Source organism: Salmo trutta, chromosome 9 (genome assembly GCF_901001165.1).
Source record: "Salmo trutta chromosome 9, fSalTru1.1, whole genome shotgun sequence".
Lineage (NCBI taxonomy): Eukaryota > Metazoa > Chordata > Actinopteri > Salmoniformes > Salmonidae > Salmo > Salmo trutta.
The window spans coordinates 46,969,118-47,113,296 of record NC_042965.1 but is presented as its reverse complement, the minus strand read 5'-3'; the positions used below and the strand labels follow the sequence as shown (position 1 = coordinate 47,113,296).

The following is a 144,179-nucleotide window of genomic DNA, read 5'->3' as shown; positions in this document are numbered from 1 at the left end:
TTTTAACCTGCCATCTCTGCACCATCACTGTCCACATCAGGCTGTTAGCCTGCCATCTCTACACCATCACTGTCCACATCAGGCTGTTAGCCTGCCATCTCTGCACCATCACTATCCATATCAGGCTTTTAACCTGCTCTTGCCATCTCTGCACCATCACTGTCCATATCAGGCTGTTAGCCTGCCATCTCTACACCATCACTATCCATATCAGGCTGTTAGCCTGCCATCTCTACACCATCACTGTCCACATCAGGATGTTAGCCTGCCATCTCTGCACCATCACTGTCCATATCAGGCTGTTAGCCTGCCATCTCTGCACCATCACTGTCCACATCAGGCTGTTAGCCTGCCATCTCTGCACCATCACTGTCCACATCAGGCTGTTAGCCTGCCATCTCTGCACCATCACTGTCCACATCAGGCTCGTTAGCCTGCCATCTCTGCACCATCACTGTCCATATCTGGCTGTTAGCCTGCCATCTCTACACCATCACTGTCCACATCAGGCTCGTTAGCCTGCCATCTCTGCACCATCACTGTCCACATCAGGCTCGTTAGCCTGCCATCTCTGCACCATCACTGTCCACATCAGGCTCGTTAGCCTGCCATCTCTGCACCATCACTGTCCACATCAGGCTGTTAGCCTGCCATCTCTGCACCATCACTGTCCACATCAGGCTCGTTAGCCTGCGATCTCTGCACCATCACTGTCCATATCAGGCTTTTAACCTGCCATCTCTACACCATCACTGTCCATATCAGGCTTTTAACCTGCCATCTCTGCACCATCACTATCCACATCAGGCTGTTAGCCTGCCATCTCTACACCATCACTGTCCACATCAGGCTCGTTAGCCTGCCATCTCTGCACCATCACTGTCCATATCAGGCTGTTAGCCTGCCATCTCTGCACCATCACTATCCATATCAGGCTTTTAACCTGCTCCTGCCATCTCTGCACCATCACTGTCCATATCAGGCTGTTAGCCTGCCATCTCTACACCATCACTGCCCACATCAGGCTGTTAACCTGCCATCTCTGCACCATCACTGTCCATATCAGGCTGTTAGCCTGCCATCACTACACCATCACTATCCATATCTGGCTGTTAGCCTGCCATCTCTACACCATCACTGTCCACATCAGGATGTTAGCCTGCCATCTCTGCACCATCACTGTCCACATCAGGCTGTTAGCCTGTCATCTCTACACCATCACTGTCCACATCAGGCTCGTTAGCCTGCCATCTCTGCACCATCACTGTCCATATCTGGCTGTTAGCCTGCCATCTCTACACCATCACTATCCATATCAGGCTGTTAGCCTGCCATCTCTACACCATCACTGTCCACATCAGGCTCGTTAGCCTGCCATCTCTGCACCATCACTGTCCACATCAGGCTCGTTAGCCTGCCATCTCTGCACCATCACTGTCCACATCAGGCTCGTTAGCCTGCCATCTCTGCACCATCACTGTCCACATCAGGCTGTTAGCCTGCCATCTCTGCACCATCACTGTCCACATCAGGCTCGTTAGCCTGCGATCTCTGCACCATCACTGTCCATATCAGGCTTTTAACCTGCCATCTCTACACCATCACTGTCCATATCAGGCTTTTAACCTGCCATCTCTGCACCATCACTATCCACATCAGGCTGTTAGCCTGCCATCTCTACACCATCACTGTCCACATCAGGCTCGTTAGCCTGCCATCTCTGCACCATCACTGTCCATATCAGGCTGTTAGCCTGCCATCTCTGCACCATCACTATCCATATCAGGCTTTTAACCTGCTCCTGCCATCTCTGCACCATCACTGTCCATATCAGGCTGTTAGCCTGCCATCTCTACACCATCACTGCCCACATCAGGCTGTTAACCTGCCATCTCTGCACCATCACTGTCCATATCAGGCTGTTAGCCTGCCATCACTACACCATCACTATCCATATCTGGCTGTTAGCCTGCCATCTCTACACCATCACTGTCCACATCAGGATGTTAGCCTGCCATCTCTGCACCATCACTGTCCACATCAGGCTGTTAGCCTGTCATCTCTACACCATCACTGTCCACATCAGGCTCGTTAGCCTGCCATCTCTGCACCATCACTGTCCATATCTGGCTGTTAGCCTGCCATCTCTACACCATCACTATCCATATCAGGCTGTTAGCCTGCCATCTCTACACCATCACTGTCCACATCAGGCTGTTAGCCTGCCATCTCTGCACCATCACTATCCCCATCAGGCTGTTAGCCTGCCATCTCTGCACCATCACTGTCCACATCAGGCTGTTAGCCTGCCATCTCTGCACCATCACTATCCACATCAGGCTGTTAGCCTGCCATCTCTACACCATCACTATCCATATCAGGCTGTTAGCCTGCCATCTCTGCACCATCACTGTCCACATCAGGCTCGTTAGCCTGCCATCTCTGCACCATCACTATCCCCATCAGGCTGTTAACCTGCCATCTCTGCACCATCACTATCCACATCAGGTTGTTAGCCTGCCATCTCTACACCATCACTATCCACATCAGGCTGTTAGCCTGCCATCTCTGCACCATCACTGTCCATATCAGGCTGTTAGCCTGCCATCTCTGCACCATCACTGTCCATATCAGGCTTTTAGCCTGCCATCTCTACACCATCACTATCCATATCAGGCTGTTAGCCTCTGCCTTGCTCATTGAAACTACAAAATCAACATCCCCACTACTTAGTGCTTGTTTACCCAGTACATCAACATCCCCACTACTTAGTGCTTGTTTAACCAGTACATCAACATCCCCACTACTTAGTGCTTGTTTATCAACATCCCCACTACTTAGTGCTTGTTTAACCAGTACATCAACATCCCCACTACTAAGTGCTTGTTTATCAACATCCCCACTACTTAGTGCTTGTTTAACCAGTACATCAACATCCCCACTACTTAGTGCTTGTTTAACCAGTACATCAACATCCCCACTACTTAGTGCTTGTTTAACCAGTACATCAACATCCCCACTACTTAGTGCTTGTTTAACCAGTACATCAACATCCCACTACTTAGTGCTTGTTTAACCAGTACATCCACATCCCCACTACTTAGTGCTTGTTTATCAACATCCCCACTACTTAGTGCTTGTTTACCCAGTACATCAACATCCCACTACTAAGTGCTTGTTTACCCAGTACATCAACATCCCCACTACTTAGTGCTTGTTTAACCAGTACATCAACATCCCACTACTTAGTGCTTGTTTATCAACATCCCCACTACTTAGTGCTTGTTTACCCAGTACAACAACATCCCCACTACTTAGTGCTTGTTTAACCAGTACATCAACATCCCCACTACTTAGTGCTTGTTTATCAACATCCCCACTACTTAGTGCTTGTTTACCCAGTACATCAACATCCCCACTACTAAGTGCTTGTTTATCAACATCCCCACTACTTAGTGCTTGTTTACCCAGTACATCAACATCCCCACTACTTAGTGCTTGTTTATCAACATCCCCACTACTTAGTGCTTGTTTACCCAGTACATCCCCACTACTAAGTGCTTGTTTAACCAGTACATCAACTGCCTCGTTCCCCTCCACCCCCACATAGGGACCCAAGTAACTCTTATCTGTATACCCATCTGTCTCATCCTGCCATGGGTTTGTAGTACATCATAAACCAGGTCTTGTCTGTTACGTGAGCTAAAGGACTGCAGACTCAATAACACTGCATATGAATCATAGCAAATAACCGACTTCTTCCACCCACTGCAAGGCCAAAAGTATGGCCATCAGCCATATATACAGCAAGATGTTCTGTAATACATTTCCTGGCTGCCACTCCACATTCCGGGACTACAAATGCTGACACAGTACATCCTGTTCTCAGATCTTTTGAACCATCTGTGTAAATGGCAACAACATCCTCATACACAGTATACAGATGTCTCTTAAACCAATCAGATGGATCAACACCCTCCCTGTCTTTCTGTAGTCTCTCCAATCAGATGGATCAACACCCTCCCTGTCTTTCTATAGTCTATCCAATCAGATGGATCAACACCCTCCCTGTCTTTCTATAGTCTCTCCAATCAGATGGATCAACACCCTCCCTGTCTTTCTATAGTCTCTCCAATCAGATAGATCAACACCCTCCCTATCTTTCTGTAGTCTCTCCAATCAGATGGATCAACACCCTCCCTGTCTTTCTGTAGTCCAATCAGATGGATCAACACCCTCCCTGTCTTTCTGTAGTCTCTCCAATCAGATGGATCAACACCCTCCCTGTCTTTCTGTAGTCTCTCCAATCAGATGGATCAACACCCTCCCTGTCTTTCTGTAGTCTCTCCAGATGGATCAACACCCTCCCTGTCTTTCTGTAGTCCAATCAGATGGATCAACACCCTCCCTGTCTTTCCCTAGTCTCTCCAATCAGATGGATCAACACCCTCCCTATCTTTCTGTAGTCTCTCCAATCAGATGGATCAAACCCCTCCCTGTCTTTCTGTAGTCTCTCCAATCAGATGGATCAACACCCTCCCTGTCTTTCTGTAGTCTCTCCAGATGGATCAACACCCTCCCTATCTTTCTGTAGTCTCTCCAATCAGATGGATCAACACCCTCCCTGTCTTTCTGTAGTCTCTCCAATCAGATGGATCAACACCCTCCCTATCTTTCTGTAGTCTCTCCAATCAGATGGATCAACACCCTCCCTGTCTTTCTGTAGTCTCTCCAATCAGATGGATCAACACCCTGTCTTTTTGTAGTCTCTCCAATCAGATGGATCAACACCCTCCCTGTCTTTCCCTAGTCTCTCCAGATGGATCAACACCCTCCCTGTCTTTCTGTAGTCTGTCCAATCAGATGGATCAACACCCTCCCTATCTTTCCCTAGTCTCTCCAATCAGATGGATCAACACCCTCCCTGTCTTTCCCTAGTCTCTCCAGATGGATCAACACCCTCCCTATCTTTCTGTAGTCTCTCCAATCAGATGGATCAACACCCTCCCTGTCTTTCTGTAGTCTGTCCAATCAGATGGATCAATACCCTCCCTGTCTTTCTGTAGTCTCTCCAATCAGATGGATCAACACCCTCCCTGTCTTTCTGTAGTCTCTCCAGATGGATCAACACCCTCCCTATCTTTCTGTAGTCTCTCCAATCAGATGGATCAACACCCTCCCTGTCTTTCTGTAGTCTCTCCAATCAGATGGATCAACACCCTCCCTGTCTTTCTGTAGTCTCTCCAATCAGATGGATCAACACCCTCCCTGTCTTTCCCTAGTCTCTCCAGATGGATCAACACCCTCCCTGTCTTTCTGTAGTCTGTCCAATCAGATGGATCAACACCCTCCCTATCTTTCCCTAGTCTCTCCAATCAGATGGATCAACACCCTCCCTGTCTTTCCCTAGTCTCTCCAGATGGATCAACACCCTCCCTATCTTTCTGTAGTCTCTCCAATCAGATGGATCAACACCCTCCCTGTCTTTCTGTAGTCTGTCCAATCAGATGGATCAATACCCTCCCTGTCTTTCTGTAGTCTCTCCAATCAGATGGATCAACACCCTCCCTGTCTTTCTGTAGTCTGTCCAATCAGATGGATCAACACCCTCCCTGTCTTTCTGTAGTCTCTCCAATCAGATGGATCAAAACCCTCCCTGTCTTTCTGTAGTCTGTCCAATCAGATGGATCAACACCCTCCCTGTCTTTCTGTAGTCCAATCAGATGGATCAACACCCTCCCTATCTTTCTGTAGTCTCTCCAGATGGATCAACACCCTCCCTGTCTTTCTGTAGTCCAATCAGATGGATCAACACCCTCCCTATCTTTCTGTAGTCCAATCAGATGGATCAACACCCTCCCTGTCTTTCTGTAGTCTCTCCAGATGGATCAACACCCTCCCTATCTTTCTGTAGTCCAATCAGATGGATCAACACCCTCCCTGTCTTTCTGTAGTCTCTCCAGATGGATCAACACCCTCCATGTCTTTCTGTAATCTCTCCAATCAGATGGATCAACACCCTCCCTATTTTTCTGTAGTCTCTCCAATCAGATGGATCAATACCCTCCCTATCTTTCTGTAGTCTCTCCAATCAGATGGATCAACACCCTCCCTGTCTTCCTGTAGTCTCTCCAATCAGATGGATCATCACCCTCCCTATCTTTCTGTAGTCCAATCAGATGGATCAACACCCTCCCTGTCTTTCTGTAGTCTCTCCAGATGGATCAACACCCTCCCTGTCTTTCTGTAGTCTCTCCAATCAGATGGATCAACACCCTCCCTATTTTTCTGTAGTCTCTCCAATCAGATGGATCAATACCCTCCCTATCTTTCTGTAGTCTCTCCAATCAGATGGATCAACACCCTCCCTGTCTTCCTGTAGTCTCTCCAATCAGATGGATCATCACCCTCCCTGTCTTCCTGTAGTCTCTCCAATCAGATGGATCAACTACTGGAGGTGGGAGTAGCCATGGTGGGTTTACAGGAAAAGCTGGCGTTGGACTAAACTCCCTTCCATACAGTCCCATCTCCTTCGCCTGGGTATTACCCACCCACCCAAAGCTCGTGTTCTGTCCTCGCTCATGTTTCCAACATGCCTGTAAAATCCCTTTCGCAGGATGAGACACCCTATGTCCCTGTAGGTTGACCCAATAATGAATTGCCAGCTGCTGTCTCCTAATCTGCAATGACATATCCCCCATCTCCACCTGTAGTGCAGCCAATGGAGAGGTCCAAAACAACCCACTACATATTCTGAGTCCTTGCCCCTGTATGACATCTAGCCTTTCCAATGAGGTCAGGGCTGCCGAACCATACGCTATACTGCCATAGTCTATTACGGATGAGGTCAGAGCTGCTGAACCATACGCTACACTGCCATAGTCTATTACAGATGAGGTCAGAGCTGCTGAACCATACGCTATACTGCCATAGTCTATTACAGATGAGGTCAGAGCTGCTGAACCATACGCTATACTGCCATAGTCTATTACAGATGAGGTCAGAGCTGCTGAACCATACGCTATACTGCCATAGTCTATTACAGATGAGGTCAGAGCTGCTGAACCATACGCTATACTGCCATAGTCTATTACAGATGAGGTCAGAGCTGCTGAACCATATGCTATACTGCCATAGTCTATTACAAATCAGATCAATGCAACATACATGGTCCTCAATGAGGAACGCCCAGCCCCCCCACTCCTTCCCCGTCAGACCGGATCAATGCAACATACATGGTCCTACCTTTCCTGAACCCAGTCTGATGTGACGATACTAGCCCCCTGCTCTCCAGGAAGAAAGTTAGCCTATGCGTAATCATAGGTTCCATAATCTTACATACAGTATATGTGATGTTAACGCTATTGGCCGATAGCTTGTTGGCCTCGTTGCGTCATTCCCTGGCTTCCGGATTGGTCCCACTACTGTCTCCTTCCAGCTGTCTGGTAGTTGATTGGTCCCACTACTGTCTCCTTCCAGCTGTCTGGTAGTTGATTGGTCCCACTACTGTCTCCTTCCAGCTGTCTGGTAGTTGATTGGTTCCACTACTGTCTCCTTCCAGCTGTCTGGTAGTTGATTGGTCCCACTACTGTCTCCTTCCAGCTGTCTGGTAGTTGATTGGTCCCACTACTGTCTCCTTCCAGCTGTCTGGTAGTTGATTGGTTCCACTACTGTCTCCTTCCAGCTGTCTGGTAGTTGATTGGTCCCACTACTGTCTCATTCCAGCTGTCTGGTAGTTGATTGGTCCCACTACTGTCTCCTTCCAGCTGTCTGGTAGTTGATTGGTTCCACTACTGTCTCCTTCCAGCTGTCTGGTAGTTGATTGGTCCCACTACTGTCTCCTTCCAGCTGTCTGGTAGTTGATTGGTCCCACTACTGTCTCCTCCCAGCTGTCTGGTAGTTGATTGGTCCCACTACTGTCTCCATCCAGCTGTCTGGTAGTTGATTGGTCCCACTACTGTCTCCTTCCAGCTGTCTGGTAGTTGATTGGTCCCACTACTGTCTCCTTCCAGCTGTCTGGTAGTTGATTGGTCCCACTACTGTCTCCTTCCAGCTGTCTGGTAGTTGATTGGTCCCACTACTGTCTCCTTCTAGCTGTCTGGTAGTTGATTGGTCCCACTACTGTCTCCTTCCAGCTGTCTGGTAGTTGATTGGTCCCACTACTGTCTCCTTCTAGCTGTCTGGTAGTTGATTGGTCCCACTACTGTCTCCTTCCAGCTGTCTGGTAGTTGATTGGTCCCACTACTGTCTCCTTCCAGCTGTCTGGTAGTTGATTGGTCCCACTACTGTCTCCTCCCAGCTGTCTGGTAGTTGATTGGTCCCACTACTGTCTCCATCCAGCTGTCTGGTAGTTGATTGGTCCCACTACTGTCTCCATCCAGCTGTCTGGTAGTTGATTGGTCCCACTACTGTCTCCTTCCAGCTGTCTGGTAGTTGATTGGTCCCACTACTGTCTCCATCCAGCTGTCTGGTAGTTGATTGGTCCCACTACTGTCTCCTCCCAGCTGTCTGGTAGTTGATTGGTCCCACTACTGTCTCCATCCAGCTGTCTGGTAGTTGATTGGTCCCACTACTGTCTCCATCCAGCTGTCTGGTAGTTGATTGGTCCCACTACTGTCTCCTTCCAGCTGTCTGGTAGTTGATTGGTCCCACTACTGTCTCCATCCAGCTGTCTGGTAGTTGATTGGTCCCACTACTGTCTCCTTCCAGCTGTCTGGTAGTTGATTGGTCCCACTACTGTCTCCTTCCAGCAGTCTGGTAGTTGATTGGTCCCACTACTGTCTCCTCCCAGCTGTCTGGTAGTTGATTGGTCCCACTACTGTCTCCTCCCAGCTGTCTGGTAGTTGATTGGTCCCACTACTGTCTCCATCCAGCTGTCTGGTAGTTGATTGGTCCCACTACTGTCTCCTTCCAGCTGTCTGGTAGTTGATTGGTCCCACTACTGTCTCCATCCAGCTGTCTGGTAGTTGATTGGTCCCACTACTGTCTCCTTCCAGCTGTCTGGTAGTTGATTGGTCCCACTACTGTCTCCTTCCAGCAGTCTGGTAGTTGATTGGTCCCACTACTGTCTCCTCCCAGCTGTCTGGTAGTTGATTGGTCCCACTACTGTCTCCTCCCAGCTGTCTGGTAGTTGATTGGTCCCACTACTGTCTCCATCCAGCTGTCTGGTAGTTGATTGGTCCCACTACTGTCTCCTTCCAGCAGTCTGGTAGTTGATTGGTCCCACTACTGTCTCCTTCCAGCTGTCTGGTAGTTGATTGGTTCCACTACTGTCTCCTTCCAGCTGTCTGGTAGTTGATTGGTCCCACTACTGTCTCCTTCCAGCTGTCTGGTAGTTGATTGGTCCCACTACTGTCTCCTTCCAGCAGTCTGGTAGTTGATTGGTCCCACTACTGTCTCCTTCCAGCTGTCTGGTAGTTGATTGGTCCCACTACTGTCTCCTTCCAGCTGTCTGGTAGTTGATTGGTCCCACTACTGTCTCCTTCCAGCTGTCTGTTAGTTGATTGGTCCCACTACTGTCTCCTTCTAGCTGTCTGGTAGTTGATTGGTCCCACTACTGTCTCCTTCCAGCTGTCTGGTAGTTGATTGGTCCCACTACTGTCTCCTTCCAGCTGTCTGGTAGTTGATTGGTCCCACTACTGTCTCCTTCCAGCTGTCTGGTAGTTGATTGGTCTCCTTCCAGCTGTCTGGTAGTTGATTGGTCCCACTACTGTCTCCTTCCAGCTGTCTGGTAGTTGATTGGTCTCCTTCCAGCTGTCTGGTAGTTGATTGGTCCCACTACTGTCTCCTTCCAGCTGTCTGGTAGTTGATTGGTCTCCTTCCAGCTGTCTGGTAGTTGATTGGTCCCACTACTGTCTCCTTCCAGCTGTCTGGTAGTTTCTCCTCCTCCCACACTTCGTTTTACAACCCCAACACCTCATCACTAAGATGGGCTAACATAACATAGCACACCTCACCTTTCCCAGGTGAAGTTAACCCAGCCTTGATATCTAGATATTGCCCTTTTCATCTCTGCCATGATACAGTGCATTCAGAAAGTATTCAGACCCCTTGACTTTTTCCACATTTTGTTACATTACAGCCTTATTCTAAAATGTTTTTTTTTTAAATGACCTCATCGATATTCACACAATACCCCATAATGACATCACAATACCCCATAATGACATCACAATACCCCATAATGATAAAGCAAAAACAGATTTTTAGAAAATGTTGGGTGTCAGGAATAGAAAGTACATTATTTTCGTTAGGAATCTAGTGAAGTAAAAGTTGTCAAAAATATAAAGAGTAAAGTAATGTACAGATACCTCCCAAAAAATACTTACCGTAAGTACTTTAAAGTAGTTTTACTTAAGTACTTTACACCACTATCTAGATAAAGTACTGTACATGAAAATAAGCAGCTGGCAATGTGTAGGCTAATGAAAAATATTTAAAAAGGGAAATACTGTGGTGTAGGGAGGGTTGTAATTCTACCTCGTTTATTTACTGAGAACGATTGAAGAATACAGAGACAAAATCAGAAGGTCAATGGAGGTCAATGGAGGTCAATGGAGATAATTGGAGGTCAATAAAGGTCCAAAGCAACGGAGGAAAATTTGCTGAGAAGTTGGTGTTGATGGTGGGTAAAGAGAGATTTGCACAACAATGTTTGCAAGTAAAGCCACAATTTCCTTTACCCAAACAATACCAATCCACGTGCATGCAGGTCTATGTGAGCGATAATAATCAATGTCATGACACAAGTATAATGAAAAAAATCAATAAGCTATAATATATGAGAACAATAACATTAAGATAACATAATCCAATTGGTAGCATATTACACCGAACAAAATTATAAACGCAACATGCAACAATTTCAAATATTCTACTGAGTTACAGTTGATATAAGGAAATCAGTCAATCAGTCAATTTAAATACATTCATTAGGTCCTAATCTATGGATTTCACATGACTGGGAATACAGATATGCATCTGTTGGTCACAGATACCTTAAACAAGAAGGTAGGGGCGTGGATCAGAAAACCAGTCAGTATCTGGTGTGACCACCATTTGCCTCATGCAGCGCGACACATCTCCTTCACATAGAGTTGATCAGGATGTTGATTGTTACCTGTGGAATGTTGTCCCACTCCTCTTCAATGGCTGTGCTAAATTGCTGGATTTAGGCGGGAACTGGAACATGCTGTTGTACACTTCGATCCAGAGCATCCCAAACATGCTCAATTGCTGACATGTCTGGTGAGTATGCAGGTCATTATAGAACTGGGACATTTTCAGCTGCCAGGAATTGTGTACAGATCCTTTGCGTCATGGTCCCATGCTGAAACATGAGGTGATGGCGACAGATGAATGGCACGACAATGGGGCCTCAGGATCTCGTCACGGTATCTCTGTGCATTCAAATTACCATCGATAAAAAGCAAGAGTTCCCCACCATGGGGCACTCTGTTCACAACGTTGACATCAGCAAACCGCTGGTCCACAAGTCACAATACACGTGGTCTGCCCAGTAGATTTCAAACTGGTATTAATCCGTGATGAGCAGACTTCTCCAGTGTGCCAGTGGCCATCGAAGGTGAGCATTTGCCCACTGAAGTTGGGTACGATGCCGAACTTCAGTCAGGTCAAGATCCTGGTGAGGACGACGAGCACGCAGATGAGCTTCCCGGACACGGTTTCTGACAGTTTGGGCAGAAATTATTCATTTGTGCAAAACTACAGTTTCATCAGCTGTCCGGGTGGCTGGTCTCAGACGATCCTGCAGATGAAGATGTGGAAGTTGTGGTTACACGTGGGTCTGCGGTTGTGAGGCCGGTTGAACATACTGCCAAATTCTCTCAAACGACGTTGGAGGCGACTTATGGTAGAGAAATGAACATTACATTCTCTGGCAACAGCTCTGGGGGACATTCCTGCAGTCAGCATACCAATTGCACGCTGCCTAAAAACTTGAGACATCTGTGGCATTCTGTTGTCTGACAAAAGTGCACATTTTAGAGTGGCCTTTTACTGTCCCCAGCACAAGGTGCAACTGTGTAATGATCGTGCTGTTTAATAAGCTTCTTGATATGCCACACTTGTCAGGTGGATGGATTATCTTGGCAAAGGAGAAATTTTTGAGAAATAAGCTTTTTTGTGCGTATGGAACATTTCTGGGATCTTTTGTTTCAGCTCATGAAACATGAGACCAACACTTCACATGTTGCGTTTATATTTTTGTTCAGTGTATAATACCCACCAACAATCATTTTAACTCTTGAACTGTTTAAGCTAAAGACGCTAAACCAACTTTCACATGTTCAGGCTCCACCCTCTGGAGATCCCTGTCGTTGGAACCGTGCAGTTGCCGTACCAGGCGGCGATACAGCCAGACAGGATTCTCCTAATAGTACATATGAAGAAGTTTGTGAGGGTCTTAGGGACCATGACTAATTTCGTTGAAGCACTGTTGCGCCTTCTTCACTATACTGTCTGTGTGGATGGAACATTTCAGGTTGTCAGACAGAGGAACTTGCAGCTTTTTACCTTCTCCACTACGGCCCCGTTGATGTGGATGTGTTCTCTCTGCTGTCTCCTAAAGTCCACTATCAGGTCCTTCATTTTTGTTGACGTTGAGAGATGAGGTTACTTTCCTGACACCACTTCGCCGTGGCCCTCACCTCCTCCCTGTAGGCTGTCTCATTGTTGTTGGTAATCAGGCCTACTACTGTAGTGTCGTCTGCAAACTTGATGATTGAGTTGGAGATGTGCGTGGCCACGCAGTCGTGGGTGAACAGGGAGTACAGAAGAGGGCTGAGCACTCACCCTTGTGGAGCCCCCGTGTTGAGGATCAGTGTGGCGGAGATGTTGTTGCCTACCTTCACCACCTGGGGGCGGCCCCTCAGGAAGTCCAGGAACCAGTTGCACAGGGCAGGGGTTCAGACCTCAAGCTGAGCTGTAGTTGATGAACAGCATTAATACATTAGGTATTCCTCTTGTCCAGATGGGATAGGGCAGTCTGCAGTGCGATGGCAATTGCATCATCCGTGGATCTGTTGGGGCGGTATGCAAATTGTAGTGGGTCAAGGGTGTACGGTAAGGTGGAGGTGATATGATCCTTGACTAGCCTCTCAAAGCACTTCATGATGACAGAAGTGAGTGCTACGGGGCGATAGTCATTTAGTTCAGTCGCTTTCTTGGGTACAGGATCAATGGTGGAATTCTTGAAAATAAGTGAGGACAACAGACTGGGATAGGGAGAGATTGCTCTCAGGACATGTCTTGGGAGGCCGTCTGTGCCTGCAGCCTTGCGACGGTTAATACGCTTAAAAATGTCTTACCGCTCGTCTGCCACGGAAAATGAGACCTCACAGTCCTTGTGACCAGCGGTGTCCCGCGTCAGTGCCTCTGTGTTTTTCTCGAAGAAAAGAAGAAGGTGTTTGGCTTGTCCGGGAGCATGACGTCGGTGTCCGCAATGTGGCTGGATTTCCCTTTATAATGCGTGATTGTCTGGAGTCCCTGCCACATACGTCTAAAGCCTGAGCCGTTGAATTACGACTCCACTTTGTTCCCTATACTGTCGTTTTGCCTCGTTGATTGCCTTACAGAGGTCATAGCTGGTCTGTTTGTACACGTCCATGTTCCCAGTCATCTTTCCGTGGTTAAATGTGGTGGTTCCCGCTTTCAGTTTTGTTCGAATGCTGCCATCTAACCATGGGTTTCGGTTTGGATCAGTTCTAATCTTCACAGTGGAAACAACAAGTGTAGTTCCTTGGGAGCCTTCGTGGTGTCGGGATATACACGGCGACCTTGACGATCACCGAAGAAAATTATCTCGGGAGGTAATGCGGTCGGCATTTGTCGGTGAGGTATTCCAGATTGGAGAACGAAATGACAAGCATTCCTGTACGTTACCACAATCCCACCATGAAACATACACCTCCACCTTTCTTTTTCCCCGTGTAGTTTGTGATGTTGACATGAAATTCCAAGTCGGTCACATTATGTAGATACTGGGTGTTGTGCCCTTCACTGCAACTCCAACTCCACCTCTGTTTGACTGTTGTGGATAGTTTGTGTAAAGGGACTTGTCTTTTCCCTCTAAACGTGTCAGGAACAATACAGCCAAAGAGTTCCGTTCCTGTGAAAACAAGATACATAATAATAATAATAATAATATATAATAATATATATATAATAATAACAAGATATCATTGTGAAAAAGTGAGGTCTTCAATATGGGCAGCCAATCCCATCACATTGTGGCAGATGCATTTAGTGCATTCAGCCAAGCGTGTGCAACATCCTAAATTGTCCAAAAAATACGACAAAGGTTGTGGAAAATAGTGTTTCATGAAGAAATTATGCATATTTTCCCCGTTTTTTTCTCCACCTTCTCAACGTTGAAGCTAGTCAACGAGGAAAATGATGCTTTCGCAGCCTGAATGGAGGATGCCTTATGTACGAGCCGGTCCGCGGGGGACACGGGTGAATTATCAGGAATGCACATCAAGCCTATTTTTATTTAACCTTTATTTAACCTTTATTTAACAAGACAGTTAAGAACAAATTATTGTTTACAATGACTGCCTACCAAAAGGCAAAAGGCCTCCTGCAGGGACGGGGACCTGAGATTCAAAAAATAAAATAAACAATATAAATATAGGACAAAACACACATCACAACAAGAGAAAACGAAACCACACTACATAAAGAGAGACTTAAGACAACAACATAGCATAGCAACACAACGTGACAACATGGCAGCAGCACAACATGGTAGCAGCACAAAACATGGTACAAACATTATTGGGCACAGACAACAGCACAAAGGGCAAGAAGGTAGAGACAACAATACATCATGAGAAGCAGCGACAACTGTCAGTAAGAGTGTCCATGATTGAGTCTTTGAATGAAGAGATGGAGATAAAACTGTCCAGTTTGAGTGTTTGTTGCAGCTCGTTCCAGTTGCTAGCTGCAGCGAACTGAAAAGCGGAGCGACCCAGGGATGTGTGTGCTTTGGGGACCTTTAACAGAATGTGACTGGCAGACAACGGGTGTTGTATGTGGAGGATGAGGGCTGCAGTAGGTATCTCAGATAGGGGGGAGTGAGGCCTAAGATAATTTTATAAATAAGCATCAACCAGTGGGTCTTGCAACGGGTATACAGAGATGAACAGTTTACAGAGGAGTATAGAGTGCAGTGATGTGTCTTATAAGGAGCATTGGTGACAAATCTGATGGCCAAATGGTAAAGAACATCTAGCCGCTCGAGAGCACCCTTACCTGCCGATCTATAAATTACGTCTCCACGTAATCTAGCATGGGTAGGATGGTCATCTGAATCAGGGTTAGTTTGGCAGCTGGGGTGAAAGAGGAGCGATTACGATAGAGGAAACCAAGTCTAGATTTAACTTTAGCCTGCAGCTTTGATATGTGCTGAGAGAAGGACCATACTCCCAAGTACTTGCATGAGGTGACTACCAAACCACATGACCTTTGTTTTGGAGGTGTTCAGAACAAGGTTAAGGGCAGAGAAAGCTTGTTGGAAACGAAGAAAGTTTTGTTGCAGAGCATTTAACACAAAATCCAGGGAGGGGCCAGCTGAGTACAAGACTGTATCATCTGCATATAAATGGATGAGAGAGCTTCCTACTGCCTGAGCTATGTTGTTAATGTAAATTGAGAAAAGTGTGGGGCCCAGGATCGATCCTTGGTATAGGAAAAATCTGAGTATCATGTAGTAGCATAAACCTATCGCTGTTACATTGAACTAGGTGACTGGAATATGAATGACAGTCGTCCAATATATTGTAATAGAAATAAGGCCATGCTCATAAAAAATAAAAAAAAGTTGTCCTCTATTATCTTAAAACGGCACCGGATACCACTGCTGTTAATGTACATTTTTTTAAATTATTATTATTATTATTTAATTGTAGACCAAGGTGTCAATACCCTTTAGGTTCTTGTCTACGTTGTTTGGAAAAGTGGTCAAGGTAGCTGATTCACTCACAATGTTTACTCATTGTCTCATTGTCTCACACTTAGAATGTGCTCATTGTTATAATTTGAAAGTTCTGAAAAGTACCATGGAGGTTAATTCAACAGTGGGAAGTTAAAATAAAAGCTAAAATAGTTGATGTGGTTATTAAAACAGCTGTACCTCTTGATTGGTAGCAGATACTTCTTTTCCTTTTTCATGTCATACCTCTAAGTTTAGGTCTAGAGTGCTGGGAAAGTTCATAAAAGTCGAGAGGAAAATGTTTTACGTGGTTACTAAAACAGCTCTATCGTTTGATCTGCAGAATATATTTTTAATCTGATTGTAGATTTGAAAAAGCAGAGAAGTACACCAAGATAAACACGGGAATGCAGGCGCCTTGCCCCGCTGGAACGCTCTGTAGACGATGGCCGCTCTGCAGGGTCGGGGGGGGGGGGGGGGGTTGGTGATGATGGAGTGAGAAGGTGGGTGTGTGAAGGGCAGTATATTCCTGCTCGTTGGCTACTTCTGTTGGCCAGGAGAGAGGAAGGCCCGAAAGGGTAAGAACCTAATTACACACACCTGAATCTAATTCGTTTGGAGCTTGGGCGGTGGCTGTTTTAACCTGGCTTTGGCCAGAGCTGTTTTGGAGCAGCAAGAGATGACATGTAGGGACCTCCAACCCTGGGAGGAATATTGAACCCAACTGGATAAGGACCTACTGGACGTTGCTTGGCCGTAGGCCTGACCCAAGTAAGGACAAGCCTGTTGAATTTCTGTTTTCTTTTGCCGGATACGCTGGTAAACAGCTTAGCCGGAAGACCCGTGTAGAAAGGCTCAAAGACAAACTAGGCTTTGTTTTGGTTTTGTTGCTACCCAGCACAGTGGCGTATTCTGTTTCTTTCCCCCGAAATAAAAGTCCTGGGTTGTTTCCCTGGAGAAAGATACATTTTTGTCTACGCTTGTGTTACTTCACACACACTCGCCAGCCCATAGTTCCGGCCAACAAAATAATGTTATGAACCGGTTGAAACCCCAAAAAGGGCAGAACTACACAGCACTGGACCTCAAGACTGGACAATAATCAAGATTATACAAAACTAGAGCCTGCAGAACATCCATTTTGGAGTGTGGTGTCAAAAAAGCAGAGCATCTCTTTATTATGGACAGACCTCTCCCCATCTCTACAACCATTTAATCTATATGTTTAAACCATGACAGTTTACAATCCAAAGTAACGCCAAGTAATTTAGTTTCCTCAACTTGTTCAACAGCCACACCATTCATTACCAGATTCAGCTGAGGTCTAGAACTTTGGGAATGATCCCCGACAACGACGAGACAGCCTATAGGGAGGAGGTCAGAGACCTGGTCGTGTGGTGCCAAGACAACAACCTCTCACTCAACGTGATCAAGACAAAAGGAGATGATTGTGGACTACAGGAAAAGGAGGGCCGAGTACGCCCCCATTCTCATCGACGGGGCTGTAGTGGAGTAGGTTGAGAGCTTCAAGTTCCTTGGCGTCCACATCACCAACAAACTAACATGGTCCAAACACACCAAGACAGTTGTGAAGAGGGCACGACAAAACCTATTCCCACTCAGGAAACTGAAAAGATTTGGCATGGGTCCTCAGATCCTCAAAAGGTTCTACAGCTGCACCATCAAGAGCATCCTGACGGGCTGCATCACTGCCTGGTACGGCAACTGCTCGGCCTCCGACCGCAAGGCACTGCAGAGGGTAGTGCGTACAGCCCAGTACATCGCTGGGGTCAAGCTTCCTGCCATCCAGGACCTCTATACCAGGCAGTGTCAGAGGAAGGCCCTAAAAATTGTCAAAGACTCCAGCCACCCAAGTCATAGAGTGTTTTCTCTGCTACCCCACGGCAAGCGATACTGGAACGCCAAGTCTAGGTCCAAGAGGCTTCTTAGCAGTTTCTACCCATAATACTCCTGAACAGCTAATCAAAGGGCTACCCAGACTCCTCTCTTACACTGCTGCTACTCTCTGTTTATTATCTATGCATAGTCACTTTAACTCTACCTACATGTACATATTACCTCGACTAATTGGTGCCCCTGCACATTAACTCTGTACCGGTACCCCCTGTATATAGCCTCCACATTAACTCTGTACCGGTACCCCCTGTATATAGCCTCCACATTGACTCTGTACCGGTACCCCCTGTATATAGCCTCCACATTGACTCTGTACCGGTACCCCCCTGTATATAGCCTCCACATTAACTCTGTACCGGTACCCCCTGTATATAGCCTCCACATTGACTCTGTACCGGTACCCCCTGTATATAGCCTCCACATTGACTCTGTACCGGTACCCCCGTATATAGCCTCCACATTGACTCTGTACCGGTACCCCCTGTATATAGCCTCCACATTAACTCTGTACCGGTACCCCCTGTATATAGCCTCCACATTGACTCTGTACCGGTACCCCGTGTATATAGCCTCCACATTGACTCTGTACCGGTACCCCCTGTATATAGCCTCCACATTAACTCTGTACCGGTACCCCCTGTATATAGCCTCCACATTGACTCTGTACCGGTACCCCCTGTATATAGCCTCCACATTGACTCTGTACCGGTACCCCCGTATATAGCCTCCACATTGACTCTGTACCGGTACCCCCTGTATATAGCCTCCACATTAACTCTGTACCGGTACCCCCTGTATATAGCCTCCACATTGACTCTGTACCAGTACCCCCTGTATATAGCCTCCACATTGACTCTGTACCGGTACCCCCTGTATATAGCCTCCACATTGACTCTGTACCGGTACCCCCTGTATATAGCCTCCACATTGACTCTGTACCGGTACCCCCTGTATATAGCCTCCACATTGACTCTGTACCAGTACCCCCTGTATATAGCCTCCACATTGACTCTGTACCGGTACCCCCTGTATATAGCCTCCACATTAACTCTGTACCGGTACCCCCTGTATATAGCCTCCACATTGACTCTGTACCGTAATACCCTGTATATAGCCTCCACATTGACTCTGTACCGGTACCCCCTGTATATAGCCTCCACATTGACTCTGTACCGGTACCCCCTGTATATAGCCTCCACATTGACTCTGTACCGGTACCCCCTGTATATAGCCTCCACATTGACTCTGTACCGGTACCCCCTGTATATAGCCTCCACATTGACTCTGTACCGGTACCCCCCTGTATATAGCCTCCACATTGACTCTGTACCGGTACCCCCTGTATATAGCCTCCACATTGACTCTGTACCGGTACCCCCTGTATATAGCCTCCACATTGACTCTGTACCGGTACCCCCTGTATATAGCCTCCACATTGACTCTGTACCGGTACCCCCTGTATATAGCCTCCACATTGACTCTGTACCGGTACCCCCTGTATATAGCCTCCACATTGACTCTGTACCGTAACACCCTGTATATAGCCTCCACATTGACTCTGTACCGTAACACCCTGTATATAGCCTCCACATTGACTCTGTACCGTAACACCCTGTATATAGCCTCCACATTGACTCTGTACCGGTACCCCCTGTATATAGCCTCCACATTGACTCTGTACCGGTACCCCCTGTATATAGCCTCCACATTGACTCTGTACCGGTACCCCCTGTATATAGCCTCCACATTGACTCTGTACCGGTACCCCCTGTATATAGCCTCCACATTGACTCTGTACCGTAACACCCTGTATATAGCCTCCACGTTGACTCTGTACCGTAACACCCTGTATATAGCCTCCACATTGACTCTGTACCGTAACACCCTGTATATAGCCTCCACATTGACTCTGTACCGTAACACCCTGTATATAGCCTCCACATTGACTCTGTACCGGTACCCCCTGTATATAGCCTCCACATTGACTCTGTACCGTAACACCCTGTATATAGCCTCCACATTGACTCTGTACCGGTACCCCCTGTATATAGCCTCCACATTGACTCTGTACCGGTACCCCCTGTATATAGCCTCCACATTGACTCTGTACCGTAACACCCTGTATATAGCCTCCACATTGACTCTGTACCGTAACACCCTGTATATAGCCTCCACATTGACTCTGTACCGTAACACCCTGTATATAGCCTCCACATTGACTCTGTACCGGTACCCCCTGTATATAGCCTCCACATTGACTCTGTACCGGTACCCCCTGTATATAGCCTCCACATTGACTCTGTACCGGTACCCCCTGTATATAGCCTCCACATTGACTCTGTACCGGTACCCCCTGTATATAGCCTCCACATTGACTCTGTACCGTAACACCCTGTATATAGCCTCCACGTTGACTCTGTACCGTAACACCCTGTATATAGCCTCCACATTGACTCTGTACCGTAACACCCTGTATATAGCCTCCACATTGACTCTGTACCGTAACACCCTGTATATAGCCTCCACATTGACTCTGTACCGGTACCCCCTGTATATAGCCTCCACATTGACTCTGTACCGTAACACCCTGTATATAGCCTCCACATTGACTCTGTACCGGTACCCCCTGTATATAGCCTCCACATTGACTCTGTACCGGTACCCCCTGTATATAGCCTCCACATTGACTCTGTACCGTAACACCCTGTATATAGCCTCCACATTGACTCTGTACCGTAATACCCTGTATATAGCCTCCACATTGACTCTGTACCGTAACACCCTGTATATAGCCTCCACATTGACTCTGTACCGTAACACCCTGTATATAGCCTCCACATTGACTCTGTACCGTAATACCCTGTATATAGCCTCCACATTGACTCTGTACCGTAACACCCTGTATATAGCCTCCACATTGACTCTGTACCGTAATACCCTGTATATAGCCTCCACATTGACTCTGTACCGGTACCCCCCTGTATATAGCCTCCACATTGACTCTGTACCGGTACCCCCTGTATATAGCCTCCACATTGACTCTGTACCGTAACACCCTGTATATAGCCTCCACATTGACTCTGTACCGTAATACCCTGTATATAGCCTCCACATTGACTCTGTACCGTAACACCCTGTATATAGCCTCCACATTGACTCTGTACCGTAACACCCTGTATATAGCCTCCACATTGACTCTGTACCGTAATACCCTGTATATAGCCTCCACATTGACTCTGTACCGTAACACCCTGTATATAGCCTCCACATTGACTCTGTACCGTAACACCCTGTATATAGCCTCCACATTGACTCTGTACCGTAATACCCTGTATATAGCCTCCACATTGACTCTGTACCGTAATACCCTGTATATAGCCTCCACATTGACTCTGTACCGGTACCCCCCTGTATATAGCCTCCACATTGACTCTGTACCGTAACACCCTGTATATAGCCTCCACATTGACTCTGTACCGTAATACCCTGTATATAGCCTCCACATTGACTCTGTACCGTAATACCCTGTATATAGCCTCCACATTGACTCTGTACCGTAACACCCTGTATATAGCCTCCACATTGACTCTGTACCGTAACACCCTGTATATAGCCTCCACATTGACTCTGTACCGTAATACCCTGTATATAGCCTTGCTTGTTATTTTACTGCTGCTGTTTGTTCTTATTTTCTATTTTCTACTTAACACTTTTTTTTTCTTAACTTAAAAACTGCATTGTTGGTTAAGGACTTGTCAGTAAGCATTTCACTGTAAGGTCTGCACCTGTTGTATTTGGCGCAAGTGACATAACATTTGAAAAACAATGCTCTTAGTTTTTGAGATATTCAAGACTAGTTTATTACTGGCCACCCATTCCGATAGACTGCAACTCTTTAAGGGTTTCAGTGACTTATCTGTGGTTGCTGATGAGTGTGTGATTTACATTTACATTTTAGCAGATGCTCTTATCCAGAGCGACTTACAGTAGTGAATGCATACATTTCATACATTTTTTTCCCCCGTACTGGTCCCCCGTGGGAATTGAACCCACAACCTTGGCCTTGCAAACACCATGCTCTACCAACTGAGCCACACGGGACCATGGATAGACAATGGATAGACAAGTGATGGATAGACAAGTGTAGCATTTGCCAAGACGCGGCTGAAATTCTGCAGGTGGGGAGCGGGTGAGAGGAAGCTTGTTGTGACATGCATTATATGAATTAGGTCCACAGATTTATACCTGGGAGGAGTGGTTTTGTGGAGAAACCTTTTTGAATGTCATTTGAAATAGCTAACATGCTTGTGCATGCAGAGCGGCACTGGAAATAAAAACCACAGGTTTTTGTAGTTAATAAATGTTACGGCTGTCTGAAGAATGGGAGCAAGGCGCAGCGTTCCACATTTTATTTTAACTGTGAAACTATACAAGACATCCGAATAAACAAAACAACAAACCGTGACGAAGAGGTGCAACATACACTAACTCAAAACAATCTCCCACAAAACCTAGTGGGAAAAACAACCACTTAAATATGATCCCCAATTAGAGACAACGATGACCAGCTGCCTCTAATTGGAGATCATCCCAAAAAACAACAACATAGAAATACAGGAACTAGAACCCCACATAGAAATACAGAAACTAGACAAAACCCCCAACATAGAAAAAAGAAACTAGAACCAACATAGATGTAAATGTCTATCCATCACTTGTCTATAAATAAACTAGACAAAATCCCTACTCTACCATAGAAAATAAAAGCTTTCTATGGTTAAGACGTGACAATAAATCCAAAGTGAAACAAGATAACTAGGCCTATAGTATCCTTAACTAGCGTTGAAACAGTTCATTCATTATTCAAAAGCTAATTTAAAAAAAGTCACTCCCTATCTTCTGAAACAAGCTTGTAATGTCAGCACAGAAGCCTATGCTTCGGAGTGGGGAGGGGCAGGTAGCATAAACACGCACAGGTGAAGATTTTCAACTTGCAGGCAAACACTGTAAAAACTTTCTGAGTGACAGAGTTAGGTCTTTGCATAGGCGTTTTGTTGGGGGGCGAAGGAAGGGAAAAATGACTTGAAACGTAAAATAACATTGTAAAAGGGCTTTTATAAATGAAACCATAGCAATGTATCAACCTACGTGACATCACAGAGGGCCAACCAACCTTCTGCTAGAGAATGCATTGATGACATCACAGAGGACCAACCAACCTTCTGCTAGAGAATGCATTGATGACATCACAGAGGACCAACCAACCTTCTGCTAGAGAATGCGGTGATGTCATCACAGAGGGCCAACCAACCTTCTGCTAGAGAATGCATTGATGACATCACAGAGGGCCAACCAACCTTCTGCTAGAGAATGCATTGATGACATCACAGAGGGCCAACCAACCTTCTGCTAGAGAATGCGGTGATGACATCACAGAAGGCCAACCAACCTTCTGCTAGAGAATGCATTGATGACGTCACAGAGGGCCAACCAACCTTCTGCTAGAGAATGCATTGATGACATCACAGAGGGCCAACCAACGTTCTGCTAGAGAATGCATTGATGACATCACAGAGGACCAACCAACCTTCTGCTAGAGAATGCATTGATGACATCACAGAGGGCCAACCAACCTTCTGCTAGAGAATGCATTGATGACATCACAGAGGACCAACCAACCTTCTGCTAGAGAATGCATTGATGACATCACAGAGGACCAACCAACCTTCTGCTAGAGAATGCATTGATGAGTACCAAAATAGTTACTGGTAAATAACCGCAGAGCGCTATGATAAAACTGAATATAACGGTTTTAATGAAGCGGCAGCTGCGTTCATATAGATGACGGATAGGAACGTAGACTGAATAATCTGCTTTCTACTAATTTAGCGAGAGGCAGGACCTATTCCTATAGAAGAAGTCCATTTTTATTCTCAGCTTCCTAACTAACTCATCAATATGAACACCATCCAAAGTATGTATGCTTAAATCATCAGACTTATTTTTATGCGCTGTAGAGAAAAACATAATTGTTAACTAATAACTAGTTAATTATTAACAGTTAAAGTATGATAAATAACAGTAGTGTGTTGCTTCCCAATCACACTAAAAATACGTAGAAGATTTTAAAGTGAGGACTCCTGCAAGCCCCAGTAATAACACTCTGAGAGAAATATAGCTGGATATTGCCTTCAGCACCTAACTAGCTAGCTGGTCATCAAGATGACTGACTTAAAGATGACTGACTTAGAGATGACTGACTTAAAGATGACTGACTTAAAGATGACTGACTTAGAGATGACTGACTTAGAGATGACTGACAAAAAAGATGACTGACTTAAAGATGACTGACTTAGAGATGACTGACTTAGAGATGACTGACTTAAAGATGACTGACTTAGAGATGACTGACAAAAAGATGACTGACTTAAAGATGACTGAAAAAGATGACTGACAAAAAGATGACTGCCTTAAAGATGACTGACTTAGAGATGACTGACTTAAAGATGACTGACAAAAAGATGACTGACTTAAAGATGACTGACTTAGAGATGACTGACTGACTTAGAGATGACTGACTTAGAGATGACTGACTTAGAGATGACTGACTTAAAGATGACTGACTTAGAGATGACTGACTTAAAGATGACTGACAAAAAGATGACTGAAAAAGATGACTGACAAAAAGATGACTGCCTTAAAGATGACTGACTTAGAGATGACTGACTTAAAGATGACTGACAAAAAGATGACTGACTTAAAGATGACTGACTTAGAGATGACTGACTGACTTAGAGATGACTGACTTAGAGATGACTGACTTAGAGATGACTGACTTAAAGATGACTGACTTAGAGATGACTGACTTAAAGATGACTGACAAAAAGATGACTGACAAAAAGATGACTGACAAAAAGATGACTGACTTAAAGATGACTGACTTAAAGATGACTGACTTAAAGATGACTGACAAAAAGATGACTGACTTAGAGATGACTGACTTAAAGATGACTGACTTAAAGATGACTGACAAAAAGATGACTGACTTAGAGATGACTGACTTAAAGATGACTGACTTAAAGATGACTGACAAAAAAGATGACTGACTTAAAGATGACTGACTTAGAGATGACTGACAAAAAGATGACTGACTTAAAGATGACTGACAAAGATGACTGACAAAAAAGATGACTGACAAAAAGATGACTGACAAAAAGATGACTGACAAAAAGATGACTGACAAAAAAGATGACTGACTTAGAGTTGACTGACTTAAAGATGACTGACTTAAAGATGACTGACAAAAAGATGACTGACAAAAAGATGACTGACAAAAAAGATGACTGACTTAAAGATGACTGACAAAAAAGATGACTGACAAAAAGATGACTGACTTAGAGATGACTGACTTAAAGATGACTGACTTAAAGATGACTGACTTAAAGATGACTGACAAAAAGATGACTGACTTAAAGATGACTGACTTAAAGATGACTGACTTAAAGATGACTGACTTAAAGATGACTGACAAAAAGATGACTGACAAAAAGATGACTGACAAAAAGATGACTGACTTAGAGATGACTGACTTAAAGATGACTGACTTAAAGATGACTGACAAAAAGATGACTGACTTAGAGATGACTGACTTAAAGATGACTGACTTAAAGATGACTGACAAAAAAGATGACTGACTTAAAGATGACTGACTTAGAGATGACTGACAAAAAGATGACTGACTTAAAGATGACTGACAATAAAGATGACTGACAAAAAAGATGACTGACAAAAAGATGACTGACAAAAAGATGACTGACAAAAAGATGACTGACAAAAAAGATGACTGACTTAGAGTTGACTGACTTAAAGATGACTGACTTAAAGATGACTGACAAAAAGATGACTGACAAAAAGATGACTGACTTAGAGATGACTGACTTAAAGATGACTGACTTAAAGATGACTGACTTAAAGATGACTGACAAAAAGATGACTGACTTAAAGATGACTGACTTAAAGATGACTGACAAAAAGATGACTGACAAAAAGATGACTGACAAAAAGATGACTGACTTAGAGATGACTGACTTAAAGATGACTGACTTAAAGATGACTGACAAAAAGATGACTGACTTAGAGATGACTGACTTAAAGATGACTGACTTAAAGATGACTGACAAAAAAGATGACTGACTTAAAGATGACTGACTTAGAGATGACTGACAAAAAGATGACTGACTTAAAGATGACTGACAATAAAGATGACTGACAAAAAAGATGACTGACAAAAAGATGACTGACAAAAAGATGACTGACAAAAAAGATGACTGACTTAGAGTTGACTGACTTAAAGATGACTGACTTAAAGATGACTGACAAAAAGATGACTGACAAAAAGATGACTGACAAAAAAGATGACTGACTTAAAGATGACTGACAAAAAAGATGACTGACAAAAAGATGACTGACTTAGAGATGACTGACTTAAAGATGACTGACTTAAAGATGACTGACTTAAAGATGACTGACTTAGAGATGACTGACTTAGAGATGATTGACAAAAAGATGACTGACAAAAAAGATGACTGACTTAGAGTTGACTGACTTAAAGATGACTGACTTAAAGATGACTGACAAAAAGATGACTGACAAAAAGATGACTGACAAAAAAGATGACTGACTTAGAGATGACTGACTTAAAGATGACTGACTTAAAGATGACTGACAAAAAGATGACTGACTTAGAGATGACTGACTTAAAAGAGATGACTGACTGAGCCGAATCCATTCCTCTCCACAGGCGACTGACTCCCAGGTGCGCAATACACGTCATCAGTTTGGGCACCAGGCGTGTCCATAGTCTCTCTGTGTAGCGAGCATACAGCAGTCAGTAGAGAGCATACCGCAGTCAGTAGCGAGCGTACCGCAGTCAGTAGAGAGCATACAGCAGTCAGTAGAGAGCATACAGCAGTCAGTAGAGAGCATACAGCAGTCAGTAGCGCCGATAAATCACTTTATCATACTGAGGACTTCACAAAGGCTCCCTGTAATAACGTTGTTTACTGCGGTGATTTTTCTCCTTTCTTTGTGGCAGTGGAGAACGTGTAAAGAGGCAGCTGGTTTTCACTATGGCGACAGCTGCGGTATGTGCCAGTGGTCCCAACCCCGGATCCGGCGCTGAGTTGGTCCGGGGACAAGCCTTCGATGTCGGGCCCCGCTACCACAATCTGTCGTATATCGGCGAGGGCGCCTACGGAACCGTGTGGTAAGATACACTGGCAGAGCCACACACTCACTACTGACGGTAGTCAAACAACTTTGGATACTTTGTAGACTTCAATGAGTAGAATTACCCTCCGTTTTCACTTCTTTACTGCCACATGATAACATGGAAAGTAAGTATTTATTTTTAATAGATTTGTTGCTGTTGATATGGCAGTTTGCAGTGAGTGAAGGCATGTGTTAGTGGCGACTTGTTGATCTTGGATCGACTGTAGGATTTGGTAACTCATATTACATAAACTCATAACTCAGTGTTTGTCAAAGTATATTATTCCATTTAACAGACTATTTTATTAATTTCGACAAAATCTTCCTCTACCAACTTTTTTTTATTAGGCCAACATATTTCGTTCTTATCTGCATACTCAGCAGAATAATTTATCCGAAAAACCACCGACGCAAAACGCCTGAATGTCAAATTTGATTCGTGTTTTTAGTCGTCAATTTGTAATTTTAAAATACGCCTGAAAACTCTGAATCAATTCAGATTTACCGGTAGGCTGGTTTCGGTAACCCATAATACTGTAGTATTCACTGTGTGCATGTTGCGTTGACATCACTTGTAGTGCTAGTGACCAGGATAAATGGGCCCGATTACTGACGCGAGACAACTAGTTTAGGGGGAAAGGTTAGCCCTTGATCATGGATGAAGGCCTCTTCTGTAGAGGGGAAGAGGGGGGGTTAAAGCTGCAATATGTCACCTTTTTAGTCGACCCAACCAAATACACATATTAGTTATAGATCTGTCATTCGATAGATGTGTTCTATGCACACTATTTCTATGCTTCCCCGTTAAGTTTTAGTTTTTGCGAATTTGAGTTTGTTTTGTATGCCAGCTAAAGAAAATACAAACATTTTGGCTCGTGGAAAATCTGTTTCACTGGTTTAGATTGAACAAATGATTCTCTACAACATATGATTGTTTTGTCGCAAACTGAAATTAGGTGAAATAGTAGAATTTTAGCAACAAGGAAATTGAGTGTTTTAAAAAAAATAGCCTAGTGTTTAGAGGGTTGGACTAGTAACCAGCAGGTAGCCTAGTGGTTAGAGCGTTGGACTGGTAACCAGCAGGTAGCCTAGTGGTTAGAGCGTTGGACTAGTAACCAGCAGGTACTCTAGTGGTTAGAGCGTTGGACTAGTAACCAGCAGGTAGCCTAGTGGTTAGAGCGTTGGACTAGTAACCAGCAGGTAGCCTAGTGGTTAGAGGCAGGTAGCCTAGTAACCAGCAGGTAGCCTAGTGGTTTGAGCGTTGGACCAGTAACCAGCAGGTAGCCTAGTGGTTAGAGTGTTGGACTGGTAACCAGCAGGTAGCCTAGTGGTTAGAGCGTTGGACTAGTAACCAGCAGGTAGCCTAGTGGTTAGAGCGTTGGACTAGTAACCGGAAGGCTGCCAGATTGAATCCCCTGAGCTGACAAGGTCAAAATCTGTCGTTCTGCCCCTGAACAAGGCAGTTAACCTGCTGTTCCTAGGCTGTCATTGAAAATAAGAATTTGTTCTTAACTGACTAGTTAAATAAAGGTTAAATAAACACCGGTTAACATGGTGTACAGTAAGTGTATTTTGCATCTGTGAAATTACGACCATTTGATGCGATATGAAAGTAGAGGATTTATGTTTCTAGAACTGAACAACAACTGAGAGTTGATTCACGTTTCGATGGAGTATTTGGCTGTTTTGTCTTCCAGAACAAATTCACCCTTTAAACAGGTCCTTAGACTAAGGAGTCACGTTAGACTCCATTAGTCCATTACTGGGGCAAGCTTCAACAGAACACTGCAAGCTACATCATGAAGCATCACACTACTGAGCTGAATAAGCCACATGAGTTGAAAAGGCTTCATGTAAAAGTAAAGTAGGTCTATTTGATCTTGACAGTCATACAATTTGTTCCTCTAGTTCTGAGAATAGGCTTCCTGGGTATCCAGTCTGCAGAGAGACGATCATAAAGTTGTTGAATAACGTTTCAGAAAGCAGGAGCGACACTCAACTAGTCCAGTATTACAGCGTTGCTGTTACATCATCCCGTACAGAGAGTCTTTCTCTCTCGATAGCAACCCACAAAGATTGTTCATGTTGCCTAGTCGCTAAGTCTCCAGCTCGCACGCACGCAGGCAGGCACTCAGATGTATACACTTTGTGATTGTGTGCATTTAGCTCAGTGATTTAAATAATGGAAGGCGTCGGTGAATTGGATCCCAAGAGCTGTGAGACCTATCTTTATCCCTAGGCTCAGTTGAGAGTGAAAGGAGGGGTAGAAACGGGTCGAATCCCAAATGGCACCCTATTCCCTACATAAAGCTCTATGGGCCCTGGTCAAAAGTAGAGCCCTGCATAAGGAAAAGGGTGCCATTTGAGACGCAGACTACCTCTCAGTGGAGCCAGGTAGGCAGGCAGGGAGCAGACTACCTCTCAGTGGAGCCAGGTAGGCAGGGAGCAGACTACCTCTCAGTGGAGCCAGGTAGGCAGGCAGGCAGGGAGCAGACTACCTCTCAGTGGAGCCAGGTAGGCAGGCAGGGAGCAGACTACCTCTCAGTGGAGCCAGGTAGGCAGGGAGCAGACTACCTCTCAGTGGAGCCAGGTAGGCAGGCAGGCAGGGAGCAGACTACCTCTCAGTGGAGCCAGGTAGGCAGGGAGCAGACTACCTCTCAGTGGAGCCAGGTAGGCAGGGAGCAGACTACCTCTCAGTGGAGCCAGGCAGGGAGCAGACTACCTCTCAGTGGAGCCAGGTAGGCAGGGAGCAGACTACCCCTCTGCAGAGCCAGGCAGGCAGGGAGCAACATGACTCTACTTGGAATACTCTCTGCTTTTCCAGCCTGCCCCTCCCAGCCTCTCTCACGCACCGAGCAAACACACATCCATCCTTCCTACTCACTCAATCACTCTCCTTTCCCTTTGTCAACACACACACCTACACTTATACACCTACACCTACCTACCTACGTACCTACACATAAAGAACAGTAGGTGTTCTAAAACTATTGACTGGTAGTGTATACACCTATACCCCCCTACACCTACACCCCCCCTACACCCCCCCCCCCTACACTTACACACCCCCCCTACACTTACACACCCCCCCTACACCTACGCACGCCCCCCTACACCTACAACTACACACACCTTGGGGACCTTCAATGCTGCAGAAATGTGTTGGTACCCTTCCCCAGATTTGTGTCTCGACACAATCCTGTCTCTGAGCTCTACGGACAATTCCTTCGACCTCATGGCTTGGTTATTGCTCTGACATGCACTGTCAACTGTGGGACCTTATATAGACAGGTGTGTGCCTTTCCAAAGCTAAAACCCACATGGTAGCAGAAATTAACAAGTTATAAATGATTTAAACCCACTTTGCTGTAGGCTACTATTTACTAGTTGTCATATAAAACATATTCACCCCACCCAGTATTGTAATGAAAACTTACCAGAAAGCATGTAGTCCTTGGCTCAGACAGTGTAGTAGTGTGGGCTCAATAGCATCTCATTAGTGTGTAAGATCTTGAGAATCAGCTGTACATGTGATGGAAGAATGCACTGTGCATGCAGAGGGTTGCAGTTCCATTGAATTGGGGATAGTTTAACCAAAATATAAGACATAGAATTGCCTTGTGTATCCCACAAAAAGGTTCACTGTTATAAGCTAACATTTTTTGATGAATTTAAGCGAAATTCCCAGGCTTAAATTCACATAGAAAATTTCTGGAAATTTCCCGGAAAATCTCCGTTCTTTTGCAACACTAACGACATTTACATTTAGTTCCCGATGTCCATACGTTTAAAAGGGCTCATTTCAAAGTGGAGGTGATGATCACCACGCTGGAAGGATGAATTTAGACTAGACCAGCCAGAATACAGCACGAGCTGAGTAAATATATATATTTTCCTTTTCCGAATGGGCGGTTATTAGAATGCATTAGATTCTGTATTTACGGTAGCATAGCTTCTCAAGGTCCGATAGAGACCCAATCCCCTTTGTCCCTCAGTCTTCCCGCTCTTTCATTCAAACCCAACCCTCTTTCTTTGTGTAACCAGCCGTCATATTGGTTTCGTCCGCTAGGGACTTTTTCTTTTATGACATGATTAGTAATCGATGTATCATCTATCCTGTGTATATGTAATTCTGTGTGATTTATTTAGTAAATAAATAATTAAGCCAGTTTTTGTATTGCTGATTCAACTTGTTAGCCACGATTCATGCAGATAACCAAGAATTTTACAACGTTCAGATGAGACTGAATAAGCTGACTATTAATAATTGACTGCTATTGATATAAAAGATCTTCAGATCTTTAAGAGTTTATTCGGAAGACAGCAGCTTTATAAATACTCTTCCGTGGTGCCCCAGGTTATTAACGAGTTTATTGGTTTAATTAAATCACGGCCAGTCATCTCATTTAATCATACTAGAGACACGACAACGAGAACTGGGAAATGTTCCGGGAAGCCTCAGAGAATAACTATATATATATATATATATATATATATATATGCTGACTCGGTGAGTGAGTTGATAAGGAAGCGTATTGGAGATGATGTACCCACTGTGCCTATTAAAACCTACCCTAACCAGAAACCGTGGATAGATGGCTGAAAGTGCGAACCACCACATTTAACCATGGAAAGATGACTAGGAATATGGCCGAAAATAAACAGTGTAGTTATTTACGGACATATTCAATCGCTCCCTATCCCAGTCTGTTCCCACATGCTTCAAGATGGCCACCATTGTTCCTGTACCCAAGAAGGCAAAGATAACTGAACTAAATGACTACCGCTCCATAGCACTCACTTCTGTCATCATGAAGTGCTTTGAGAGACTATTCAAGGATCATATCACTTCCACCTTACCTGTCACCCTAGACCCACTTCAATTTGCATACCGCCCCCACAGGTCCAGAGACGATGCAATTGCATTCACTCTGCCCTATCCCATCTGGACAAGAGGAATACCTATGTAAGAATGCTGTTCATTGACAATAGCTCAGCATTCAACACCATAGTACCCTCCAAGCTCATCGTTAAGCTTGAGGCCCTGGGTCTCAACCCCGCCCTGTGCAATTGGGTCCTGGACTCTCTTGACGGGCCGCCCCCGGGTGGTGAAACAACATCGCCTCTTCGCTGATCCTCAACAGTGGGGCCCCACAAGGGTGCGTGCTCAGCCCCCTCCTATACTCCCTGTTCACCCATGACTGCGTGGCCTCGCACGCCTCCAATTCAATCATCAAGTTTGCAGACGACAGAACAGTAGTGGGCTTGATTACCAACACATCGACGGGACTGCAGTGGAGAAAGTGGAACGCTTCAAGTTCCTCTGCGTACACATCACGGACACCACCACAGACAGCCTGAGGCCTTCCTGAATATAGACCCTACCACAGACAGCCTGAGGCCTTCCTGAATATAGACCCCACCACAGCCAGCCCGAGGCCTTCCTGAACATAGACACCACCACAGCCAGCCCGAGGCCTTCCTGAATATAGACACCACCAGACAGCCTGAGGCCTTCCTGAATATAGACGACACCACAGACAGCCTATGTTCAGCTTGACATCATGGGAAAATCAAAAGAAATCAGCCAAGACCTCAGGAAAAACAATTTTAGACCTCCACAAGTCTGGTTCATCCTTGGGAGCAATTTCCAAACGCCTGAAGGTACCACGTTTATCTGTACAAACAATATTACGCAAGTATAAACACCATGTGACCACGCAACCGTCATACCGCTCAGGAAGGAGACGCGTTCTGTCTCCTAGAGATGAACGTACTTTGGTGCAAAAAGTGCAAATCAATCCCAGAACAACAGCAAAGGACCTTGTGAAGATGCTGGAGGAAACGGGTACAAAAGTATCTGTATCCACAGTAAAACGAGTCCTATATCGACATAACCTGAAAGGCTGCTTAGCAAGGAAGAAGCCACTGCTCCAAAACCACCATTAAAAAAAAAAGCCAGACTACGGTTTGCAACTGCACATGGGGACAAAGATCGTAACTTTTGGAGACATGTCCTTTGGTCTGATGAAACTAAAATGGAACTGTTGGGCCATGATGATCACCGTTATGGTTGGAGGAAAAAGGGGGATGCTTGCAAGCCGAAGAACACCATCCCAACCGTGAAGCACGGGGGTGGCAGCATCATGTTGTGGGGGTGCTTTGCTGCAGGAGAAACTGGTGCACTTCACAAAATAGATCGTATCGTGAGGGAGGAAAATTATGTGGATATATTGAAGCATCATCTCAAGACATCAGTCAGGTAGTTAAAGCTTGGTCGCAAATGGGTCTTCCAAATGGACAATGACCCCAAGCATACTTCCAAAGTTGTGGCAAAATGGCTTAAGGACAACAAAGTCAAGGTATTGGAGTGGCCATCACAAAGCCCTGACCTCAATCCTATAGGAAATTTGTGGGCAGAACTGAAAAAGCGTGTGCGAGCAAGGAGGCCTACAAACCTGACTCAGTTACAACAGCTCTGCCAGGAGGAATGGGCCAAAATTCACCCAACTTATTGTGGGAAGCTTGTGGAAGGCTACCCGACACGTTTAACTAAAGTTAAACAATTTAAAAGCAATGCTACCAAATACTAATTGAGTGTATGTAAACTTCTGAACCACTGGGAATGTGATGAAAGAAATAAAAGCTGAAATAAATCATTCTCTCTACTATTATTCTGACATTTCACATTCTTAAAATAAAGTGGTGATCCTAACTGACCTAAAACAGGGAATTTTTACTAGGAATAAATGTCAGGAATTGTGAAAAACTGAGGTGTATGAAAACTTCAGATTTAACTGTACATAAATATATGGATGAGCAATGACAGATTATATAAAATACAGTATATACATATGAGATGAGTAATGTAAGATAAGTAAACATTAAAGTTAGGCTCTACATCTCTTCTAAAGAAGACTAATGTTCTTAATTTTTAAGAAGTGATCCATTTATTAAAGTGGTCAATGATATCAAGTCTGCATGTAGGCAGCAGCCTCTCTGTGTTTAGTGATGGCTGTTTAACAGTCTGATGGCCTTGAGATAGAAGCTGTTTTTCAGTCTCTCGGTTCCAGCTTTGATGCACCTGTACTGACCTCGCCTTCTGGATGATAGCGGGGTGAACAGGCAGTGGCTCGAGTGGTTGATGTCCTTGATGATCTTTTTGACCTTCCTGTGACATCGGGTGGTGTAGGTGTCCTGGAGGGCAGGTAGTTTGGCCCCGGTGATGCGTTGCACAGATCTCACTACCCTCTGGAGAGCCTTACGGTTGTGGGCGGAGCAGTTGCTGTACCAGGCGGTGATACAACCCAACAGGATGCTCTCGATTTGTGCATCTGTAAAAGTTTGTGGTTTTTAGGTGACAAGCCGAATTTCTTCAGCCTCCTGAGGTTGAAGAGGAGCTGTTGCTCCTGCTTCACCACGCTGTCTGTGTGGGTGGACCATCTGAGTTTGTCCATGATGTGTACGCCGAGGAACTTGAGTGATGGCCTCTATTTAAAAGTGGATCAGCTCTCTATAGGCTACTGTATTTATTTATTTATTTATCAGCTTTCATAATATTAAGCATATTTCTTATATTTGCATGAAAATAAACCACAGGAAAAGCGTCCTCCGTTCACCATATTTAAGTGCATAGATGACATGTATTTTCCCTTTCTGCCCCTGTTTCAATACAGGTGCATGATAATGGTCCATTCTTAGTCAAAAACAAATTTCACAAGTACATTATTTAGTATATGTAGAGACGAGATTTAAATCAGGAAGAGTCTGATGGGTGACAACTATCACTTGTGAATGATGCCCAGCATGAGAAACAATGCCTGTTTTTTTTTTTGCGACTTGTTCGATTCGTAATCGCACACATGTAGCCTAGCCCATAGGCCTATATGTTTTGATAAGGTTTGTATCACAACTAAAGTGGCCAAATAACTTAAAATTAAGAACGTTAATCCTCTTTACAACGGGTGTAGAGCCTAACTGGTGTGTGTGTATATATAAGCTGCACGTGAGTTACAAGTTTGGGAAAGATAATTTTCGCTATAAAAATACACCTTTTTATAACAAAAGCATTATAATAAAAGCATTACATGCATAATCACACTTTTGGCTGACGAAAAGTAAATGTGGACAGTTCTTCAAATATCTTCAATATGCTCCTCGGAATTGGATAAGGATGCGCACATTTGCGTCCCCGATTTGTCTTCACTTATAGCCTGTGAGAAAGACCCGATCATGTGACTGAGAACCGTGAGAGAGAGCCTTCGGTTTGCACACAGTGATAAGGGCGCAACGCAGCACTCGGGGCCGCAAAATCCATGGATTTTTTTTTTAGGCTGATGCCGCTGTGAAATTCGAGTCATTATCAAGTGTTTTTCACATTGTGAATGAGTGACTGTAGTGTCTACAGCCTGTACAAAAAAAACAAAAAGCAGCGTCAAGCAATATTTTTCAAAATCATCATTAGAGTCTCATCATGCAGCCTTACAATGTATTAAACATCAAAACATTTATCCCAACGTTTGTAGACCAACTGAAGTTACATTAATAACTCTAAATTAACTTCTATGGGCTACGCAAGCGTCCCACCCACGGTTCACACTATTCAACAGCCAGTGAAAAATCAGAGCGCCAAATTCGAAAAACAACAATGTCATAATTCAAATTTCTAAATGAACTAGTGTCGCCCACAGCCATATGGCACAGCCACATCAGGAACTAACATAAGGACAACTCAGAGTATGTTCTTCTGAAATAGACTACATTTTCTTCATAACATGTTTCTTTAGACATGTCTAAAATAAATAACGGATTTATTGTGAAGGTGTAGACTATATTACATGGATTTATTGTGATGGTGTAGACTATATTACATGGATTTATTGTTAAGGTGTAGACTATATTACATGGATTTATTGTGAAGGTGGACAGTTATTTGCTTGACAATCACCGGCTGACGAAATTTCATGACCACCACAGCCCTACTTGGTACCAGTGCTCCTTGTGTATATAGTCTCAACTACCTGGTACCCCTGCACATTGACTTGGTACCAGTGCTCCTTGTGTATATAGTCTCATTACCCCAACTACCTCATACCCCTGTACATTGACTTGGTACCAGTGCTCCTTGTATATAGTCTCATTACCCCAACTACCTCATACCCCTGCACATTGACTTGGTACCAGTGCTCCTTGTATATAGTCTCATTACCCCAACTACCTGGTACCCCTGCACATTGACTTGGTACCAGTGCTCCTTGTATATAGTCTCATTATTACCTCAACTACCTGGTACCCCTGCACATTGACTTGGTACCAGTGCTCCTTGTATATAGTCTCATTACCCCAACTACCTGGTACCCCTGCACATTGACTTGGTACCAGTGCTCCTTGTATATAGTCTCATTACCCCAACTACCTGGTACCCCTGCACATTGACTTGGTACCAGTGCTCCTTGTATATAGTCTCATTACCCCAACTACCTGGTACCCCTGCACATTGACTTGGTACCAGTGCTTCTTGTGTATAGTCTCATTATTACCCCAACTACCTGGTACCCCTGCACATTGACTTGGTACCAGTGCTTCTTGTGTATAGTCTCATTATTACCCCAACTACCTGGTACCCCTGCACATTGACTTGGTACCAGTGCTCCTTGTGTATATTGTCTTGTTACTATTTCCTTTTTTTGCAAATGTTTCTCACTTTTTAACTCTGCATTGTTGGAAAGCGTTCGAAAGTAAGCATTTCACGGTAAAGTCTCTACACCTGTTGTGTTCAAGCAAATGTGAGAAATAAAAATGGTGATTTTGTAACTGAGATGGTTTTAACTGTGTATGGATACTGCAACTCTACATCTACTGGTCTGCCTCCTCCCTTCCTCCTCCACTACATCGCCTTGGCAACAGCATGTTGCATAACCTTCCACACTGGCTGCAATATCTAAGGCCTTGTACTGTGTTTCCATGGAAACCCTGCCACTCTCTCAATTCAAAAGGCTTTATTGTCCAGGGAAACATACTTTTGTGTTTTTTTTTTTCTTCTTTCTTTTCTCTTGCTTTGGCAATCACACAAATTAACAGTTAACAACAACGACAACAACAAAAGAGAAAAATGGAATGAAATGTGCTTATCAAGTCACAAGGTGCATGGACTCACTCTGTGTGCAGTAACAGTGTTTAACATTGTTTTTAAATGCCGACTTCCTCTCTAGCCCGCAACATACAATTATCTGTAAGGTCCCTCAGTCGAGCAGTGAATTCACCTTTCAGCAGGACGATAACCTAAAACACCAGCACCAAATCTACACTGGAGTCGCTCACAGTGAATGTTCCTGAGTGGCCCAGTTAGTTTTGACTTAAATGTACTTGGAAAATCTGTGGCAAGAGTTGGAAAAATGGTTATCTAGCAATGATCAACAATCAATATGACAGAGCTTGAAGAATTTTGAAAAGAATAATGGGCAAATATTGTATAGTCCAGGTGTGGAAAGCTCTTCAGCCTTGTTCACACTGCAGGCCTTAATTATGGAGGGAGATCCCTGACAAAAGGTTGAACGTGCTTATCGTTAGCATCGCAAGAAAAGCCATATGGAAATTGTCTGGATCGTAAGAAAAGCCATATGGAAATTGTCTGGATCGTTAGAAAAGCCATATGGAAATTGTCTGGATCGTTAGAAAAGCCATATGGAAATTGTCTGGATCGTAAGAAAAGCCATATGGAAATTGTCTGGATCGTTAGAAAAGCCATATGGAAATTGTCTGGATCGTTAGAAAAGCCATATGGAAATTGTCTGGATCGTTAGAAAAGCCATATGGAAATTGTCTGGATCGTTAGAAAAGCCATATGGAAATTGTCTGGATCGTAAGAAAAGCCATATGGAAATTGTCTGGATCGTTAGAAAAGCCATATGGAAATTGTCTGGATCGTTAGAAAAGCCATATGGAAATTGTCTGGATCGTTAGAAAAGCCATATGGAAATTGTCTGGATCGTTAGAAAAGCCATATGGAAATTGTCTGGATCGTTAGAAAAGCAATATGGAAATTGTCTGGATCGTTAGAAAAGCCATATGGAAATTGTCTGGATCGTTAGAAAAGCCATATGGAAATTGTCTGGTTCGTAAGAAAAGCCATATGGAAATTGTCTGGATCGTTAGAAAAGCCGTATGGAAATTGTCTGGATCGTTAGAAAAGCCATGTGTGAAACGTGAAATTTAATCTCAGAACATACATTTACATTTACATTTAAGTCATTTAGCAGACGCTCTTATCCAGAGCGACTTACAAATTGGTGCATTCACCTATAATATCCAGTAGAACAACCACTTTACAATAGTGCATCTAAATCTTTTAAAGGGGGGGGGGGGGGGGGGGGTGTTAGAAGGATTACTTTATCCTATCCCAGGTATTCCTTAAAGAGGTGGGGTTTCAGGTGTCTCCGGAAGGTGGTGGTTGACTCCGCTGTCCTGGCATCGTGAGGGAGCTTGTTCCACCATTGGTGTGCCAGAGCAGCGAACAGTTTTGATTGGGCTGAGCGGGAACTGTGCTTCCTCAGAGGTAGGGAGGCGAGCAGGCCAGAGGTGGATGAACGCAGTGCCCTTGTTTGGGTGTAGGGCCTGATCAGAGCCTGAAGGTACGGAGGTGCCGTTCCCCTCACAGCTCCGTAGGCAAGCACCATGGTCTTGTAGCGGATGCGAGCTTCAACTGGAAGCCAGTGGAGAGAGCGGAGGAGCGGGGTGACGTGAGAGAACTTGGGAAGGTTGAACACCAGATGGGCTGCGGCGTTCTGGATGAGTTGTAGGGGTTTGATGGCACAGGCAGGGAGCCCAGCCAATAGCGAGTTGCAGTAATCCAGACGGGAGATGACAAGTGCCTGGATTAGGACCTGCGCCGCTTCCTGTGTGAGGCAGGGTCGTACTCTGCGAATGTTGTAGAGCATGAACCTACAAGATCGGGTCACCGCCTTGATGTTAGTGGAGAACGACAGGGTGTTGTCCAGGATCACGCCAAGGTTCTTAGCACTCTGGGAGGAGGACACAAGGGAGTTGTCAACCGTGATGGCGAGATCATGGAACGGGCAGTCCTTCCCCGGGAGGAAGAGCAGCTCCGTCTTGCCGAGGTTCAGCTTGAGGTGGTGATCCGTCATCCACACTGATATGTCTGCCAGACATGCAGAGATGCGATTCGCCACCTGGTTGTCAGAAGGGGGAAAGGAGAAGATTAATTGTGTGTCGTCTGCATAGCAATGATAGGAGAGACCGTGTGAGGATATGACAGAGCCAAGTGACTTGGTGTATAGCGAGAATAGGAGAGGGCCTAGAACAGAGCCCTGGGGGACACCAGTGGTGAGAGCACGTGGTGCGGAGATAGATTCTCGCCACGCCACCTGGTAGGAGCGACCTGTCAGGTAGGACGCAATCCAAGCGTGGGCCGCGCCGGAGATGCCCAGCTCGGAGAGGGTGGAGAGGAGGATCTGATGGTTCACAGTATCAAAGGCAGCAGATAGGTCTAGAAGGATGAGAGCAGAGGAGAGAGAGTTAGCTTTAGCAGTGCGAAGAGCCTCCGTGACACAGAGAAGAGCAGTCTCAGTTGAATGCCCAGTCTTGAAACCTGACTGATTAGGATCAAGAAGGTCGTTCTGAGAGAGATAGCAGGAGAGCTGGCCAAGGACGGCACGTTCAAGAGTTTTGGAGAGAAAAGAAAGAAGGGATACTGGTCTGTAGTTGTTGACATCGGAGGGATCGAGTGTAGGTTTTTTCAGAAGGGGTGCAACTCTCGCTCTCTTGAAGACGGAAGGGACGTAGCCAGCTGTCAAGGATGAGTTGATGAGCGAGGTGAGGTAGGGGAGAAGGTCTCCGGAAATGGTCTGGAGAAGAGAGGAGGGGATAGGGTCAAGTGGGCAGGTTGTTGGGCGGCCGGCCGTCACAAGACGCGAGATTTCATCTGGAGAGAGAGGGGAGAAAGAGGTCAAAGCACAGGGTAGGGCAGTGTGAGCAGGACCAGCGGTGTCGCTTGACTTAGCAAACGAGGATCGGATGTCGTCAACCTTCTTTTCAAAATGGTTGACGAAGTGATCCGCAGTGAGGGAGGAGGGGGGGGGAGGGGGAGGAGGATTCAGGAGGGAGGAGAAGGTAGCAAAAAGCTTCCTAGGGTTAGAGGCAGATGCTTGGAATTTAGAGTGGTAGAAAGTGGCTTTAGCAGCAGAGACAGAAGAGGAAAATGTAGAGAGGAGGGAGTGAAAGGATACCAGGTCCGCAGGGAGGCGAGTTTTCCTCCATTTCCGCTCGGCTGCCCGGAGCCCTGTTCTGTGAGCTCGCAGTGAGTCGTCGAGCCACGGAGCAGGAGGGGAGGACCGAGCCGGCCTGGAGGATAGGGGACAGAGAAAATCAAAGGATGCAGAGAGGGAGGAGAGGAGGGTTGAGGAGGCAGAATCAGGAGATGGGTTGGAGAAGGTTTGAGCAGAGGGAAGAGATGATAGGATGGAAGAGGAGAGAGTAGCGGGAGAGAGAGAGCGAAGGTTGGGACGGCGCAATACCATCCGAGTAGGGGCAGAGTGAGAAGTTTTTGATGAGAGCGAGAGGGAAAAGGATACAAGGTAGTGGTCGGAGACTTGGAGAGGAGTTGCAATGAGATTAGTGGAAGAACAGCATCTAGTAAAGATGAGGTCAAGCGTATTGCCTGCCTTGTGAGTAGGGGGGGAAGGTGAGAGGGTGAGGTCAAAAGAGGAGAGGAGAGGAGTGGAAAGAAGGAGGCAGAGAGGAATGAGTCGAAGGTAGACGTGGGGAGGTTAAAGTCACCCAGAACTGTGAGAGGTGAGCCATCCTCAGGGAAGGAACTTATCAAGGCGTCAAACATACAAACACCATGTTACGATGACAGACTATTTTAGGCTCGAACAAATCTTGTGTTGCAATTCTGATGTACCTTTCAGAGTTTTGGCAGTTTCATCTCACCATCAAAAAAACGTACACCAAACGGCCCGTGAGGAGTTCTACCTGAACAATCATAACACCCGGAAGTTGGGGACACCTGAAAGGATCCTGCACGTTTTCAAGTTAAGTCTCTGTGACTCCTCAGTTGAGTTTACTTCCTGTTTAGGTAGCTAATGGAATGGATTTGTTTACCAGCGTAAGTATTATGTCTACAACAGGGAAGTTTCAGTCCACTAGGTGTCTCTCTACAGCATGGACATATCTCTGGCTGACGGGGACATATCTCTGGCTGACGGGGACATATCTCTGGCTGACGGGGACCACATCTCTCTGGCTGACTGGGACCACATCTCTCTGGCTGACTGGGACCACATCTCTCTGGCTGACTGGGACCACATCTCTCTGGCTGACTGGGACCACATCTCTCTGGCTGACGGGGGACGTATCTCTGGCTGACGGGGGACGTATCTCTGGCTGACGGGGACCATATCTCTCTGGCTGACGGGGACGTATCTCTGGCTGACGGGGACCATATCTCTCTGGCTGACGGGGACGTATCTCTGGCTGACGGGGACGTATCTCTCTGGCTGACGGGGACGTATCTCTCTGGCTGACGGGGACGTATCTCTCTGGCTGACGGGGACGTATCTCTCTGGCTGACGGGGACCACATCTCTCTGGCGGACGGGGACCACATCTCTCTGGCGGACGGTGACCACATCTCTCTGGCTGACGGGGAACACATCTCTCTGGCTGACGGGGAACACATCTCTCTGGCTGACGGGGAACACATCTCTCTGGCTGACGGGGACCACATCTCTCTGGCTGACGGGGACCACATCTCTCTGGCTGACGGGGACCACATCTCTCTGGCTGACGGGGACCACATCTCTCTGGCTGACGGGGACCACATCTCTCTGGCTGACGGGGACCACATCTCTCTGGCTGACGGGGACCACATCTCTCTGGCTGACGGGGACCACATCTCTCTGGCTGACGGGGACCACATCTCTCTGGCTGACGGGGATCACATCTCTCTGGCTGACGGGGATCACATCTCTCTGGCTGACGGGGACCACATCTCTCTGGCTGACGGGGACCACATCTCTCTGGCTGACGGGGACCACATCTCTCTGGCTGACGGGGACCACATCTCTCTGGCTGACGGGGACCACATCTCTCTGGCTGACGGGGACCACATCTCTCTGGCTGACGGGGACGTATCTCTCTGGCTGACGGGGACGTATCTCTCTGGCTGACGGGGACATCCCCATGCATGCAACTTATCAAAATATGACTCATCCAATATAACACCATCCCATTATCTGGGCTCTGTCTCTGGGCTCTGTCTGCAATCATAACCAGAAGTATCTACCAGGAATCATGAGTCGTAACCAGTAGTATCTACCAGGAATCATGAGTCGTAACCAGTAGTGTCTACCAGGAATCATGAATTGTAACCAGTAGTATATACCAGGAATCGTAACCAGCAGTGTCTGGAATAATGAATCGTAACCAGTCGTGTCTACCAGGAATTGTAACCAGTCGCCCCCCTCAGATGTCCTTCTGGAAGCCTGCAGCCAGACAGTCATTATACCCTAATGTAGGACTATATGCCTTCTAGCCAAGTGAAGTGCAGAGCATGCATGATGCATGCAACTCATCATTCCAACATCTTTGAACATTTTAATTCATCCTTCATTCAGTTCAGTATGTTACCAAATTTGATTAGTCACATGCACCGAATACAACAGGTGTAGTAGACCTTACAGTGAAATGCTGAATACAACAGGTGTAGTAGACCTTACAGTGAAATGCTGAATACAACAGGTGTAGTAGACCTCACAGTGAAATGCTGAATACAACAGGTGTAGTAGACCTCACAGTGAAATGCTGAATACAACAGGTGTAGTAGACCTTACAGTGAAATGCTGAATACAACAGGTGTAGTAGACCTTACAGTGAAATGCTGAATACAACAGGTGTAGTAGACCTCACAGTGAAATGCTGAATACAACAGGTGTAGTAGACCTCACAGTGAAATGCTGAATACAACAGGTGTAGTAGACCTTACAGTGAAATGCTGAATACAACAGGTGTAGTAGACCTTACAGTGAAATGCTGAATACAACAGGTGTAGTAGACCTCACAGTGAAATGCTGAATACAACAGGTGTAGTAGACCTCACAGTGAAATGCTGAATACAACAGGTGTAGTAGACCTCACAGTGAAATGCTGAATACAACAGGTGTAGTAGACCTCACAGTGAAATGCTGAATACAACAGGTGTAGTAGACCTCACAGTGAAATGCTGAATACAACAGGTGTAGTAGACCTTACAGTGAAATGCTGAATATAACAGGTGTAGTAGACCTTACAGTGAAATGCTGAATACAACAGGTGTAGTAGACCTTACAGTGAAATGCTGAATACAACAGGTGTAGTAGACCTTACAGTGAAATGCTGAATATAACAGGTGTAGTAGACCTTACAGTGAAATGCTGAATACAACAGGTGTAGTAGACCTTACAGTGAAATGCTGAATACAACAGGTGTAGTAGACCTTACAGTGAAATGCTGAATACAACAGGTGTAGTAGACCTTACAGTGAAATGCTGAATACAACAGGTGTAGTAGACCTTACAGTGAAATGCTGAATACAACAGGTGTAGTAGACCTTACAGTGAAATGCTGAATACAACAGGTGTAGACCTCACAGTGAAATGCTGAATACAACAGGTGTAGACCTCACAGTGAAATGCTGACTACAACAGGTGTAGTAGACCTTACAGTGAAATGCTGAATACAACAGGTGTAGTAGACCTCACAGTGAAATGCTGAATACAACAGGTGTAGTAGACCTCACAGTGAAATGCTGAATACAACAGGTGTAGTAGACCTCACAGTGAAATGCTGAATACAACAGGTGTAGTAGACCTTACAGTGAAATGCTGAATACAACAGGTGTAGTAGACCTCACAGTGAAATGCTGAATACAACAGGTGTAGTAGACCTCACAGTGAAATGCTGAATACAACAGGTGTAGTAGACCTCACAGTGAAATGCTGAATACAACAGGTGTAGTAGACCTTACAGTGAAATGCTGAATACAACAGGTGTAGTAGACCTCACAGTGAAATGCTGAATACAACAGGTGTAGTAGACCTCACAGTGAAATGCTGAATACAACAGGTGTAGTAGACCTTACAGTGAAATGCTGAATACAACAGGTGTAGTTAGACCTTACAGTGAAATGCTGAATACAACAGGTGTAGTAGACCTTACAGTGAAATGCTGAATACAACAGGTGTAGTAGACCTCACAGTGAAATGCTGAATACAACAGGTGTAGTAGACCTCACAGTGAAATGCTGAATACAACAGGTGTAGTAGACCTTACAGTGAAATGCTGAATACAACAGGTGTAGTAGACCTTACAGTGAAATGCTGAATACAACAGGTGTAGTAGACCTCACAGTGAAATGCTGAATACAACAGGTGTAGTAGACCTCACAGTGAAATGCTGAATACAACAGGTGTAGTAGACCTTACAGTGAAATGCTGAATACAACAGGTGTAGTAGACCTTACAGTGAAATGCTGAATACAACAGGTGTAGTAGACCTCACAGTGAAATGCTGAATACAACAGGTGTAGTAGACCTCACAGTGAAATGCTGAATACAACAGGTGTAGTAGACCTCACAGTGAAATGCTGAATACAACAGGTGTAGTAGACCTCACAGTGAAATGCTGAATACAACAGGTGTAGTAGACCTCACAGTGAAATGCTGAATACAACAGGTGTAGTAGACCTTACAGTGAAATGCTGAATATAACAGGTGTAGTAGACCTTACAGTGAAATGCTGAATACAACAGGTGTAGTAGACCTTACAGTGAAATGCTGAATACAACAGGTGTAGTAGACCTCACAGTGAAATGCTGAATACAACAGGTGTAGTAGACCTCACAGTGAAATGCTGAAAACAACAGGTGTAGTAGACCTTACAGTGAAATGCTGAATACAACAGGTGTAGTAGACCTCACAGTGAAATGCTGAATACAACAGGTGTAGTAGACCTTACAGTGAAATGCTGAATACAACAGGTGTAGTAGACCTTACAGTGAAATGCTGAATACAACAGGTGTAGTAGACCTCACAGTGAAATGCTGAATACAACAGGTGTAGTAGACCTTACAGTGAAATGCTGAATATAACAGGTGTAGTAGACCTTACAGTGAAATGCTGAATACAACAGGTGTAGTAGACCTTACAGTGAAATGCTGAATACAACAGGTGTAGTAGACCTTACAGTGAAATGCTGAATACAACAGGTGTAGTAGACCTTACAGTGAAATGCTGAATACAACAGGTGTAGTAGACCTTACAGTGAAATGCTGAATACAACAGGTGTAGTAGACCTCACAGTGAAATGCTGAATACAACAGGTGTAGTAGACCTCACAGTGAAATGCTGAATACAACAGGTGTAGTAGACCTCACAGTGAAATGCTGAATACAACAGGTGTAGTAGACCTTACAGTGAAATGCTTACTTACGAGCCCTTAACCAACAATGCAGTTTCATTCAGTCATTTGTCTGCGTTGCAATAGGAATTAAATCAGAGAATAGAATACTCTTATCCATTTGTTTATTGAAATTCATACGTGTGTGTTCTTTAGCCTATCACTTTAATTGTTTTAATTTTAGGCTTTCCAAATACAAAATAGGCCTTCAACTTGTAGGTGTTCTCATTTTAGGCTCTAAGTTTGGGTTCTGGTGTCTTGTGGAATCATTTTAGAACTCGTGTGCTGTAACTGTTTTTACTACAGGGCTCTCCTTAAGAAGAGACCCTATCGCACAGGCCTCTATATATAGCCTCTAACTAAATGTTAAACTGTTACGAACCGGCTCAGAGTTCGCAACAAAAGGGAGACAACGTGGAGACAAGGAGTATCAAAATATATATTTATTAAATAAAGTAACTAAGTAATTAACAATGGTGTGTGTAATCAGTAATCAGTAGTGTAAGTGAGTGTTTTGCATACCTGAATGTAATAATGCAGAGTGTTGAAAGGTGCCAAAGCAAACAACCAAAAAGCCACAAAACAACCAAAAACAAGGTGTCTGCATGGAGAGAGTCTCCCCAATGACTGTGGAAGAGTTGTCTTTATCCTGGGACACACCTGAGCCCAGGTGTTTCCCATCTAGCTGACGACCCTTCCAACTCCGCCCACCGACATCCTAATAAGGAAACAAGAACAAAGCGAGAGAATATGGCAGACAGAGTGGGAGGGTCGTCACATAAACAAAACAGTTGATGAAGCACATGCAGTGGCGGATAGGGAAAACAGATCTGGCTGTAAAAATAGGCTGTAGATGGTCTTGACCATTTGGGACCCCTTAGCTATTTAACTCAGGACAGGTTATAGCCAAGACTTCAATCAATATTTTGTTTTGTATCATTTATTGATATGGATATAGCCTCTGCGTGACGGGGTTGTGCAACGCAAAATGGCTTTAACAAGCCTCCATACAGAGTGGAATTCACTAATACAACAGTCAAAATGACGGCTATAAGGCCTACAGTCTGTGCCCCCAAATACTGGAACAAGTGGGATTCATTTGGTGACATGATCACCACAGTAGCCCCACGTGGCAATAAAAATAAATTATGCAATTATATGGTAACAGCATGGCATATTTACATAGTAGAATAGGCCTAAATAATATTTACTGTCTATTTTGTAGCTCAGGTGGTTATTGTAGGCAAGGCAATAATGTGTCCTTATCATTCTCACACAAGTCATTTGCTGAAGGCCCGAGTTTACTACGCCATCTACTGGTGTAATGTTGTTATTGAATGCAGTTCTAAAACCAGAAATGAAACCGGAAGCTGCAAAGTAACTCTTTAACTTCTGGGCTAGAATGGTTTGATTTGACAAGCTAACTTCTGTTCATGTCCTTTACAGATGCCACATTACTGACAAAAGTTTGTGTACGCATAACAAAAGATCTGAAACCGAGATGTAAAGTAAGAATTGAACGTGTAAATGTTCATTCGTAGTCTTTTAATAGTTTTACTGTAAGTTTACAGATCTAATTTAATGTTTACGTTTCAAGCATGTCTTTTTTACACACTTTACGTATGGATTTTCTTACGATCCTAACGATACATACGTTCAACCTTTTTGGCAGCTTTCTCGTTCCACACTTAATGATCAAAACAGTTTTGGACTACTGACTGTTCACACAGCAAGTTGTATGTCTCCACACAGCTGTCACTTGCTGTCAAGGCTACACTAGTTGTCATAGTAACAACAGGTGTGTGTGTGTGTGGTGGTGTAGGCTGATTGGTGGTGGTGGTGGAGGTACTTCCTGAGGTGACAACAATGGCTGCCGTGGACGTTTCCCAGTTGCTCTGACTGATCAAAATCACGGAGTTAACGCCTCAAAGAATGTGATCAACTTTCAAAACGAGTCCTTTTTGTCAGTCAACTAGCTAGATTAGCCACTGCAGTCAACTAGCTAGATTAGCCACTGCAGTCAACTAGCTAGGTTAGCCACAGCAGTCAACTAGCTAGGTTAGCCACAGCAGTCAACTAGCTAGGTTAGCCACAGCAGTCAACTAGCTAGGTTAGCCACAGCAGTCAACTAGCTAGGTTAGCCACAGCAGTCAACTAGCTAGGTTAGCCACAGCAGTCAACTAGCTAGGTTAGCCACAGCAGTCAACTAGCTAGGTTAGCCACAGCAGTCAACTAGCTAGGTTAGCCACAGCAGTCAACTAGCTAGGTTAGCCACAGCAGTCAACTAGCTAGGTTAGCCACAGCAGTCAACTAGCTAGGTTAGCCACAGCAGTCAACTAGCTAGGTTAGCCAATGCAGTCAACTAGCAAGGTTAGCCGCAGCAGTCAACTAGCTAGGTTAGCCGCAGCAGTCAACTGGCTAGGTTAGCCGCAGCAGTCAACTGGCTAGGTTAGCCGCAGCAGTCAACTGGCTAGGTTAGCCGCAGCAGTCAACTGGCTAGGTTAGCCGCAGCAGTCAACTGGCTAGGTTAGCCGCAGCAGTCAACTGGCTAGGTTAGCCGCAGCAGTCAACTGGCTAGGTTAGCCGCAGCAGTCAACTGGCTAGGTAAGCCGCAGCAGTCAACTGGCTAGGTAAGCCGCAGCAGTCAACTGGCTAGGCAGCCGCAGCAGTCAACTGGCTAGGTTAGCCGCAGCAGTCAACTGGCTAGGTTAGCCGCAGCAGTCAACTGGCTAGGTTAGCCGCAGCAGTCAACTGGCTAGGTTAGCCGCAGCAGTCCACTGGCTAGGTTAGCCGCAGCAGTCCACTGGCTAGGTTAGCCGCAGCAGTCCACTGGCTAGGTTAGCCGCAGCAGTCCACTGGCTAGGTTAGCCGCAGCAGTCCACTGGCTAGGTAGTCAACTAGCTAGGTAGCCGCAGCAGTCAACTGGCTAGGTTAGCCGCAGCAGTCAACTGGCTAGGTTAGCCGCAGCAGTGCCTTAGACCGCTGAGTCACTCAGAGGCCCAGGGTTCTGCTAGTCTTTAATAGTTGATTCTAAGATTTGTATTTGATGTGTGTTTTTGCTATTTGTTCTTTGTTATAGAGACAAAAAGATTGGAGAAGTGGTTTATCCAGAACCTCTGTTTTGGATAGATAAGTCTTTTGTGTTTAGTGTGTTCCAATTTTCCCCCGAAGTGGTTAGATTCTATGGATTTTTCAATTACATTCAGCTGATTCTCTCTCACTCAGACTCTAACCTGCTCTCTCTATCCCCCCCACCCCAGCTCTGCCTATTGCCGTGACAACAAGGTCCGCGTGGCGATAAAGAAGATCAGTCCGTTTGAGCACCAGACGTACTGCCAGAGGACTCTGAGAGAAATTAAGATCCTACTGCGCTTCAAACATGAGAACGTCATCAGCATCAACGACATCATCCTCACGCCCTCCGTCGACCAGATGAAGGACGTGTTTCCTTTACATGATGATGTCATCGCCACACACACACACACACACACACACACACACACACACACACACAGAGAGAGACATATACACACACACAATACTCTTCTCTCTCACACACACCTCACAGGAATGCTGTACCTCACATTCATCAGGACAGCATCATAATGATTTCCAGACGTTGTTAGTAATGTTGTCAGACCTCAGTCCGTTTCACCGCAAGAACGTTGTCCTAACGTTGATGCCCGGCAACGTCCAGCCAATCAGAGAAGGTTAGAGGGACAGTGGTCAGTTTGGTTTAAAATATTCCAAATACACTGAGTGTACAAAACATTAGGAACACCTGCTCTTTCCATGACAGACTGACCAGGTGAATCCAGGTGAATCTATGATCCCTTATTGATGTCACTTGTTAAATCCACTTCAATCAGTGTAGATGAAGGGGAGGAGACAGGTTAAAGAAGGATTTTTAAGCCTTGAGACAATTGACACATGGATTGTGTATGTGTGCCATTTAGAGGGTGAATGGGAAAGACAAAAGATCGAAGTGCCTTTGAACGAGGTATGTTAGTAGGTACCAGGCGCACCGGTTTGTGTCAAGAACTGCAACGCTGCTGGGTTTTTCACGCTCAACAGTTTCCCATGTGTATCAAGAATGGTCCACCACCCAATGGACATCCAGACAACTTGACACAACTGTGGGAAGCATTGGAGTCAACATGGGCCAGCATCCCTGTGAAACGCTTTCGACACCTTGTAGAGTCCATGTCCCGACGAATTGAGGCTGTCAAAAGGGGCGTGCTAATATTTTGTGCAATCAGTCTAACACAACACTATAACATACTGAAGTTCACTACCGGTCAAAAGTTTTAGAACACCTACTTATTCAAGGGTTTTTATTACATTTTTTACTATTTTCTAGATTGTAGAATAATAGTGAAGACATCAAAACTATGAAGTAACACATTAGGAATCATGTAGTAACCAAAAAAGTGTAAAACAAATCAAAATATATTTTATTCAAATAGCCACCCTTTGCCTTGATGACAGCTTTGCACACTTGGCATTCTCTCAACCAGGTTCATGAGGAATGCTTTTCCAACATTCTTGAAGGAGTTCCCACATATGCTGAGCACTTGCTGGCTGCTTTTCCTTCACTCTGCGGTCCGACTCATCCCAAACCATTTCAATTGGGTTGAGGTCAGGTGATTGTGGAGGCCAGGTCATCTGATGCAGCACTCCATCACTCTCCTTTTTGGTCAAATAGCCCTTACACAGCCTGGAGGTGTGTTGGGTCATTGTCCTGTTGAAAAACAAATTATAGTCCCACTAAGCACAAACCAGATGGGATGGTGTATCGCTGCAGAATGCTGTGGTAGCCATGCTGGTTAAGTGTGCCTTGAATTCTAAATATATCGGTGTCACCAGCAAAGCACCATCACACCACCTCCTCCTCCATGCTTCACGGTGGGAACCACACATGCGTAGATCATCTGTTCACCCACACCGCGTCTCACAAAGACACAGCGGTTGGAACCAAAAATCTACAATTTGGACTTCAGATCTAATTTTTTTATCTATACAGTTGAAGTCGGAAGTTTAAATACACCTTAGCCAAATACCTTTAAACTCAGTTTTTCATAATTCCTGACATTTAATCCCAGTAAAAATTCCCTGTTTTAGATCAGTTAGGATCACCACTTTATTTTAAGAATGTGAAATGTCAGAATAATAGTAGAGAGAATGATTTATTTCAGCTTTTATTTCTTTCATCACATTTCCAGTGGGTCAGAAGTTTACATACACTCAATTAGTATTTGGTAGCATTGCCTTTAAATTGTTTAACTTGGGTCAAACGTTTCAGGTAGCCTCCCACAAGCTTCCCACAATAAGTTGGGTGAATTTTGGCCCATTCCTCCTGACAGAGCTGGTGTAACTGAGTCAGGTTTGTAGGCCTCCTTGCTTGCACACGCTTTTTCAGTTCTGCCCACACATTTTCTATAGGATTGAGGTCAGGGCTTTGTGATGGCCACTCCAATATCTTGACTTTTAGTCCTTAAGCTATTTTGCCACAACTATGGAAGTATGCTTGGGGTCATTGTCCATTTGGAAGACCCATTTGCGACCAAGCTTTAACTTCCTGACTGATGTCTTGAGATGTTGCTTCAATATATCCACAGAATTTTGCTGCCTCATGATGCCATCTATTTTGTGAAGCGCACCGTCCCTCCTGCAGCAAAGCACCCCCACAACATGATGCTGCCACCCCCGTGCTTCACGGTTGGGATGGTGTTCTTCTGCTTGCAAGCCACCCCCTTTTTCCTCCAAACATAACAATGGTCATTATGGCCAAACAGTTCTATTTTTGTTTCATCAGACCAGAGGACATTTCTCCAAAAAGTACGATCTTTGTCCCCATGTGCAGTTGCAAACCGTAGTGTGGCTTTTTTATGGTGGTTTTGGAGCAGTGGCTTCTTCCTTGCTGAGCGGCTTTTCAAGTTATGTCGATATAGGACTCGTTTTACTGTGGATATAGATACTTTTGTACCTGTTTCCTCCAGCATCTTCACAAGGTCCTTTGCTGTTGTTTTGGGATTGATTTGCACTTTTTGCACCAAAGTTCGTTCATCTCAAGGAGATAGAATGCGTCTCCTTCCTGAGCGGTATTACGGCTGCGTTTTTGCACAAGTATGTCGCCATGTTACACCACGCTGTGGTAGGGCACCATGTGACTTTCTCAAAATGTTGTTGCAGCCTGAATTCAAAATAGGTGAGAAAATACATATTTAATCTAATCTATCTACAGACAATACCCCATAAAGACAAAATGAAAACCATGTTTTTAGAAATTTTACCAATTTTTTTTTATTGAACTTCAAATGCAGAAATATCGAATTTACATAAGTTTTCATACCCCTGAGTCAATACATGTTAGAATCACCTTTTGGCAGCGAGTACAGCTGTGAGTCTTTTGTCTCTTTTGGCTGAGAGTTTTCTTTTGCGAGGGTGGAAACTTCTGGAACTCCCAATTTCTAACACGTATAGATCCACATTTAATTCACACAGCTGACCAAATTACGCAAGATTTTAGAGCTCAGTTAACTGAGAGACCATGTTGTTCTTTAACAGTGTGTAACCCAGCTACTCAGGACCTGATGGAGACAGACCTGTACAAGCTGAGCCTTAGATCTAACACCATGACATGGGTTGTGTTGGGGTTAAGTTGTTGTCCCTATCTAGCAGATTCCTTAACCCTCTGTTATCCAGCTACATCGTGCAGGACCTGATGGAGACGGACCTGTATAAGCTCCTGAAGACCCAGCGCCTGAGCAACGATCACATCTGTTACTTCCTGTACCAGATCCTGAGAGGCCTGAAGTACATTCATTCTGCCAACGTCCTGCACCGCGACCTTAAACCCTCTAACCTGCTGCTGAATACCACCTGTGATCTAAAGGTACAGAAACCTAACCCCTAACGTCCTGCACCGCGGCCTCAAACCCTCCAACCTGCTGCTGAATATCACCTGTGATCTACAGTTACAGGCCCCTAACCCTAACGTCCTACGCAGAGACTGTCCCCTCTAATTGAAGCCGCGGAACTTCAAGGCCGATCACAGTACTGCAGACATTGTTTGCAGAATACGGTCAATCTTCATGTAAAACAATATAAATAAAAAATACATTTTTAGAAGTCAATCGTGGTACCAATAATGGCTTTTAATACACCAGATGTATATCATGGAACAGATTGTTTTAAAATTGCGCACAGAACTAGTTATAAGGATAATTTGAGTTGCTTATGGCAGCCTGCAGTACCTTGGTTGGCCTTCAGCTGTAGTAGATACTCGGACAGGGGGCAGCACTGAGCAAGTCTGCCCGTAACTTCCTGGAGTGGCTCAAACTGCTGCGTGTTATGTCTCCATGAGACGCCATCTTAATTAACTTAATATGGCTTCAATGCGCTATTGAATTTCAACATAGGAATTAATGCTCACGTGATCGATGGCTTTGTCCATTTATATATATACACAGTCATTGCCTCCAATCTGCTGCTCAATACACCTGTGACCTTAAGGTGCATAACATTTAACCCCTGACCATAACTCATGGGTTCCCATTATTTTTTGGCCCGTGACCCCATTTAGAAAATATCTGAATTCTTGTGACCCCAAACATGTTAAAAGAAAAAATGTATGTAATCAACAGCCACCGTTTTTATTTGTTTTTATTTGACAGTTAATTGTTAAATATTCTGACAGTATTTCTGATTATTCTCTCTCCACCAATGAGATGGATGTGCATGTTGCGTCAGTGCTTCTCAAAATCAGGGGGCGTGGTCGACAGTGCTCTCCTCGTCCAACCTGGATCCATATTTGGTTGTAATGCCGACGAGAACGCGGAATCCAGCTTCACACAGATACGATCTGGTGAAGGGGACCACACTGTAAAACAAATATTGTGGTAGTTCCACTTTAAAAAAGCAAAAAATAGGCAACTATTTGCATCAGCTTTTGAGTATTTCCAACATGATGTATTTTTACGTATAATATACTTAATGTATTAGTGTTTGTGAAACACTAAATGTTAAGTCCAACTAAAAAAGAAATGGCTAAGATCCAACTTCATTTGATCAAATCCAGATGTTATTATACATCTACTCCATCTACTCCATCTACTCCATCTACTACATCTACTTCCATCTACTTCCATCTACTTCATCTACTCCATCTACTCCATCTACTCCATCTACTTCCATCTACTCCATCTACTCCATCTACTTACATCTACTCCATCTACTTACATCTACTTCATCTACTCCATCTACTCCATCTACTTCCATCTACTCCATCTACTTCATCTACTCCATCTACTTACATCTACTCCATCTACTTACATCTACTTCATCTTTCTGATTAGTTACTTTCATCGATCGTGTCTTAGTGTTAAACATGGCTTTATGTATTTCATCGCTTGACTTTTTAAAAAATTCACTTTAGCAAGAATTGTTGGAACGCAGTGCTAATTCTACTAGCGCTAACTACAGCCATGGGAAGGGTGGCATGGTGCTCTTCCAAGCGTTTGGAGGTGGGACACTCACCGACGCTGTTGTCTGTTAGATACTGGTACAGCCAAGGGAAGGGTGGCATGGTGCTCTTCCAAGCGTTTGGAGGTGGGACACTCACCGACGCTGTTGTCTGTTAGATACTGGTACAGCCAAGGGAAGGGGAGCATGGTGCTCTTCCAAGCGTTTGGAGGTGGGACACTCACCGACGCTGTTGTCTGTTAGATACTGGTACAGCCAAGGGAAGGGGAGCATGGTGCTCTTCCAAGCGTTTGGAGGTGGGACACTCACCGACGCTGTTGTCTGTTAGATACTGGTACAGCCAAGGGAAGGGGAGCATGGTGCTCTTCCAAGCGTTTGGAGGTGGGACACTCACCGACGCTGTTGTCTGTTAGATACTGGTACAGCCAAGGGAAGGGGTGACATGGTTTGCTTTTGACAAGACTTTCTCCAGTAAGAGTTATTTCCTCTCAATCTGTAGAATGTTTTTATATTTCCTCTGCATGCTTACATTCAGTTACATAGTCAAGAGGACATTTTACATTCATCACACAGAATATCAAGTCTTTATTTTAAAAAATATATATTTTTACAGTTCCTCAATTAAAAAACTATTTCCAACTCTCTCCCCCTCTAACCACCGAGCCTCTGTGCGAAACAGAACATTGTCATGCACTGATCATATCTCCTCTCTCAGTTTTTCAAACATCCTGGATGTAGTTTACCTGCTGCAGTATATCTCAAGGAGTTGTGTGCTCAGCTGTTTTGCCTCCAGTTGCTCTCGGTGTATCTGTTTATAGCTCAGTGGGTTTAGCATTACAATGAGTCCGTATGGCAGAGAGAGACTCATCCATATCTAGAGAGTAGTGGCCGTCCCGCCGTCCCGCCGTAGATGAGCCCTGTCTGTGCAAAACCCACCATTCTATCCCAATATAGCCATGCAGCACACTGAACCCCTTTTTAATTGGTTTAATTCACCTTTATTTAACCAGGTAGGCCAGTTGAGAACTAGTCCTTTATTTAACCAGGTAGGCCAGTTGAGAACTAGTCCTTTATTTAACCAGGTAGGCCAGTTGAGAACAAGTCCTTTATTTAACCAGGTGGCCAGTTGAGAACTAGTCCTTTATTTAACCAGGTAGGCCAGTTGAGAACAAGTCCTTTATTTAACCAGGTAGGCCAGTTGAGAACAAGTCCTTTATTTAACCAGGTAGGCCAGTTGAGAACAAGTCCTTTATTTAACCAGGTAGGCCAGTTGAGAACAAGTCCTTTATTTAACCAGGTAGGCCAGTTGAGAACAAGTCCTTTATTTAACCAGGTAGGCCAGTTGAGAACAAGTCCTTTATTTAACCAGGTAGGCTAGTTGAGAACAAGTTCTCATTTACAACTGCGACCTGGCCAAGATAAAGCAAAGCAGTTTGACACAAACAACAACACAGAGTTACACATGGAGTAAAACAAACATACAGTCAATAATACAATAGAAAGAAAGTCTATATACAGTGTGTGCAAATGAGGTAGGATAAGGGAGGTAAGGCAATAAATAGGCCATGGTGGCGAAGTAATTACGATATAGCAATTAAACACTGGAATGGTAGATGTGCAGAAGATGAATGTGCAAGTAGAGATACTGGGGTGCAAAGGAGCAAGATAAATAAATAAATACAGTATGGGGATGAGGTAGTTGGATGGGCTGTTTACAGATGGGCTATGTACAGGTGCAGTGATCTGTGAGCTGCTCTGACAGCTGGTGCTTAAAGTTAGTGAGGGAGATATGAGTCTCCAGCTTCAGTGATTTTTGCAGTTCGTTCCAGTCATTGGCAGCAGAGTACTGGAAGGAAAGGCGGCCAAAGGAGGAATTGGCTTTGGGGGTGACCATTGAAATGTACCTGCTGGAGCGAGTGCTACGAGTGGGTGTTGTTATGGTGACCAGTGAGCTGACATAAGGCGGGGCTTTACCTAGCAAAGACTTATAGATGACCTGGAGCCAGTGGGTTTGGTGACGAATATGTAGCGAGGGCCAGCCGACAAGAGCATACAGGTCGCAGTGGTGGGTAGTATATGGGGCTTTGGTGACAAAACGGATGGCACTGTGATGGACTGCATCCAGGGGCTGTGCATTACCATGCTGAAACATGAGGTGATGGTAGTGGATGAATGGCACGATAATAGGCCTCAGGATCTCATCACAGTATCTCTGTGCATTCAAATTACCATCTATAAAATGCAGTTGTGTTGGTTGTCCGTAGCTTATGCCTGTCCATACCATAACCCCACCTCCACCATGGGAAACTCTGTTCACAACGTTGACATCAGCAAACCGCTCGCCCACACGTTGTCTGTGGTTGTGAGGCCCGGTTGGACTTACCGCCAAATTCTCTAAAATGACGGAGGTGGCTTATGGTAGAGAAATTAACATTAAATGATCTGGCAACAACTCTGGTGGACGTTCCTGCTGTCAGTATGCCAATATGACGATTCCTCAAAACTTGAGACCTCTGGCATTGTATTGTGTGGCAAAACTGAACATTTTAGTGGCCTTTTTATTGCCCCCAGCACAAGGTGCACCTGTGTAATGATCATGCTGTTTAATCAGCTTCTTGATATGCCACACCTGTCAAGTGGATGGATTATCTTGGCAAAGGAGAAATGCTCACTAACAGGGATGTAAACAAATTTGTGTACACAATTTGAGAGAAATAAGCTTTCTGTGTTTATGGAACGTTTCTGGGATCTTTTATTTCAGCTCATGAAACATGGGACCAACACTTTACATGTTGCGTTTTATATTTGTGTTGAGTGTATAATACAATTTCACTACATGGAGTCACGACCCCGAGTTTGGGAACAGCTGCCCTAACCCCTAACGTCCTGCACCTTGACCTAAAGCCCTCCAACCTGCTCCTGAATTCCATCTGCGACCTCAAAGTAACTAACCTTTACCCCTAACCTAAAGGTAATCGGTAATAATACTACACTTTGGACCAGTTTCCGGGACACTGTCTGGGTCTAAAACGATTGCTTAATGGAGAATCTTTATTCCAGCACTAGGTTTAGTCTGGGAAATCAGCTCCTACAAGCAGTCAGCTACAAATGCTGTGCTGTTACATATGCCATGTCCCCTACTTTAAGTGCTTTGGCATTTTCCATGTTGAGATTTCCTCTAAACCCTCCTCCGTCCCCTCCGATGTTCCCTTTCTCTCCTTTCATTCTGCTCTTTCCTCCCCTCCTGCTCGCTGCTGCTCTCCCCCCCCCCTTCTGCTCTCCCCCCCTCCCCCCCCCTTCTGCTCTCCCCCTTCTGCTCTCCCCCCCTTCTGCTCTCCCCCCCTTCTGCTCTCTCCCCCCTTCTGCTCTCTCCCCCCCTTCTGCTCTCTCCCCCCCCTTCTGCTCTCTCCCCCCCCTTCTGCTCTCTCTCCCCCCTTCTGCTCTCCCCCCCCCTTCTGCTCTCTCTCCCCCCTTCTGCTCTCTCTCCCCCCTTCTGCTCTCTCTCCCCCCCTTCTGCTCTCTCTCCCCCCTTCTGCTCTCTCTCCCCCCTTCTGCTCTCTCTCCCCCCCTGCTCTCTCTCCCCCCTCCTGCTTGCTGCTGCTCTCTCCCCCCTCCTGCTCGCTGCTGCCCCCCCGCTGTTCTCTTCACTAACATCCTGCTCTTCTCTCTCCTTAGATCTGCGACTTCGGTCTGGCGCGTGTGGCTGACCCAGACCACGACCACACGGGCTTCCTGACGGAGTACGTAGCGACTCGCTGGTACCGGGCGCCTGAGATCATGCTCAACTCCAAGGTTAGCGCCACCTGGTGGTCAGACAGATAAATGCAATATCTCACTGCACCACACCATGACACTAGACCAGTGTGTTTTCAACCTTATCCTTGCCCAGGCAAACCGGTGACCCAGGGACTGCGATCATATGTTAGTAAAAATATTGATCACATCTTGTCTTATCTAATGAAAGTAGAAGTGTTCAACGTGTAAAAGGAATAGAATTGTTGGACAGTTTCATTATGTTGACCTTCCCACAGTTTATTGGAAGAGGAAGTGTAAACACTAACATACCTTTCTAGCTAATAGACTAAAATGTTGCTGTTTTAAAGCGTGCATGCTAACTGTTCCTGTAGACTTCCACTCATTGCGCTAATGCTAGTTAGGTGGTTACCATGACCCAATGCAAACTTATTTCATACTGGACAGAGACATTTTTATTTATTTAACCTTTTATTTTATCAGGGAGTCCGAATTACAGAAATTACACACATCAAAATGCAAGCAGAAAGAAAAACACATATAAATATAAATAGAAAATGTAAGCAGAAAGAACTAGTCATAAACACATTGATCAGTAATAAGGTCCTCATTCAGCTTTCTGAATTGCCCTAAAGGCATCACATTGAAGAACGTTTGGAAGGTTGTTCCACAAATAAGGTGCAAGAAAACTAAAATCTGACTCAGTAGAGACCAATGGAATTTCCAGTTGGCCATCCCTGAGATCGGGTCTGGTAACTCGTTTGTCTAGTAATGAGTTTAGTAATGAGTTTAGTAATGAGTTTAGTAATGATGTTGGGTACAGTGGGACTTTTTTAAATGTATATATTTTTTTCTCTACAATTTTAATTTTGTCTCATCGCTGTAACTCCGCAACGGGCTCCGGAGGTGAAGGTCGAGTTATGCGTCCTCTGAAACAACATGACCCGCCAAACCGCGGTCCTTAACACCCGGAAGCCAGCCGCACCAACGTGCCAGAGGAAACACCGTTCAACTGACGACGGGGTCAGCCTGCAGGCGCCCGGCCCGCCACAAATAGTCGCTAGAGCGCGATGAGCCAAATAAAGCCAAACCCTCCACTAATCAGGACGACGCATGGGACTACCGATCACGACCGATAATGACACAGCCCGGGATCGAACCCAGGTCTGTAGTGACGCGTCTAGCACTGCGTTGCAGTGTCTTAGACCACTGCGCCACTCGGGATGCCCCCCACGAACCCCGATTTAACACCATCAGTGGATATACATTGAGTTCAATCTGTCAAGTCATTTTTAAACCAGTTACATGCAGCCTGGTCAAGGCAAATGGAGGAAAGCCTCTGAATCAGCAGTCAGGGACCAACCGTATTGAAAGCCTCTGAATCAGCAGTCAGTGACCAACCGTATTGAAAGCCTCTGAATCAGCTGTCAGTGACCAACCGTATTGAAAGCCTCTGAATCAGCAGTCAGGGACCAACCGTATTGAAAGCCTTTGACAGGTCTGTGAAGAGGACAATATTGCCTTTTATCCATACAGTTAACCACATCATTTATAACTAGGGATGCAGCAGAGATATGTTTTAGACCAGGTCGTAGCACTGACTGACATTTCAAAGATAAGAAAGATCTTAGCTGAGAATTAATCAAGGATTATAATATTTTAGCTAGGCAAGAAAGTTTAGAAATGGGGCACAAGGTTCACCACCAGATATCATCGTTAGGTCCGTATCCACACCTTGGGGTCAGGTTAGAGGGAGAACATGGGCCCTGTCCACACCTTGGGGTCAGGTTAGAGGGAGACCCTGTCCACACCTTGGGGTCAGGTTAGAGGGAGAACATGGGCCCTGTCCACACCTTGGGGTCAGGTTAGAGGGAGACCCTGTCCACACCTTGGGGTCAGGTTAGAGGGAGACCCTGTCCACACCTTGGGGTCAGGTTAGAGGGAGACCCTGTCCACACCTTGGGGTCAGGTTAGAGGGAGACCCTGTCCACACCTTGGGGTCAGGTTAGAGGGAGACCCTGTCCACACCTTGGGGTCAGGTTAGAGGGAGTCCCTGTCCACACCTTGGGGTCAGGTTAGAGGGAGACCCTGTCCACACCTTGGGGTCAGGTTAGAGGGAGACCCTGTCCACACCTTGGGGTCAGGTTAGAGGGAGTCCCTGTCCACACCTTGGGGTCAGGTTAGAGGGAGACCCTGTCCACACCTTGGGGTCAGGTTAGAGGGAGACCCTGTCCACACCTTGGGGTCAGGTTAGAGGGAGACCCTGTCCACACCTTGGGGTCAGGTTAGAGGGAGTCCCTGTCCACACCTTGGGGTCAGGTTAGAGGGAGACCCTGTCCACACCTTGGGGTCAGGTTAGAGGGAGACCCTGTCCACACCTTGGGGTCAGGTTAGAGGGAGACCCTGTCCACACCTTGGGGTCAGGTTAGAGGGAGACCCTGTCCACACCTTGGGGTCAGGTTAGAGGGAGAACATGGTCCGTATCCACACCTTGGGGCATAGTGCTACGTGTGATCGTCAGGTTAATCATTCATCATTAAGTGGGAGGAGAGCTGCAGTAAAAATGGAGAGTTTAAAAAGTAGCTTGATTTAGCTTTCTTAATTATGATGATACATCTGTTATTCAAAAGATTTTCGTTCCACTACAGTCGTTTTTTCTTACGTTGGCCCAGGCCAGATTTTTCATCTGAATGAGTTACGATAGTTCGGATGAAAAACTCTGAATTGTTTTAAAGAGTTGTGCTAAATATGGAGGAGACGTGTTCTAGAGCCTGGTCAGGAATACAGGAGACATGTTCTGGAGCCTGGTCAGGGTCAGGAATACAGGAGACATGTTCTAGAGCCTGGTCAGGGTCAGGAATACAGGAGACGTGTTCTAGAGCCTGGTCAGGGTCAGGAATACAGGAGACGTGTTCTAGAGCCTGGTCAGGGTCAGGAATACAGGAGACGTGTTCTAGAGCCTGGTCAGGGTCAGGAATACAGGAGACATGTTCTGGAGCCTGGTCAGGGTCAGGAATACAGGAGATGTGTTCTAGAGCCTGGTCAGGAATACAGGAGACGTGTTCTACAGCCTGGTCAGGGTCAGGAATACAGGAGGCATGTTCTAGAGCCTGGTCAGGGTCAGGAATACAGGAGACGTGTTCTACAGCCTGGTCAGGAATACAGGAGACGTGTTCTAGAGCCTGGTCAGGGATACAGGAGACACTACCCCCCCCCCCCCCCCCCGTATTAGTCTACACTACCCCCCCGTATTAGTCTACACTACCCCCCCCCCCGTATTAGTCTACACTACCCCCCCCCCCCCCCGTATTAGTCTACACTGCTCCTCCGTAATAGAGGGGACATGTATCTGCTGTATTAATACTAGAGGTTACTACATGTATCTGCTGTATTAATACTAGAGGTTACTACATGCACCTGCTGTATTAATACTAGAGGTTCCTACAGCCAGGGGACATGTACCTGCTGTATTGATACTAGAGGTTCCTACAGCCAGGGGACATGTATCTGCTGTATTAATACTGGAGGTTACTACATGTATCTGCTGTATTAATACTGGAGGTTACTACATGTATCTGCTGTATTAATACTAGAGGTTACTACATGTATTTGCTGTATTAATACTAGAGGTTACTACATGTATCTGCTGTATTAATACTAGAGGTTACTACATGTACCTGCTGTATTATTACTAGAGGTTACTACATGTACCTGCTGTATTATTGCTAGAGGTTACTACATGTACCTGCTGTATTATTGCTAGAGGTTACTACATGTATCTGCTGTATTAATGCTAGAGGTTACTACATGTATCTGCTGTATTAATGCTAGAGGTTACTACATGTATCTGCTGTATTAATGCTAGAGGTTACTACATGTATCTGCTGTATTAATGCTAGAGGTTACTACATGTATCTGCTGTATTAATGCTAGAGGTTACTACATGTATCTGCTGTATTAATACTAGAGGTTACTACAGCCAGGGGACATGTACTGCTGTATTAATACCAGAGGTTCCTACATGTATCTGCCGTATTAATGCTAGAGGTTACTACATGTATCTGCTGTATTAATGCTAGAGGTTACTACATGTATCTGCTGTATTAATACTAGAGGTTACTACATGTACCTGCTGTATTATTACTAGAGGTTACTACATGTACCTGCTGTATTATTACTAGAGGTTACTACATGTACCTGCTGTATTATTACTAGAGGTTACTACATGTATCTGCTGTATTATTGATAGAGGTTACTACATGTATCTGCTGTATTAATGCTAGAGGTTACTACATGTATCTGCTGTATTAATGCTAGAGGTTACTACATGTATCTGCTGTATTAATGCTAGAGGTTACTACATGTATCTGCTGTATTAATGCTAGAGGTTACTACATGTATCTGCTGTATTAATACTAGAGGTTACTACAGCCAGGGGACATGTACTGCTGTATTAATACCAGAGGTTCCTACATGTATCTGCCGTATTAATGCTAGAGGTTACTACATGTATCTGCTGTATTAATGCTAGAGGTTACTACATGTATCTGCTGTATTAATACTAGATGTTAGTGCATGTAGCTGCTGTATTAATACTAGGGGGTACTACATGTATCTGCTGTATTAATACTAGAGGTTACTACATGTATCTGCTGTATTAATACCAGAGGTTGCTACATGTATCTGCTGTATTAATGCTAGAGGTTACTACATGTATCTGCTGTATTAATACCAGAGGTTACTACATGTATCTGCTGTATTAATACCAGAGGTTCCTACATGTATCTGCTGTATTAATGCTAGAGGTTACTACATGTATCCGCTGTGTTAATGCCGGAGGTTACTACATGTATCTGCTGTATTAATACCAGAGGTTACTACATGTATCTGCTGTATTAATGCGAGCCTCTCTTTCAGGGTTACACCAAGTCTATTGATATCTGGTCTGTGGGCTGCATCCTGGCTGAAATGCTCTCCAATAGACCCATCTTCCCTGGGAAGCACTACCTGGACCAGCTGAACCACATCCTGGGTATATATACACACACACACACACACACACACACACACACACACACTCCAATAGACCCATCTTCCCTGGGAAGCACTACCTGGACCAGCTGAACCACATCCTGGGTATATATATATATATATACACACCACACACCACACACCACACACACACACACACACACACACACACACACACACACAGCTGAACCACATCCTGGGTACACACACACACACACACACACACACAGCTGAACCACATCCTGGGTACACACACACACAGCTGAACCACATCCTGGGTACACACACACACAGCTGAACCACATCCTGGGTACACACACACACACAGCTCAACCACATCCTGGGTACACACACACACACACACACACACACAGCTGAACCACATCCTGGGTACAAACTCACTCACTCACTCACGTTCAGGAGGACACATTGTTACACTCTATTCATGACATGTATATCTGTATCTCTGTCCAGTGTCTGTGTTCTTTTGCCCGTCTTAATCTTTTCTTTTTATTGGCCAGTCTGCGATATGGATTTTTCTTTGCAACACTGCCTAGAAGGCCAAGCATCCCGGAGTCGCCTCTTCACTGTTGACGTTGAGATTGGTGTTTAAAGTATTTTCTAATGATCAATTAGCCTTTTAAAATGATAAACTTGGATTAGCTAACACAACGTGCCATTGGAACACAGGAGTGATGGTTGCTGATAATGGGCCTCTATACGCCTATGTAGATATTCCATTAAAAATCTGCCGTTTCCACCTACAATAGTCATTTACAACATTAACAATATCTACACTGTATTTCTGATCAATTTGATGTTATTTTAATGGACAAAAATTAGCTTATATATATATATATACACACACCACACTACCGTTCAAAAGTTTTAGAACAGCTACTCATTCTAGGGTTTTTCTTTATTTTTACTATTTTCTACATTGTAGAATAATAGTGAAGACATCAAAACTATGAAATAACACATGTGAAATCATGTAGTAACCAAAAAAGTGTTAAACAAAATATATTTTATATTTGAGAATCTTCTAAGTAGCCTTGATGACAGCTTTGCGTACTCTTGGCATTCTCTCAACCAGCTTCACCTGGAATGCTTTTCCTGCTATCTGCAGAGTTATCAGATCCCCCAGTAGTGCTATCTGCAGGGTTATCAGATCCCCCAGTAGTGCTATCTGCAGGGTTATCACATCCCCCAGTAGTGCTATCTGCAGGGTTATCAGATCCCCCAGTAGTGCTATCTGCAGGGTTATCAGATCACCCAGTAGTGCTATCTGCAGGGTTATCAGATCCCCCAGTAGTGCTATCTGCAGGGTTATCAGATCACCCAGTAGTGCTATCTGCAGGGTTATCAGATCACCCAGTAGTGCTATCTGCAGGGTTATCAGATCACCCAGTAGTGCTATCTGCAGAGTTATCAGATCACCCAGTAGTGCTATCTGCAGAGTTATCAGATCATCCAGTAGTGCTATCTGCAGAGTTATCAGATCACCCAGTAGTGCTATCTGCAGAGTTATCAGATCACCCAGTAGTGCTATCTGCAGAGTTATCAGATCACCCAGTAGTGCTATCTGCAGAGTTATCAGATCACCCAGTAGTGCTATCTGCAGAGTTATCAGATCACCCAGTAGTGCTATCTGCAGAGTTAGCACTACTGGATGATCTGATATCTGCAGAGTTATCAGATCCCCCAGTAGTGCTATCTGCAGAGTTAGCTCCAGGTAAATGTTGTAATTCTTCAGCTGTACCTGTGACCAAAAACAACCTACATATGGACAGTACCTAAACAAATGATCTAATGATTCTGCCTCTTCACAGCAAAATCTGCAGAGCTGGGAAGGTTGTATTCCTCCATATATAAATAACATTCTATAGGTTGCAAGAATTTTGTATAATAATTTAAATGGAACAATTTTAAAGTTTTGAATCTGGCTTCGTTTTGCGTGTCAATTCATAAACCATATGCCATGGAATCGGTAACGTCAAATCTTTACAACTATTTTGCAATCTATATGGCACGGCTGTGAACTGGTATACTTTATTTATCACAATATCTTTAACCAATTATGGTCTTTAATGCAGGACTGACAGACAAGTTCCTTACATGTTCCCCCTGCCACTTTCCTCTTCCATTTTTGTGGTAATGCTGCATTTAGTTGGTTGTAATTTTGGGTAGGGCAGACATTTTCATATGTTTGTTAGCTGCATGTGTGACATAACTCCACCAGTCCTATTTATGATATAATTTGTGAAGAATATACTATTTAATTTTTTTTACATTTTTTTTTATCCTACACTGGGATATGACTGAAGAGTTAATCAGGGTAAACTGGGATATGAGTAAAGAGTTAATCAGGGTAAACTGGGATATGACTAAAGAGTTGATCAGGGTAAACTGGGATATGACTAAAGAGTTAATCATGGTAAACTGGGATATGAGTTAATCAGGATGATTTTCCCACAAATAGACAGGTAGCAAGATCTTAGCAAAAATAGATTACATTCTCACTCCAATACATTTTAAAATAAAGTTTTATTTCGGGATATGTATACTGAGTACATCCACATCACCATCAGACCATTTAATTGGTAAACTACACGGTAATGTAAAAGTTGTATTTTTTAGTGATCTAATAGGTAATATAGTACACTTTATCATAGCTGCCCATAAATGTACACAGAGAGCTAATGTGAATAATATACATGTAAATCTCTCCTGGCTCAAAGTGGAGGAGAGACTGACTTCTTTGGTGGTTTATTTCTCTACTATCAAATGAGGAGAGACAAACTTATCACACAAGTCAGAGTTTCCGCTCAGATCCCCAGGTGACTGGGCCCCAGGTGACTGGGCCCCAGGTGACTGGGCCCCAGGTGACTGGGCCCCAGGTGACTGAGCCCCAGGTGACTGGGCCCCCAGGTGACTGGGTCCCAGGTCTGAGCCCCAGGTGACTGGGCCCCAGGGGACTGAGCCCCAGGTGACTGAGCCCCAGGGGACTGGGCCCCAGGGGACTGGGCCCCAGGGGACTGGGCCCCAGGTGAGGGAAGAAGTGCAACTGCCAACACCAGAGTCCAAAGGGATACATTCTAATAACAAGTATATAACAAAAGCATATTATGCAGATAAGACATCTTAATTATCTATGTTACCCAACTAATTCTGACTCATCCGCCACACTTCATCACTACTTGTATTTGTGAGAGGTATTTTACAGAGCTGTCTGTTTGAACTACTGGCACACAGCTCGGACACCCATGCATACCCCACAAGACATGCCACCAGAGGTCACCAGGAAGAGTAGCTGCTGCCTTGGCAGGAACTAATGGGGATCCAAAATAAACCCCAGGAAGAGTAGCTGCTGCCTTGACAATAACTAATAGGGATCCATAATAAACCCCAGGAAGAGTAGCTGCTGCCTTGGCAGGAACTAATGGGGATCCATAATAAACCCCAGGAAGAGTAGCTGTTGCCTTGGCAGGAACTAATGAGGATCCATAATAAACCCCAGGAAGAGTAGCTGCTGCCTTGACAATAACTAATAGGGATCCATAATAAACCCCAGGAAGAGTAGCTGCTGCCTTGGCAGGAACTAATGGGGATCCATAATAAACCCCAGGAAGAGTAGCTGCTGCCTTGGCAGGAACTAATGGGGATCCATAATAAACCCCAGGAAGAGTAGCTGCTGCCTTGGCAGGAACTAATGGGGATCCATAATAAACCCCAGGAAGAGTAGCTGCTGCCTTGGCAGGAACTAATGGGGATCCATAATAAACCCCAGGAAGAGTAGCTGCTGCCTTGGCAGGAACTAATGGGGATCCATAATACATACAACTACACCAGACAGGATGGCTGACTAATAGCTATACCTCCAGCCAAGACGCAGACAGGATGGCCGACTAATAGCTATACCTCCAGCCAGGACCATACAGGATGGCTGACTAATAGCTATACCTCCAGCCAGGACCATACAGGATGGCTGACTAATAGCTATACCTCCAACCAGGACCATACAGGATGGCTGACTAATAGCTATACCTCCAGCCAGGACCATACAGGATGGCTGACTAATAGCTATACCTCCAGCCAGGACCCAGACAGGATGGCTGACTAATATCTATACCTCCAGCCAGGACCCAGACAGGATGGCTGACTAATATCTATACCTCCAGCCAGGACCCAGACAGGATGGCTGACTGATAGTTTTACCTCCAGCCAGGACCCAGACAGGATGGCTGACTGATAACTTTACCTCCAGCCAGGACCCAGTCAAGATGGCTGGTCATCTAAAGATCATCTTTGTATCTTCCTACTGGCAGTAAGTACCTTCACATGTTCATAGGTACTGCCATTAACATGTTACTGGTCAACATATGAATACATGTCAGCATACAGCGCATTTGGAAAGTATTCAAACCCCTTGACATTTTAGACATTTTGTTACGTTACAGCCTTTTTAAAATGTATAAAATGTTTTTTCCCTCATCAATCTACACAAAATTCCCCATAATGACAAAGCGAAAACAGGTTTTTAGAAATGTTTGCAAATGTATTAAATTTTTAAAAAAAAGATACCTTATTTACATAAGTATTCAGGCCCTTTCATATGAGACTCTAAATTGAGCTCAGGTTCATCCTGTTTCCATTGATCATCCTTGAGATGTTTCTACAACTTGACTGCAGTCCACCTGTGGTCAATTCAATTGATTGGACATGATTTGGAAAGGCACATATAAGGTCCTACAGTTGACAGTGCATGTCAGAGCAAAAACCAAGCCATGAGGTTGAAGGAATTGTCCGTAGAGCTCCGAGACAGGATTGTGTCGAGGCACTGATCTGGGGAAGGGTACCAAAACATTTAGGCATCATGGAAGGGGCCTGTTGTCCGGATTTGACACACTGAACTCTTTTTGTGAAGTTGTTGATGAACCAGGCGAGGCAGTCATTTGAGAAACCAAGGCTGTTGAGTCTGCCGATAAGAATGTGGTGACTGACAGATCACCAATGTGCAATGCCAAGCGTCGGCTGGAGTGGTGTAAAGCTCGCCGCCATCGGACTCTGGAGCAGTGGAAACGCGTTCTCTGGAATGATGAATCATGCTTTAACATCTGGCAGTCCGATGGATGTATTTAGTTTTGACGGATGACTGCTACTTGCACTAATGCACCGTTTAAACTGTAAAGTTTGGTGGAGGAGGAATAATGGTCTGGGGCTGTTTCTCAGGGTTTTGGCTAGGGTCAGCATGACAATGCCCCCGTGCACAAAGCGAGGTCCATACAGAAATGGTTTGTCGATCAGTGTGGAAGAACTTGACTGGCCTGCACAGAGCCCTGACCTCAACCCCATTGAACACCTTTATGATGAATTGGAATGATGACTGCAAGCCAGGCCTAACTACCCGACCTCATTAATGCTCTTGTGGCTGAATGGAATCAAGTTCCCGCAGCAATGTTCCAACATCGAGTGGAAAGCCTTCCCAGAAGAGTGGAGGCTGTTATAGCAGCAAAGGGGGGGACCAACTCCATATTAAAGCCTTCCCTGAAGAGTGGAGGCTGTTATAGCAGCAAAGGGAGGGACCAACTCCATATTAATACCCATGATTTTAGAATGAGATGTTGGACGAGCATGTGTCCACATACTGTTGGTCATGTAGTGTCTGTTTTAAGGTTAAGTCTGACTATATCTCAGTATGAGCAGAGGGAATTGAATCGTTTGTCCCAAAGACCCAAAAGGAAACATGAATTGTATTGTTATTATTATTATTATTATTCATGTCTTTTGGCCTTGTTGTTGTCAAAATTAATGTTTGAATTGACTGTTTTGTATCTTAATGTGTATGTATTTGTTTATCTATATGTGTCTGTTTGTGTGTGTTTTTGTATTGTGCAGGGCTCAATTTGTAAAAGAGACTTTAGTCTCAATATGACTTCCCTGTTGAAATAAATGTAAATTAATCGTTTTTTTTGTCTGAAATTGGAAGGACAAGCCCTTTATCAGGTTTAGATTTTCTGACAACGTCTCTGTCAGATTCAGATTTCTTTATTACCGTGAAATACAATTTGTAGATCTTGCCAAAGCAGTGTAGTGGGAAAGCATTTCAGTCAATTCGATTCAATGGGGATAATGAAATCCAGGTCATTTCAGTCAATCCAGTTCAATGGGGATAATGAAATCCAGGTCATTTCAGTCAATCCAGTTCAATGAGGATAATGAAATCCAGGTCATTTCAGTCAATCCAGTTCAATGAGGATAATGAAATCCAGGTCATTTCAGTCAATCCAGTTCAATGAGGATAATGAAATCCAGGTCAATCCAGTTCAATGGGGATAATGAAATCCAGGTCATTTCAGTCAATCCAGTTCAATGAGGATAATGAAATCCAGGTCATTTCAGTCAATCCAGTTCAATGAGGATAATGAAATCCAGGTCATTTCAGTCAATCCAGTTCAATGAGGATAATGAAATCCAGGTCATTTCAGTCAATCCAGTTCAATGAGGATAATGAAATCCAGGTCATTTCAGTCAATCCAGTTCAATGAGGATAATGAAATCCAGGTCAATCCAGTTCAATGGGGATAATGAAATCCAGGTCATTTCAGTCAATCCAGTTCAATGAGGATAATGAAATCCAGGTCAATCCAGTTCAATGAGGATAATGAAATCCAGGTCATTTCAGTCAATCCAGTTCAATGAGCATAATGAAATCCAGGTCATTTCAGTCAATCCAGTTCAATGAGGATAATGAAATCCAGGTCATTTCAGTCAATCCAGTTCAATGAGGATAATGAAATCCAGGTCAATCCGGTTCAATGGGGATAATGAAATCCAGGTCATTTCAGTCAATCCAGTTCAATGAGGATAATGAAATCCAGGTCAATCCAGTTCAATGGGGATAATGAAATCCAGGTCATTTCAGTAGTAATAATAAAAGTTCATATAATCATGGGATGTCCTTCAAGCCATGGCCGTTTCTCCCTCACCCAGAATAATCCAGTAATATTAGTGGGTTGTCCCTCACCCAGAATAATCCAGGAATATTAGTGGTTTGTCCCTCACCCAGAATAATCCAGGAATATTAGTGGTTTGTCCCTCACCCAGAATAATCCAGGAATATTAGTGGTTTGTCCCTCACCCAGAATAATCCAGTAATATTAGTGGTTTGTCCCTCACCCAGAATAATCCAGTAATATTAGTGGTTTGTCCCTCACCCAGAATAATCCAGTAATATTAGTGGTTTGTCCCTCACCCAGAATAATCCAGTAATATTAGTGGTTTGTCCCTCACCCAGAATAATCCAGTAATATTAGTGGTTTCTCCCTCACCCAGAATAATCCAGTAATATTAGTGGTTTGTCCCTCACCCAGAATAATCCAGGAATATTAGTGGTTTGTCCCTCACCCAGAATAATCCAGTAATATTAGTGGTTTGTCCCTCACCCAGAATAATCCAGTAATATTAGTGGTTTGTCCCTCACCCAGAATAATCCAGTAATATTAGTGGTTTGTCCCTCACCCAGAATAATCCAGTAATATTAGTGGTTTGTCCCTCACCCAGAATAATCCAGTAGTATTAGTGGTTTGTCCCTCACCCAGAATAATCCAGTAATATTAGTGGTTTGTCCCTCACCCAGGATAACGTCATTAGTAAATTGACAGAAGTTGGGAATTGATTTGAGATATTTTCTTGAAACAATATTCTCTTATTTGTGAGTATTTCTCAACAGTAGAGGGAAAAGTGCATCTCTACCTCCACTATCGTGCAGTGATCACATAGTTGCTCCTCTTTGGGTAGCCATGTCTTTTTGTCTCCCTTTTTATTATAGCCAATTGGTGGTCACTGAGCCTGTATTTGGTTAGGATCTGTATGGAGTAAAATGCTTTGCAATTTTCTCTGTTAGTACATTCACCAAATCCACCAGAGGCACTGATGTTTAGGCCCAGGTAGTTGGCGCTGACGTTTAGGCCCAGGTAGTTGGCCCTGACGTTTAGGCCCAGGTAGTTGGCTCTGACGTTTAGGCCCAGGTAGTTGGCGCTGACGTTTAGGCCCAGGTAGTTTGGCGCTGACGTTTAGGCCCGGGTAGTTGGCGCTGACGTTTAGGCCCAGGTAGTTGGCCCTGACGTTTAGGCCCAGGTAGTTGTCGCTGACGTTTAGGCCCAGGTAGTTGGCGCTGACGTTTAGGTCCAGGTAGTTGGCGCTGACGTTTAGGTCCAGGTAGTTGGCATTGATCTTTAGGCCCAGGTAGTTGGCGCTGACGTGTAGGCCCAGGTAGTTGGCCCTGACGTTTAGGCCCAGGTAGTTGCCGCTGACGTTTAGGCCCAGGTAGTTGAGGCTGACGTTTAGGCCCAGGTAGTTGGCGCTGACGTTTAGGCCCAGGTAGTTGGCGCTGACGTTTAGGCCCAGGTAGTTGGCGCTGACGTTTAGGCCCAGGTAGTTTGGCGCTGACGTTTAGGCCCAGGTAGTTGGCCCTGACGTTTAGGCCCAGGTAGTTGGCGCTGACGTTTAGGCCCAGGTAGTTGGCCCTGACGTTTAGGCCCAGGTAGTTGGCGCTGACGTTTAGGCCCAGGTAGTTGTACCATTGGACATGTTGAATCATGGTATTAACTCATTTGAAGGGGTGTTTCTAGCTCTGAATCCTGGCCTTCTTCTGGAAAATCGTGACTGTAGTTTTCTGTAAATTGAGGTTGATTGTCCAGTTGATGCAGTGTTCCCAAAGAATGTGAAGATGTTGATAATCCTGGTCATCTGAGAGAGAAGCGTACACTGAACCATCTATACTGAACCATTTACACTGAACCATTTACACTGAACCATCTACACTGAACCATCTATACTGAACCATTTACACTGAACCATTTACACTGAACCATTTACACTGAACCATCTACACTGAACCATCTACACTGAACCATCTACACTGAACCATTTACACTGAACCATTTACACTGAACCATTTACACTGAACCATCTATACTGAACCATTTACACTGAACCATTTACACTGAACCATCTACACTGAACCATCTACACTGAACCATTTACACTGAACCATCTACACTGAACCATTTACACTGAACCATCTACACTGGACCATTTACACTGAACCATCTACACTGAACCATCTACACTGAACCATTTACACTGAACCATCTACACTGAACCATTTACACTGAACCATCTACACTGAACCATCTACACTGAACCATCTACACTGAACCATTTACACTGAACCATCTACACTGAACCATCTACACTGAACCATCTACACTGAACCATCTACACTGAACCATTTACACTGAACCATCTACACTGAACCATCTACACTGGACAGAAATATAAACACAACATGCAACAAACTTCTAACATTTTACACTTCGTATACGGAAATCAGTCCATTGAAATCAGGCCATTGTAATCAGTCCATTGAAATCAGTCCATCAGGCCCTGATCTATTTCAGGTGACTGGGAATACAGATGTGCATCTGTTGGTCACAGAGACCTTAAATACAGAGAGAACCAGTCGGTATCTGGCGCGACACATCCCCTTCACATAGAGATGATCGGGCTGCTGATTGTGGCCTGGCACAGATGTTATCCACCTCAGAAACGGCAGAAATTGACGTCACAATCTGAGCCAATCGTAAGCGTAAAGAGCTTTTTCTCAGTCCCCCCCCCTCCACCTCTCTCCAGAACGACAGATTTTTACCTTGTCAGCTCGGGGATTCGATCCAGCAACCTTTCGGTTACTAGTCCAACGCTCTAACCACTAGGCTACCTGCCACCCCACATATCTCATCTCTCCCCCATATCTCATCTCTCCCCCATATCTCATCTCTCCCCCATCTCTCATCTCTCCCCTCTCCCCTCAGGGTGCAGTTAGCCTAGTGGTTAAGAGCGTTGGGCCAGTAACCGAAAGGTCGCTGGTTTGAATCCCTGCGCGGACTAGTTGAAAATCAGTCGATGTGCCATCGAGCAAGGCACTAAACCCTATATGCTCCTGTAAGTCTAGGCCATGTGCTGTTATAATCTCCACCCGGCACAGCCAGAAGAGGACTGGCCACCCCTCATAGCCTGGTTCCTCTCTAGGTTTCTTCCTAGGTTCTGGCCTTTCTAGGGAGTTTTTCTTAGCCACCGTGCTTCTACACCTGCATTGCTTGCTGTTTGGGGTTTTAGGCTGGGTTTCTGTACAGCACTTTGAGGTATCAGCTGATGTAAGAAGGGCTATATAAATACATTTGATTTGATAAGTCACTCTGGATAAGATGGACTAAAATGTAAACTTCTCCTCTCTCTCATCTTCCCCATCTCTCTCCACCTCTGTTGTGGTTTACCAGTGATGGTTGATGAGATGGTTGGTTATCACAACATTTCTGTCTCCCTGCCCTCCAGGTATCCTAGGGTCTCCTTCCCAGGAGGATCTGAACTGCATCATCAACATCAAGGCCAGGAACTACCTGCTGTCTCTCCCTCTGCGCTGCAAGGTCCCCTGGAACAGCCTCTTCCCTAAAGCCGACCCCAAAGCTCTGGACCTGCTGGATAAGATGTTGACCTTTAACCCCCACAAGAGGATCGAGGTGGAGGCGGCTCTGGCTCACCCTTACCTGGAGCAGTACTATGATCCTACAGATGAGGTAATGAGCCCTGACCCTGACTCACCCTTACCTGGAGCAGTCTACGACCTTACAGATGAGGTAATGAGCCCTGACCCTGACTCACCCTTACCTGGAGCAGTCTACGACCTTACAGATGAGGTAATGAACCCTGACCCTGACTCACCCTTACCTGGAGGAGTCTACGACCTTACAGATGAAGTAATGAACCCTGACCCTGACTCACCCTTACCTGGAGCAGTCTACGACCTTACAGATGAGGTAATGAACCCTGACCCTGACTCACCCTTACCTGGAGGAGTCTACGACCTTACAGATGAGGTGATGAACCCTGACCCTGACTCAACCTTACCTGGAGCAGTCTACGACCTTACAGATGAGGTAATGAACCCTGACCCTGACTCACCCTTACCTGGAGGAGTCTACGACCTTACAGATGAGGTAATGAACCCTGACCCTGACTCACCCTTACCTGGAGCAGTCTACGACCTTACAGATGAGGTAATGAACCCTGACCCTGACTCACCCTTACCTGGAGCAGTCTATGACCTTACAGATGAGGTAATGAGCCCTGACCCTGACTCAACCTTACCTGGAGCAGTCTATGACCTTACAGATGAGGTAATGAACCCTGACCCTGACTCACCGTTACCTGGAGCAGTCTACGACCTTACAGATGAGGTAATGAACCCTGACCCTGACTCACCCTTACCTGGAGCAGTACTACGACCTTACAGATGAGGTAATGAACCCTGACCCTGACTCGACCTTACAGATGAGGTAATGAACCCTGACCCTGACTCACCCTTACCTGGAGCAGTACTACGACCTTACAGATGAGGTAATGAACCCTGACCCTGACTCACCCTTACCTGGAGCAGTACTACGACCTTACAGATGAGGTATTTGTCAGAAATCAGTAGTCGATGAAAAATGTTAGTGGATTAGATTTCAGGTATGTCCTAAATGTCCCTGACCAGTGATGATATGTAACTAACTAGTCTCTTCTGTTGTATTAATTCAGTTATCTCTATATCCTGCTCTAACCTGTAACAGAGACTCTAACCCTAACCTCCTGTCTGTCTCTCTGTTAGCCTGTAACAGAGACTCTAACCCTAACCTCCTGTCTGTCTCTCTGTTAGCCTGTAACAGAGACTCTAACCCTAACCTCCTGTCTGTCTCTCTGTTAGCCTGTAACAGAGACTCTAACCCTAACCTCCTGTCTGTCTCTCTGTTAGCCTGTAACAGAGACTCTAACCCTAACCTCCTGTCTGTCTCTCTGTTAGCCTGTAACCGAGACTCTAACCCTAACCTCCTGTCTGTCTCTCTGTTAGCCTGTAACAGACTCTAACCCTAACCTCCTGTCTGTCTCTCTGTTAGCCTGTAACCGAGACTCTAACCCTAACCTCCTGTCTGTCTCTCTGTTAGCCTGTAACAGACTCTAACCCTAACCTCCTGTCTGTCTCTCTGTTAGCCTGTAACAGAGACTCTAACCCTAACCTCCTGTCTGTCTCTCTGTTAGCCTGTAACCGAGACTCTAACCTTAACCTCCTGTCTCTCTCTCTCTGTTAGCCTGTAACCGAGACTCTAACCTTAACCTCCTGTCTCTCTCTCTGTTAGCCTGTAACCGAGGCTCCCTTCAAGTTTGACATGGAGCTGGATGATCTTCCCAAAGAGACCCTGAAGGAGCTGATCTTTGAAGAGACGGCTCGCTTCAACACAATTTGCAGGTCCTAACCCATACACACAGGTACAAACAGCTTCAGCACAATCTGCAGGTCCTAACCCATACACACAGGTACAACCAGCTTCAACACAGTCTGCAGGTCCTAACCCATACACACAGGTACAACCAGCTTCAACACAGTCTGCAGGTCCTAACCCATACACACAGGTACAACCAGCTTCAACACAGTCTGCAGGTCCTAACCCATACACACAGGTACAAACAGCTTCAGCACAATCTGCAGGTCCTAACCCATACACACAGGTACAACCAGCTTCAGCACAATCTGCAGGTCCTAACCCATACACACAGGTACAAACAGCTTCAGCACAATCTGCAGGTCCTAACCCATACAACCAGCTTCAACACAGTCTGCAGGCCCTAACCCATACAACCAGCTTCAACACAATCTGCAGGCCCTAACCCATACAACCAGCTTCAACACAGTCTGCAGGTCCTAACCTGTACAACCAGCTTCAACATAGTCTGCAGGTCCTAACCTGTACACACAGCTTCAACATAGTCTGCAGGTCCTAACCCGTACAACCAGCTTCAACACAGTCTGCAGGCCCTAACCCATACAACCAGCTTCAACACAGTCTGCAGGTCCTAACCTGTACACACAGCTTCAACATAGTCTGCAGGTCCTAACCCATACACACAGGTACAACCAGCTTCAACACAGTCTGCAGGTCCTAACCCATACACACAGGTACAACCAGCTTCAACACAGTCTGCAGGTCCTAACCTGTACACACAGCTTCAACACAGTCTGCAGGTCCTAACCTGTACACACAGCTTCAACACAGTCTGCAGGTCCTAACCCGTACAACCAGCTTCAACACAGTCTGCAGGCCCTAACCTGTACACACAGGTACAAACAGCTTATTCAAATCCCAATCCACTTTTGCCGTTAAACATGACACGGCATGCCTGCGTGGGCGTCTGGAAGCTTCTGGAAGCGTCTGGAACAGCTTAGACTGTACTCTAGATCAGACATGACACAAGAATGTAGACTTTTTTTTTCACAGTTCTCTTAGCACCTGTCAAATCATCTGAGATCGCCCCAAATGCATAGGGTCCAGGGGTCCATTTGGGATTGAGTGGAGTTTGATAGAGTGCTATAGGGGCTCATTAGTAACTAAAACACAGAATATCAGGGGGGGGGGGGAACAAGAATATTTTGTCTAACTAACGGCAGACAGCAACAAAAACGGGCAAATGCGACAGTGTCAACACCCCTCATGGCTGGCATTTTGTGAGCAGATCCTTCAGCGTGTACCGCTGGACGCAGACTGATGAAACGGCGTGAACTCTGCTCACACGGGCAAGAATCGGTCATCCCGCTTGAAGAAAAACAGGCGCACCCAATCTACTTCCTCCAGACAAGTGCAGTACATCACCTGTAATGAGAGAAGGGGAATCTCCTAATCAACACCTGGGCCTCGACCCCCGTCTCCCAGGCACCGGATCTGAGAGGACTGGAATCAATACGATGGAGGTGTAATTCAACTACTGCCTTTTGAGGGGTTTTGTAGTGATGGAGCAGAGTGCCTTTTGAGGGGTTTTGTAGTGATGGAGTTGAGGGGTTTTGTAGTGATGGAGTAGAGTGCCTTTGAGGGGTTTTGTAGTGATGGAGTAGAGTGCCTTTGAGGGGTTTTGTAGTGATGAAGTAGAGTGCCTTTTGAGGGGTTTTGTAGTGATGGAGCAGAGTGTGTCTGAGGGGTTTTGTAGTGATGGAGCAGGGTGCCTTTGAGGGGTTTTGTAGTGATGGAGTAGGGTGCCTTTGAGGGGTTTTGTAGTGATGGAGTAGAGTGCCTTTGAGGGGTTTTGTAGTGATGGAGTAGAGTGCCTTTGCACCAGAGTATCAGAAAATAATTGGCATGGGTCCCCAGATCCTCAAAGTTCAACAGCTGCACCATCGAGAGCATCCTGACTGGTTGCATCACCGCCTTGTATGGCAACTGCTCAGCATCCGACCGTAATGCACTACAGAGGGTAGTGCGTACAGCCCAGTACATCACTGGGGCCAAGCTTCCTGCCATCCAGGACCTCTATACCAGGCGGTGTCAGAGGAAGGCCATAAAATTGTGAAAGACTCCAGCCATCCAAGTCATAGACTGTTCTCTCTGCTACCGCACGGCAAGCGGTACCGGAGAGCCAAGTCTAGGACCAAAAGGCTCCTGAACAGCATCTTCCCCCAAGCCATGAGACTACTGAACAACTCATCGAATGGCCACCAGGACTATTTACATTGACCCCCCCTCCATTTGTTTTGTCCACTGCTGCTACTCGCTGTTTATTATTTATGTATAATCACTTCACCCCTACCTACATGTACAAATTACCTCTTACCTGTACCCCTGCACACTGACTTGGTACCGGTACCCCCTGTATATAGCCTCCACACTGACTTGGTACCGGTACCACCTGTATATAGCCTCCACATTGACTCTGTACCGGTTCCCCCTGTATATAGCCTCCACATTGACTCTGTACCGGTACCCCCTGTATATAGCCTCCACATTGACTCTGTACCGGTACCCCCTGTATATAGCCTCCACATTGACTCTGTACCGGTACCCCCTGTATATAGCCTCCACACTGACTCTGTACCGGTACCCCCTGTATATAGCCTCCACACTGACTCTGTACCGGTACCCCCTGTATATAGCCTCCACATTGACTCTGTACCGGTACCCCCTGTATATAGCCTCCACATTGACTCTGTACCGTAATACCCCGTATATAGCCTCCACATTGACTCTGTACCGGTACCCCCTGTATATAGCCTCCACATTGACTCTGTACCGGTACCCCCTGTATCTAGCCTCCACGTTGACTCTGTACCGTAACACCCTGTATATAGCCTCCACGTTGACTCTGTACCGTAATACCCTGTATATAGCCTCCACATTGACTCTGTACCGTAACACCCTGTATATAGCCTCCACATTGACTCTGTACCGTAACACCCTGTATATAGCCTCCACTTGACTCTGTACTGTAATACCCTGTATATAGCCTCCACATTGACTCTGTACCGTAACACCCTGTATATAGCCTCAGTTATTTTGTTTACATTTTTTTAATATTTTCTTAACCAACAATGCAGTTTTAAGAAAATAAAGTTAAGGACTTGTAAGTCAGCATTTCACAGTAAGGTTGTATTCAGCGCATGTGACAAATAACATTTAATTTTGGTTTGATCATTGGATAGAGCTTCCCTTCAGATCTCATTCTCTGTTTAACACTTCTCTCTCTCTCTCTCTCTCTCTCTCTCTCTCTCTCTCTCTCTCTCTCTCTCTCTCTCTCTCTCTCTCTCTCTCTCTCTCTCTCTCTCTCTCTCTCTCTCTCTCTCTCTCTCTCTCTCTCTCTCCACAGATCACACTCTGCTCTGGACTCCTCTCCTCCACCTCTCTTCTCTCCGCCTCTCCGTCATGTGCTGTGGTTCCTCCTGTCTTCAGCATTTCCTGTATACTTCCTACCTCCCCTAGTCAGTCGAACCACCATGCTCAGGAACAGTATCAGGAATCAACCTCTCTGTCTCTCTCTCTCTGCTTTCTGCTCGCTCTCTCTCTCTCTCTCTCTCTCTCTCTCTCTGCTTTCTGCTCGCTCTCTCTCTCTCTCTCTCACTCTCTCTCTGCCTACGGGGTAAAGGGGCGTCACATGTTGGCTTATCGTTCAGGAGATGCTTGTCTTGTGTGTTTCAAGTCAAAAATCAACGGAGGGCTGTGTCCCAAATGGTGCCCTATTCCCTAATATAGTGTACTACTATTAGAAAGTAGTGCACTATATAGGGAATAGGGTTCTATAGGGCTCTGGTCTAAAGTAGTGCACTATATAGGGAATAGGGTTCCATAGGGCTCTGGTCTAAAGTAGTGCACTATGTAGGGAACAGGGTGCCATAGGGCCCTGGTCTAAAGTAGTGCACTATATAGGGAATAGGGTTCCATAGGGCTCTGGTCTAAAGTAGTGCACTATATAGGGAACAGGGTGCCATAGGGCTCTGGTCTAAAGTAGTGCACTATATAGGGAACAGGGTGCCATAGGGCCCTGGTCAAAAGTAGTGCACTATGTAGGGAACAGGGTGCCATTTGGGACACAGTTATTGGCTCTGGAGACACCTGTTCAATCAGACGCTTTGTCTTCAGTCAAGTAAGTGTTGGTTTATGGTCTAGTCCTCATTGTTACTCCTGGCCTGCGCAGCTGATGCAGCGGTACACAGTTGTCAGGTTTGTTTTCAAAAGCTTGACGTTGTGAATGGTCTTTCTATATCTTTCTATCTGAAGTTATGAACAGGATGTTTAAATTTAAAGACCCTTGCTCCCTTCGGTCTCAACATAGACTTTGATCTGAAGCCATTCTTGTGATTATTGTGATTTTGCCATTGTAATTGTTTGTTAGATACTTTTTAGACTACAAATGCTATGATCGTATGCTATCCATTTGTTTGTCTTTTTGTGTGTTCTTTGTATGCCATTTTTTTCATATTTGAGTTAACCAATGATATTAGGCCACACTTGGCCATGATTACAAACACCTGTGTGTCTCTTGACACTATATAAATGACTCATCTCTCAGTGTTTGTGATGATACCCTGATGAAGACAGCTTCGCTGTCGAAACGTTGGTTATTACATTGTTGCATCTGAGCTCTTAGAGTGTGCGGCTTTCCTTTATTTTCTAGAGTTCTGCTCCGCTAGCCAGCACCTCGCCTCTATAGCTAGCCAGCACCTCGCCTCTATAGCTAGCCAGCACCTCGCCTCTATAGCTAGCCAGCACCTCGCCTCTATAGCTAGCCAGCACCTCGCCTCTATAGCTAGCCAGCACCTCGCCTCTATAGCTAGCCAGCACCTCGCCTCTATAGCTAGCCAGCACCTCGCCTCTATAGCTAGCCAGCACCTCGCCTCTATAGCTAGCCAGCACCTCGCCTCTATAGGTGTGCGTTTCTTTTTTCTAGAATGAACAGGATGTTGTCACAGCACCCTGCCAAGAAAGACCCTGCATTGATGAGATCGACTTACTTATGCATTGACATAATACTAACAGTATCTGGACAGGTTGACGTAATACTACAGTATCTGGACAGGTTGACGTAATACTACAGTATCTGGACAGGTTGACGTAATACTACAGTATCTGGACAGGTTGGCGTAATACTAACAGTACCTGGACAGGTTGACGTAATACTACAGTATCTGGACAGGTTGACGTAATAATACAGTATCTGGACAGGTTGACGTAATACTAACAGTATCTGGACAGATCAGAGAAGGATGGGGATACCTAGTCAGTTACACAACTGAATGTTACACAACTGAATGTATTCGACCGAAATGTGTGTTGGTCATTTAACCCCTGACCCCTCAATCAGAGAGTTGCAGGGGGATGCCTTAATCTATTTCCACGTCTGTTGTTGTTGGGGGTTAACTGCCTTGCTCAAGGGCAGAATGGCAGATTTTTCCACCTCGCCGGCTCGGGGATTCAAACTGCGACCTTTCAATTACTGGCCCAACTCTGTTAACCACTAGGCTACCTAACGCTCTCTCTCTGCTGCTCCCAACGGCCTGGTCTCTCTCTCTGCTGCTCCCAACGGCCTGGTCTCGCTCTCTGCTGCTCCCAACGGCCTGGTCTCGCTCTCTGCTGCTCCCAACGGCCTGGTCTCTCTCTCTGCTCCTCCCAACGGCCTGGTCTCTCTTTCTGCTGCTCCTCCCAACGGCCTGGTCTAGCTCTCTGCTGCTCCCAACGGCCTGGTCTCTCTCTGCTGCTCCCAACGGCCTGGTCTCTCTTTCTGCTGCTCCTCCCAACGGCCTGGTCTCTCTCTCTGCTGCTCCCAACGGCCTGGTCTCTCTCTCTGCTGCTCCCAACGGCCTGGTCTCTCTTTCTGCTGCTCCTCCCAACGGCCTGGTCTCTCTCTCTGCTGCTCCCAACGGCCTGGTCTCTCTTTCTGCTGCTCCTCCCAACGGCCTGGTCTCTCTCTCTGCTGCTCCCAACGGCCTGGTCTCTCTCTCTGCTGCTCCCAACGGCCTGGTCTCTCTCTCTGCTGCTCCCAACGGCCTGGTCTCTCTCTCTGCTGCTCCCAACGGCCTGGTCTCTCTCTCTGCTGCTCCCAACGGCCTGGTCTCTCTTTCTGCTGCTCCTCCCAACGGCCTGGTCTCTCTCTCTGCTGCTCCCAACGGCCTGGTCTCTCTCTCTGCTGCTCCCAACGGCCTGGTCTCTCTCTCTCTGCTGCTCCCAACGGCCTGGTCTCTCTCTCTGCTGCTCCCAACGGCCTGGTCTCGCTCTCTGCTGCTCCCAACGACCTGGTCTCTCTCTCTGCTGCTCCCAACGGCCTGGTCTCTCTCTCTGCTGCTCCCAACGGCCTGGTCTCTCTCTCTCTGCTGCTCCCAACGGCCTGGTCTCTCTCTCTGCTGCTCCCAACGGCCTGGTCTCTCTCTCTGCTGCTCCCAACGGCCTGGTCTCTCTCTCTCTGCTGCTCCCAATGGCCTGGTCTCGCTCTCTGCTGCTCCCAACGGCCTGGTCTCGCTCTCTGCTGCTCCCAAAGGCCTGGTCTCGCTCTCTGCTGCTCCCAACGGCCTGGTCTCGCTCTCTGCTGCTCCCAACGGCCTGGTCTCGCTCTCTGCTGCTCCCAACGGCCTGGTCTCGCTCTCTGCTGCTCCCAACGGCCTGGTCTCTCTCTCTGCTCCTCCCAACGGCCTGGTCTCTCTTTCTGCTGCTCCTCCCAACGGCCTGGTCTCGCTCTCTGCTGCTCCCAACGGCCTGGTCTCTCTCTGCTGCTCCCAACGGCCTGGTCTCTCTTTCTGCTGCTCCTCCCAACGGCCTGGTCTCTCTCTCTGCTGCTCCCAACGGCCTGGTCTCTCTCTCTGCTGCTCCCAACAGCCTGGTCTCTCTTTCTGCTGCTCCTCCCAACGGCCTGGTCTCTCTCTCTGCTGCTCCCAACGGCCTGGTCTCTCTCTCTGCTGCTCCCAACGGCCTGGTCTCTCTCTGCTGCTCCCAACGGCCTGGTCTCTCTCTCTGCTGCTCCCAACGGCCTGGTCTCTCTCTCTGCTGCTCCCAACGGCCTGGTCTCGCTCTCTGCTGCTCCCAACGACCTGGTCTCTCTCTCTGCTGCTCCCAACGGCCTGGTCTCGCTCTCTGCTGCTCCCAACGGCCTGGTCTCTCTCTCTGCTCCTCCCAACGGCCTGGTCTCTCTCTCTGCTCCTCCCAACGGCCTGGTCTCGCTCTCTGCTGCTCCCAACGGCCTGGTCTCTCTCTCTGCTGCTCCCAACGGCCTGGTCTCGCTCTCTGCTGCTCCCAACGGCCTGGTCTCGCTCTCTGCTGCTCCCAACGGCCTGGTCTCTCTCTCTGCTGCTCCCAACGGCCTGGTCTCTCTCTCTCTGCTGCTCCCAACGGCCTGGTCTCTCTCTCTGCTGCTCCCAACGGCCTGGTCTCGCTCTCTGCTGCTCCCAACGGCCTGGTCTCGCTCTCTGCTGCTCCCAACGGCCTGGTCTCGCGCTCTGCTGCTCCCAACGGCCTGGTCTCGCGCTCTGCTGCTCCCAACGGCCTGGTCTCGCTCTCTGCTGCTCCCAACGGCCTGGTCTCGCTCTCTGCTGCTCCCAACGGCCTGGTCTCTCTCTCTGCTGCTCCCAACGGCCTGGTCTCTCTCTCTGCTGCTCCCAATGGCCTGGTCTCGCTCTCTGCTCCTCCCAACGGCCTGGTCTCGCTCCCCGTTCACCTACTACCATACCCTGTTCACCTACTACCATACCCTGTTCAAAGGCGCTTAAATCTTTTGTCTTGCCCATTCGCCCTCTAAATGGCACACATACACAATCCATGTCTCAATTGTCTCAAGGTTTAAAAATCCTTCTTTAACGTGTCTCCTCCCCTTCACCTACACTGATTGAAGTGGATTTAATAAGAGACATCAATAAAGGATCATAGCTTTCACCTGGTCAGTCGGTCATGGAATTAAAAGCCATGTATACTAAGAAACCTTAGTACAGAGTCATGAGTCAGATTACATGTACATTACCCTAACACCATATTTATACATAGGGTCCGTTTTGTTAGTTTGCAGGTTTATGTACGTGGCGCCTTTTTAAGATGTCAACACTCGCTGAATGAGTGAGAGCGCGACGTAACAACAGAAGTTAGGCTCCTCTGCTGCGCCCTCCTTCCCTCAACTACAGGAACAAATACCATGGATTATTAACCGAGGCATTATCAGTAACACAACATGTCTGCATCTCGCTAGATCTGTACGCCGGCTTCTCTCCGATACCATTACAGCGGGCCATAGTTAACCGCTGGTTATGTCGAAGGTTCTTCATACCTGTTTCACACTTTTTCAGTTACATAAAGAACCATTTCAATGGAAGCAGGTTAGTGGCTCGTAGCTTGAGCTCCCAGGTCATTATTTGAGATGCTCAGAGAGGATATTGTCCATTGCACGCTGGCTTCTCTCTGCTGCCATTTCACTGGCCAATAGTATCTACTACATTACAAAGTGGCCAAACATCTATACAAATCTCTGCTCCTGTAACTGGTTGTGGCGTTACAGATCTCTGCTCCAGTAACTGGCTGTGGCGTTACAAATCTCTGCTCCTGTAACTGGTTGTGGCGTTACAGATCTCTGCTCCAGTAACTGGTTGTGGCGTTACAGATCTCTGCTCCAGTAACTGGCTGTGGCGTTACAGATCTCTGCTCCAGTAACTGGTTGTGGCGTTACAGATCTCTGCTCCAGTAACTGGTTGTGGCGTTACAGATCTCTGCTCCAGTAACTGGCTGTGGCGTTACAGATCTTTGCTCCAGTAACTGGCTGTGGCGTTACAAATCGCTGCTCCTGTAACTGGTTGTGGCGTTACAGATCTCTGCTCCAGTAACTGGTTGTGGCGTTACAGATCTCTGCTCCAGTAACTGGTTGTGGCGTTACAGATCTCTGCTCCAGTAACTGGTTGTGGCGTTACAGATCTCTGCTCCAGTAACTGGTTGTGGCGTTACAGATCTCTGCTCCAGTAACTGGTTGTGGCGTTACAGATCTCTGTTCCAGTAACTGGTTGTGGCGTTACAGATCTCTGCTCCAGTAACTGGTTGTGGCGTTACAGATCTCTGCTCCAGTAACTGGTTGTGGCGTTACAGATCTCTGCTCCAGTAACTGGTTGTGGCGTTACAGATCTCTGTTCCAGTAACTGCCGACATCTATCACACTTATTGCATTCACACCAAGTCACCCAGTCTAATGCCAAGACACCCAGTCTAATGCCAAGACACCCAGGTTGAGTCACCCAGGTTAAGATGCCAAGTCACCCAGGTTGAGTCACCCAGGTTGAGATGCCAAGTCACCCAGGTTGAGATGCCAAGTCACCCAGGTTGACATGCCAAGTCACCCAGGTTGAGATGCCAAGTCACCCAGGTTGAGATGCCAAGTCACCCAGGTTGAGATGCCAAGTCACCCAGGTTGAGATGCCAAGTCACCCAGGATGAGATGCCAAGTCACCCCAGGTTGAGATGCCAAGTCACCCAGGTTGAGATGCCAAGTCACCCAGGTTGAGATGCCAAGTCACCCAGGTTGAGATGCCAAGTCACCCAGTCTAATGCCAAGTCACCCAGTCTAATGCCAAACACCCCCGGGTTGAGATGCCAAGACACCTAGTCTAATGCCAAGTCACCAGGTTGAGATGCCAAGTCACCAGGTTGAGATGCCAAGTCACCCAGGTTGAGATGCCAAGTCACCCAGGTTGAGATGCCAAGTCACCCAGGTTGAGATGCCAAGTCACCCAGGTTGAGATGCCAAGTCACCCAGGTTGAGATGCCAAGACACCCAGGTTGAGATGCCAAGTCACCCAGGTTGAGATGCCAAGTCACCCAGTCTAATGCCAAGTCACCCTGGTTAAGATGCCAAGTCACCCTGGTTAAGATGCCAAGTCACCCAGGTTAAGATGCCAAGTCACCCAGGTTAAGATGCCAAGTCACCCAGTCTAATGCCAAGTCACCCAGTCTAATGCCAAGTCACCCAGTCTAATGCCAAGTCACCCAGGTTAAGATGCCAAGTCACCCAGGTTAAGATGCCAAGTCACCCAGGTTGAGATGCCAAGACAACATTATCCATGTAGTTCCCTTTGAGTTGTCATTGCTTTTCCTCCTAGTTTGATCAACAGCACTTGCTTTCTATCAATTTAACGTTACAATGCCATCTGTACAACGTTACAATGCCATCTGTACAACGTTACAATGCCATCTGTACAATATTACAATGCCATCTGTACAACGTTACAATGCCATCTGTACAATATTACAACGCCATCTGTACAATATTACAATGCCATCTGTACAACGTTACAATGCCATCTGTACAATCTTACAATGCCATCTGTACAACGTTACAACGCCATCTGTACAATGTTACAATGCCATCTGTACAACGTTACAATGCCATCTGTACAACGTTACAATGCCATCTATACAACGTTACAATGCCATCTGTACAACGTTACAATGCCATCTGTACAACGTTACAATGCCATCTGTACAATATTACAATGCCATCTGTACAACGTTACAATGCCATCTGTACAACGTTACAATGCAATCTGTACAATGTTACAATGCCATCTGTACAACGTTACAATGCCATCTGTACAACGTTACAACGCCATCTGTACAATATTACAACGCCATCTGTACAACATTACAACGCCATCTGTACAACGTTACAATGCCATCTGTACAATATTACAATGCCATCTGTACAATGTTACAATGCCATCTGTACAACGTTACAATGCCATCTGTACAACGCCATCTGTACAATATTACAACGCCATCTGTACAATATTACAATGCCATCTGTACAACATTACAATGCCATCTGTACAACGTTACAATGCCATCTGTACAACGTTACAATGCCATCTGTACAACGCCATCTGTACAATATTACAATGCCATCTGTACAACGTTACAATGCCATGGGACAAAGGTTTATATAACATTACAATGCAATGGGCCATAGGTTTGGGACCGCAGTATATTCTGTGTTTAGTGGGGGTCGTTGGGGTCGCAGTATATTCTGTGTTTAGTGGGGGTCGCAGTATATTCTGTGTTTAGTGGGGGTCGCAGTATATTCTGTGTTTAGTGGGGGTCGCAGTATATTCTGTGTTTAGTGGGGACCGCAGTATATTCTGTGTTTAGTGGGGGTCGCAGTATATTCTGTGTTTAGTGGGGGTCGCAGTATATTCTGTGTTTAGTGGGGGTGGTTGGGGCCGCAGTATATTCTGTGTTTAGTGGGGGTCGTTGGGATCGCAGTATATTCTGTGTTTAGTGGGGGTCGCAGTATATTCTGTGTTTAGTGGGGGTCGTTGGGGCCGCATTATATTCTGTGTTTAGTGGGGGTTGTTGGGGTCGCAGTATATTCTGTGTTTAGTGGGGGTCGCAGTATATTCTGTGTTTAGTGGGGGTGGTTGGGGTCGCAGTATATTCTGTGTTTAGTGGGGGTCGTTGGGACCGCAGTATATTCTGTGTTTAGTGGGGGTCGTTGGGGTCGCAGTATATTCTGTGTTTAGTGGGGGTCGCAGTATATTCTGTGTTTAGTGGGGGTCGTTGGGACCGCAGTATATTCTGTGTTTAGTGGGGGTCGCAGTATATTCTGTGTTTAGTGGGGGGTCGTTGGGATCGCAGTATATTCTGTGTTTAGTGGGGGTCGTGGGGGTCGCAGTATATTGTGGGGGTCGTGGGGTTCGCAGTATATTCTGTGTTTAGTGGGGGTCTCAGTATATTCTGTATTTAGTGGGGGGTCGCAGTATATTCTGTGTTTAGTGGGGGTCGTGGGGGTCGCAGTATATTCTGTGTTTAGTGGGGGTCGTTGGGGTCGCAGTATATTCTGTGTTTAGTGGGGGTCGTTGGGGCCGCAGTATATTCTGTGCTTAGTGGGGGTCGCAGTATATTCTGTGTTTAGTGGGGGTTGTTGGGGTCGCAGTATATTCTGTGTTTAGTGGGGGTCGCAGTATATTCTGTGTTTAGTGGGGGTCGTTGGGACCGCAGTATATTCTGTGTTTAGTGGGGGTCGCAGTATATTCTGTGTTTAGTGGGGGTCGCAGTATATTCTGTGTTTAGTGGGGGTGGTTGGGGCCGCAGTATATTCTGTGTTTAGTGGGGGTCGTTGGGATCGCAGTATATTCTGTGTTTAGTGGGGGTCGCAGTATATTCTGTGTTTAGTGGGGGTCGTTGGGGCCGCATTATATTCTGTGTTTAGTGGGGGTTGTTGGGGTCGCAGTATATTCTGTGTTTAGTGGGGGTCGCAGTATATTCTGTGTTTAGTGGGGGTGGTTGGGGTCGCAGTATATTCTGTGTTTAGTGGGGGTCGTTGGGACCGCAGTATATTCTGTGTTTAGTGGGGGTCGTTGGGGTCGCAGTATATTCTGTGTTTAGTGGGGGTCGCAGTATATTCTGTGTTTAGTGGGGGTCGTTGGGACCGCAGTATATTCTGTGTTTAGTGGGGGTCGCAGTATATTCTGTGTTTAGTGGGGGTCGTTGGGATCGCAGTATATTCTGTGTTTAGTGGGGGTCGTGGGGGTCGCAGTATATTGTGGGGGTCGTGGGGTTCGCAGTATATTCTGTGTTTAGTGGGGGTCTCAGTATATTCTGTATTTAGTGGGGGTCGCAGTATATTCTGTGTTTAGTGGGGGTCGTGGGGGTCGCAGTATATTCTGTGTTTAGTGGGGGTCGTTGGGGTCGCAGTATATTCTGTGTTTAGTGTGGGTCGTTGGGGCCGCAGTATATTCTGTGCTTAGTGGGGGTCGCAGTATATTCTGTGTTTAGTGGGGGTTGTTGGGGTCGCAGTATATTCTGTGTTTAGTGGGGGTCGCAGTATATTCTGTGTTTAGTGGGGGTCGTTGGGACCGCAGTATATTCTGTGTTTAGTGGGGGTCGTTGGGGTCGCAGTATATTCTGTGCTTAGTGGGGGTCGCAGTATATTCTGTGTTTAGTGGGGGTCGTTGGGACCGCAGTATATTCTGTGTTTAGTGGGGGTCGCAGTATATTCTGTGTTTAGTGGGGGTCGTTGGGATCGCAGTATATTCTGTGTTTAGTGGGGGTCTTGGGGGTCGCAGTATATTGTGGGGGTCGTGGGGTTCGCAGTATATTCTGTGTTTAGTGGGGGTCTCAGTATATTCTGTATTTAGTGGGGGTCGCAGTATATTCTGTGTTTAGTGGGGGTCGTTGGGGTCGCAGTATATTCTGTGTTTAGTGGGGGTCGTTGGGATCGCAGTATATTCTGTATTTAGTGGGGGTCGTTGGGGCCGCAGTATATTCTGTGTTTAGTGGGGGTCGTTGGGACCGCAGTATATTCTGTGTTTAGTGGGGGTTGCAGTATATTCTGTGTTTTGTGGGGGTCGCAGTATATTCTGTGTTTAGTGGGGGTCGTTGGGGTCGCAGTATATTCTGTGTTTAGTGGGGGTCGTTGGGGCCGCAGTATATTCTGTGTTTAGTGGGGGTCGCAGTATATTCTGTGTTTAGTGGGGGTCGTTGGGGCCGCAGTATATTCTGTGTTTAGTGGGGTTCGCAGTATATTCTGTGTTTAGTGGGGGTCGCAGTATATTCTGTGTTTAGTGGGGGTCGCAGTATATTCTGTGTTTAGTGGGGGTTGTGGGGGTCGCAATATATTCTGTGTTTAGTGGGGGTCATTGGGGTCGCAGTATATTCTGTGTTTAGTGGGGGTCGTTGGGGTCGCAGTATATTCTGTGTTTAATGGGGGTCGTTGGGGTCGCAGTATATTCTGTGTTTAGTGGGGGTCGTTGGGGTCGCAGTATATTCTGTGTTTAGTGGGGGTCGTTGGGGTCGCAGTATATTCTTTGTTTAGTGGGGGTCGCAGTATATTCTGTGTTTAGTGGGGATCGCAGTATATTCTGTGTTTAGTGGGGGTCGCAGTATATTCTGTGTTTAGTGGGGGTCGCAGTATATTCTGTGTTTAGTTGGGGTCGTTGGGATCGCAGTATATTCTGTGTTTAGTGGGGGTCGTTGGGACCGCAGTATATTCTGTGTTTAGTGGGGGTCGCAGTATATTCTGTGTTTAGTGGGGGTCGTTGGGGCCGCAGTATATTCTGTGTTTAGTGGGGGTCGCAGTATATTCTGTGTTTAGTGGTTGTCGTTGGGGTCGCAGTATATTCTGTGTTTAGTGGGGGTCGCAGTATATTCTGTGTTTAGTGGGGGTCGCAGTATATTCTGTGTTTAGTGGGGGTCGCAGTATATTCTGTGTTTAGTGGGGGTCGCAGTATATTCTGTGTTTAGTGGGGGTCGCAGTATATTCTGTGTTTAGTGGGGGTCGCTGGGGTCGCAGTATATTCTGTGTTTAGTGGGTGTCGCAGTATATTCTGTGTTTAGTGGGGGTCGCAGTATATTCTGTGTTTAGTGGGGGTCGTTGGGGTTGCAGTATATTCTGTGTTTAGTGGGGGTCGTTGGGATCGCAGTATATTCTGTGTTTAGTGGGGGTCGCAGTATATTATGTGTTTAGTGGGGGTCGTTGGGGTCTCAGTATATTCTGTGTTTAGTGGGGGTCGTGGGGGTCGCAGTATATTATGTGTTTAGTTGGGGTCTTTGGGGTCGCAGTATATTCTGTGTTTAGTGGGGGTCGTGGGGGTCTCAGTATATTCTGTGTTTAGTGGGGGTCGTGGGGGTCGCAGTATATTCTGTGTTTAGTGGGGGTCGTTGGGGGCGCAGTATATTCTGTGTTTAGTGGGGGTCGCAGTATATTCTGTGTTTAGTGGGGGTCGTTGGGGTCGCAGTATATTCTGTGTTTAATGGGGTCTCAGTATATTCTGTGTTTAGTGGGGGTCGCAGTATATTCTGTGTTTAGTGGGGGTTGTTGGGGTCGCAGTATATTCTGTGTTTAGTGGGGGTTGCAGTATATTCTGTGTTTAGTGGGGGTCGCAGTATATTCTGTGTTTAGTGGGGGTCGCAGTATATTCTGTGTTTAGTGGGGGTCGCAGTATATTCTGTGTTTAGTGGGGGTCGCAGTATATTCTGTGTTTAGTGGGGACCGCAGTATATTCTGTGTTTAGTGGGGGTTGCAGTATATTCTGTGTTTAATGGGGGTCGTTGGGGTCGCAGTATATTCTGTGTTTAGTGGGGGTCTCAGTATATTCTGTGTTTAGTGGGGGTCGCAGTATATTCTGTGTTTAGTGGGGGTCGTTGGGGTCGCTGTATATTCTGTGTTTAGTGGGGGTCACAGTATATTCTGTGTTTAGGGGGTGTCTTGGGGGGTCGCAGTATATTCTGTGTTTAGTGGGGGTCGTTGGGGTCGCAGTATATTCTGTGTTTAGTGGGGGTCGTTGGGACCGCAGTATATTCTGTGTTTAGTGGGGGTCGTTGGGACCGCAGTATATTCTGTGTTTAGTGGGGGTCGCAGTATATTCTGTGTTTAGTGGGGGTCGCAGTATATTCTGTGTTTAGTGGGGACCGCAGTATATTCTGTGAAAGAAAAAGGATGAAAAACAAATGCACTTAGTCTCGCTGAGGATTATGGGATTTTATATTGGATATGTTGCTGAAGCTTTGATTCTGTGATGAGGACTGAAATGGAGATAATATATTTTACCCTCCATCCTTTTATTTTATAAATGTTTTTTTATTGTAAAATGGAATGTTTCTATCGAATATTACTCTTGTATAGTATAGCCTTTTACCCTCGTATCTGTATACAGGTTGAAATGGCAGATTTGGGCACTAATAAGCACCTAAATTGTAACGCAGTGACTGTACAGTTACATGATATACATGTCAGAGCTCAGGCTCTGTTCTTCACAGCTCTGTATGTGTTTTGGCTGACAGCCGTTCTGAACATGAACACCGCAAACAACAAGAAGTTGCCCCCATCCCTCCAGGTAATTGGGCAACTTTTACCCATTGTGTTGTTGTCTGATTGAGGGAAATGCTGTAAATTAAGAGGTGTCCATGTATTCTGAAAGATGAGATGTTGAGGATTATAATGAATAACGCTTTGATGTCATTGAAGCAAACCAAACACCCCAAATGTGGACTTCACATTTCCATATCATAAAACTCATGTCACACAGTGTCCATGTTTATGATCACTGTGTTTGATGTACAGTTCGAAGATGACGTGGCGAAAGAACAAGCTTTCAGACCACCTGACCCAGATTTGAGATTTATAATGGACCGTTTCTGGATTGGGGAAACAACAACAAGTCATTGTGTGATGGTGGAGATGCAGGGATGTGTTACAAACGAAACAATACAAGTGTCTTCTAGTTCCTCATAGCTGGGAGTGCTGTAGTTCCTCATAGCTGGGAGTGCTGATAGTTCCTCATAGCTGGGAGTGCTGTAGTTCCTCATAGCTGGGAGTGCTGATAGTTCCTCATAGTTGGGAGTGCTGTAGTTCCTCATAGCTGGGAGTGCTGATAGTTCCTCATAGCTGGGAGTGCTGTAGTTCCTCATAGCTGGGAGTGCTGATAGTTCCTCATAGCTGGGAGTGCTGTAGTTCCTCATAGCTGGGAGTGCTGATAGTTCCTCATAGCTGGGAGTGCTGTTAGTTCCTCATAGCTGGGAGTGCTGATAGTTCCTCATAGCTGGGAGTGCTGATAGTTCCTCATAGCTGGGAGTGCTGATAGTTCCTCATAGCTGGGAGTGCTGTAGTTCCTCATAGCTGGGAGTGCTGTAGTTCCTCATAGCTGGGAGTGCTGATAGTTCCTCATAGCTGGGAGTGCTGTAGTTCCTCATAGCTGGGAGTGCTGTAGTTCCTCATAGCTGGGAGTGCTGTAGTTCCTCATAGCTGGGAGTGCTGATAGTTCCTCATAGCTGGGAGTGCTGATAGTTCCTCATAGCTGGGAGTGCTGTAGTTCCTCATAGCTGGGAGTGCTGATAGTTCCTCATAGCTGGGAGTGCTGTAGTTCCTCATAGCTGGGAGTGCTGTAGTTCCTCATAGCTGGGAGTGCTGTAGTTCCTCATAGCTGGGAGTGCTGTAGTTCCTCATAGCTGGGAGTGCTGTAGTTCCTCATAGCTGGGAGTGCTGTAGTTCCTCATAGCTGGCAGTGCTGTAGTTCCTCATAGCTGGGAGCGCTGTAGTTCCTCATAGCTGGGAGTGCTGTAGTTCCTCATAGCTGGGAGTGCTGATCGTTCCTCATAGTTGGGAGTGCTGTAGTTCCTCATAGCTGGGAGTGCTGTAGTTCCTCATAGCTGGGAGTGCTGTAGTTCCTCATAGCTGGGAGTGCTGATAGTTCCTTATAGCTGGGAGTGCTGATAGTTCCTCATAGCTGGGAGTGCTGTAGTTCCTCATAGCTGGGAGTGCTGTAGTTCCTCATAGCTGGGAGTGCTGTAGTTCCTCATTGCTGGGAGTGCTGTAGTTCCTCATAGCTGGGAGTGCTGTAGTTCCTCATAGCTGGGAGTGCTGTAGTTCCTCATAGCTGGGAGTGCTGTAGTTCCTCATAGCTGGGAGTGCTGTAGTTCCTCATAGCTGGGAGTGATGATTGTTCCTCATAGCTGGGAGTGATGATTGTTCCTCATAGCTGGGAGTGATGATTGTTCCTCATAGCTGGGAGTGCTGATTGTTCCTCATAGCTGGGAGTGCTGATTGTTCCTCATAGCTGGGAGTGCTGTAGTTCCTCATAGCTGGGAGTGATGTAGTTCCTCATAGCTGGGAGTGATGTAGTTCCTCATAGCTGGGAGTGATGTAGTTCCTCATAGCTGGGAGTGATGTAGTTCCTCATAGCTGGGAGTGCTGTAGTTCCTCATAGCTGGGAGTGCTGTAGTTCCTCATTGCTGGGAGTGCTGTAGTTCCTCATAGCTGGGAGTGCTGATTGTTCCTCATAGCTGGGAGTGCTGATTGTTCCTCATAGCTGGGAGTGCTGATTGTTCCTCATAGCTGGGAGTGCTGATTGTTCCTCATAGCTGGGAGTGCTGATTGTTCCTCATAGCTGGGAGTGCTGATTGTTCCTCATAGCTGGGAGTGCTGTAGTTCCTCATAGCTGGGAGTGCTGTAGTTCCTCATAGCTGGGAGTGCTGATAGTTCCTCATAGCTGGGAGTGATGTAGTTCCTCATAGCTGGGAGTGCTGTAGATCCTCATAGCTGGGAGTGCTGTAGTTCCTCATAGCTGGGAGTGCTGTAGTTCCTCATAGCTGGGAGGGCTGATAGTTCCTCATAGCTGGGAGGGCTGATAGTTCCTCATAGCTGGGAGGGCTGATAGTTCCTCATAGCTGGGAGTGCTGATAGTTCCTCATAGCTGGGAGTGCTGATAGTTCCTCATAGCTGGGAGTGCTGTAGTTCCTCATAGCTGGGAGTGCTGTAGTTCCTCATAGCTGGGAGGGCTGATTGTTGAAGACTGTTCGTTGAGTCATAGAAGTGCATTGAAATGTCTCATGAACTGTGAACTCTGGAGAGGTGTGTTGCCACTTGGAGACACCAGTTAGTCTTCTCACTCAAACCCTTGTAATCGTTTGGTCTTATGTTTCATCTACACCACGTTTTCCAGGAATATTCTTATCATGTTACTGAATGTATCCAGAATATTTTCAGATTTCGTTATCAACAAATGTGGTGAAAAGTCCAGTAAATGTAAAAAGCACATAAAACCAACAGCGTGATGTTTAGACTCGGTCTTGTAAAGTGAACTTTGGTCTGATGATTTTCCCATAATCTCCACTGTTTCCTCCATGGTAATACATATGCTTTTTCATATTCCTTCTGTAAGAAACATTTAAATGTAGCCCTATCCATTTTTGTAACCCGTTACACAGGTGGGAACTTAAGACTTGTTTCCATGAATTGAAATACTCCTCTGTTTTGATCAGTAGATAACCTTTTAATTGTCAATTTCACTTTCAAGCAAAATCTCCCCCCACAAAGATCAAGTTTTGTTATTTCGGTTGGTTGTGTTTTTGAGGTTTCTGTTAGTAGCTAAACCAGATTTTACACGGAGTGGACAAAACATTAGGGACACCTTCCTAATATTGAGTTGAATCCCTGTTTGCCCTCAGTACAGCCTTATTAATTCATCGGAGTATGGACTTTACAAGGTGTCAAAAGCGTTCCACAGGGGTGCTGGTCCATGTTGACTCCAACACTTCCCACTGTTGTGTCAAGTTGGCTGGATGTTCTTTGAGTGGTGGACCATTCTTGATACACACAGGAAACTGTTGAGCGTGAAAAACCCAGCAGAGTTGCAGTTCTTGACACAAACCAGTGCGCCTGGCACCTACTACCATACCCCGTTCAAAGGCACTTCAATCTTTTGTCTTTCCCATTCACCCTCTGAATGGCACACAGACACAATCCATGTGTCAATTGTCTCAAGGCTTAAAAATCCTTCTTTAACGTGTCTCCTCCCCTTCATCTACACTGATTGAAGTGGATTTAACAAGTGACATCAATAAGGGATCATAGCTTTCACCTGTATCCACCTGGTCAGTCTGTCATGGAAAGAACATGTGTTCTGTACACAGTGTATATGTTTTGTACACGGTGTATATGTTTTGTACACGGTGTATATGTTTTGTACACGGTGTATATGAAAGAGGTTGAAACCAACCCTTCATGATCTGGTTATCTGGCATGTTGAAGCAGCGTTTCTGCTGATGTTGATGATATCCATCTGTTATTTTGCATCTTTGCCATGACGCGTAAACCTGGAAAATAAATACACTTGTGTCCTATTCTACGTCTTTGGGGATCTTTTTTTCTTTCGAAACAAACATAATTAAATCGCTGTTTTTCCATAAAGTCCCATATATGTCCCAAATGGCACCCTGTTCCCTCTATAGCGCACTAGGGGGACCCTGTTCCCTCTATAGCGCACAAGGGGGGCCCTGTTCCCTCTATAGCGCACAAGGGGGGCCCTGTTCCCTCTATAGTGCACTAGGGGGACCCTGTTCCCTCTATAGCACACTAGGGGGGCCCTGTTCCCTCTATAGCGCACAAGGGGGGCCCTGTTCCCTCTATAGCGCACTAGGGGGACCCTGTTCCCTCTATAGCGCACTAGGGGGGCCCTGTTCCCTCAATAGCGCACTAGGGGGGCCCTGTTCCCTCTATAGCGCACTAGGGGGGCCCTGTTCCCTCTATAGCGCACTAGGGGGGCCCTGTTCCCTCTATAGCGCACTAGGGGGGCCCTGTTCCCTCTATAGCGCACTAGGGGGGCCCTGTTCCCTCTATAGCGCACTAGGGGGGCCCTGTTCCCTCTATAGCGCACTAGGGGGGCCCTGTTCCCTCTATAGCGCACTAGGGGGACCCTGTTCCCTCTATAGCGCACTAGGGGGGCCCTGTTCCCTCTATAGCGCACTAGGGGGCCCCTGTTCCCTCTATAGCGCACTAGGGGGGCCCTGTTCCCTCTATAGCGCACTAGGGGGGCCCTGTTCCCTCTATAGCGCACTAGGGGGACCCTGTTCCCTCTATAGCGCACTAGGGGGACCCTGTTCCCTATATAGCGCACTAGGGGGGCCCCTGTTCCCTCTATAGCGCACTAGGGGGGACCCTGTTCCCTCTATAGCGCACTAGGGGGGCCCTGTTCCCTCTATAGTGCACTAGGGGGGCCCTGTTCCCTCTATAGCGCACTAGGGGGGCCCTGTTCCCTCTATAGCGCACTAGGGGGGCCCCTGTTCCCTCTATAGCGCACTAAAGGGACCCTGTTCCCTCTATAGCGCACTAGGGGGACCCTGTTCCCTCTATAGTGCACTAGGGGGGCCCTGTTCCCTCTATAGCGCACTAGGGGGGCCCTGTTCCCTCTATAGCGCACTAGGGGGCCTCTGTTCCCTCTATAGCGGACTAGGGGGCCCCTGTTCCCTCTATAGCGCACTAGGGGGACCCTGTTCCCTCTATAGCGCACTAGGGGGACCCTGTTCCCTCTATAGCGCACTAGGGGGGCCCTGTTCCCTCTATAGCGCACTAGGGGGCCCCTGTTCCCTCTATAGCGCACTAGGGGGCCCCTGTTCCCTCTATAGCGCACTAGGGGGGCCCTGTTCCCTCTATAGGCAATAGGGTGCCATTCAGGATGCCGACTAGAATGAGACTGTTGGATCTTAGGCAACATGATCAGAACAAGCCATTTGAGTCAGAGGAAACAAGGCTGCGTGTTTAATCCTTCATTGCTACATGAGATCTTCACTAATGCAGTGGTTGAATGGAGCCTGTTATTCCTTCACTGCTATGTCATTACTATAATATTCACTAAACAGACCTGGCTTCTTCTCAGCAGATTGTGTAGGGCAGGCTTCTAGGTTGACAGATGAACACAATGCTACTGCATGTCTGTCTGTCTGCATGTCTGTCTGTCTGCATGTCGATCTAACTGCATGTCTGTCTGTCTGCATGTTTATCTAACTGCATGGCTGTCTGTCTGTCTGCATGTTTTATCTAACTGCATGGCTGTCTGTCTGCATGGCTGTCTGTCTGCATGTCTGTCTGTCTGTCTGTCTGCATGTTTATCTAACTGCATGGCTGTCTGCATGTCTGTCTGTCTGTCTGCATGTCGATCTAACTGCATGTCTGTCTGTCTGCATGTCGATCTAACTGCATGTCCGTCTGTCTGCATGTCGATCTAACTGCATGTCCGTCTGTCTGCATGTCGATTTAACTGCATGTCTGTCTGTATGTTGATCTAACTGCATGTCTGTCTGTCTGCATGTCGATCTAACTGCATGTCCGTCTGTCTGCATGTTGATCTAACTGCATGTCTGTCTGTCTGCATGTTTATCTAACTGCTTGTCTGTCTGCATGTCGATCTAACTGCATGTCCGTCTGTCTGCATGTCGATCTAACTGCATGTCTGTCTGCATGTCGATCTAACTGCATGTCTGTATGTTGATCTAAGTGCATGTCTGTCTGCATGTCGATCTAACTGCATGTCCGTCTGTCTGCATGTCGATCTAACTGCATGTCTGTCTGTATGTTGATCTAACTGCATGTCTGTCTGTCTGCATGTCGATCTAACTGCATGTCCGTCTGTCTGCATGTCGATCTAACTGCATGTCTGTCTGTCTGCATGTCGATCTAACTGCATGTCCGTCTGTCTGCATGTCGATCTAACTGCATGTCCGTCTGTCTGCATGTCGATCTAACTGCATGTCCGTCTGTCTGCATGTCGATCTAACTGCACGTCCGTCTGTATGCATGTTGATCTAACTGCATGTCCGTCTGTATGCATGTCGATCTAACCCCCCCGCTTCATTCAAGGCTGTTGGTTGGCAAGGTGACAGGGAACTTCACCAGCTCTCAGAAGAGCGAACAGGAAGAAGGCGATGAGGAGGGAAGGGCCGGCCCGAGAGGAGAAAAGTTTCAAATCGTTGGCTTGTTAGAGGGCAGATGGTTGCCGTGGCAGCAGAGGGCAGACGGTTTCCGTGGCAGCAGAGTGATTTCCTTGACTACAGACAGCTGAGTGCTCTGTGGCGATGTGAAGACTCCACTGGATGTGTGAGGTAGAGAATATTCATACTTGTTTTAATCCAGGTGGCTCCACCTCTCATTTTAGAATTAAACTATAAATGGAAGACCAATCAGCTATCTCAACTGTGAATTTATTTGTAAATTCTTTAAATTGCCATGTGTACAGTATTATAACAGGGCTCCAATGTAGCCACGTGTACAATAACAGGGATCCAATGTACGGGTTTGTTCAGTACTATAAATCTTCTTCGAGATCGGTGTCCTGTCCACGTCCATGGGACACGGTGTCCCGTCTATATCCACGGGACACGGTGTCCCGTCTACGGGACGGTTGAGCTAAAATAGGCTAATGCACTTAGCATGACATTGTAAGTTTCAAGAAAATTCCACAGGAAATAGACATATCTGATATTGGCTGAAAGCTTAAATTCTTGTTAATCTAACTGCACTATCCAATTTACAGTAGCTATTACAGTGAAATAATACCATGCTATTGTTTGAGGAGAGTACACAGTTTTGAACTTGAAAAGTTATTAATCAACAAATTAGGCACATTTGGGCAGTCTTGATACAACATTTTGAACAGAAATGCAATGGTTCATTGGATCAGTCTAAAACTTTGCACGTACACTGCTGCCATCTAGTGGCCACAATCTAAATTCCACCTGGGCTGGAATAATACATTATGTCCTTTCTCTTGCATTTCAAAGATGATGGTACAAAAAAATACAAAAGAACGGTTGTTTTTTCTTTGTATTATCTTTTACCAGATCTATTGTGTTATATTGTACTACATTCATTTCACATTTCCATAAACTTCAAAGTGTTTCCTTTCAAATGGTACCAAGAATATGCATATCCTTGATTCAGCTCCTGAGCTACAGGAAGTTAGATTTGGGTATGTCATTTTAGGAGAAAAATGGAAAAAAACACCCCTTATAGCAGGCCTCCAATGTAGCCACGTGTTCAGTACTATAACAGGGATCCAATGTAGCCACGTGTTCAGTACTATAACAGGGATCCAATGTAGCCACGTGTTCAGTACTATAACAGGGATCCAATGTAGCCACGTGTTCAGTACTATAACAGGGATCCAATGTAGCCATGTGTTCAGTACTATAACAGGGATCCAATGTAGCCATGTGTACTATAGCCTTGCCCCTGTATTTACTCTGTACCAACCTATGTAGTTGTAATGGAAATATGCTATTGGCTATAATGTAGACTCTGGATGTGTCCCCTATTCCCTATATAGTGCACTACCCTATGGGCCCTAGCCGGTCAAAAGAGTGTTCATAAACATTAAGGACACCTGCTCTTTCCATGATAGACTGACCAGGTGAATCCAGGTGAAAGCTATGATCCCTTATTGACGTCACTTGTTAAATCCACTTCAATCAGTGTAGATGAAGGGGAGGAGACAGGTTAAAGAAGGATTTTTAAACCTTGAGACAATTGAGACATGGATTGTGTATGTGTGCCATTCAGAGGGTGAATGGGCAAGACAAAATATTTAAGTGCCTTTGAACGGGGTATGGTAGTAGGTGCCAGGCGCACTGGTTTGAGTCAAGAACTGCAACGCTGCTGGGTTTTCCACACTCAACAGTTTCCTGTGTGTATCAAGAATGGTCCACCACCCAAAGGACATCCAGCCAACTGGACACAACTGTGGGAAGCATTGGAGTCAACATGGACCAGCATCCCTGTGGAAACGCTTTCAACACCTTGTAGAGTCCATGTCCCTGACGAATTGAGGCTGTTCTGACCTAAATATTATGAAGGTGTTCTTAATGTTTTGAACACTGTGTACAGCTAATAAGGTACCAGTTGTGAAGTAGCCTCAGTGGGGTCCCTCTTTTACACAATCACAACATGGATAAAAATAAATGAAAGATTGTAATTCTAGAAATAAATGTTTAATAAGAACAGATGACTCTTAATGTCCTGTATGTGTTATAAGGAAACAATGTGGTGGTTCTGTTAGTGGTTCTGGCCAGAGGTGATGTTTTGTTTATGTTTATAAAATATAGAATCAAACCTTACAACGATGAAGAAACGGGGTGTAATCTGTATCATGTCCTGAAGGAGGCGCTGTAGTGTAACTAATTGTTCTACTTTCCTTCAATAACTTGACAGTCTACCAATTCATAGGCTACATGAATAACAGAAACTGTTGTTTTTTATAGTCTATTAACTAACTAACAATATTTATGGAAAACGTCGTTGCATATTATATATATTTTTTTATCATTAAGTGAATGTTGTAGCCTGTCCTGTCCAGAAGGGCCTTCTTTCAATATTTAATCTGAAGAGTACGTGGATCAACAGCGAAGACTACAGTCAACATATATATATATATATAAACCAAAACATTACGTCATGTTAACTACGTCAGATCAATAAATAAAATGGACATTGTTGATATTTTGGGCACGTGTCTTCCTCGGGGGCGCGCATCACTAACCGCCTGCAGACGTCCAGCTATTGGCCCTCGATCACATCTGAGACCGCCCCCCCGAGGTAAAGCGATTGGTTGTTGGAGAGTTGTTCCGATTTTAATTGGTCCTTAGTCATTGGAGAGGAGGGCAATATGATTTTATTCAGACTCTTCGTTAATAACAAGTTAGAATGTAAATGATTCATTTGAGAAAGCAGCTGTCATTACACAATAATAACACAACTCATTCAATTGAAAGAATTGATACTAGGAATATACTGAAGAATCGTGCGTGGAGTTCATTATTTCATCTCTAGTGTTAAACCTCGCCGAGAAGAAAACAACCCGGATTTTAATTCCATTCCAGATATTGGACAAGCTGCAGTAAAGACGGGATATATTCCTGTCCAGCTGATACCGGCGGTGACCTAGCTACATGGGAATTAACATCATCCAGAAAACCAAAGCCCGCTAATTAAGCTGCACACTTTTTCATTTGGGGACTTTAAACGTGTTGTTCCGACAGTGTAGACAGGAACCAGCCTAGACAAGGCTACTCCACATCTCTGCTTTAACTGCCCCCAGTCCGCTGTGTTATTCGTGCATGGAATAAATGACTTGAGGCTCAGTAGGAATCTGTAACGATTTGCACAGACTGGAGAAAGAGCCGAGCCGAACATATTGAAGCCTAATAGGATGTGCAGATAGGAAGGAGTTTGTTTGTGTGGAACCCGGACCTGCATGCTGCTGCTGCTGCTGTTGTTCAGCGGTAGTCTTTCAGCCAGATCAGACTAGGCCAACAGTATCTCCTGTATTATTGAGTTAGTTACCTGCACCGCTCGACCGAATGGAAACATGAGTGAAACCCAGTGAGGTGACGTCTCCGTCCTGGGGCCGCGGGGCTGTGACGTCCAGCTTCAGCGGAGTAATTCATTCCTCCGCCTCCTACGTTCAAAGGGGAATAAAACATTTGTTTTGTGTAAGTATCTGTGTATAATGGTTCTGCTTCATTCAATACAATGATTACGGCTATTTATTTATTTATTTTAGTTCTGGAGAGTTTAAACTTGGACATGTACATAGGCTATAAGTAGCCCATTGGTTATAATGGGTTATAACCTAGTAATAAGTAGGCTATAATAAACACATTGTGTAATTTATTTCGCATTGTCACTCGCTTTCAAAGGTCACATTGACTGATATCCCATTGATGATGCTGATCAGCTGGAGAATAATGCTCAATGACAATAAAATCACTCGTCTATATGATCCAGTTAAATGATTATCAACGGTCAATTTCGGCTCTTCACTGTCCTGACTTGCAGTGGGCTAATGACGTGAGGTGTAGCACAGAGAAATACAAAACCCGACGCAGAAATACAAAACCCGACGCAGAAATACAAAACCCGACGCAGAAATACAAAACACATGACATCATCAGGCCTGCTCGACGCTTCTTCCCTCCTATAGGTTCATTGATGTCCCCCCCGCTGTTACCATAATCATACCAACACCCAGACTTTTAGTGATTATTGTAAGTTATTCCATTCATTTCCATGACACACTGCGCCTTATAGATGCTTTCCCGCCTGTAGCATAACATTACATAACAGTCATGAATGGGTCGTGGTCTGCTCTATCCGGGTCTAGTGATCCCGTGACTAGAGAGCCGTCGTCAACAATGTCGAGGCAGAGACGTCTACAGGGAATTGGGTCGTAGCCTAATATCTAAATGTTTTTATTTTTAATCTGGCCAATGTAATGTGAGAGAGTGAGATGTGTGCGTGTAGAGAAGAGGTGAGGGCTGGCGCAGAGAAGATGTAGCGGTCTTAGACATCCCATACAGACTCAGTTATTATTTACAGTATGAGATGTATCCCAGGCTGGTAGATGTTCTAAGGTGACGCATAGCCAGTGAGAGCTGAGGACAGGATTTGTTTTAAAGATTGGAATCAGAAAGCAATCGATTCAATATTTTACATGCCACTTGTAGGCTATGCTGTCAGTGGATTTATTTTTTTACATTTCTCAATCAAAATCAGATGTATTTAAAAAGCCCTTTTTACATCAGCTGATGTCACAAAGTGCTGTACAGAAACCCAGCCTAAAACCCCAAACAGCAAGCAATGCAGGTGTAGAAGCACGGTGGCTAGGAAAAACTCCCTAGAAAGAAACCTAGAGAGGAACCAGGCTATGAGGGGTGGCCAGTCCTCTTCTGGCTGTGCCGGGTGGAGATTTATAAGAGTACATTGTCATTAAGGCCAGATCGTTCTTCAAGATGTTTATAGATTACCAGCAGGGTCCAATAATAATCAAGGTGGTTACAGAGGGTGCAACAGGTCAGCAGTAATATGGATGCATAGCCCTCCCACCTCCCATAATACTATCTGAAGATCTCATTTAGAAATTGATTTGGTCAGAAATATTATCATGAAATATCAACCTTGTGTTTGTTCACATATAGAAGACAGAACAAATATATGATTATTTTATAGGAAGTAATTATATTGTATTTCCACTAACCAGTTGGTCTAAGGGACCTACAGAATACAAACCTATGTTATTTATTTTTTTAGGCAACATATGTATTGTATAAACAGCCTCACCTGCACGTATAATAAGTGTGTATCATGTCGTGTTCACATATGATAATATCTCACTGTATTTATTTACACATCCGGGTGTTTCTCCAACCTCAGCCGCAGCCTCACCTTATTGGCCGCTGTAGCTGTCTGTCATAACCTGGGGGTCTGTCCCCCAGCAGTGACGTCAGACGAGGCTAACCACGAACACAAAGACAACAACAAAGGCGGACAGAGGAAAGGAAAGCTTTTAGTGATCTCTACTGCTGGACACCTGACAACATCACTCCTTGACCATTACACAAGTACACTAGAAAGAGGACAACCGTCTCATGATATGAAAAACATTACCATCAAGCACACAAGTCAATATATGTCAAGCTTCGCTCTGAGCAGATTCGCTTCAGGTGGTGAGTGTTATAAATTGTTACAGACAGTATTGATGATGGGAGAGATAACTGTGTGTATTGTTAAAGTTGATTTTGACGTGTGGAGTTGTTTTTCCTTGTACGGTAGTAGTTGTTATTGTTTTAGATTTGACAGCCAGAACAAAACAATTGTCGTTGACCGTAAAGACAAGTACATACTTCATGCATTTGGTTGTATTAACACATTAATAACATAAAAACAAACTAGATGTTGTTGAAATGAGAATGCCTTTTTTTTGTATTATTGCTGTCTTTTGGTGGGGGTCGTAAAACATGTCTCCTGTTGCTTCATCCAATGTTTTGCTCATTGGTTTGTTTTTGTGTTGTTGATTTTGGGGAGAGAAACGATAGCTGTCCTTTTGTTTGGTGTTGTTCTTCATTCTTCTTCCTGTATTGGTTACCTAGACCTCAGTGGTCATGAAGCACGCTGCTTTCCTTTGTTACGAACCGCAGCTCCTGCGCTCTGCTCTGTTCTGCCGTGCGCTTCTTTTTCTTTTGTTAAATTTTCACACTGCTGCTTCGAGGTTTCCTGTCGTAACTCTTAAACCACACATCCCTTATATGTAGCTCAATGGCAATAGTGCAAGTTCATTTAGCTGACGCCAAAAGTTAACATTTGCGGTGGATTTATATTTTTTCATAATGTATAATAGAGCCTTTTCCTATTGTGTGTGTGTATGCGGATGCCTGGACACGTGAAAAAGATATCCATGCTGGTTTGGTTGGCTGGCTGTGAGACCCGCCAGGATCGGAAGCTCCCGTGGTCTTTCTGAGGGAGCGAGGCATCATGGAGCCAAACAAGGAAACCAAATACATTCATCTCACCAGCCAGACCAACCTGGACTCAGGGGTAGACGTTACATATTAAACGTAGAGCCAGGGCATGCAAATTAGTATGATATTAATTGTGGATGTCCATCATCCATTTTCGTATGATATGTTACGAATTATAATTATTATGACGTGTTATTAATTGCAATTCGTACAATATGTTACACATTTGCTAAACATATGTTAGGAATTCCTATTTGTTGTGGCTAACGTTAGCTAGGTGGCTAATGGTAATTTTAGCTAGATGGCAAACATGAGCTAGGCTAGCGGTCAATGTTAAAGCGTTATGTTAGGGTTAGCTAACATGCTATGTAGCTAAAAAAGTAGTAAGAATTTGCTAATTATCTGAAATACTAAAGTTGTCAATGATGAAATTCGAACACACAACCTTTGGTTTGCTAGGCATTCGCGTTATACGCCCACCCTACTTTCGTTTTTGCCTTAAGTAATATTCTATCTTATGTAACCATACCAAACGTAACATATACTAATATCAGTGTCCTGGCTTTACGTTTTATATGTTACGTCTAGTGTATGAGACCAGGCTGGCTAATCAGCCACATACACTATGGGTGTTTCTCAATGTGCATACTCCCGTGCTCAACACTCTCACGCGCCGATGATTCTCCGAGTACGTTCTTGTGAGGAAGAGAGTGTGAAGAATGCATAAAACAATACATTTGAGAAGCACTCGCACTGTATTATCAAAGATTTTTCAACTGAACCAAGAGAGACCACAGCCCGTCCTTTTAAATTGGAACAAATGAGTCATAGTGGGCAGAGCCAAGCACGAGCTAGCGACATCCTATTGGCGCTTTCTAGCATTTATTTGCATATATCCATTAGGGAACACCTATTCTGTGAAATGCACGCGTGCAATAATTCAATTCACCTTTGTACTCCTTCTAAACAACATTATTATTTTTTTAAACTTTGGCAAAGGGTAAAGTCTACAGAACTTAGTCCACTCTGTTCGTAAGAGATTGTAGTTTTTGGAACAGCAAACTGTATTGAGATCAAATATTTCATCAATGACAAAATTTGCAGAATGTCGGCCAAAACCCATCTCCTTCCATCTCCCACTGCCGGCCACTGGGCTTCCTGTCACTACCATATTTGGTAGTGAATGGAAATGCTAAGCGGATGCTTCACAATTATACATCGGGTGAAATATGTCGCATTGTTCTGTGGTATTACCTCACGCTTCACCTCCCCTTCCTCTAAGATATAAACAAAGCAAAATGACCTAGAACTAATGTTATGCAAGGTAGCTACCAATTCTTCGTGGCTAGCTAGCTGGCCAGTTAGCCCTATTGACTTACTATGGATTTACCCATTAACTGAACCGTCTTCCAGCCAGGATAATGGCAATAGAGACTAAACAAGATATACACAAAGAAACAGTTTTACTTCTTAACTATCAGCTAGCTATATGTGATGTAGCTAACCAGATACATAGTAATGTAGCTAACCAGATAGTTTAACAGGCAAAAATAACCTAAAACAAATATTATGCAAGAAATCCACAAAGAATTGACATCTATCTGGCTAGCTAACAGTACTAGTAGTTAGCCAGTTAGCCCTATTAACTTATTATGGGCTTATAATCTACATTACGTAAACATGCTAAAATTAACATTAACATTATCAAGATAAAATGTTGTAGTCAGGCGACATATGAGATGTGAATAGGCAACATTTCATTCCGAAGTCGGAGTGTATTTTCTCTCACTTCATCTCAAATAATGGCCGCCATTGATTGGAAGACATTTTGCGTCATATTTTTTTTATACATGGTTGCATCATATTTTTTTTGTGCGTAGGGACTGTCCAGCCAGAGAACATTACCTGCCCCAATTCATAGTGCCAACTGTAAAGTTTGGTGGAGGAGGAATAATGGTCTGGGGCTGTATTTCATGAAACACTGTCCAGCCAAGACAAGAACAGTAGCAGGGTCCCCCCAGGGTGAAATTCCCCCATTAAAACAGTAGCAGGGTCCCCCCAGGGTGAAATTCCTCGTTCATCTGTGTCGTTGTTTTCGAACATAAGATGACCTCTCTTACATACACACAACACCATTTTGGCAGTGCTCTGGTAATGTGCTTGTATTTTTAAAGGTGTTTACAAGCTGATTGTTCAATTAACACAGGGGGAGGGTTATGAACGTAGCAGCCTCACAGGGGGAGGGTTATGAACGTAGCAGCCTCACAGGGGGAGGGTTGTGAACGGAGCAGCCTCACAGAGGGAGGGTTGTGAACGGAGCAGCCTCACAGGGGGAGGGTTGTGAACGGGGGAGGGTTGTGAACGTAGCAGCCTCACAGGGGGAGGGTTGTGAACGTAGCAGCCTCACAGGGGGAGGGTTGTGAACGTAGCAGCCTCACAGGGGGAGGGTTGTGAACGTAGCAGCCTCACGGGGAGGGTTGTGAACGTAGCAGCCTCACAGGGGGAAGGTTGTGAACGTAGCAGCCTCACAGGGGGAGGGTTGTGAACGTAGCAGCCTCACAGGGGGAGGGTTGTGAACGGAGCAGCCTCACAGGGGGAGGGTTGTGAACGGAGCAGCCTCACAGGGGGAGGGTTGTGAACGGAGCAGCCTCACAGGGGGAGGGTTGTGAACGTAGCAGCCTCACAGGGGGAGGGTTGTGAACGGGAGAGGCTGCTACGAGGACACGCCTGGTGCCCAAATTGATGACGTATGTCGCGCAGTTGAGTGGAAATGAATAGACCGGGTTCAGTCAGTCGTCCCGACGAGTCCCTTTCGGATAGTTTATGCAAAAACATTAGCACGGTGTTATTTAAAACTAGTCAAATAAAGTTAATTTCGATGGGCGAAGGAGAAATAACTTTGAGTATTTGGTCACCGTCTAGAATCTGGATGTCACCTTGACATGCCAGCTAACATAACGACAAGCCGGGGTGTGAAGGACCAGCGCGGCGGCCCTGTTTAGAGGTGCTTCCCACCCGCGCGGCTGCAGCATCAGGTCGCTGGCGGTAGCTAACATAGAACATTTGTTCCATTCCACTGATTTTATATTTCCAGTAGGAAAGCAGACTACATGAGAGAAACGTTGTAATATTGGTAGTAAGCATCTGGATGTTACCGTGATGCAGTAATACTACTCAATGAGGAGAGTTGGCGCTGCAACCCGGCAACACAACAACAATACAGGGTTTCCTTCGCACCCGAGTCCCGATTGCCGAGCACTGCTCTCCTGCAGTAACTCGGAAGAAAGTAGCTGGATAATGTAGTCAATAGCAGGCCAGTAAGAAGAGGGAAGTAGCTAGATAGTGTAGTCAATATCAGGCCAGTAAGGAGAGGAAAGTAGTTGGATAGTGTAGTCAATATCAGGCCAGTAAGGAGAGGAAAGTAGTTGGATAGCGTAGCTCATATAAAGGCGAGTGACAGCTACATAGCTTTTTTTTTAGTCAGATAAAACTGAATCATTCTGAAAACTCTCCCAAGTCTCAATTTCATCAGAGAAGTTTTAAATTCTCGCTAAAGTTTCTAGTCACAGGCATAAACTAGCTAGCTGGGGAGGATTCATCAGGAGGACTGAACCCAATCAGTTCGCCTCCACTCAACTCTCGCTGCGCGACATACAGTACCAGTCAAAGGTTTGGACACACCTACTCATTCCAGGGTTTTTCTTTATTTTTACTATTTTCTACATTGTATAATAATAGTGAAGACATCAAAACTATGAAATAACACATGGAATCATGTAGTAACCAAAAGTGTTAAACAAATCAAAATATATTTTACATTTGAGATTATTCAAAGTAGCCTCCCTTTGCCTTGATGACAGCTTTGCACGCTCTTGGCATTCTCTCAACCAGCTTCATGATGTAGTCACCTGGAATGCATTTCAATTAACAGGTGTGCCTTGTTAAAAGTTAATTTGTGGAATTTCTTTCCTTCTTAACCTGTTTGGGCTAGGGGGCAGCATTGAGAATTTTGGAAAAAATATGTGCCCATTTTTAACTGCCTCCTACACCAACTCAGAAGCTAGAATATGCATATTATTGTTCAGGTTTGGATAGAAAACACCCTAAAGTTTCTAAAACTGTTTGAATGGTGTCTGTGAGTATAACAGAACTCCTATGGCAGGCAAAAGCCTGACAAGGTTTCATGCAGGAAGTGGCCTGTCTGACAAGGAGTCGTGCGTCTTGCATCTGTTTATTGAAGAGTAAGGATCTTAGCTGTAACGTGACAATTCCTAGGGCTCCAATAGGCTCTCAGAACCCGGGAAAAACCTGAACGATGACGAGGCGGCCTCTGGCTGAAACAGATTATCGCCTTTGCCAAGTGGCCGATCAGAGGGTCATTGAATGAGGCGCGTGCACGATTCGCCCCCGTGGAGAAATTTCATTCGGCTGTTTAGGCTCATTGCAGATTCCCGGTCGGAATATTATCGCTTTTCTACGAGATAAATGGCATAAAAATTGGTTTTAAACAGCGGTTGACATGCTTCGAAGTACGGTAATGGAATATTTAGAATTTTTTTGTCACGTAATGCGCCATGCTCGTGGCCGTGATTTGCCTTTGGGATAGTGTCTAGAACTCACGAACAAAACGTCGTTGATGGAACATAACGATGGATTATTTGGGACCAAACCTACATTTGTTGTTGAAGTAGAAGTCCTGGGAGTGCATTCTGACGAAGAACAAGAAAGGTAATAACATTTTTCTTATAGGAAATGTGATTTTGGTGAAGGCTAATCTTGCCGGGTGTCTAAATAGCTAGCCCGTGATGGCTGGGCTATGTACTTAGAATATTGCAAAATGTGCTTCATCCGAAAAGCTATTTTAAAATCAGACATATCGAGTGCATAGAGGAGTAATGTAGCTATAATTCTTAAAATAATTGTTATGCTTTTTGTGAACGTTTATCGTGAGTAATTTAGCAAACTGTTAGTAAATTCGGGGGGTATGCTTTTTCTGAACGTCACATGCTAATGTAAAAAGCTGTTTTTTGATATAAATATGAACTTGATTGAACAGACATGCATGTATTGTATAACATAATGTCCTAGGTGTGTCATCTGATGAAGATCATAAAAGGTTAGTGCTGCATTTAGCTGTGGTTTGGGTTTATGTGACATTATATGCTAGCTTGAAAAATGGGTGTCTGATTATTTCTGGCTGGGCACTCTCCTGACATAATCTAATGTTTTGCTTTCGTTGTAAAGCCTTTTTGAAATCGGACAGTGTGGTTAGATTAACGAGATTCTTGTCTTTAAATAGCTGTAAAATAGTCATATGTTTGAGAAATTGAAGTAATAGTATTTCAAACGATTCAAAAATCGCGCCACTGGATTGAAGTGGCTGTTACGTAGGTGGGACGAATTCGTCCCACATGCGCCAGAGAGGTTAATGCGTTTGAGCCAATCAGTTGTGTTGTGACAAGGTAGGGTTGGTATACAACCGCCGTGTCTTTGTGAGAAGCAGAGTAGGTGAACAGATGATCTCTGCATATGTGGTTCCACTGTGACGCATGGAGGAGGAGGTGGTGTGATGGTGTGGGGGTGCTTTGCTGGTGACACTGTCAGTAATTTATTTAGAATCCAAGGCACACTTAACCAGCATGACTACCACAGCATTCTGCAGCGATACGCCATCCCATCTGGTTTGGGCTTAGTGGGACTATCATTTGTTTTTCAACAGGACAAATGACTCAATACACCTCCAGGCTGTGTAAGGGATATTTGACCAAGAAGGAGAGTAATGGAGTGCTGCATCAGATGACCTGGCCTCCACAATCACCCGACCTCAACCCAAATGAGGGGGTTTGAGATAAGTTGGACCGCAGAGTGAAGAAAAAGCAGACAAGAAGTGCTCAGCATAGGTAGGAACTCCTTCAAGACTGTTGGAAAAGCCTTCCAGATGAAGCTTGTTGAGAGAATGAGAATAAGAGTGTGCAAAGGTTGGCTACTTTGAAGAATCTCAAATATAAAATATATTTTGTTTTATTTAACACTTTTTTTGGTTACTACATGATTCCATATGTGTTATTTCATAGTTTTGATGTCTTCACTATTATTCTACAACGTAGAAAATAGTAAAAATAAAGAAAAACCCTGGAGTGAGTCTGTGTCCGAACTTTTAATTGGTACTGTTTGTTATCAATTTTAGGCCCCAGGTGTGTCTGTGTGTCATTATGTGTGTGTGTGTGTGTGTGTGTGTGTGTGTGTGTGTGTGTGTGTGTGTGTGTGTGTGTGTGTGTGTGTGTGGTGTTTATACACAATATATCGCGTTGTTCGTAACTTGTTTTGTACATAATGTTTCTGTTGCCGTCTCTTATGACCGAAAAGAGCTTCTGGAACAGTGATTATTCATCTCAAACTGGACGAAGAGTTCTTCTTCAATGAGTCGGACGGGAGGGATATACTACTACAGACACCAGACCAATCCCAGACCCCCGTGATTCGCTGGAGAAGGAAACAGAGATTCCACGGAAAGAGATCCGGGTGTCTTGTGAGGATCAGGCGACAAGTGGCTAATCTGCCCTTGCCTTCCGTCCTTCTAGTTAACGTTAAATTGCTGGAAAATAAATGGGATGAACTGAAAGCACGTATATCCTACCAACGGGACATTAAAAACTGTTATATTATGTTTCACCGAGTCGTGGCTGAATGACGACATTAATAACATACAGCTGGCGGGTTATACACTCTTATGGGCAGGATAGAACAGCGGTCTCTGGTAAGACAAGGGTCTATGTATATTTGTAAACAACAGCTGGTGCACGATATCTAAGGAAGTCTCGAGGTTTTGCTCGCCTGAGGTAGAGTATCTCATGATAATCTGTAGACCACACTACCTACCGAGAGAGTTTTCATCTGTATTTTTCGTAGCTGTTTACATACCACCACAGACCGATGCTGGCACTAAAACCTCACTTAGTGAGCTGTATTCCGCCATAAGCAAACAGGGAAACGCTCATCCAGAGGCGGCGCTCCTAGTCGCCGGGGACTTTAATGCAGGGAAACTTAAATCAGTTTTACCTCATTTCTATCAACATGTCACATGTGCAACCAGAGGGAAAAGTATTCTAGATCACCTGTACTCCACACACAGAGACGCGTACAAAGCTCTCCCTCGCCCTCCATTTGGTAAATCCAACCATAATTCTATCCTCCTGATTCCTGCTTACAAGCACAAATTAAAGCAGGAAGCACCAGTGACTCGGTCTATAAAAAAGTGGTCAGATGAAGCAGATGCTAAACTACAGGACTGTTTTGCTATCACAGACTGGAACATGTTCCGGGATTCTTCCAATGGCATTGAGGAGTCACTGGCTCTATCAATAAGTAAATCGAGGACGTCGTCCCCACAGTGACTGATCAGTTGAAGTCTGAAGTTTACATACACCTTAGTCAAATACATGTAAACTCAGTTTTTCACAATTCTTGATATTTTATCCTAGTACAAATTCCCTGTTTTAGGTCAGTTAGGATCACCACTTTATTTTAAGAATGTGAAATTTCAGAATAATAGTAGAGAGAATGATTTATTTCAGCTTTTATTTCTTTCATCACATTCCCAGTGGGTCAGAAGTTTACATACACTCAATTAGTATTTGGTAGCATTGCCTTTAAATTGTTTAACTTGGGTCAAATGTTTTGGATAGCCTTCCACAAGCTTCCCACAATAAGTTTGGTGAATTTTGGCCCATTCCTCCTGACAGAGCTGGTGTAACTGAGTCAGGTTTGTAGGCCTCCTTGCTTGCACATGCTTTTTCAGTTCTGCCCACAAATTTTCAATAGGATTGAGGTCAGGGCTTTGTGATGGCCACTCCAATACCTTGACTATGTTGTCCTAAGGCCATTTTACCCCAACTTTGGAAGTATGCTTGGGGTCATTGTCCATTTGGAAGACCCATTTGCAAACAAGCTTTAACTTCCTGACTGGTGTCTTGAGATGTTGCTTCATCATATTCTCCTCTCTCCTATTTTCTCTCCTTTTCTTCTCTCCCTCTCATATTCTCCTCTCCCTTTCCTATTCTCCTCTCTCCCTCTCCTCTCCCCTCTCCTTCCGCCTCTACTCTTCTCCTCTCTCCCTCCCCTCTCCTTCTTCCTCTCCCTTCTAATCTTCTCCTCTCTCCCCTCTCCTAACTGTCTGTCTTAATATTCTTCCTGTCTTCCTCTCCAGGTGTAGTTTCCTCGTGGTTGCTGTGTGGAGCCTGCCGCCACACACCCACTCCTCAACAACGACGGCTTTTGCTTGCATCTTCCAGTGCTTCTTCTGTCAGCAAGTTCAGCAGAGCTGCTGCTCGTCCGCCGCTAGCCCGGACGCCGCAGCCCCCGGCACATCAGCCAATCACAGCCCAGAGCCCCGCCCATGTGACATGGTGAAGATGACCAAGTCGAAGACGTTCCAGGCCTACCTGCCCTCGTGTCATCGCACCTACAGCTGTATACACTGTCGGGCACACCTGGCCAACCACGACGAACTCATCTCTAAGGTAGGGGGGCTGGGAGCGCGCGCACACACACACATATACACACACACACACACACACACACACACAATGCAAAGTCCAGTGCATTTTCACACACACTACAAAAAAATATCAACTTCATTTTGTTGACTAGATCAGAATCAATCTAGTTGTTTACCAGGGACCCAATCCAGAGCTCTGCTAGCTGGTCCAGACACCTAAGCTGATTACCCAGCGAGCCACAGGTAATCAGCCTCTGAACTCCACCCAGGTTGTCAACATCTATTAGCCTCCTTTATGGATGAGCTTTGCAGACTATCTACTGTACCTGCAGGCTACCAAGCTGCAGGCTACCAAGCTGCAGGCTATCTACTGTACCTGCAGGCTACCAAGCTGCAGGCTACAGTACCTGCAGGCTACTGTACCTGCAGGCTACTGTACCTGCAGGCTACTGTACCTGCAGGCTATCTACTGTACCTGCAGACTACTGTACCTGCAGGCTACTGTACCTGCAGACTATCTACTGTACCTGCAGGCTACTGTACCTGCAGACTATCTACTGTACCTGCAGGCCACCAAGCTGCAGGCTACCAAGCTGCAGGCTACCAAGCTGCAGGCTACTGTGCCTGCAGGCTGCCAAGCTGCAGGCTACCAAGCTGCAGGCTGCCAAGCTGCAGGCTACTGTACCTGCAGGCTGCCAAGCTGCAGACTATCTACTGTACCTGCAGGCTACCAAGCTGCAGACTATCTACTGTACCTGCAGGCTACCAAGCTGCAGGCTACCAAGCTGCAGGCTACCAAGCTGCAGGCTACCAAGCTGCAGGCTATCTACTGTACCTGCAGGCTACCAAGCTGCAGGCTACTGTACCTGCAGGCTACTGTACCTGCAGGCTACTGTACCTGCAGGCTACTGTACCTGCAGGCTATCTACTGTACCTGCAGACTATCTACTGTACCTGCAGGCTACTGTACCTGCAGACTATCTACTGTACCTGCAGGCTACTGTACCTGCAGACTATCTACTGTACCTGCAGGCCACCAAGCTGCAGGCTACCAAGCTGCAGGCTACTGTACCTGCAGGCTGCCAAGCTGCAGGCTGCCAAGCTGCAGGCTACCAAGCTGCAGGCTGCCAAGCTGCAGGCTACTGTACCTGCAGGCTGCCAAGCTGCAGACTATCTACTGTACCTGCAGGCTACCAAGCTGCAGACTATCTACTGTACCTGCAGGCTACCAAGCTGCAGGCTACCAAGCTGCAGGCTACCAAGCTGCAGGCTATCTACTGTACCTGCAGGCTACCAAGCTGCAGGCTACTGTACCTGCAGGCTACTGTACCTGCAGGCTATCTACTGTACCTGCAGACTACTGTACCTGCAGGCTACTGTACCTGCAGACTATCTACTGTACCTGCAGGCTACTGTACCTGCAGACTATCTACTGTACCTGCAGGCCACCAAGCTGCAGGCTACCAAGCTGCAGGCTACTGTACCTGCAGGCTGCCAAGCTGCAGGCTACCAAGCTGCAGGCTGCCAAACTGCAGGCTACTGTACCTGCAGGCTGCCAAGCTGCAGACTATCTACTGTACCTGCAGGCTACCAAGCTGCAGACTATCTACTGTACCTGCAGGCTACCAAGCTGCAGGCTACCAAGCTGCAGGCTACCAAGCTGCAGGCTATCTACTGTACCTGCAGGCTACCAAGCTGCAGGCTACTGTACCTGCAGGCTACTGTACCTGCAGGCTATCTACTGTACCTGCAGACTACTGTACCTGCAGGCTACTGTACCTGCAGACTATCTACTGTACCTGCAGGCTACTGTACCTGCAGACTATCTACTGTACCTGCAGGCCACCAAGCTGCAGGCTACCAAGCTGCAGGCTACTGTACCTGCAGGCTGCCAAGCTGCAGGCTACCAAGCTGCAGGCTGCCAAACTGCAGGCTACTGTACCTGCAGGCTGCCAAGCTGCAGACTATCTACTGTACCTGCAGGCTACCAAGCTGCAGACTATCTACTGTACCTGCAGGCTACCAAGCTGCAGGCTACCAAGCGCTACCAAGCTGCAGGCTACCAAGCTGCAGGCTACCAAGCTGCAGGCTATCTACTGTACCTGCAGGCTACCAAGCTGCAGGCTACTGTACCTGCAGGCTACTGTACCTGCAGGCTACTGTACCTGCAGACTACTGTACCTGCAGGCTACTGTACCTGCAGACTATCTACTGTACCTGCAGGCCACCAAGCTGCAGGCTACTGTTCCTGCAGGCTACTGTACCTGCAGGCCACCAAGCTGCAGGCTACCAAGCTGCAGACTATCTACTGTACCTGCAGGCTACCAAGCTGCAGACTATCTACTGTACCTGCAGGCTACCAAGCTGCAGGCTGCCAAGCTGCAGGCTACTGTACCTGCAGGCTGCCAAGCTGCAGGCTACTGTACCTGCAGGCTACCAAGCTGCAGGCTACTGTACCTGCAGGCTGCCAAGCTGCAGACTATCTACTGTACCTGCAGGCTACCAAGCTGCAGACTATCTACTGTACCTGCAGGCTACCAAGCTGCAGGCTACCAAGCTGCAGGCTACCAAGCTGCAGGCTATCTACTGTACCTGCAGGCTACCAAGCTGCAGGCTACTGTACCTGCAGGCTACTGTACCTGCAGGCTACTGTACCTGCAGGCTACTGTACCTGCAGGCTATCTACTGTACCTGCAGACTACTGTACCTGCAGGCTACTGTACCTGCAGACTATCTACTGTACCTGCAGGCTACTGTACCTGCAGACTATCTACTGTACCTGCAGGCCACCAAGCTGCAGGCTACCAAGCTGCAGGCTACTGTACCTGCAGGCTGCCAAGCTGCAGGCTGCCAAGCTGCAGGCTACCAAGCTGCAGGCTGCCAAGCTGCAGGCTACTGTACCTGCAGGCTGCCAAGCTGCAGACTATCTACTGTACCTGCAGGCTACCAAGCTGCAGACTATCTACTGTACCTGCAGGCTACCAAGCTGCAGGCTACCAAGCTGCAGGCTACCAAGCTGCAGGCTATCTACTGTACCTGCAGGCTACCAAGCTGCAGGCTACTGTACCTGCAGGCTACTGTACCTGCAGGCTATCTACTGTACCTGCAGACTACTGTACCTGCAGGCTACTGTACCTGCAGACTATCTACTGTACCTGCAGGCTACTGTACCTGCAGACTATCTACTGTACCTGCAGGCCACCAAGCTGCAGGCTACCAAGCTGCAGGCTACTGTACCTGCAGGCTGCCAAGCTGCAGGCTACCAAGCTGCAGGCTGCCAAACTGCAGGCTACTGTACCTGCAGGCTGCCAAGCTGCAGACTATCTACTGTACCTGCAGGCTACCAAGCTGCAGACTATCTACTGTACCTGCAGGCTACCAAGCTGCAGGCTACCAAGCTGCAGGCTACCAAGCTGCAGGCTATCTACTGTACCTGCAGGCTACCAAGCTGCAGGCTACTGTACCTGCAGGCTACTGTACCTGCAGGCTATCTACTGTACCTGCAGACTACTGTACCTGCAGGCTACTGTACCTGCAGACTATCTACTGTACCTGCAGGCTACTGTACCTGCAGACTATCTACTGTACCTGCAGGCCACCAAGCTGCAGGCTACCAAGCTGCAGGCTACTGTACCTGCAGGCTGCCAAGCTGCAGGCTACCAAGCTGCAGGCTGCCAAACTGCAGGCTACTGTACCTGCAGGCTGCCAAGCTGCAGACTATCTACTGTACCTGCAGGCTACCAAGCTGCAGACTATCTACTGTACCTGCAGGCTACCAAGCTGCAGGCTACCAAGCGCTACCAAGCTGCAGGCTACCAAGCTGCAGGCTACCAAGCTGCAGGCTATCTACTGTACCTGCAGGCTACCAAGCTGCAGGCTACTGTACCTGCAGGCTACTGTACCTGCAGGCTACTGTACCTGCAGACTACTGTACCTGCAGGCTACTGTACCTGCAGACTATCTACTGTACCTGCAGGCCACCAAGCTGCAGGCTACTGTTCCTGCAGGCTACTGTACCTGCAGGCCACCAAGCTGCAGGCTACCAAGCTGCAGACTATCTACTGTACCTGCAGGCTACCAAGCTGCAGACTATCTACTGTACCTGCAGGCTACCAAGCTGCAGGCTGCCAAGCTGCAGGCTACTGTACCTGCAGGCTGCCAAGCTGCAGGCTACTGTACCTGCAGGCTACCAAGCTGCAGGCTACTGTACCTGCAGGCTACCAAGCTGCAGACTACCTGCTGTACCTGCAGGCTACCAAGCTGCAGGCTAACTACCTCACCTACCCGCATACAACCTACCCCGCAGACTACCTGCAGTGCATTCAGAAAGTATTCAGACCCCTTGACTTTTTCCACATTTTGTCACATTACAGCCTTATTCTAAAATGTATTAAATTGTTGTTTTCCCTCATCAATCTACACACAATACCCCATAATGACAAAGCAAAAACAGTTTGACATTTTTTTTTAAATCAACATTTACATAAATATTCAGACCCTTTACTCGGTACTTTGTTGAAGCACCTTTGGCAGCGATTACAGCCTAGAGTCTTCTTGGGTATGACGCTACAAGCTTGGCACAACTGTATTTGGGGAGTGTCTCCCATTCTTCTCTGTGGATCCTCTCAAGTTCTGTCAGGATGGATGGGGAGCTATTTTCAGGTCTCTCCAAAGATGTTCGATTGGGTTCAAGTCCGGCCTCTGGCTGGGCCACTCAAGGACATTCAGAGACTTGTCCCGAAGCCACTCCTATGTTGTCTTGGCTGTGTGCTTAGGGTCGTTGTCCTGTTAGAAGGTGAACATTCGCCCCAGTCTGAGGTCCTGAGTGCTCTGGAGCAGGTTTTCATCTAGGATCTCTCTGTACTTTGCTCCGTTCATCTTTCCCTCGATCCTGACTAGTCTCCCAGTCTCTGCCGCTGAAAACATCCCCACGGCATGATGCTGCCACCACCATGCTTCACCGTAGGGATGGTGCCAGGTTTCCTCCAGATGTGATGCTTGGCATTCAGGCCAAATAGTTCAATCTTGGTTTCATCAGACCAGAGAATCTTGTTTCTCATGGTCTGAGAGTCCTTTAGGTACCTTTTGGCAAACTCCAAGCGGGCTGTCATGTGCCTTTTACTGAGGAGTGGCTTCCATCTGGCCACTCTACTATAAAGGCCTGATTGGTGGAGTGCTGCAGAGATGGTTGTCCTTCTGGAAGGTTCTCCCATTTTCACAGAGGAACTATGAAGGTTTTAAATGACATCCACTGTGCTCTTGATAAGAAGTTACATTGTGTGTCTGTGTTTATTGATTTGCCGAAGGCTTTTGACACCGTGGACCATGCTGTGTTAGTGCAAAGGTTAAAATGTTGTGGAATTACTGGTCATGCTCTAGATTGGTTTATAAATTACCTATCAAATCGTACACAATGTGTAATGGCGGATGGTTGCAAATCTGAGTCCATTGAGGTGTGCTCAGGTGTTCCGCAAGGTTCTACTTTGGGCCCACTGTTGTTCATTTTGTATATCAACAACATTGGGGATCTTATTGAAACAGCTGATGTTCATTTTTATGCAGATGATACTGATCTTTATTCAAGTGGTAGTAGTTTATCTTTAGCTTTTGAAAATGCCCAAAGAGCATTTAACATCATACTACAGAATCTGTATGATTTAAAGCTGGTTCTAAATTCGGGTAAAACAAAATGCATGGTATTTTCAAATGCCAGGCATGTTAGTAATCATGTCATTGCTACATTGGCTGGACAAGTTAAAGTGTACAAATATTTGGGTGTGTGGGTTGATGATAAGCTGAGTTTCACTGTGCATGTAGAGAACTTGATAAGGAAGCTCAAGCTGAAAATAGGATTTTATTACCGGCATAAAGCTTGTTTTTCTTTTGAGGCCAGGGAGGAGCTGGTGCGATGTACATTACTGCCGGATTTAGATTTTAGTGATGTTATATATATGCAGGCCTCAAGCACTTCCCTGAGAACACTTGATTCAGTGTATCATGCAGCCCTCAGGTTCATTACAAATCAGAAACGTCTAACACATCATTATGATCTCTACAGCGCTGTTGGCTGGTCGTCATTGACCTTGCGTAGGCTTAAACACTGGTGTACACTGATTTATAAGGCCATATTGGGTAAAATGCCATTTTATCTCTATTCTTTTTTGGTCAGGTCAGTAAATAAGTATCAATTACGGTCCCATTCTGATTTGCTTCTAGGAGTACCAAAAATTAGAACAGGTCATGGTAGAAATAGTTTTAGTTACTCAGCTCTGTGGTCCTGGAATTCTCTCCTGAACATTATAAAATGTGATGATTTAGTTTCGTTGGCGGAGTTCAAACACTTGATCGATGTATATATTATAGAAGAGTGTAATTGGTTTTTAGGCCAGCTGTTTTTAGTCAAGATGTTTGTTTTTAAATGTAATATGTTTTTGTTGTACTGTATGTGTGTTTATAGTTGTGTTTAATGTTGTGTTAGTGTATGTGTGTTTATAGTTGTGTTTAATGTTGTGTATGTTTTTGTTGTACTGTATGTGCGTTTTATAGTTGTGTTTAATGTTGTGTGAGTGAATGTCATTTGGTTTGTCTGAAACGATGTTCCCCTTGCTGCTATTGGACCAGGTCTCTCTTGGAAAAGAGATATTTATCTCAATGAGAATAAACCTGTATAAATAAAGGTAAAATAAAAATATGGAGCTCTGTCAGAGTGACCATCGGGTTCTTGGTCACCTCCCTGACCAAGGCCTTTCTCCCCTGATTGCTCAGTTTGGCCGGACGGCCAGGTCTAGTAAGAGTCTTGGTGGTTCCAAATTTCTTAAATTTTTAAGAATGATGGAGGCCACTGTGTTCTTGGGGACCTTCAATGCTGCAGAAATGTTTTGGTACCCTTCCCCAGATTTGTGCCTCGACACAATCCTGTCTCGGAGCTCTACGGACAATTCCTTCGACCCCATGGCTTGGTTTTTGCTCTGACATGCACTGTCAACTGTGGGACCTTATATAGACAGGAGTGTGCCTTTCAACATCATGTCCAATCAATTTAATTTACCACAGGTGGACTCCAATCAAGTTGTAGAAACATCTCAAGGATAATCAATGGAAACAGGATGCACCTGAGCTCAATTTCAAGTCCAATAGCAAAGGGTCTGAATACTTATGTAAATAAGGTATCTGTTTTTTATTTTTAATACATTTGCTAAAAAATTATAACCTGTTTTCGCTTTGTCATTATGGGGTATTGTGATGTCATTATGGGGTATTGCGTGTATATTGATGAGGAAAAACATTTATTTAATACATTTTAGAATAAGGCTGTAACGTTACAAAATGTGGAAAAAGTCAAGGTGTCTGAATACTTTCCGAATTAACTGTACTTGCAGGATACCTACCTGCACAACCCCTGTTTGTTTAGTATGTTTGTGTGTGTGTGTGTGTGTATATATGTGTGTGTTTTTTGTATATATATATCTCTTGAGATCATTGTACTAGTCTCTGTGTGTGGAGTAAAGGTGATGTAGAGTTTTTTCCCCTCTGACATGCTGGTAGAAATGAGGTAGAAATGGATTTCAGTTGTCCTGCATTAATGTCACCGGCCACTAGGAGCATCACCTCTGGAGAGCCGCCTCTTACAGCTCCTAGACTGCTGAACAATTCATCGAATGACTACCCGGACTATTTGCATTTCTTTTCATTGCTGTTACTCGCAGTTTATTATCTATGAATACCCCTACCTACATATACATATTACCTCAACTAACCTGTACCCCTGCACATTAACTCAGTACCAGTACCCCCTGTTTATAGCCTGGTTGTTATATTTTTTACTTTAGTTTATTTTGTAAATGTTTTCTTAATCGCATTTAAAAAAAAATTGTATTGTTGGTTAAGGGCTCCTCTTAAGTATCAAACCCTTTTTTTTTCTTCAATTTCTGCCTAAAATGACCAAATCTAACTTCCTGTAGCTCAGGACCTGAAGCAAGGATATGCATATTCTTGGTTCCATTTGAAAGGAAACACTTTGAAGTTTGTGGAAATGTGAAATTAATGTAGGAGAATATAACACATTAGATCTGGTAAAAGATAATACAAACAAAAAAACATACGTTTTATTTAAAAAAAAAAAAAAGAAATCGTCAGTGAAATGCAAGAGAAGGCCAGACAGTAATTTAGATGTTGTCCACCAGATGGCAGCAGTGTGTGTGCAAAGTTTCTGACTGATCCAGTGAAGAATTACATCACTACACAATATTTTGTAGCAAGTCTGCTACAAAATATTGGTCAATTGATACATTTTCAAGTACATAACTATTGAGAACATACAAATGTTTTTTTTTTTTAGTTTCCACACTCCCAGGAATGTCATACATGATGGATAATTAGCTTCTCTACAGTAAAAATACTAACCTTCACAGAAACTACAAGGGTTCAAACTGTAGAACTAATTTTATAAATGTATTTTACCAAACAAAAACTACACTACATTTTATCTCTGGGACCCTCAGGTTGACAACTCTTAGTAAGATTACTGAATGTAAGTACATTATTTACCTTCAGAGGTGAATGTATCAAACCAGTTGCCCTGATTAAAAATGTTTTGTTGTGCACTATCCTCAAACAATAACATGGTATTTTTTTTCACTGTAATAGCTACCGTAAATTGGACACTGCAGTTAGATCAACAAGAATTTAAGCTTTCTGCCCATATAAGACATGTCTATGTCTCGGAAAGTTGTCTTTTGTTTACAACGTCATTCTAGTACACTTTATCGCATATTGAGCAACACCTGTCCCGGTTTAGGGACACCGATACAGTAGAGGTTTGTAAGCATTTCTACTACACCTGTTGTATTCAGTGCATGTGACAAACAACGATTTGATTCATTGCCCTACAACAGCTCGTTTAGTGTTTTCTTAGTGCCAGCATCAGTTTGTGGTGGTAAATAGACAGCTACAAAAAAAATATAGACGGAAAACTCTGGCGAAGTGGTATGGTCAACAGCTTATCATGAGGTAGAACCTAGAGACGTCCTTAATGTTAGACATTATCACGAGGTAGAGCCTAGAGACGTCCTTAAAGTGAGAAGTTATCATGAGGTAGAGCCTAGAGACGTCCTTAATGTTAGACATTATCATGAGGTAGAGCCTAGAGACGTCGTTAATGTTAGACATTATCATGAGGTAGAGCCTCGAGACGTCCTTAATGTTAGACATTATCATGAGGTAGAGCCTAGAGACGTCCTTAATGTTAGACATTATCATGAGGTAGAGCCTCGAGACGTCCTTAATGTTAGACATTATCATGAGGTAGAGCCTAGAGACGTCCTTAATATTAGGCATTATCATGAGGTAGAGCCTAGAGACGTCCTTAATGTTAGACGTTATCATGAGGTAGAGCCTCGAGGCGTCCTTAATGTTAGACATTATCATGAGGTAGAGCCTAGAGACGTCCTTAATGTTAGACATTATCATGAGGTAGAGCCTAGAGACGTCCTTAATGTTAGACATTATCATGAGGTAGAGCCTAGAGACGTCCTTAATGTTAGACATTATCATGAGGTAGAGCCTCGAGACGTCCTTAATGTTAGACATTATCATGAGGTAGAGCCTAGAGACGTCCTTAATGTTAGACATTATCATGAGGTAGAACCTAGAGACACCCTTAATGTTAGACATTATCATGAGGTAGAGCCTAGAGACGTCCTTAATGTTAGACATTATCATGAGGTAGAGCCTCGAGACGTCCTTAATGTTAGACATTATCATGAGGTAGAGCCTCGAGACGCCCTTAATGTTAGACATTATCATGAGGTAGAACCTAGAGACATCCTTAATGTTAGACGTTATCATGAGGTAGAGCCTAGAGACGTCCTTAATGTTAGACGTTATCATGAGGTAGAACCTAGAGACGCCCTTAATGTTAGACATTATCATGAGGTAGAGCCTAGAGACGTCCTTAATGTTAGACGTTATCATGAGGTAGAGCCTAGAGACGTCCTTAATGTTAGACGTTATCATGAGGTAGAGCCTCGAGGCGTCCTTAATGTTAGACATTATCATGAGGTAGAGCCTAGAGACGTCCTTAATGTTAGACATTATCATGAGGTAGAGCCTAGAGATGTCCTTAATGTTAGACATTATCATGAGGTAGAGCCTAGAGACGTCCTTAATGTTAGAGATTATCATGAGGTAGAGCCTAGAGACGTCCTTAATGTTAGAGATTATCATGAGGTAGAGCCTAGAGACGTCCTTAATGTTAGACATTATCATGAGGTAGAGCCTAGAGACGTCCTTAATGTTAGACATTATCATGAGGTAGAGCCTAGAGACGTCCTTAATGTTAGACATTATCATGAGGTAGAGCCTCGAGACGTCCTTAATGTTAGACATTATCATGAGGTAGAGCCTCGAGACGCCCTTAATGTTAGACATTATCATGAGGTAGAACCTAGAGACGTCCTTAATGTTAGACGTTATCATGAGGTAGAGCCTAGAGACATCCTTAATGTTAGACGTTATCATGAGGTAGAACCTAGAGACGCCCTTAATGTTAGACATTATCATGAGGTAGAGCCTAGAGACGTCCTTAATGTTAGACGTTATCATGAGGTAGAGCCTAGAGACGTCCTTAATGTTAGACGTTATCATGAGGTAGAGCCTCGAGGCGTCCTTAATGTTAGACATTATCATGAGGTAGAGCCTAGAGACGTCCTTAATGTTAGACATTATCATGAGGTAGAGCCTAGAGACGTCCTTAATGTTAGACATTATCATGAGGTAGAGCCTAGAGACGTCCTTAATGTTAGAGATTATCATGAGGTAGAGCCTAGAGACGTCCTTAATGTTAGAGATTATCATGAGGTAGAGCCTAGAGACGTCCTTAATGTTAGAGATTATCATGAGGTAGAGCCTAGAGACGTCCTTAATGTTAGACATTATCATGAGGTAGAGCCTCGAGACGTCCTTAATGTTAGAGATTGCTCACCAGCTGTTGTTAACGAAGAGACACAACCCTCCAAGGCCGTTCTGTCCTGACGGAGTATAGAAGTTTCTAGTTTTATTAGTCGGTATGTACAGGATAGAATTGATATACACCGTCCAGCCAAATGCTTCATTATAGATTCCTCCTCAACAATGCAACATAAGAATACAAACATAAAGTAAATGGCTCAGTAGAATAGAATATATATATTTTTTGCATCAGTATAATACAGGAAGGCACAATTTATAGTCCAATATTTACATGTGTTTTGGGGAAGGGGGGGAAATGGGGGGGCAGTATAACAGCAGGTGTGATGTAGAGAGAGGAATGGGGGGGGGCAGTATAACAGCAGGTGTGATGTAGAGAGAGGAATGGGGGGGGGGGGCAGTATAACAGCAGGTGTGATGTAGAGAGAGGAATGGGGGGGGCAGTATAACAGCAGGTGTGATGTAGAGAGAGGAATGGGGGGGGGGGGGCAGTATAACAGCAGGTGTGATGTAGAGAGAGGAATGGGGGGGGGGCAGTATAACAGCAGGTGTGATGTGGAGAGAGGCATGGGGGGGGGCAGTATAACAGCAGGTGTGATGTAGAGAGAGGAATGGGGGGGGAGGGCAGTATAACAGCAGGTGTGATGTAGAGAGAGGAATGGGGGGGGGGCAGTATAACAGCAGGTGTGATGTAGAGAGATGAATGGGGGGGGGCAGTATAACAGCAGGTGTGATGTAGAGAGAGGAATGGGGGGGGGCAGTATAACAGCAGGTGTGATGTAGAGAGAGGAATGGGGGGGGGCAGTATAACAGCAGGTGTGATGTAGAGAGAGGAATGGGGGGGGGGGGGGGCAGTATAACAGCAGGTGTGATGTAGAGAGAGGAATGGGGGGGGCAGTATAACAGCAGGTGTGATGTAGAGAGAGGCATGGGGGGGGGCAGTATAACAGCAGGTGTGATGTAGAGAGAGGCATGGGGGGGCAGTATAACAGCAGGTGTGATGTAGAGAGAGGAATGGGGGGGGCAGTATAACAGCAGGTGTGATGTAGAGAGAGGAATGGGGGGGGGGCAGTATAACAGCAGGTGTGATGTAGAGAGAGGAATGGGGGGGGGGCAGTATAACAGCAGGTGTGATGTAGAGAGAGGAATGGGGGGGGGGCAGTATAACAGCAGGTGTGATGTAGAGAGAGGAATGGGGGGGGGCAGTATAACAGCAGGTGTGATGTGGAGAGAGGAATGGGGGGGGCAGTATAACAGCAGGTGTGATGTGATGTGCTTGATTTTATACATCTGTCAGCAACAGGTTTGGCTGAAATAGCCAAATGCACTGATTTGAAGGGATGTCCACATACTTCCATAGTGTAAGACCTAATCCTCTCTCTGTAGACCCACAAAATAGACCCTTACCCTCTCCCCATCTCTCTCCCTCTCTCTCTCTCTGTATCACCCTCTCTCTCTCTCCCTATCTCTCACCCTCTCTCAATCACCCTCTCTCTCTCTCTCCCCATCTCTCTCCCTCTCTCTCTCCCATCTCTCTCCCTCCCTCTCTATCTCTCTCTCTCTCCCACCCTCTATCTCCCCATCTCTCTCCCTCTCTCTCTCCCATCTCTCTCCCTCTCTATCACCCTCTCTCTCTCTCTCCCACCCTCTATCTCCCTCTCTCTATCACCCTCTCTCTTCCTCTCTCTCTCCCCATCTCTCTCCCTCTCTATCTTTAGGTGATTTGAATATAAATTGGAAGGATCACAATAATACGAATAGAACAAAATTGATGAGATATGCTGAGAACTGTGGTTTGAAACAAATGGTTAATGATACTACTAGATCATCAATTAAGTTGGGTCATCGTTCAGACACATGCATTGATCTGATTTTCTGTAATATACCATCGCAATGCTTAAAAGCCAGATCAATGCCAGTGGGCTGGACAGACCATAATATTGTGACCATAACCATGAACACCAAGGTTCCAAAGAAACCCCCTAGGATTGTGGTCAAGAGAAATTTTAAAACATTTAATTATGAGCTATTTCTAAATGATTTGGCTGCTGTACCCTGGGAGCTGATTTATCTAGAGGATGATTTAAATCACGCTACAGAATGTTTTATTGATTTGCTCACTGAGGTTATGGACCATCATGCCCCTATAAGAAAGAGTACAGTTGGTGCTCGTCCATCTCCATGGATTGATGATGAACTGGGTGAGGCTTTTTCTCAAAGAAATATGTTAAAAGTCTTAGCAGCCAAGTCAAAATTAGAAATTGCTGAACAGAATTATAGAACATTGCGTAATTATGCAGTTAAATTGAATCGAAGGGAAAAAAAGTTATTTTTCAACAATGCTTTTATTGATTATAAAAATGATTATAAAAAGGTATGGAATACAGTTAAGGGTTTACTTGGTACATCTATCTCATCATGCCCATCTAGTGTGGAGGTTGACGGGAGAATAATAACAAAACCAGTTGATATTGCCAATCATTTTGCAGATTTTTTCACAAAGAAAATTAATTTACTGGGCAACAATGTAAACATACATTCTTCCAAACAAGCTATTGTCCAATGGATTGATGATCATATTATGAGCAACAAGATCTGCTCTTTTAGTCTGCAAACGGTGTCAGTGGAGGAGGTGTTAAGCCTTTTGAAGTCATTACCTGATGGGAAATCTACAGGTTATGATCTTATGGACAATTTTTTGCTTCGCTGTGCTGCTCCCCAGATTGCAGTTCCACTGAGATACATATTTAATTGGTCACTGGAAAAGGGGATGTTTGCAAATGTATGGAAGCATGCTAAACTTTGTCCTATTCCAAAAGACTGCAAAGAACCCGCTACTCCTGCCAATAGTCGACCAATTAGTCTACTCCCTACACTCAGTAAGATATTGGAGGGTATTGTGAGTAGACAAATATGGGAGTACATGGAAAATAATGATCTGATTACAGCCAATCAGCATGCTTATCGCAAAAATCATTCCACTACCACTGCATTGGTTGACATGACTGACCAGTGGCTCAATGCTATGGATAATGGCAAGTTTGTGGGGGTACTATTTTTAGATTTCAGTGCAGCATTTGATTTAGTGGATCATGAGATCATTTTGACAAAATTAATGCATTATGGTTTTAAGGAGGCAGCATTGAATTGGGTACAGTCATATCTAACTGACAGGAAACAGTCCACCTATATCAATGGTTCATTTTCTTCCCCTCATGCTTTAAACTGTGGAATACCGCAGGGCAGCTGCCTTGGGCCACTTCTTTATTTAATATATACCAACGACCTTTCCTATGCCCTAGCTGAAACTCAAGCTACTATATTTGCAGATGATACTACAATTTATGCAGCAGGACAATCGGTTCAACAGGTACAGCAAGCTTTACAAGGAGATTTGGAGAATATTAGGGAGTGGGTTTGCCAGAATAAACTTGTTTTAAACACCAAGAAAACCAAAGTTATGTTGGTCTGTTCCACTAGGAAAAGGCCAAAACAGCATGGGATACAATTAAGTATGGGAGGAGTACAAATTGAAGAAGTGGCAGAAACCAAACTATTAGGAGTGCAGCTAGACAACTGCTTATCATGGTCATCTCAAATAACTCATCTATGTAAAAAAATTATTAAAACAGCATGCATAATCAGAAGGATAGCTAAATATTTACCAGGAAAAATTCTTAAGCAAATAACACAAGCTTTAATTGAGAGTCAAGTGAACTACTGTTCTGTGGTCTGGGGAAATGCATCATCAAGTGAAGTTAGGAGGCTGCAGATTGCACAGAACAAAGCAGCAAGGATTGTTTTACGGTGGAGATATGGTTTTTCTGTTGCAGTCATACGCAATGTTCTTGGTTGGTCATCAATCGACAAGATAATTGAAAAAAACATGCTTGTTTTATTTCATAATATACATCATTTAAAACGGCCAAGTACAATTCACAACGGCAATCAGTTGGTAAGAGACAGACATTCCGTAAATACTAGGAATAGATTGTCCACCATCTATGCGTTATCCAGACAGAAAAGAGAAATAGGCAAAAGAACATTTCGATTTAGAGCAATAAAGAAATGGAATAAATTAACTGAGCAAACCAGAAACCTTTCAATATATACATTTAAACATTATTTTAAAACAATTTAAATATAATACACAGAAATGTTGTGGGATTACAGTAGATGAAGAATTCATATTTTTTAGATTGATTATTTATTGGTTTATTACGTTAGTATATTATGTATGTTTGTAATAGTGTGTTATATGTGAAAATGTGTTCGTATATAAATTGTATTTTAATATTTAAGGACTCTTGGAAGATTAGTCCAAATGGGGACTAAAAGAGATCCAAATAAAATCAAATCAAATCTCTATCACCCTCTCTCTCTCCCACCCTCTATCTCCCTCTCTCTATCACCCTCTCTCTCTCCCTCTCTCTATCACCCTCTCTCTCTCCCTCTCTCTATCACCCTCTCTCTCTCCCTCTCTCTATCACCCTCTCTCTCTCCTGTCTGTTGAGTTAATGTGTCTATCACCCTCTCTCTCTCTACCACTCTGCAGTGCTGACCCACATCCCTCAGTCCAAGCAGAAGGTTGTCCTTCCTCTAACACACACACACACACACACACACACACACACACACACACACACACACACACACACACACACACACACCTCTTACATAATCAGTCTGTGATATACAGTACAGTCACACCTCACACAGGCATTCAGTGTTTATATTAATGCTGGCTAATGCTATCAGGATGTGGGCCAGGCACATTACCTGTCTAGGTAGGGCTTACTCTATAGAGAGATACAGAGAGAACAGGGGGCCACACACACACACACACACACACACACACACACACACACACACACACACACAGACAGACAGACAGACAGACAGACAGACAGACAGACAGACAGACAGACAGACAGACAGACAGACAGACAGACAGACAGACAGACAGACAGACAGACAGACAGACAGACAGAGACAGAGACAGACAGACAGACAGACAGACAGACAGAGAGAGATACAGAGAGAGCAGGGGGGCACACACACACATAGACAGAGATACAGAGAGAGCAGGGGGCCACACACACACACACACACACACATACAGAGAGAACAGGGGGCCACACACACACACACATACAGAGAGAGCAGGGGGCCAGGGCTACAGCACATTTTCCAATACCCTGTCTGTCTGTCTGTCTGTCTGCCCACACCGCAATACTTTTCTGAGGTTCCTTCTTGTGATCTAACGTTTTTTTTATTTTCTCTGCTCCAGTCATTCCAAGGCAGCCAGGGGAGAGCCTACCTCTTTAACTCTGTGTAAGTATTAAACCCCCTCTATAACTCTGTGTATGTATTAAACCCCCTCTTTAACTCTGTGTATGTATTAAACCCCCTCTATAACTCTGTATTAAACCCCCTCTTTAACTCTGTGTATGTATTAAACCCCCTCTTTAACTCTGTATGTATTTAACCCCCTCTTTAACTCTGTGTCAGTATTAAACCCCCTCTTTAACTCTGTGTATGTATTTAACCCCCTCTTTAACTCTGTGTCAGTATTAAACCCCCTCTTTAACTCTAAGTATTAAAACCCTGATGTTTCATCAGCTTGTCTATATCGGACCAAGCTGCAACAATTTATCTTTAAATACTCTGATTTAAACATCTCTTACATCCCTAACCAAACATCCAACCTTATGCCTAAACATAACCTTAAATTGAGCTGTTTTCTCTCTCTCTCTCTCCCTTAGTGTGAACGTGGGCTGTGGGCCGGCCGAGGAGCGGGTTCTCCTGACAGGTTTACATGCCGTCGCTGACATCTACTGTGAAAACTGTAAAACCACTCTGGGCTGGAAATACGTATGTTGCCTACCTACCTACTACACCTACCTATCTACTACACCTACTGCTCCAACAAAATGTCACCTACCTACTACACCTACCACTCCAACAAAATGTCACCTATCTACTACACCTACCACTCCAACAAAATGTCACCTATCTACTACACCTACCACTCCAACAAAATGTCACCTACCTACTACACCTACCACTCCAACAAAATGTCACCTATCTACTACACCTACCACTCCAACAAAATGTCACCTATCTACTACACCTACCGCTCCAACAAAATGTCACCTATCTACTACACCTACCGCTCCAACAAAATGTCACCTACCTACTACATCTACCTACCTACCTATCTACTACACCTACCGCTCCAACAAAATGTCACCTATCTACTACACCTACCACTCAAACAAAATGTCACGTATCTACTACACCTACCGCTCCAACAAAATGTCACCTATCTACTACACCTACCACTCAAACAAAATGTCACCTATCTACTACACCTACCGCTCCAACAAAATGTCACCTACCTACTACATCTACCTACCTACCTATCTACTACACCTACCGCTCCAACAAAATGTCACCTACCTACTACACCTACCGCTCCAACAAAATGTCACCTATCTACTACACCTACCGCTTCAACAAAATGTCACCTACCTACTACACCTACCGCTCCAACAAAATGTCACCTACCTACCTATCTACTACACCTACCGCTCCAACAAAATGTCACCTACCTACTACACCTACCGCTCCAACAAAATGTCACCTACCTACTACACCTACTGCTCCAACAAAATGTCACCTACCTACTACACCTACCTACCTATCCACTACACCTACCTCTCCAACAAAATGTCACCTATCTACTACACCTACCGCTCCAACAAAATGTCACCTATCTACTACACCTACAGCTCCAACAAAATGTCACCTATCTACTACACCTACCGCTCCAACAAAATGTCACCTACCTACTACACCTACCGCTCCAACAAAATGTCACCTACCTACCTATCTACTACACCTACCGCTCCAACAAAATGTCACCTATCTACTACACCTACCGCTCCAACAAAATGTCACCTACCTACTACACCTACCGCTCCAACAAAATGTCACCTACCTACTATACCTACCGCTCCAACAAAATGTCACCTATCTACTACACCTACCGCTCCAACAAAATGTCACCTATCTACTACACCTACCGCTCCAACAAAATGTCACCTATCTACCTATCTACTACACCTATCGCTCAGACAAAATGTCACCTACCTACTACACCTACCGCTCCAACAAAATGTCACCTACCTACTACACCTACCTACCTACTACACCTACCTACCTATCCACTACACCTACCGCTCAAACAAAATGTCACCTATCTACTACACCTACCGCTCCAACAAAATGTCACCTATCTACTACATCTACCGCTCAAACAAAATGTCACCTACCTACTACACCTGCCGCTCAAACAAAATGTCACCTACCTACTACACCTACCGCTCAAACAAAATGTCACCTATCTACTACACCTATCGCTCAAACAAAATGTCCCCTACCTACCTATCTACTACACCTACCGCTCAAACAAAATATCACCTATCTACTACACCTACCGCTCCAACAAAATGTCACCTACCTACTACACCTACCGCTCCAACAAAATGTCCCCTATCTACCTATCTACTACACCTACCGCTCCAACAAAATGTCACCTACCTACCTATCTACTACACCTACCGCTTCAACAAAATGTCACCTATCTACTACACCTACCGCTCAAACAAAATGTCACCTATCTACCTATCTACTACACCTACCGCTCCAACAAAATGTCACCTACCTACTACACCTACCGCTCCAACAAAATGTCACCTACCTACTACACCGCTCCAACAAAATGTCACCTACCTACTACACCTACCACTCCAACAAAATGTCACCTATCCACTACACCTACCACTCAAACAAAATGTCACCTATCTACCTATCTACTACACCTACCGCTCCAACAAAATGTCACCTACCTACTACACCGCTCAAACAAAATGTCACCTACCTACCTATCTACTACACCTACCGCTCAAACAAAATGTCACCTACCTACTACACCTACCGCTCCAACAAAATGTCACCTACCTACCTATCTACTACACCTACCGCTCAAACAAAATGTCACCCATCTACTACACCTACTGCTCCAACAAAATGTCACCTACCTACTACACCTACCGCTCCAACAAAATGTCACCTATCTACTACACCTACCGCTCCAACAAAATGTCACCTACCTACTACACCTACCGCTCCAACAAAATGTCACCTATCTACTACACCTACCGCTCCAACAAAATGTCACCTACCTACTACACCTACCGCTCCAACAAAATGTCACCTACCTACTACACCTACCGCTCCAACAAAATGTCACCTATCTACTACACCTACCGCTCCAACAAAATGTCACCTATCTACTACACCTACCGCTCCAACAAAATGTCACCTACCTACCTACTACACACATTCTCAAGGCTCAACCTTTAATTGCAGTTAAAAATACATCACACCTTAAATCAACCCAACCCATACCCACACGTCTACATCACTTGACGTTGTCTCACTGTTTTCACATTCTTATGGCCCGGCACCACACCCTAATAGGGATTGTTTTTCTCTTAATCATATCACATATCATACCAGTTAAATGTAAACACAATTATAATACTTTTTTGTATTACACGTTTTCTGAAATATTTTTTTATATACATGCAAATGAGGCGATATTTTATTAAATATATGCGTATTTGCATACGACGCAATTCATTTTTCTGGACACTGAATGAAGTCAGCTTAAATAAAATATTAATTTTGTTAAAGACACTACAGGACTTGTCAAACAGAGAAGTAGGAAAACAGTATATAGCTTTAAAACACTAAAGACATTTACATAAAATGTTATCTAGAATAAAAAAAAGTGCAACAAATCAACATTTCCCTCTTGGCAAGTCTGGAAAATATACACTGAACAAAAAGATAAACTCAGCATCCAACTATTTCAAAGAATTTAGTGAGTTACAGTTCACATAAGGAAATCAGTCAATTTAAATAAATTCATTAGGCCCTAATCTATGGATTTCACATGACTGGGAATACAGATATACATCTGTTGGTCACAGACACAGTGCAAAGTATTCAGACCCCTTGACGTTTCCCACATTTTGTTACGTTACAGCCTTATTCTAAAGTAGATTAAAAAAAAAAAAAAATCTTCATCAATCTACACGCAATAACCATAATTTTTGCTAATTTATTAAAAATAAAAAACAGATACCTTATTTACATAAGTATTCAGACCCTTTGCTATGAGAGTCGAAATTGAGCTCAGGTGCTTCCTGTTTCCATTGAACATCCTTGAGATGTTTCTACAACTTGATTGGAGCCCAGCTGTTGTAAATTAAATTGATTTGACATGATTTGGAAAGGCACACACCTGTCTATATAAGGTCCCACAGTTGACAGTGCATGTCAGAGCAAAAACCAAGCCATGAGGTCGAAGGAATTGTCCGTAGAGCTCCGAGACAAGATTGTGTTGAGGCACAGATCTGGGGAAGGATACCAAAACAATTCTGCAGCATTGAAGGTCCCCAAGAACACAGTGGCCTCCATCATTCTTAAATGGAAGAAGTTTGGAACCACCAAGACTCTTCCTAGAGCTGGCCGCCCGGCCAAACTGAGCAATCAGGGGAGAAGGGCCTTGGTCAAGGAGGTGACCAAGAACCCGATGGTCACTCAGACAGGGCTCCAGAGTTTTTCTGTTGAGATGGGAGAACCTTCCAGAAGGACAACTATCTCGGCAGCACTCCACCAATCAGGCCTGGTAGAGTGGCCACTCCTCAGTAAAAGGCACATGACAGCCTGCTTGGATTTTGCCTAAAGGCACCTAAAGGACTCTGACCATGAGAAACAAGATTCTCTGGTCTGATGAAACCAAGATTGAACTCTTTGGCCTGAATGCCAAGCGTCACGTCTGGAGGAAACCTGGCACCATCCCTACGGTGAAGCATGGTGGTGGCAGCATCATGCTGTGGGGATGTTTTTCAGCAGCAGGGACTGGGAGACTAGTCAGGATCGAGGGAAAGATGAACGGAGCAAAGTACAGAGAGATCATTGATGAAAACCTGCTCCGGAGCGCTCAGGACCTCAGACTGGGGCGAATGTTCACCTTCCAACAGGACAATGACCCTAAGCACACAGCCAAGACAATGCAGGAGTGGCTTCGGGACACTCCTGCAATCTCTGAATGTCCTTGAGTGGCCTTGCTAGAGCCTGGACTTTAACCCGATCAAGCATCTCTGGAGAGACCTGAAATTAGCTGTGCAGCGATGCTCCCCATCCAACCTGACAGAGCTTGAGAGGATCTGCAGAGAAGATTGGGAGAAACTCCCCAAATACAGGTGTGCCAAGCTTGTAGTGTCCATATCCAAGAATTTCAAAAAAACAGTTTTTGCCTTGTCGTTATGGGGTATTATTTTATTGTCCCCCAGCACAAGGTGCACCTGTGTAATGATCATGCGGTTTAATCAGCTTCTTAATATGCCACACCTGTTAGGTGGATGGATTATCTTGTCAAAGGAGAAATTAACAGGGATGTAAACAAATTTGTGCACGATATTTGAGAGAAAATAAGCTTTTTGTACGTATGGAACATTTCTGGGATCTTTTATTCCAGCTCATAGAACATGGGACCAACACTTTACACGTTGCATTTATATTTTTTGTTCAGTGTATCTAAGGATAAAACTACATTTGGTGAATGAACGTGCTTCTGAAGCTGTGGAAAATTAGTTGGCGTGTGGAGAGAGTCTGGCTTTCAGGAAATGGCCATTAAAGACAAGTACACTGAATTAAGACTTCCAAAAGCCTTTTCAGACCCGATCGCAATTTCTTCAATGTAAATTACTAAATGTAGTCGAGTTTGTGACATTCTCTATGAAATAGGCTTTTCAATGATGTGTAACTTATTGTGGTGAGCTATGAAATGGTTGATGTTTGTCCATTATAAAGTGGTTAAAATGATTGTGATAAACTAAACAAAATATACATTTTTATCAAGTTTGACATTTGTATGTCAAATTTTTTGGAAAATACTCATATTATTAAATGGACCAAAATACCAACAAATCGAAACATTTATGCAAAAATGTCATTTCAGCCTGTTGTGCCTGGCCTTAAGGCCCACAGGAAATCTGGAACGTCAGTTAAAAATGTTAATTGTTTAGTTGAAAGTTGTAGATTGAGGAGGGGATCGGTAGAACCACAGGACCCAGTTAGCATGATACATTCTGAACCTACATGGTGACGTCAGAATGTTTTGTCGTGTTGTTGTTGACTGACAGCATGTTCTGTTGCAGGAGCATGCGTTTGAGAGCAGTCAGAAGTACAAGGAGGGGAAGTTCATCATCGAGCTGGCTCACATGATCAAGGACAACGGCTGGGAGTGACTTCACTTCCTGTCTCCGGCCCTTTAATGACCTCTGACCTATCAGAGCTCTGGATCTATCGGACTTCACAGAGCGACAACCAATCACCATCAACCACCCACCGTGCCGCCCCCTCCTAACACACACACACACACACACACACACACACACACTGTCCCTGCTGGTTGTGAAACTGAACATGATGCTGTTGAACTGGAGAGAGGACTAGCCTATTGGGTTGGACCTTCAGTGAAAACCATGTGATCCCACCCAGCCAATGACAGACAGCTGGACTTGAATTGGCTCCTCCTTCCTCAACCAGGTTCCCGCCCACCTCACTGGCATTGGCACTTAGTTACACGGCTGCCATGGCGATGTGAGAGAGATGCTAACGTTCTACTACCCAGGAGGAAGAGGAAGTGGAGGTGTTGAGGGAGGGGCGGGACCAGGGTGGCACAGTGCGGGGGGTTTGGTCATTTTGTACCCAGCTTGCTTCTTGTGTTTTAATCTTTGATTTATTCGTGAATATTTTGTATTTTTCAATATTTTTTTTTTCTTCAGTGGTTGATCTTTAATTATGACTTCACTGTGTGGGACGTCCCGGTAACCGCTAACCACAAAAAGTGCCCGGTAAAGTCCCGGTAACACTCTAAAACGTACCCCGAGCAGAGCAGCAGGGATAGATGATATTGTATGTAGATAGGTGCGTTTCATCCAACAGCATTGTGGCTGGCTCCATATAGAAACAGTACTATTAAATAAAGTTTACCAGAGGAGATAGAGGGATGACTAGGATGTTTCCCAAATGGCACTCTCTGCCTTGGTGCACTACCCTATGGGCCCTGGTCTAAAGTAGAGCACTATGTAGGGAATAGGGTGCGATTTGGGACGCACACTAGAACAGGCTTCACCAACCACAGAACTGGAAGTAAACGAACCATCACGAGATTGTATTAGATGCTGAATGATATTGAGGGTTGCTGGCTAGATTATCTCCCTACAGTTATTAGAGCAATTAAATATCGCTGCTTTACTTGTTCCTACGCTTCGCCAATCCTGCTTTACTTGTTCCTACCCTTCGCCAATCCTGCTTTACTTGTTCCTACCCTTCCCCAATCGGTGATCCGGCCTAAATCAAGGGTTTATAGTCTCACCCCATCCGATTCACTTTAAATCACTTTGAACATCCTTGGCATGAACAATGTTCCTCTTTCCACAGAAAACTAAATAAACATGTTCATTGCAATTATTTGCTGCTATGAGAGAAATACAAGCTTTCATCTTTTCTCTTCCCTTCGTTCTGGAGATCTTCTTCTTTTTTTGTTGCACTTTATGCCTGGCACTGTCTGAACGGTTGCTACGGTAGCTTCTCTCTCTGTGTTCTCGTCCTCGTCGTTAGTTTGCCTCTAAGCTGAATGAATCGTGTGCCTCTCTTAAAAAATTTTTTTTTTTTAAATTAATATTTTATCTCCTGTGTTGTGCTGTGCATAACTCTAAACTTATGAGCCACCAAAAAAAAAAAAAAAAACCTCAAACCCACATCGATAGATAACAAATAGATAGATACTTTATGGGTTGAGAACTGAGCGTTCAATGGCTGTTGTGCCTCAAGAGTAGTAGATAAAATATATATATATATGATTATGTATCGGTGGTGGGGGGGGGAGGTAATCAGACCTCGATAATAATCCATATTGGTGGTGTGAGCTGCGATCGCTCACATCGCCGACCAGGTCACTCAGGTCACGTGACCTGTTATTAACCCGTAAGATAAAGCCAATGCAAACCTGATACCGTTGAATAGTTACAGATCTCCTACTTGAATATATAAAACCAGTACAGACCTGTTACAGTACAGACCTGCTACAGTACAGACCTGTTACAGTCTGTATATAGAGGTACAGTACAGACCTGTTACAGTACAGACCTGTTACAGTCTGTATATAGAGGTACAGTACAGACCTGTTACAGTACAGACCTGTTACAGTACAGACCTGCTACAGTACAGACCTGTTACAGTACAGACCTGTTACAGTACAGACCTGTTACAGTCTGTATATAGAGGTACAGTAAAGACCTGTTACAGTACAGACCTGCTACAGTACAGACCTGCTACAGTACAGACCTGCTACAGTACAGACCTGTTACAGTCTGTATATAGAGGTACAGTACAGACCTGCTACAGTACAGACCTGCTACAGTACAGACCTGTTACAGTCTGTATATAGAGGTACAGTACAGACCTGTTACAGTACAGACCTGTTACAGTCTGTATATAGAGGTACAGTACAGACCTGTTACAGTACAGACCTGTTACAGTTTGTATGTAGAGGTACAGTACAGACCTGTTACAGTCTGTATATAGAGGTACAGTACAGACCTGTTACAGTACAGACCTGTTACAGTTTGTATGTAGAGGTACAGTACAGACCTGTTACAGTCTGTATATAGAGGTACAGTACAGACCTGCTACAGTACAGACCTGTTACAGTACAGACCTGTTACAGTACAGACCTGTTACAGTCTGTATATAGAGGTACAGTACAGACCTGTTACAGTACAGACCTGCTACAGTACAGACCTGTTACAGTACAGACCTGCTACAGTACAGACCTGCTACAGTACAGACCTGTTACAGTCTGTATATAGAGGTACAGTACAGACCTGTTACAGTACAGACCTGCTACAGTACAGACCTGTTACAGTACAGACCTGCTACAGTACAGACCTGTTACAGTCTGTATATAGAGGTACAGTACAGACCTGCTACAGTCTGTATATAGAGGTACAGTACAGACCTGTTAGTCTGTATATAGAGTAACATATGGAAGGTTTCTACATGTTTCTATTGACTACTTTACTTCCTTGATTTAACTGTACCTCTGGCTTTACGTGTGTGTGTGTGTGTGTGTGTGTGTGTGTGTGTGTGTGTGTAGGAGTGTGTGTGTGTGTGTGTGTAGGAGTGTGTGTGTGTGTGTGTGTGTGTGTGTGTAGGAGTGTGTGTGTGTGTGTGTGTAGGAGTGTGTGTGTGTGTGTGTGTAGGAGTGTGTGTGTGTGTGTGTGTGTGTGTGTGTAGGAGTGTGTGTGTGTGTGTGTGTAGGAGTGTGTGTGTGTGTAGGAGTGTGTGTGTTTTACTTTTTCCCCCTATTTTGCATTTTACGTTTAAAGTGATTATATATTTTCCTTGTTTTCTTTTTGCATCTGTTTGTTTATCTCTCCCAGCGATCTGGGGGCTTGACGGCTAGTTGGGGTTTATCTCTCCCAGCGATCTGGGGGCTTGACGACTAGTTGGGGTTTATCTCTCCCAGCGATCTGGGGGCTTGACGACTAGTTGGGGTTTATCTCTCCCAGCGATCTGGGGGCTTGACGGCTAGTTGGGGTTTATCTCTCCCAGCGATCTGGGGGCTTGACGGCCAACTAAAGAGTTTCTTTAGAAACTTTATTATTTTACTCTGTGTGTGTTTAGGTCCCGCTGGGTAGGGCTGGGGTAAAAGGGTCCATCAAGGCCCTGGTTTGGCCTCTAGGGCCCGAACGTCTGACCTCCGCTGACCTCTGTAGACTGTAGAAGGATATTGGGAGCTGGATTCTCCCACCAACTTACAGAACAGAAGAGCGTTGACCTAGGCTTTCTTTCTTTCCAACAATCAATCTCCCCTGTATACACCTCTCCTCTCTCTCTCTCGCGTTAATCCAACTAGCACACAATGGAAAGCAGTCACCAGTGTCACTGTCAGTTTATACCAAATATAACATTGTTACCAGATTTCTAGAGATCTGGTGTCACAGCTAAAGCTATAAAAGCCAATCAGACTGGTGTCATGGATGTTGTTTGTTAGAGCTTTAGACTCCTGGAGATTCAGACTGCTCGTACAAAACCAAAACCCATTCCAGGACCAGTCACGGTGTGACTTCTACGTAGTTCTCTAGAAGGTTCTCAATCATTCTGTAGAACATTCTACAGTTCTGTATTCTGGAACTAATTTCCCAAAAAAATTAAAAATTCAAAGCCAGTCATTTGCTGCGAAAGATGATTGTTGATTTACCCAGATATTATTTTGTTGTTTTGGTGACACTGGCTCCGACTTCTGTAGGAGATATTATCACAGGCTGTGTCCCAAATCGCATTCCCTACCTATTGCTCTACTTATAAAGTATTATAGGGAATAGGGTCCCATTTGGGACGCTGCAACGGAGAGATGATGATGAGATAGGTATTGGAGATGTTATTATCCCTGAGAAGAGATGATTAGACTATATGATAGGTATACAAAGGAAAAGATTGTAATGTTTGAAAAAATGTGTTAAAATTGTTCAAATGAAAATAGGTCTAAAGCTTGCTGTATTTATAATGGCTGTATTAAGTCGTGCCTGGTTCTCTTTTTCTTTCTTCAAAGCAAACACATTATATATATATATATATATATATATATATATGCTTTCTTTTTACTTGACTACATTTCTTTGCATTCTGTCTGTATGTTTCACTGTATTGTAAATGATCAGATATCACAATAAACTTTAAATGGCATTCAACTGTGGATTTTGTGTCTTCCATAACTCCTTCAACAGCTACATGAGAACAGTGAGTAGGTCACACTGTAACGGAAAACTACTGTAATTTCCCCCCTTAGGAGACTGAGGGGAAAAATGTATGTTTGTTTATTCCATGTGTAACTGTGTTTGTGTTGCACTGCTTTGCTTTATCTTGGGCAGGTCGCAGTTGTAAATGAGAACTTGTTCTCAACTGGCCTACCTGGTTAAATAAAGGTTAAATTTAAAAAAAAATGAAAATATTTGTCATGGGTCCCCAGATCCACAAAAGGTTCAACAGCTGCACCATCGAGAGCATCTTGACCGGTTGCATCACTACCTGGTATGGCAACTGCTCGTAAGGCACTACAGAGAGAAGTGCGAACGGCCCAGTACATCACTGGGGCCAAGCTTCCTGCCATCCAGGACCTCTATACCAGGCGGTGTCAGTGGAAGGCCCTAAAAATTGTCGGACTCCAGTCACCCCAGTCATAGGCTGTTCTCTTTTTTATTATAATTCTTTTTACTTTATTTAGTAAATATTTTCTTAACCAACAATGCAGTTTTAAGAAAGAGTTAAGGGCTTGTAAGTCAGCATTTCACTGTACACCTGTTGTATTCGGCGCATGTGACAAATAAAATGTGATTGATTTTGAGTAGACCACACTAACTGGTCTACTTTCTTCTTTAAGGTTGCTGACCCTATCATCGCCAAGCCTATCGCTGACCTTTTTAACCTGTCTCTCCTCTCTGGGGAGGTTCCCATTGCTTGGAAGGCAGCCACAGTTCGTCCATTATTTAAAGGGGGAGATCAAGCTGATCCTAGTATTGTTGTCTCTGAGGGGTCTTTGGGCTGGTTTGCTAACTTCCTCTCTCAAAGAGTGCAGTGTATAAAGTCAGAAAATCTGCTGTCTCAGCCACTGTCTGTCACCAAGGGAGTACCCCAAGGCTCGATCCTAGGCCCCACGCTCTTCTCAATTTACATCAACAACATAGCTCACGCAGTAGGAAGCTCTCTCATTCATTTATATGCAGATGATACAGTCTTAAACTCAGCTGGCCCCTCCCCGGATTTTGTGTTAAACGCTCTACAACAAAGCTTTCTTAGTGTCCAACACGCTTTCTCTGCCCTTAACCTTGTTCTGAACACCTCCAAAACAAAGGTCATGTGGTTTGGTAGTCACCTCATGCAAGTACTTGGGAGTATGGTCCTTCTCTCAGCACATATCAAAGCTGCAGGCTAAAGTTAAATCTAGACTTGGTTTCCTCTATCGTAATCGCTCCTCTTTCACCCCAGCTGCCAAACTAACCCTGATTCAGATGACCATCCTACCCATGCTAGATTACAGAGACATAATTTATAGATCGGCAGGTAAGGGTGTTCGAGAGGCTAGATGTTCTTTACCATTCGGCCATCAGATTTGCCACCAATGCTCCTTATAGGACACATCACTGCACTCTATACTCCTCTGTAAACCGTTCATCTCTGTATACCCGTCGCAAGACCCACTGGTTGATGCTTATTTATAAAACCCTCTTAGGCCTCACTCCCCCCTATCTGAGATATCTACTGCAGCCCTCATCCTCCACATACAATACCTGTTCTGCCAGTCACATTCTGTTAAAGGTCCCCAAAGCGCACACATCCCTGGGTCGCTCCTCTTTTCAGTTCACTGCAGCTATCGACTGGAACGATCTGCAACAAACACTCAAACTGGACAGTTTTATCTCCATCTCTTCATTCAAAGACTCAATCATGAACACTTACTGACAGTTGTGGCTGCTTTGCGTGATGTATTGTTGTCTCGACCTTCTTGCCCTTTGTGCTGTTGTCTGTGCCCAATAATGTTTTTACCATGTTTTGTGCTGCTACCATGTTGTGTTGTTGTCTTAGGTCTCTCTTTATGTAGTGTTGGTAGTCTTGTCGTGATGTGTGTTTTGTCCTATATATATATATATATATATATATATATATATTATTTTTATTATTATTATTTTAATCCCAGGCCCTCGTCCCCGCAGGAGGCCTTTTGCCTTTTGGTAGGCCGTCATTGAAAATAAGAATTTGTTCTTAACTGATTGGGCAGAAACACAATTAGACCAAATTATGAGAAAACAAAAAGATAATTACTTGACACATTGGAAAGAATTTAAAAAAAAAAGCTGATTACTGGAATGCTATTTGGCCCTGAACAGAGAGTACACAGTGGCAGAATACATTAGAGACACAAACTAAAGAAAAAAGAAAAATAACTTCCTCTTACTGTCAACTGCGTTTATTTTCAGCAAACACATGTAAATATTTGTATGAACATAACATTCAACAACTGAGACATAAACTGAACAAGTTCCACAGACATGTGACTAACAGAAATTGAATAATGTGTCTCTGAACAAAGGCGGGGGTCAAAATCTAAAGTAAGAGTCAGTATCTGGTGTGGCCACCAGCTGCATTAAGTACTGCAGTGCATCTCCTCCTCATGGACTGCACCAGATTTGCCAGTTCTTGCTGTGAGATGTTACCCCACTCTTCTACCAAGGCACCTGCAAGTTCCCGGACATTTCTGGGGGGAATGGCCCTAGCCCTCACCCTCCGATCCAACAGGTCCCAGACGTGCTCAATGGGATTGAGATCCGGGCTCTTCACTGGCCATGGCAGAACACTGTCATTCCTGTCTTGCAGGAAATCACTCGGAGAACGAGCAGTATGGCTGGTGGCATTGTCATGCTGGAGGGTCATGTCAGGATGAGCCTGCAGGAAGGGTTGTGTTATTGACTGTACATTTGTTTGTTTATTTGTAACTCTGTGTTTTGTTTTTGTCGCGATGCTTTGCTTTATCTTGGCCAGGTCACAGTTGTACCTTGGCCACCTTTATTTAACCTTGGTTAAATAAAGGTGAAATATCTTTTTTTAAATAAATAAAAAAGGTACCACATGAGGGAGGAGGATATCTTCCCTGTAACGCCCAGCGTTGAGATTGCCTGCAATGACAACAAGCTCAGTCCGATGATGCTGTGACACACCGTCCCAGACCATGACAGACCCTCCACCTCCAAATCGATCCCGCTCCAGAGTACAGGCCCCGGTGTAACGCTCATTTCTTCAACGATAAACGCGAATCCGACCATCACCCCTGGTGAGACAAAACCGCAACTCGTCAGTGAAGAGCACTTTTTGCCAGTCCTGTCTGGTCCAGCGACGATGGGTTTGTGCCCATAGGCGACGTTGTTGCCGGTGATGTCTGGTGAGGACCTGCCTTACAACAGGCCTACAAGCCCTCAGTCCAGCCTCTCTCAGCCTATTGCGGACAGTCTGAGCACTGATGGAGGGATTGTGCGTTCCAGCTGTCCATGTAACTCGGGCAGTTGTTGTTGCCATCCTGTACCTGTCCCGCAGGTGTGATGTTCGGATGTACCGATCCTGTGCAGGTGTTGTTACACGTGGTCTGCCACTGCGAGGATGATCAGCTGTCCGTCCTGTCTCCCTGTAGCGCTGTCTTAGGCGTCTCGCAGTACGGACATTGCAATTTGAGCAGGCTAAACTAACTAGCTGCATTTACTAACTAAGTAAGTGAAACTGAAAGTGAAAAAAAAAAAATAATATGAATTTGTTCAAAAACTGTTCAACTATTGTCTTTCTCTCTCTTTGAGTCACCACATTTGAGGAGGACGGAAGCTAGCTGTCCTCATACATTATTCATTCCTTTACACTTGTGTGTATAAGGTAGTAGTTGTGAAATTGTTATATTACTTGTTAGATATTACTGCACGGTCGGAACTAGAAGCACAAGCATTTCACTACACTCGCATTAACATCTGCTAACCATGTGTATGTGACCAATACATTTTGATTTGATTATAGAGTGCTGTTGAGGCTACTGTAGACCTTCATTGCAAAATAGTGTTTTAATCAGTTATTTGGTGGCGTGAATATATTTAGTATAGTTTTATCTAAAAATGATAAGTCATTCCGCTACCCAAGAATAGTAAAGCCCCCTTTTCTGGCGCAAATAGACAATCAATCGGCCTGTTACCAACCCTTAGTAAACAGACTTTCAGCATGCTTATAGGGAAGTAAATTCAACAAGCACAGCACTTACACAAATGACTGATGATTGGCTGAGAGAAATTGACAATAAAAAGATTGTGGGGGCTTTTGACATTATTGATCATAGTCTGCTGCTGGAAAAGCGTATGTGTTATGGCTTTACACCCCCTGCTATATTGTGGATAAAGAGTTACCTGTCTAACAGAACACAGAGGGTGTTCTTTAATGGAAGCCTCTCCAACATAATCCAGGTAGAATCAGGAATTCCCCAGGGCAGCTGTTTAGGCCTCTTTTTTCTGTCTGAGTAAATCCAGTGTGTACAGATGACTAAACACTGTACACGTCAGCTACTACAGCGACTGAAATTACTGCAACACTTAACAAAGAGCTGCAGTTGGTTTCAAAATGTGTGGCAAGGAATAAGTTAGTCCTAAATATTTCAAAAACTAAGAGCATTGTATTCGGGACAAATCATTCACTAAACTCTAATCCTCAACTAAATCTTGTAATGAATAATGTGGGAATTGAGAAAGTTGAGGTGACTAAACTGCTTGGAGTAACCCTGGATTGTAAACTGTCATTGTCAAAACATATTGATACAACAGTAGTTAAGATGGGGAGAAGTCTGTCCATAATAAAGCGCTGCTCTGCCTTCTTAACAACACTATCAACAAGGCAGGTCCTACAGGCCCTAGTTTCTACCCTCTTAACAACACTATCAACAAGGCAGGTCCTACAGGCCCTAGTTTCTACCTTCTTAACAACACTATCAACAAGGCAGGTCCTACAGGCCCTAGTTTCTACCTTCTTAACAGCACTATCAACAAGGCAGGTCCTACAGGCTCTAGTTTCTACCTTCTTAACAACACTATCAACAAGGCAGGTCCTACAGGTCCTCGTTTTGTCACACCTAGACTACTGCTCAGCCGTTAGTGTAGACCTAAGGCATATTTAAAGTGTAGCCTGCTACACTGAAGGTTATAGCA

The 144,179-nt window shown here is 45.1% G+C and overlaps 2 protein-coding genes and 2 long non-coding RNA genes across 13 annotated transcripts; 3 read left to right on the top strand and 1 right to left on the bottom strand.

Moving 5' to 3' along the window:
• Positions 1-26,720: 26,720 nt before the first annotated feature.
• On the top strand, positions 26,721-78,922 carry LOC115200671 (mitogen-activated protein kinase 1). Its single transcript, XM_029763884.1, has 8 exons — positions 26,721-27,134; positions 48,852-49,034; positions 52,297-52,486; positions 57,751-57,867; positions 62,746-62,860; positions 73,255-73,496; positions 75,096-75,225; positions 78,586-78,922. Exons 1-7 carry the CDS (start codon positions 26,998-27,000, stop codon positions 75,210-75,212), a joined length of 1,101 nt encoding a protein of 366 aa, XP_029619744.1. The 5' UTR covers positions 26,721-26,997; the 3' UTR covers positions 75,213-75,225; positions 78,586-78,922.
• Positions 78,923-83,077: 4,155 nt separating this feature from the next.
• LOC115200670 (uncharacterized) lies at positions 83,078-86,063 on the top strand. The gene is made up of 2 exons (XR_003879581.1): positions 83,078-84,641; positions 84,878-86,063. It is a non-coding gene; the product is annotated as an uncharacterized LOC115200670 (long non-coding RNA).
• Positions 86,064-100,076: 14,013 nt separating this feature from the next.
• On the top strand, positions 100,077-136,063 carry ypel1 (yippee-like 1). 3 transcript variants are annotated; one of them, XM_029763880.1, is made up of 6 exons: positions 100,077-100,982; positions 102,703-102,995; positions 111,994-112,306; positions 128,540-128,583; positions 129,015-129,123; positions 134,547-136,063. In XM_029763880.1, exons 3-6 carry the CDS (start codon positions 112,190-112,192, stop codon positions 134,634-134,636), a joined length of 360 nt encoding a protein of 119 aa, XP_029619740.1. In that variant the 5' UTR covers positions 100,077-100,982; positions 102,703-102,995; positions 111,994-112,189; the 3' UTR covers positions 134,637-136,063. The 3 variants fall into 3 exon arrangements, with proteins under 3 accessions (XP_029619740.1, XP_029619741.1, XP_029619742.1); XM_029763881.1 differs by lacking the exon at positions 102,703-102,995; XM_029763882.1 differs by lacking the exons at positions 100,077-100,982; positions 102,703-102,995 and adding an exon at positions 109,662-109,687.
• A 369-nt stretch (positions 136,064-136,432) lies between these two features.
• Positions 136,433-137,419, bottom strand: LOC115200669 (uncharacterized). 8 transcript variants are annotated; one of them, XR_003879579.1, is made up of 8 exons: positions 137,344-137,419; positions 137,197-137,279; positions 137,082-137,164; positions 136,961-137,011; positions 136,859-136,925; positions 136,658-136,823; positions 136,527-136,609; positions 136,455-136,491 (listed from the first exon to the last, which is right to left on the bottom strand). It is a non-coding gene; the product is annotated as an uncharacterized LOC115200669 (long non-coding RNA). The 8 variants fall into 8 exon arrangements; XR_003879577.1 differs by having other exon boundaries at positions 137,082-137,113; positions 137,213-137,311; positions 137,344-137,376; XR_003879573.1 differs by having other exon boundaries at positions 137,082-137,196; positions 137,229-137,311; positions 137,344-137,376.
• Positions 137,420-144,179: the final 6,760 nt, after the last annotated feature.

Bases quoted from the DNA above. Each gene is read 5' to 3' on its own strand.
- LOC115200671 (XM_029763884.1), top strand. From the start codon at position 26,998: ATGGCGACAGCTGCGGTATGTGCCAGTGGTCCCAACCCCGGATCCGGC. The intron at 27,135-48,851 runs GTAAGATACACT...CCCCCACCCCAG, and splicing joins GGCGCCTACGGAACCGTGTG to CTCTGCCTATTGCCGTGACA. The intron at 73,497-75,095 runs GTAATGAGCCCT...TCTCTCTGTTAG, and splicing joins ACTATGATCCTACAGATGAG to CCTGTAACCGAGGCTCCCTT.
- ypel1 (XM_029763881.1), top strand. From the start codon at position 112,190: ATGGTGAAGATGACCAAGTCGAAGACGTTCCAGGCCTACCTGCCCTCG. The intron at 112,307-128,539 runs GTAGGGGGGCTG...TCTCTGCTCCAG, and splicing joins ACGACGAACTCATCTCTAAG to TCATTCCAAGGCAGCCAGGG. The intron at 128,584-129,014 runs GTAAGTATTAAA...TCTCTCCCTTAG, and splicing joins GCCTACCTCTTTAACTCTGT to TGTGAACGTGGGCTGTGGGC.